This window comes from Arvicola amphibius, chromosome 2, assembly GCF_903992535.2.
Source record: "Arvicola amphibius chromosome 2, mArvAmp1.2, whole genome shotgun sequence".
In the NCBI taxonomy this organism is placed as follows: domain Eukaryota; kingdom Metazoa; phylum Chordata; class Mammalia; order Rodentia; family Cricetidae; genus Arvicola; species Arvicola amphibius.
The window spans coordinates 104,916,880-105,058,260 of NC_052048.2; the positions used below are offsets into that span (position 1 = coordinate 104,916,880).

General features: G+C 44.5%; 2 protein-coding genes across 2 annotated transcripts in view; both read right to left on the bottom strand.

The window, feature by feature from the left end:
• Positions 1–14,191: 14,191 nt before the first annotated feature.
• Tpo (thyroid peroxidase) lies at positions 14,192–94,535 on the bottom strand. The gene is made up of 20 exons (XM_042054540.1): positions 94,431–94,535; positions 93,395–93,544; positions 92,712–92,811; positions 91,053–91,212; positions 86,171–86,271; positions 79,935–80,019; positions 73,592–73,743; positions 71,703–71,835; positions 52,244–52,373; positions 49,736–49,942; positions 48,892–49,392; positions 40,457–40,715; positions 38,322–38,492; positions 36,071–36,308; positions 34,044–34,252; positions 32,612–32,782; positions 25,797–25,928; positions 23,726–23,825; positions 21,981–22,113; positions 14,192–14,230 (listed from the first exon to the last, which is right to left on the bottom strand). The coding sequence occupies exons 1-20, from the start codon at positions 94,533–94,535 to the stop codon at positions 14,192–14,194; spliced, it is 3,276 nt and encodes a 1,091-aa protein (XP_041910474.1).
• Positions 94,536–119,966: 25,431 nt separating this feature from the next.
• Sntg2 (syntrophin gamma 2) overlaps positions 119,967–141,381 on the bottom strand; it is a 225,607-nt gene continuing 204,192 nt past the window's right edge. Inside the window, exons 15-17 of the mRNA XM_038318977.1 lie at positions 140,440–140,532; positions 133,654–133,764; positions 119,967–120,238 (exon numbers count right to left, since the gene is read on the bottom strand). Coding sequence (XP_038174905.1) covers positions 120,107–120,238; positions 133,654–133,764; positions 140,440–140,532 — 336 coding nt within the window. The 3' untranslated portion in view covers positions 119,967–120,106. The remainder of the gene's footprint in view (positions 120,239–133,653; positions 133,765–140,439; positions 140,533–141,381) is intronic.

Genomic DNA, 141,381 nt, shown 5'->3' on the forward strand with positions numbered 1-141,381 from the left:
CCTTGCTATCCAGTCTGGATGGGGCATCCAGCCTTTTCCTCTTGAATGGCGGCTACCCACAACCACATCTTGAGATAATCCAGATTGCATCTCCAGAGAGTGAGCTGCTGAGCAAAACCTAACTGCTCTCTGGCATGCCCTGGGATGACTTCCAGACATGGGAAGGAGTGGATTTCCTTGAGCTTATTGAAAAATATTGTGGCATTTTCACCATCCTCAAGGAAAAAGGGCTCTAGCATATGCTTGTTTGAACATCACAGCTGAATTTCTAGAAAGATCTCTTGTCCACCAGCCTCCTTGGTGGTGCTTCTATGGCAATAATGGCTGTGCCAGCTCTAGCTTACTTGGGCATATACCTGTCAGGCTGAGCTACATTCTGTGAGAAGTGTTTCACCCTCTGGATCTCATGCTGGCAAAACTGGTTTGAGTCACCTCTGTGTGTGGTGGGTCTCCAATTCACACAGAGGCAGTATGGTCCTGTCTCCTCCCCCAAACAACTTTCCTAGTACTGAGTCCCAAAAGGACAAAACATCTCTAATGAACTCCGGATCTCAGAGGGTCATTGACCCAACTTCTAAATCAAACCACGTGGCAGGACAGCTTCTGCCTGGTTTGTGCAGACCATCTATTGTGCTAGGGAAGCCCAGTCAACACAAGAATGAAATTGCACTCAGAAGGAGCTGGGGCCCTGGGAAGGTCTTAGACTTTCCAATATCCCTCACCCTAGCCCCCAGATAGTCCAGCAGATTATTTACTATGATAGAGGAGATATGAGTTCTTCCCATGATGTCTCTAGGAGGCTGAGGTTCCCTTTCTCTAGACTCCAGGGGCTCTTCCCAACCTTCCTTTGCTTTAGAAATGGACCCAGCTCTTTGGGTTGGGTCACTCACCTTCCAAGACTGGTTCAATGGCTTCAGACAACGGATCAGATGTCCGTCTGTGACCATATCCCTGCCCAGCCTTGCAGAAGTAGGGGCCACCTTGGGATGGTGGGGCCCTCATCTAGAAGAAGGGACTGAAAAGGCCTTACAGAAATGATCAGGACCTGTAGGCGCCGGCTGAGTCCAACCAGCGAGGCCGATGTTGTTGTTAGGAATCCAGCAGTCTTTATCCAGGGTGCTGGCCCAACTTTCTACCTGACTCTGGAGGTTCCAGGAAATATTTCTGCCATTGAATTGCTTAAGCATCTACAGAAGATGGGATCTTTCCATAAACACTCTCTTGTCCTGGGAGACTTTCCTGTTCCTGTGTGCATCATCACCTGCCGCTGGCAGCCCTCGGAGTTCTCAGCATTTTCTGGGTAGCATCACTGTCATGGAAACCCTGCCTTGCTTGCTCCAAGCTGACCACAGCTCGTGCTGTGTGGTTGTAGACTGAGATCCTCCAAGAAGAAGAGGTAGGGGGCAAGTGGGTGACACTACATAGTGGTATTTAGCAGCCCTGGCTGAAGAAAGCCCAGAATCCTGGATCTCAGACTCTGACGATAGAGGACCTGATTCCATCAGCCATTGAAGAGGGTCATCTGGATAACTGAGCCAATGTCCCTCCTTTGAAAATCAAACTAAATCTTAGAAGATTTAGATCATACAAAAGCGAGTTAAATAGAAGGGTCTCATTACACTTTCAAGAAACAAGGGCTTTTTCATCCATGGACCAGAGTCTCACAATGGCCATTTGCAAAGCAGACTTGGGGTTCAGGGGGAGGCAGTGAAAATCACTGCACCTGGTCATGGGACCTCTGAAGAACAAACCCACCCAGCCTTCCATGTCTTGCCTGGGGAAAGCCCCTAAACCAGCGGCCCTTCTTCCTCTGTTGGAAGGGCCCATTTCTTAAGGCTGTAGTCCATCACATCTGTTCAGTGCTGGGGGCAAAATGGAAGACTCTCTCCCCTCCTGCTCTCTGCCTGACTTTATGTGGAAGCTGTCCCTGAGCTTGGATGCCTGGCCTGTCTTAAGTGTGGCCTTTGACACAGATTCCTGCCGATGCTCTCCCTGCCGCTGCCCATCTGATAGGCATTGTGCTCCAGCTATATGGTAGGACTGTGCTGCCAAACACAAATGAGGCGATGCCCCAGCTGCTGTCTCCATCCTGTATATTTCTCCTCACTCTGGAATAAAGCTGGCCGGGACACTGAAACTGTCCCCCAGAAAGCTATTGCTTTCGTGCTCACAGCTGTATGGTTATGGATCCTTACTTGCTCATCATGATACAAACCTGGTGTGCATGCATGTGTGCACGTGTGTCCATGCCATACCCGAAGACTCAACAGACTGAAGCTACAGCTCAAGGTGTTTTTTTTTTCCTTTTTTTATTGATTTTTATTGAGCTCTATATTTTTCTCTGCTCCCCCCACCCCTTCAACTCTCTCCTAAGGTCCCCAATGCTCCCAATTTACTCAGGAGAGCTTGTCCTTTTCTACTTCTCATGTAGATTAGATCCATGTATGTCTCTCTTAGGGTCCTCATTGTTTTCTAGATTCTCTGGGATTGTGATTTGTAGGCTGTTTTTCTTTGCTTTATGTCTAAAAGCCACTTATGAGTGAGTACATGTGATAATTGTCTTTCTGAGTCTGGGTTACCTCACTCAAAATAGTGTTTCCTAGCTCCATCCATTTGCCTGCAAAATTCAAGATGTCGTTTTTTTTTTTTTTTTTTTTTTTTTTTTTGCTGTATAGTACTCCATTGTGTAAACGTGCCACATTTTCCCTATTCATTCTTTGGTTGAGGGGCATTTAGGTTGTTCCTAGGTTCTGGGTATGACAAACAATGCTGCTATGAGCATAGCTGAATACATGTTCTTGTGGCATGATTGAGCATCCTTTGGATATATACCCAAAAGTGGTATTACTGGGTCTTGAGGAAGTTTGTTTGCTAATTTTCTGAGAAATTGCCACACTGAGATCCAAAGGGGCTGTACCAATTTACATTCCCACCAGCAATGCAGAAGTGTTCCCTTTTCTCCAAACCTTTCCAGCATAAGTTGTCATCAGTAATTTTGATCTTTGCCATTCTTATAGGTGTAAGATGGAATCTCAGAGTGGTTTTGATTTGAATTTCTCTGATGATGAAGGATGTTGAACATTTCCTTAAGTGTCTTCCAGCCATTTTAGGTTCCTCTGTTGAGAGTTCTCTGGTTAGGTCAGTACTCCATTTTTTTATTGGATTATTTATTCTTTTGATGACCAGTTTCTTGAGTTCTTTGTATATTTTGGAGATCAGACCTCTCTGCCTTATGTGGGGTTAGTAAAGATCTTTTCCCATTCTGTAGGCTGCCATTTTGTCTTGTTGACCATGTCCTTTGCTTTACAGAAACATTTCAGTTTCAGGAGGTCTCATTTATTAATTGTTTCTCTCAATGTTTGTGCTGCTGGGTTTATATTTAGGAAGTGGTCTCCTGTGCCAATGTGTTCAAGTGTACTTCCCACTTTCTCTTCTATGAGGTTCATTGTGGTTGGCTGATGTGGGAGAGTCTTCTGTTTGTGTTGATTTCATTCATTAATAAAGAAACTGCCTTGGCCCATTTAATAGGCCAGCCCTTAGGTGGGTGGAGTAGACAGAACAGGAAAAAGGAAGTGAGGTAGATGGCTCAGACAATTGCCCCACCTCTTTGCTCTGAGCCAGACACAATGAAGCTCCGGCCCAAGATGGATGTACGCTAGAATCTTCCCAGTAAGGTACCACTTCGTGGTGCTACACAGATTATTAGATATGGGTTAATCAAGATGTGAGTAAGAGGCTGAAACTAATGGGCCAGGCAGTTTTTAAATGAATACAGTTTGTGTGTTGTTATTTTGGGGCATAAGGTAGCATGCAACCGGGAGCCCGGTGGGACGAAAAGCTCCCACTACAGTTGGCTTTATGTTGACGTCTTTGATCCATCTGGACTTGAGTTTTGTGCATGGTGATAGATATGGGTCTATTTTCATTCTTCTACATGTTGATATCCAGTTATTCCAGCACCATTTGTTAAATATGCTTTCTTTTTTCCATTTGATATTCTTTGCTTCTTTGTCAAAAATCAGGTATTCGAAGGTGTGTGGATTAATATCCAAGTCTTCTATTTGGTTCCATTGGTCTTCCAGTCTGTTTTTATGCCAATACCCAGGCTGTTTTCATTAATGTAGCTCTGTGGTAGAGTTTGAAGTCAGAGATTGTGATGCCTCCAGAATTTTTTTGGGATTTTGATGGGCATTGCATTGAATCTGTAGATTGCTTTTGGTAAGATTGTCATTTTTACTATATTAATTCTACCTACCCAAGAGCATGGGAGATCTTTCCACTTTCTGGCATCTTCTTCAATTGTTTTCTTCAAAGATTTAAAGTTTTTGTCATACAAGTCTTCCACTTGTTTGGTTAGAGTTACCCTAAGATATCTCGTGCTATTTGTGGCTATAGTGAAGGATGATAGTTCTCTGATTTCTTTCTCAGCCTTTTATCATCTGTGTAATGGAGGACTACTGATTTTTTGAGTCAATTCAAGGTATTTCTTGAATGCCACAGATCAGGGAAGAAGTTCAGTGAGGTGTCACTTGCAAGGGCAGTTGTCACATGTGGTGGTTACTTAGCAAATCACCTTTTCCTATTCCTTGGGGCAGAGCTGACTTTCTGAGTTGGGAAGAATCACTTGAGGAGGCGCAGCAGGTCAGACTAAGGCACGGTGTTGAGTTATGGTCTGACCCATCACCACCTTGCTGTCCTCTGGAGAACCCCACTTGCACACCTGAAGGATGCCCCACCTCCAGAGCACCCAGCGGCACTGCCAGTCCTTCACTTTTCCCACCTTGCTGTGACTCATGTCCCGGGGCCCTGCTGCAGATGGCAGGGACAGGCCGTCTCGTCTCTGTCCCGTCAGGCTTCCCTCCGCACAAGACCCACGAGCTGGGTGGCTTCAGGCAGATGCTGTTTTCTCCGCTCACCACAGTAGATGGCCAGAGGCCTGTGCTCAGCCCCTCACAGTTAGTAAGTGACAGATCCCGCGACAGTAATGAAAGCAAGGGGTACGTCAGGGAGCAAAGATGGACGGGTAGAAGACGACTTTGGAGAGGAGAGGAAACGCTAAATAGGATCAAGCGGGAAAGACCAGGCAGAAAATGTTTTCATAGAGGCGCTAGAGAAATGCAGAGGCATGGTGGCGCTTGCCTTTAATCCCAGAACTTGGGAGGCAGAGGCAGGTGGATCTCTGTGAGTTCGAGGCCAGCCTGATTTGCAAGAGCTAGTTCCAGGACAGCTAGGACAGTTAACACTGTTTCAAAAAAAATCAATAAAAGAAAAAGAAATGCAGACTCACAGCTAATTCTGAAGGTCTAGAAAACGCCCAATTCACAAGTAAAACTTTTGTTTATCATGAAAGGTCAGATCAGACGGTGACCACATCTGAAGTCCATCCCTCTTACAATGGGGACCTCTGGACTCCCCAACAAGAGTTCGTGTCTCTGAAACTCCCAGAGCAGACGTGTTCATCCGTGCAAGCTACCGACTCCACGGATGGTAGCAAGGGAGTCCGACAGCTGCTGGGTTTGAGCTCTTCAGGCCCAATCACGGGCATTAGGGATCTTTAACAGATGCCTGCACTGGTCCCATGGGAACTAGGGGCACAGATGGATGAGGTGGCAGGGAACGGCTCTCTCCAAATATTTGCAGCATTGTTAATATTTGTCACATTCTTAGGAGTGGAGTGGTTGGTAAGGATGACGACACTGGGGATGAGCCCCCAGGCTTGCTCTAGAACCACAGAGTTCTGACTTTGAATGTAAAATGTCCCTTAGGGCTTTGCTCCCTCAGCAAACAGATAAATCTGTAAGGACCAAGAGAGGAAGTCACTGTTGAAGTTCCCACCCACTAACACTGAAGAGATCTCATTATCATGGTAGAGGCCCTGTTGGCCTGACTCTGGGAGGATGCTCTCTGATCGTGCCAGGATCCACACAGCCCCTGACTGTGGTAGGGCCATGGACCAAGACATGACCCTCAGCTGCAGCCCGGGCCTGGATGTCACCGGTCACCGTGGCCCCGTGCGACAGCCCAGGTCCCTCAGCACAATCACTGATTGTAAGGGGATAAATGATCCCCGGCCCGTGTGTCACTCTCCCATTGGCAGCAGCGTTTAGTTTCTCCCACAGGCATTAATCACACAGGTGAGAACTGAATTCTGAGTTTTACCACTTCCTGTTTGTAGTTTCTAGCTGTTTCATGCTCTTAATTTAGTTGCATGTCCTTAGCCCACATCTGACCCACGGCCCCTTCCTGGCCCTAGGCCTCCTCATCCTGGTGGCAGGCACAGAACAGTCATATCCTGAGATTCCCGAGTCACACAGGCATCTGGCAATGTTTCAAATTTGATTTTGATGTGTTTAAGGGCTAGGTGGGCAGAGAGCTTGTTTTTTTGCAGGAAGCTGAGTCAGAGGAGGGGCGGTATTGCCTGTTTGTAGTAAGACCTGCAGGCAGGCCTGCTTTTCGTCCTGCCTGGCTCCCGCATGGCTAGCTTAAAACCCGAAATAACAACACACAAACTGTATTCATTTAAACACTGCTTGGCCCAGTAGTTTCAGCCTCTTATTAGCTACTTCTCACATCTTGCTTTAACCCATATTTAGTAATGTGTGTAGTACCACAAGGTGGTGGCTTACCGGGAAAGATTCAGCATGTATGACCTGGCGGCTGGCTCCATGGAGTCTGTCTCAGAGAGGAGAGGCATGGCGATTGCCTGAAGCATCTGCCTCACTCCCAGCATCCTGTTCTGTCTACTCCACCCACCTATGTTCTGACCTATCAGGCCAAGAAGTTTCTTTATTAATTAACCAATGAAACAACAGATAGATAGAAACACTCCTACATCACCTGTTGTTTCTTACATGATGTCTGCTCAGGCGACACCTAAATGGCTTTCCCTGACATTTGCAGAACTCCAACAACAATCAGTTGAAACACTTTCCATATAGAGACGCATCTCTGTCATCTCAGTAGTGTGTGCTTTTTTTCTTTTGCATGCTTTACAGGAAATACTCAGATATATTCAGTTATGATAAATTATACAATTACTTTAATAGAGGCCTTGTTTTTGATATTTTTGTCACTGTATAGACAGATACAGAATGTTCTTTCTCTAAATTAAAAGCAAAAATATTTAAATGATGTAGCACAAATTCTAATCAGTCTCGATAATAAAAATTCGGAGTCAGACATGGGGGTAAATGCTGAAAGATCAGAGAGCTAAAGGAGCCAGCCATTAGTTCTTACCTCTACTGTATCCTTAGACCCGAGGGGCAATCCCGTCCCTGTGAATCCTCAGACTGAACACTCTGCACTTCTGTCTTCTCCAGATTCAGCCTGAGGTTTCATAGAGTCAGCTTTCAGCATGAGGACCCATAGAGACACGATCGACCCTTCAGTCTGAGGATTCAGTAGAGGTAAGAACCAGTGGCTGACTGATCTGCTTCTCTGATCTTTCAACATTTACACTGATATCTGATTCCAGGTTTTTATTATTAAGACCAATTAGGTTTTGCTCTACAAAATATAATTAAATATTTATGGCAATGCCCAACAGCTAGTGTCTAAGTGGCATCTCAAAAAAAATTATAGAGCAAGTAAGACATTGCAACAATTTCCTAAAGCTAAGAAACAACAGAGACTTTTCTGTTTTTCTAGTGCTAAAATGTCTTCTTGATTGGAGCTGCTGGTACAGGAAGGATCCTCCTTCCTCACGGATGGCTACTCAGCCCCAGCCAGCCCAACAATTTGCCAGGCTTTGTTCTTTCTAGGTAAGGGATTGCCTATTCCAAGGTTGCTCTGAGCTTGCCTGATGGAAATGCTGCTGGCTCTTGGCCTCAGTTTTCCATATAGGAAGGGCAGTCATCCTGTGTCACAGGGTGAGCCTTTTGCAGTATCTTGGGATCCTTGACTGTCGCACCCACCCGGGCACTAAGCTTCCTTTCTACCCCATGAGGCTACGGCTCTTCTTTGTGGTTGCTGAGCTAAGCTTGCAGGATTAAAACATCTAAGGACTTCTGAGGTCTGAGAAGGGTGTGTCCTACTCTGCTGGATCACCCAACACCTCTCTGTCCTCCCCATCTCTGTAGACCTCAAGGTTGATGTGACAACCCAGTCCTGACTGGAATTACCATTTAGGAAAACAAGGGATCTGGGACCAAGACATCCCTGTCCCTTCTTAAGAATCCCACCCCTGGAAATGTCAGGGATCCCTCTCTGCCCAGGTTTGTTTACCCAGTCCCACTCTTGGCCAAGGACCTGTGGCTAGTGTTTTCCAGGAGGGACAGATCAAGCACTGGCCCTCAGATCAAACTAGACTTCTTTCTTAGTTCCTTTACGCTCCAGTGTGGGATACCCTCAGCTCCTAAGGGAAGATTTACTCTACCTGGCCTAACCGAACTGAGTCTAATGGCACTTGTGGGCTCTAGTTCTGGAGCAAAGGCAGTGCTGGCTACTGGTGTTGGTACCAGGTGGGGGAGGAGTGAAGTCATCTCCGGTTCAACCCCTTTGAGTCCTGTGCTGCTTCTGTGGGGAAGAGAGGAAGGACAAAGGGGTGAGGGATGCCCACAGAGGGAGAAGAAACCTCCTCTGCCCCAGGTTTGGACATGTGGGGAGCAGGAGTCTGCCTCCTCCTCTCACTACCACGGTGCCAGGCTCATGGCTGCCACTTTTATCCTTAGAGACACGTTAGTAAAAGAAAAGCGTAGTACAATCATTTAAGTGGGAAAGGTGGGGGAGGAGAGATGAGATGGTTAAAAATGAGCAAAGAGGATTCAGGGAGTGCTGTGCTTTTGTGCTGAGCCTGAGAAAGGAGACGTGTTACTGTAGAGAGGCAGGACTGAAGGCCCATGGCGCACCTCGGGTGATGAACCTACATGGGCCAGACTGGTGGATTAGACACAGGGAAGACATGCTTGTCACAGGGTAGTGTCGTGAATTAGGTCGATATGATAAGTAATCAGGCTAGCTCAAGAGTAACAGGAATACTTTAATGGTCATTAGGATATTTCTGAAGTGAGGCAGAAACTGTCATCCATGACAGGAGGACATCTCTGTCATTCCTACAGCCTGTCTGCCCCTGCAGGCACATGGCAGGTGAAGTAAGAAGGAATGAGCAGGTGTGTGCTCTCAGGATCTACGATGTGGTTCTGGGGAAGCCATCAGGACAGGTAAGAGTAGGCTGCTCATACCACACTCAAGAGTCTGCTGAAAACCAAGGTCTTCAGTTTCTCAAAGTGCCCATATGTATATAACTCTAAGAACCCCACACACACATCACAGCAGATGAAATGGAAAGGCTTCTGCATGTGAGTCTCCAACAACACCTTGGAATTTAACAGACCAAGTAAATACAATGACTAGGAAATTCAGCAACCGTGAGAGTTCCCTATATGTGCCAGCAGGTGGCACTGTGGAACAATAGACAGAGCAAAAGCCACTTCATAGAAACCCTGGTTGATGGGGTCTATCTCTTTGCCCTTTGTTCCTTTCCCCCAGAATCACAGCCCTGCAGGACACTGGGAGTTCTATTCCCACGTCAGGGGCTAGGAGCAGTCAGGTAGGTGCCCAGCTGTGTCATTGCTTTGAAGTGATGGGATTAACAGCCACCTGTCACATTGGGACTACTGAGAGAATCTCAGGGGGTTAAGGAATGTGTTAGAGTTTGAAACGTAGGTTTTTCCAAAGACCAGGTTAAATGGAGGCAGTGCCTGTTTGCTGGGGAGGGCACTTTATCTTAGCTTTTTATATTAGCTTACACAGTAAGTGCATTCCCAATTCTTTTCCTCCCCTCTTATTAAAAATAGATTATTTTTCTCATACACTATATGTCCTGATTATAGTTTCCCCTCCCTGTCCCCCCACCTCCCCTCCCATGTGGATCAACTCCCTTTCCCTGTCTCATTAGAAAAGAACAGGCTTCTAAGAGATAAAAACAAAACATAATAAGATAAAACAAAAGCCATTATCTCAAAGTTAGAGAAGGCAAACTAACAGAAGGCAAAGAGCCCCGAGAGAAGGCATCAGAATTAGGGACCCACTTGTTCACACACTCGTGAGTCCCTTAAACGTACTAAACTGGAAACTGTAATATACAGATGGAGGACTCACCGTAGACCCATGTCAAGCCTGGGCTCGCTCCAATCTATTCTATTCCCCCTCCCAGGGAAATACACGTGCCCCCCCTTCAGCTGTCTTATTGCTCTAGCTAAGACCTCAAGTACTATATTGAACAGGTATGGAGAGACTGCTGAACAGCCTTGTCTTGTTCCTGATTTTAGTGGAATTACTTAGTTTCTCTCTAAGTCAATGTTGGCTATGGGCTTGCTTTATTATATTGAAGTACGTCCCTTGTATCCCTAACCTCTCCAGGACTTTTATCTGAAGAAGTGTTGGATTTTTGTCAAAGGTCTTTTCTGCATCTAATGAGATGATTATGTGGGCTTTTTTTTCCTTTCAGTTTGTTTATATAGTGGATTGCATTTATTGATTTTTGTATATTGAATCATCTTTGCATCTCTGGGATGAAGTCTACTTGATCTTGGTGGATGATTTTTTTTGACATGTTCCTGGATTCAGTTTTAAAGAGTTTTATTGTGTATTTTTGTATCAATGTCAATGAGGGAAATTGGTCTGTAATTTTCTTTGTTAAATCTTCATGTAGTTTGAGTTATCAATGCAACTTTGGTCTCGTAAAATTGTTGGGCAATGTTCCCTCTGCTTCTATTTTATGGGATAACTGTTTCCACTTTCTTTTTATTTTTTCTATGCGCCTTTTACATCTTGTATCTTGACCCCATTTGTTTCCCTTTTCTTAGCATCCACCCTCCACCCCTACACTCCCTCCCAAAATAAAACAAAATTTGAGAAAAAAGGGGGAAAAATTAAAATTCTCATATTGGAAGCTGCATTGTGACACATGACACTGTGAGCTCCGCAGTAAACCCCTTTGTCCATATATGGGTTTTGTGAATGTTCATTGCAAAGTCATTGGTCTGGTTGGAGGCCTCTGGTTTCTACTGCACAATCAATACTGGGCCCTCACTGGGATATCCTATTTTTGCCCTGTGTTGTGGAGATCCTGGTCTGTGGATTGGTCAGTAGCTCATAAGTGAGGTGGATGTTGGGGGCAGGCCAAATCAGAACCCTGGTTCTGGGCCTGGGCAGTTGCAAGGTTGGTCCCTGCCAGTTCTCCCTTGTCATCACCATAAGGGTGAACTCCCCAGCCTTGCTGCCTCCTACACCTCCTGCAGCACTGAACAAGGGCTAGGACTAGTTCTCATGCTTTCGTGTCCTTGGGGTCGACGCTCCCACACCAGCACCATCAGGGCCAGTTCTGTAGTGTTGCCCAGTGTGCTGCAGTTGGTGAGGGGCAGAGACAGCCCTTCTGATCTAATGACCCCAGAGCCAGCTCCTCCACCTGTCTCAGGCACTGATGGGCAGGGAGTGGAGGGAAGGGCATCTTTCCTCCACATGTCAGAAAGGGACAGCTCTCGCTTGCTTACAACATCGGGTCACCCTCACCTCCGACCACCAGGCCAGCTCTGCTGTGCTGCCTAGGCTAAGGGCAGAGCCTTCCTGAGTACTGCAGCTTGTACTAATCTGTTGCAGGCAATAAGGGGTGAGGGGTAAGGAGGCATTTTTCCCCCTCTTGTGGAATAATTTGAGGAATATTAGTATCAACTTTTCTTTGAAAGTCTGAGAATTATGCACTAAAACCATCTGGCCCTGGACTCTTTTGGATAGGAGAATTTTAATAACTTCTATGTACTAGGGGTTACAAGTGTGTTTAAATTGCTTATCTGATGTTGATTTAACTATCAAGATAATTATCCATTTTAGATTTTCCAGTTTGATGGAGTACATGTTTTTAAAGTATATCCTTACAATTCTCTTTATTTCCTGTTATGTTCGTTCTTATTTCTGATTTTGTTAATTTGGATATTCTCTGTGTCTTTTGGTAACTTTGGATAAGGGTTTGCCTATCTTGTTGATTTTCTCAAAGAATCAACTTTGTTTCATTGACTCTTCAAATTGTTCTCTTTGTTTCTATTTTATTGATTTCAGCCCTGAGTTTATTTATGGCCATCTATTCCTCTGGGGTGTGATTACTTTTTTTTGTTCTAGAGTTTTTAGATGTGCTGTTAAGTTGCTAGTAGATTTCTCCAGATTTTTTTTATGTTGGCATTTAGTGCTGTGAACTTGCCTTTTGGAACAGCTTTCAGGGTATCCCATAAGTATATATATATATATTCATTTTCTTCTATTTTAAAAAGGTTTTAATTTCTTTTTTAATTTCTATCTTGACCTATTTTTTCCACTTGGTAGAGAGGTATTCAGTTTGTATGAGTTTGTAAGCTTTCTGTTGTTGGTACCCAGCTTTAATCTGTGCTGGTCTGGTAGGGTGCAGGAGTTATTTCAATTTTCTTTCATCTGTTGAGACTTGCTTTGTGTATGAGTAGATGATCAAGTTTTGATAAAGGTACAGAGAGGAAGATATGTCATTTCATGTTTGGGTGAAATGTTGTATAAGTTTCTATTAGATCCATTTGATTTAGAATGCCAGTTAGCTCAAGCATTTCTGTTTTCTGTCTGGATGGCCCATCTATTGATGAGATTGGGGTACTGAAGGCCCCCACTATCAGTGTGTGAGGGACAATATATGATTTAAGCAGAAAGAGTATTTCTTTTGTGAAATTGCACGCCCCTGTGTTTGGGGCATAGATGTTAACAATTGAAATGCCATCTTGGTGGATTTTTTTCCTTTGAGTGTGTAGATGTAGTGTTGTTCCCTGACTCTTCCGATTAGTTTTTTTTGAAATCTATTTCATTAGATATTAAATGGCTTCACCAGCTTGCTTCATAGGTTTTCTGATGTCTCCACTGCCTTCCTGTCCTCCTGTTGGCCACCTTTCTCCCTCTTTTCTTCCCTCTCATGACCCTCTTTCCACATGCACACAGTTATGAGAGAAAAAAATGTGCTGTCTCTCAGATCTGACTTATTTTGGTTAACGTGATAATTTCTGATTCTATCCCTTTTCTAATTCTGTCCCTTTTCCTGTACAAAGGTCAGGATGTCAGTTTTCTTTAAGGCTGGATAAAGTCTTCTCGTGTATGGATACATTTTCTTTGTCTGCTGGTGAATACTTAGGTCGGTTCCATTTCTGGGCTCTTTCGAACAGGACAACGATAAACATGGCTGTGCAGGTATCTTTGTGGTCTGCTGACTTCCGTCCTTCATATACATGCTCAGGAGTGGTATGGTTGGGTCACAAGGTAATTCTAGTTGTGTTTTTTCGAGAACCTGCCCCAGTACCATCAACAGTGGCTGCACCCACTTTACAGTTAGGTGGTGGAGCCCTTATGAGCTAAACCTAATGGGAAGGACATCGGACACAGGCCCTGAAAGCAGACCGTGGGTCTCCTGCCTCTTCCCTCGTTTTTACATGTTGTGTTTCAGTCTCGAGTTGAGCAGCTTTGCTGCACTATGCGACCCCACCACGCACAGTGTTCTGTCTTACCATGGCCAAAGCTATGTGACCCAGTAGTCATGGACCAAAACATCCAGAATCAGGAGCAAAAATGAAGCTTTTTTTTCTCTATAACTTTACCAGGCCACACATGGTACAGCAGTGCAGAGAGCAAGAGGACACAGAGGAGTTAAAGATGGAGACTGGTGGCAATGTGAAAGCTAAGATGGTTGCAGTGAAAGCGTGTTTCCATGGCTCATAAACACATTACTACATGGAATATGTTTTTCATGCAAACCCAGAAGGGGAAGATATTTGGCCAGACCAGGATAAGGTTGTGGCATTTATTCATCTGTGACTTGTATGGGCTAGAACGTAACGAGAAAACTGAGCGTATTTGGAGGAGCGTCTTGGTGGTTCTGAATGAACATAACACTGTCTTGAAGGATCTGGAGTCTACACCAGCTTCTCCCAATCCAGCCTTTCAGCCATGTGATACTCTCAGTCTTCCACCCACTCATCCATTAGCGCCAATGTGTAAAAGTCATTAGCGAGGCCTGGCCTGGCCTGCTTCCATGGAAAAAAATGTGAGCTAGATGTTATCACAGCCTAGGGCTGTCCACGAGATTAACCATCCTCTTCCTCAAGCCTATGACTCCAACATGTTTCACGTTTTCTCCAAGCAGCTCGAGACCCGCCTTTGCCAGTGCCTGGCTCCAAAATGGTGAGGACTTCTACTCACACAGGAGGACCCGGGATCCATAGGCAGGTTCCTGCTGGAGAGAAGGCGTGGTGAGCAATGTCCCCATTACCATTGCCTCTGACATTTCAGGTGCCAATCAAGCCATGGAACTGTGAATTTAAACTCAAAGGTACCACTGCATTTAGCTAAGCAAAGCCCTCATTTCAAGCAGGGGGAGCCCCAGGAGGCAGGCTCAGCCACATTCAGGTTTGCTGTGGCCCTACTCACCTTACAGGTGCACCCAGCAGTGACTATTAGGGTGAAGATGGTCATTCCTGGCAGGCCCCTCATGTGATAGGTGACTTTCAATTAAAACATGTGGGAGCTGGCTCTCACCCACCACCGTGTGAGTCCTGGCAATCAAACCTGGGTCCTTAGGCATGGTAGCAAGTGCCTTTACATGTTGAGACATGTCTCTGGCCCTACATTTTACTTTTAATTGGAAGATAACATATTTGTATGTGTAAGCCTTGATGTGGCTTTCATATGTGCTGGAATTGTGGAATAAGTATGTCAAACTAATTAACCCACCACCCCATTCTATAAGTTTTCTCGTAGTAAGAACATTGTGTACACCAGTTTTTTTTAAACAACTGAGACAAAGTGTTGTAGTCACAATCTGGGGAGCAGCCCTCCTGTCCAACAGAAGCTTTACCCTCCCATCCTGCATCTCCTGAGATTCACCCATCTCGGATGCTGGGTACCATCATTTGCTCTGTGTTTAGGAACTCAAGTGAAACCTATGTCATACATGACTTATAAATACAACACCACCTGGGTGCACCTAAGGTAAAAAACCAAATTTATACGGATTTTCCCCTGCAGGTTACAACCTTACTTTGCTTCCTTTTTATTCCGGTGCGTCTATGTCTGGGTGGCTGCAGAGGCTGTAAGAGAGCATCGGGTCTCCTGGAGCTAGAGTGGCAGGCGTTTGTGAGCAGCTTCACATCCACGAGTGGGATTGCAGTCTGCTGCTCTGGGAGAACAAGCACTCTTAGCCCCTAAGCTGCCTCTCCAGCCCCAGAGCCATTTTATTTAAAAACTGTTTTTTTTTCTTCTTTATTTCCACCAAGTCCTAACTCGGGCAATATTGAAGCAGATGCTAAAGTGTCCTCCTGTAGTCTTTTCCTCTGGGTTTACTGTATAACGTAGGGGTTTTAGCACCAGATGTATAAAGCGAGGACCTGGCTGCTCCAAGGTATGGTTGAGAGGAGGTTTTTGCTGTAGATATGAGGGAGAGCACAGAGCAGGAAGAGAACATAGTAGACTAACATGGGCAGTAGAAGGAACCAGGCCATGGGGTTGGGGTGGAAGAGGATGACCAAGAGGGCGCTAATGGCAGGGTTTTATAGGAGCTGGAGAAGTTTAGGGGAGGATGGGAAAGAACAGCTAGGATGCCAGCGTGGACTCTGTAATAGGTACGTGCTATGCTGAGAAAACCTGGAGGCCAGCACACACTTGGGTATGCTAACAGGCACCACAGTGAGCCATTTGTCCTGGGGTTTCTTTTGGACATGACATTCTAGCCTTTCTTGTTGATGATAAAGGGTGAGGTAATCTCTTCTGTAACTGCTTCTTAGCTAAAATTAAGGTGCTGCTGTCAGGACCCAGGAAGGCTGGACTACTACTCAAAGGTCAGGAAGGAAGAGGAGAGTAAAGGCTGGGGGACATCTGTTTTGCTTGCTACCCAGGTTCTGCAGGACCCCCTGGGGCTAGTACAGTGCTGATTCAGAATTCCTCAGAAACATCTAGTTTATATTGCTTTCAGCAAGTCTGGAGTTTGCTGGTTCTGATATGGAGGAGTGTGCAGTCTTCAGTTGACTGGAAATCTGCTGGGACAGACAGAAGGTAAAGCTAAGGATCTTAGGGGGAAATAAAACTTCCAGGCCTATGGTCCTGATAGTTGGTGTGGAAGTGTCAGGTCCCAAGAAATTCCTTTTCCCAAAGTCTGGCATTTAGACAAAAGCCAGTATTCTCTCAGGAATTTGAGAAGCTAGTTCCCACTTTTATCTCTGGCAAAAGGGACACATGGCTCTCCATTAACATATACCTATAGTGCCTATCAGTATATCTTCATCCTTGCTAACCTCCAAGCTGCCTCAGTCCCTGCTCACAAGCATTTGCTAAAGCCTCATTGGTTCCCTTTCCCTCGGGTATCTATTCTTTTATATCCCTGAAGTTTTTTTTCCTGTTGCTTCTCCAAGGTGTGATGCTCATCACACAGATGATTCATATTTAGTGGGGGCAGAGGTAGTTCCCCGGATGGACCCCCACTGGAATTACCAGGTTAATGCTGAGAATGAGTCCCCTAGCAGGATAGCCTGAGATGAAATGATTATTTGCCTCCTGGATGGTCTCCCATGAGGTATTTCATTTTGATAAACAGAGAGGGCAGCCAGAGGCTGGTTGAAAATCCTCACCCTGTTTACAATACACAAAGCTATATCCTAATTCTCAAGAGGGCATGCTTGACTTCAACTCTCACTTCATCTCCTTGTTAGCTTCTGATATTAAAAAAAAAAGTTAAAAGGCTGGACATTGTTCTTCAGTCCTCTACAGAGATCTGTTGAATATAACATTTAAGATGTTTAATAGATGTGGGGAGCAGGAAAAGACAGATAAAGCTTCCTGTGATAGAAGTACTAGCTTCTAGAGGCAGCCTCAGGTCTCCTCCAAAGAAGAGAATGGATATAGATAGAAGTTTCGGTCCTGCAGCTGTTCAGTCCCAAAGAAACACACAGAGGCGCATATTAATTATATAAACTGCTTGTCCTGTTAACTCAGGCTTATTATTAACTAGCTCTGATACAAGCATTATGGGTTAATTTTAAGTCCTATGTTTAGCCAGGTGGCTTGGTACCTTTTCTCAGTTAGGCATTCTCATCTTGCTTCCTCTGCATCTGGCTGGTGACTACATTTCTGCCTTTCCTCCCTCCAGAATTCTCCTAGTCTGGTCACCCCATCTATAGAACCTGCCTGGCTACTGGCCAATCAGCATTTTATTAAACCAATACCAGCAACAAATCTTTACAGTGTACAAGAGCCATTATCCCACAGCAGATGAAGGCACAAATGAACTCCACCTGGAGCTTGCTTTAAAGAAGCCAAGTTGACCCCTGGGTAAAACACTTCACTTTACTTCACCTGTCTCAAGGACCCTGCCTAAACTTTGGACACTTTGACTGTACCTCTTTGCCTCACTAAGGTAGGCCAGTCTCCCAAGTTTCTTCTACACAGGAACATACCTTGGATCTTCTGGACCTAATGGCTGAAAAACTAACACTGCCCTGGGACCTCCGTCTCCAAAAAGAATTATCAAGATGACTATGGAGGAGCCTAGGGTAATTGTCCAGGTAGTGGGTAAGTCTATGTCATTCTTAATTGATTCAGGAGCTAGTTGGTCTTTACTTCCTGTTACTTTGGTGACACCTATTTTTTCTCAGATCTTCTGTGGTGAGTGTTGATACTCTACCACCCTACATAGAGCTATGGGTCCTCTCCTCTGTCCTCTCTGGGGTCACCTGATAGCTCACTCCTTCCTCATCACATTATTGGGCAGAGATACCATGGTTCAGTCATACTTTCCCTTTTCAAACATCTCCCTCTGGAATTTCCCCCTCCTTCTAGCCCACTCATTCACGGGCTGACACTGGTACTTCACCCTACCCCCTATCAGACCAAGAGTATGGGATTCTTCCTCTCCCTCAGTGGCCTCCGATACTCCTCCTGGATCCTACTTCCTACCCCTGTCACTTTCAGTACCACATTTTTCTAAAACACAGACAGGTTTTAGGGCTTAAAGCCTATCATACAGCTCTTTTTTGATAAAGGTGTTCTCAAGAGCCCTCACTCACCCCATAGCACCCCATCCTGCCTATAGTAAAGCCTGATGGTTCTTACCACTTAGTCCAGGACCTCAGGATTATTAATATAGCAGGAGTTTCTACAACCCTTATATTCTACTCTCTCAGATTCCATTTATCTCCCATATTATAGTTCGAGACCTTAAGGATGCTTTCTTCACCATTCCTTCCACTCCCCCACCCCAGATTCCCACAATCTCTTTGTTTTCACCTGGTAGGATCCTGACACCAGTACAGCATCCCAGCTTCCTTGGATGGTCCTCTCCCAGGGGTTTTAAGACAGCCCAGATGGTTTCAACCAAACTCTAGCCACTAAAGACCTGCCCCCAAACCACCTAATATGTTCAATATGTTGATGACCTTTTACTATGCAGCCCCTCACTCTCACATGTCACAACATTTTGTCCATCTTTTCAATATTCTAGGAAAAAAGGATACACCGAGTCTCCCTTATAAAGCTCAACTTTCTGTCTCTCAGGTCAAGCGTCTAGGTTTTCTGCTATCCCCTAATAGACATGACTTACTCTTGATCACAGACAGTACCTGCAGACCTTCCAACCACCGAGGAAGAGATTTGAGTGATCCTTTGGCCTGACAGGGAAACTTAGAACCTGATTTTTAACTTTACTCTTCTTGGTCTTCCCTCTATGAAGCAGCTAGGGACATCAACAGCGTCTCTGGATCCCTTTAAACCTGTCATGCCTCTGAGTTGCAAACTCCTACGGGCTGTGCTTCTCCCTGACCTTGGCAAACCCTTTATCCTGTGTTCTTCTGAAAAACAGGGAATGGCCTGTGAGTTTTGGGACAAATGAGAGGACCCACCTTTGGCCCTATTGCCTGCTTTTCTAAACAGCTGGCTGCAGCAGCTTCCCTACTGGAGCAGGAGGCTTCTAAGCTCACCTTTGGCTTCCCTCTCTCTGCCTCTTACCATACCAGCTCAAGGATCTCCTGTCACACAGGAGTCTCTCCACTCTGTCCCCTTCTTAGCTCCAGATGTTTCATGTCACCTTCCTAGAAAGTCCTAATACCTCATTTGGCTCCTGCCCTCCATTTAACACTGCTACTTCCCTTCCCATGTCACAACCCTCATCCGTTCCTGCCTAGAGTTACTTGATACCATTACTTATAGAAATCCACTACTCCTGTTTCCTCTCTGTCACATCCTGACTGTACTTGGTTTATAGATGGAAGCTCATCTCTCCACTCCACTGTTTTCTACCAAGCAGGTTATGCTATGGTCTCCTCTGACCCGGTTGTAGTACCTTCCTCTTTACACCAGGCATGACTTCTCAGAAGACAGAGCTCTTCGCCATCACTAGTGACCTCAACTTGCACGAGACAAAACCATCAATATATACAGAGATTCTAAGTATGATTTCCTTATTCTACATTACTATGCTTCCATTCAGGAGGAAAAAGGTTATCTCACAACAAAGAGGCACATATATTACCAATGGGACATTAATCCTAAAACTGCGAGAAGCCTCTTATCTTTCCAAGAAGACAGCAGTTTATTCACTACTGGGGGCACCAGGTCCCTTTTAATGATATAGCCTTGGGAAATGCTTTGCTAACAAGACTGCTAAAGAGACCAGCCAACATTCTTATTCTCCCAAACTTAATCTCTACCTAGTGTAAGTACCAATGACAGGCACTCCAAGTTATGAAGTAGTCATGAATCCTCAGGGTTGGCTTCTTCTACAGTACAGGTACTATTTTCTGGACCTCAAGCAAAGTCCTTTCTGACAGATGTTAACTACTCTTTTCACACTGGGTCTCTATTTCTCTGATTCCTCCAACTCTTCTTCTGTCTCTTCTTAAGGCGACCACCCTAGGATTTTCCACCTGCACTCAAATCTCCCAACAGGGGTCCTTGCAACCCTCTCCTTTCAACCCAACCACAGGGGTGAGGGACAGTCTTCTAGGGGAGGCTGGGAAAGACTCACACACATGCCCCCTAACAAAACACACAAATATCTTATTATGGTAGACAGTTTCTCAGGAGGGGTCAAAGCTTTCCCTACTATAGCTGAGACAGCAGAAGTGGTTCCCACCTCATAAATGGTATCTTATCCAGATTTGGACTTACTAGATCCATACAATCAGATAATGGCCTAGCATTCATTTCTAAAGTCAGTCAGTCTTGGGGGGGGACTTAAGGGTACAGTGTCACCTCCATATTCTCTACCAATCCTAGACCAAGACATAACTCCCTGAAGCTTATGTGAATGTAACTTGACAAAAGGACTGAAAATTTTAGATACATTACCATTACCATTGGTTGCAATCTACACAGAAATCCACACTGTAAATGCCTGTAAACAGCTGGAATAGACCGTCTTGGTTTGAAGAATATGGATGGAAAAAAATGTTTTCAGCATGGTGAGAAGCATTTTCAAGTCTTTGTAACCAAAGGAAATTAAAAAACTTTGTAGTTAGTGCCTCACCAGAGCTAGATTTAAGAGGTTATCGGAACTCAGTTGATTAATGTTTTAACTCTGAACTTTTGAAGTCCTCACGTAACAACAGCATAGTGTAAGGGAACGGGATTTGAAACAACTCTCACTCTTCACATACCCTAAAATCACTTTCTTAGACCCGCACAACTTACTTAAGCTTTCGCATCCTGGTACCTTTCCTAGACCTGCATGACTTACGCAAATTTCAACCCTTTTTTCTTTCCATCCAATCATTTACCATGAGATGCAGGTGGTTGGTTGCTAAGACCTGTCACTGCAAATTTAGTTTCTTTAAAAAAAGAAAAGATAAAAAGTTACATGGAAACCTGATTTGTAAGTTTGTCCTTTGCAGTGTGAGGTGAGAGGAGCATCCTGGCACATAGTCATAGTAGACAAAGCAGACAGCTCTGGGGTGATGCTTACCCAGTAGAGGGGAGATGTGTGCTTAGAGAAAGTGCATGAGAAAACAGGGAAAGACTTTTAGAAAAAGTGACGATTTCAGGAGAGCAGCTGTTCTCAGCCTGTGGATTGTGACCCTTTGGAGGTCGCATATCAGATATTTACAACTCATAACAGTAGCAAAATTACAGCCATGAAGTAGCAATGAAATAATTTTTCATTTGGAGGCCACTATACTATGTGGGACTGCATTAAAAGGTCACAGCATTAGGAAGGTTGAGAACCATTGCAATAGATTAAGAAGGGTACGTTGTCTTAGTAGAGAGATGCCAACATGGTGGGCACCTAGGAGGGCATGGACGTCTCCAGGAGCCGGAGAGAATGAGAAGACACTTATGGACAAGTAGTATGGACAATGGTTAGAAGTGGCTGAGCCACTCGGAAGCAGGCTCATGCTTGTCCCTCCTGGGTTTCAGCACCAGATGTATAAAGTGAGGACATGGCCATGCCAAAGTGTGGTTGAGGGAGGGAGGACAGGCAGAGGCATCTGGAAGAGTCCAGAACATAGAGAGAAAGTTGTAGACCAAACATGGTCAGTAGACTAAACTGAGGTATGAATGGAGAAAGAGGACCAAGAGGGCACCTGGCTGCAATGGCGGGATTATATAGGAATGAGAAACTGGGAGGAGTTTAGGGGATGGAGTGAGAAGAGCTAGCATGCAAGCAGGGACTTTGTAGAGGGTACTTGCTACACTGAGAGAGCCTGGAGGCCAGCAGGCACTTTAATGTGCTAAAAGGCAACATAGCCATTTATCTCAGAGTTTCTTTTGGATCTGATAGTTACTAATTCTAACTCACATGTACATTTTAAAAAGTAGGTTCAGCTTCTGACAAATTATCAGCCTTTTATAATTAGTGCGAGAAAGAAACCCAGTAAGAGGGAAGTGCAGAACAGAACAGAGGTCCATATTAAATAGCTTTATGGAGGGTACCTGTGTAGAGCTACAGAAACAGCTGATAGTCATAGTTACATTTCTGGGATTGGGGAGACATACACTACCTGTCCGGTGTCTTGAGTTGCAGCCTTGTGTGGCAAAATTCCTCTCTCCTGACTGTTCTTTAATCCTGACTGGGTGGTCACTCTTGCATTTCCCTCTGTGATCAGCAATGTGGATTTCCTATCAGAATATGTCCTGTGGATAAATATACATCTAGTCATTGTTATCAGAACTTAGAAGACCACTCCAGGCCTACATACATCCTGCTCCATGGTAGCTGCACACGGTCATGGAAACAGTAACCCCCTCTCTGGATTTAAAGTCAGGGAATTCACTCAGGGGACCACAGAGAATGTCTTCCTCTATGGCCTCTTGCAGGTCACTAATTGGTAGCCTATGACTCCAGAGGAGTGGAGAGGGGCCTGCGGTTTTTTGCACTGTCAGGAGGAACCCCCAGGGCACAGTGGCTAGAAAAGCCATTCCTCATATTACGTCAAAGCTGCATCCATGCCTGACCCTGCCTCTTTAATTTATCATGTTTTATTTAAAGTCTTTTTATTTGTTTCTTTTTTTTTTTTTTAAGACATGGTTTCACCGTGTAACCCTGGTTGTCCTAGAACTGACTTTGTAACCAGACTGGGATGGAAGTCACGCTCCACCACTGCCTGGCTCATGTTTTGTTTTAATTATTAAAAAATGTGTTAATCAAATTGCAATGTCTATAAGGAGGAATCAAATTGTAAAGCAGACATTTGCTACTCACTGCTCATATTCTTTTAAATGGCCTGCCAGGTTTGGTGCAGGCTTATAAGCTGTCCTGCAGACACGCTAAATTACATTACTGTCACGTTGCACAGCCTACCAACCACGGCTCTCCACTCTCATGTGCATGCAAGTGGTCATGTGACATCTGAAGGCGAGCCATGTTTTCTTCTACCCACGTACCGTGGGCTGCCTCTGTCCATACATTTCCCTCCAGTGGAGATTCTGTCATGGCGCAATTCTTCTAGCTCTCTTATAACAACACAATGACAGGTTTCTGTGAGACTGGGGACTGTGGTTGAAAGAAATGCCTTTCAAAGAAAATAAAGTGGGAAGTAGTCGTGGACTCTGGAGCCCTGAAACAGGCTGCCAAGCACCACTTAGTATGTAAATATCTTCACCTGGGGTAATCAGGATGCGTAAACTGTGGTTAACTGTGTGCTCAGGAAAGGAGGCTACTAATAGGGAAGGGAAAGAATGTGGGGAGGAGGAGAAAACTTGACCTAATGAAGGGTGGACCTTGATAAGCTGGTGGTCACCATGGCCAGAGACTTGGGATACTTGTGAGCTGCTTAGTCAAAGATTCTCCCATAATGCCTAAGTTTCCTGGGAATACCTACATGATGCTCTACACAGTATAGATGTGTCCCTGACCCCCGCCTTGTGCCATTATTTGAGTGTGTGTGTGTGTGTGTCGGGGGGACTAATGTTGCTTACTCGGACACCACAGCTGCATCCTGACTGGTTCCCAGGACACTCTGTAGAGCCCTACCACAATGGTTGGTGGGTAGTAACTGCCTTAGCTGTCCGTCTCTTCACATGCCATTATGTGTGTGGACTGGGTCCTTCACACTACATCAGGCCAGCTCTTTTCTGGCCCTATATCACCCGCCCCACCTTTATTATCTAATTTACATCTGGCAGTGGTCTGTGATAAGTAGGATCTGGGTTTCAACCGCCCTGGTAATAAAGAATCATTGGGAAGAGCCATACCCAGAGGAAAGGAAATGCCCTCTATAGGAAATGAGCAGAAGGAGGGACTTACCACCTGCAAATTACAGTCCAGGTGAGACCGGCCAAACCACCCACGAGGAGTGCACCTAGTGCAATGGAGACCCAGGATGCCCGAGAGAGCCTGCCAGAATCTGTACAAGAGGACATGAGTCAGCAGATCCAGCCAGCATGGCTACAGGTTTTCACTTGACTGGCTCTTAGCAGAACTCATGGAGGAAAAGACTTTTAGATACTATGTTCTTCCCTGAGTGAATTGGGTATGGGGAGAGGGTCAGGTCTAGTGACTGCCACAGTCAGGCTGGGATGGGGATGAGGATGCCCTTCCTTTCCCATCTTGGAGGGCAGACAGTGAGTTTCCTGAGGGAGCTGTGTAAGGCTACTAAAGGAATCAGATGGGACAGACAGTGGGCACACAGCAGCTGTATGAACCATGACTCAGATGGGAGAGGAGAGTGGGCACACAGCAGCTGTATGAAGACCATGACACAGCCCTGGAACTAGTCATATGCCCTTGGAATTTGCAAAGACTGAGATTCAGCTGGGGTCCAGGAAGGCAGACTGAGCCCTCTGTGCAGTTAGAACTTTAGGGAGATCTAGGGACAAATGGCAAATTTACCAGTGATCTTTCCAACAAAGAGATAAATTGAGCCACTCACCGGGAATTAGAAAGCAAAGGGCTGACCCCTTGGGCCAGTCTAGCCAGGACTCTGAGCAGGTGCTGCTCTCACACCTTTTGTGTTCCTACCAAGTTCTGAGCCCACTGACTTCCTGAGAAGTCAGTCTGTGGCCAGAGACCTTTGCTCAAAGTCCCTGCTATCACAACCTTGCTATTGGCTCCTCTGCCAGCTGTTCATCGCTAGCTCCTGGATTTGTGAGGACTCCTCCAGCAGAGAACTAGTTTTTAAATGCCACATACTGTATGTACTGTCTCCATCTCTGGAAAAGGTGTCGCGCCCCTAAAGCTAGGAGGACTAGTCCCAGCAAGAGGCTGTAAGGGGGCTGGGTCAGCGCTGGCTAGGGATGATGCTGAGTGAGAGAGAGGAAGCATTGAGGCCTTGGCAGCCTTGTGTGATTAGACTGGCTTTCCAGCTGCTCTCTCTCTAGAGAATGTGAAAATCTCTCAGGGTCTGACCTTGAAAGCTGGAGACATTGGTATTTCTTACAGCTGACCCCTGAGGTTAACATTTGGCAGTCTGTTATGTGAAAAGTCTTTTAATGGCCCTCATGTTTCTTCCTGAGGAACTGCCTTATGAAGACCTCACTACCCTCTCCCAACATGGAACTGGCCTCCTATGAGGCCACTTATTGTGCCTCTGCCCGCGCATGACTGTAGAGTCTCCAGGCTTGGCTTGTGCACCCTGCTCAACTCCAGGCTCAGCCCTATGAATCCTTGGTGCAGGGTGGGAAACCCTTAACACGTTTTCCACTCCAGAATGACTTGAAGATCAATTTCAGACTTTAAGACCTCGGTGCCACCTTTGCAAGGGCCACTGTCCATAGTACATATTTCTGGAACATGTGCATTTTGGTGGTAAGACATTAAATGAAGAAATTCCGTCCTCCACAGTTTTCTGGCTTGAGTGCTAAGCATCCAGAGGGGAATGCTGAAGACATCCTGGGCCAGACAAACAACTACATTGCAGACAGGTGCCCTTTAGCTAACTTACAGCATCAGGAATTTTATTCTGGGCCCTTGAAGGTGTCTCACGTGATAAACAAGGTTAGCACATTTCTAAGCCTATAGCCGACTTCAGGGTCTCACGCTTCACTTTGGGAGGTTTCTTTCTGAATTAACTATCTTGGGTTTACAGCTGTAAATGCAGGTGGAAGCAGTCACAGATTCTGCTGTACACATCTCACCGCATGATTTGCATCTAAACGATGTTTCAGATACACTACTGAGAGCTGACAGGGTGCCATTCCCTGAATTCCTCCAGGTTCTCCTTGTCTACTCTCCGCTAGGCAGGGTGAACATCAGCTTGGCATCTGGGAAGATCTGGGGTACCCACTAGGAATAGAGCTAATGTTTGATGAGCTCAAAACACAGTATTTTCCTTATTTCAAAGAAACTGGCCAACAGACATTGCAAGGAAGCCACTCACCTATGCAGGTCTTCTCATCTTCACCCAGCACGTAGGGGTCTGTGCACACACACTGGAAGCTTCCCTTGGTGTTCTTGCACTTTGCAGAGGGGTGGCAAGGTGGGTGTGTCAAGTCTGCACACTCATTCACATCTACAAGAATAATGCAGTCACTAGTAGGGGGGGGAGAAGACCCTATGTCCCTAGCCCCATGTGGCAGACCCTTCCTTTCCAGGCAGTTACCACCTAGGTCCATCCTTGGTATCAAGAATGTCAGTGTCACAGCCATGCTGCCTTCATGCTCCCTATGCTTGTGCGTCAGCACCTTAGGACTGGGTCTGTGACCAGGCCTGTCTCACCAGTTCCTGTCGCTTGTGGTCCAGCTGTGTCCCTTTGGCTCTTAGTCTCTGTCTCTGACGACTCTGTCATTTACGCCTCCACTGCCTTTTTCACACGAGCATGAGCCACTGACAGTCAGCCAAACTCGCCTTTCATGTCTTGCTGTGTGAAGACTGTGACTGTCACTCTGACCATCTCTGCCACAGTGTGCAGGGCAGACTGTGCTTGCGGAAGGTAACGGATGTCAGACCTTATGCCCTTCTCTACTTCTTGATGAATTGGGGGATCATATTCTTACTTTTCCCATATGCAATTTTTTTCATGGCTGCCACGGGCATCAGCACAAGCTGAGAGCCTAAGAATAGAATCTGATTTCCTTTCTGTTCTGGAAGCCAGAAGCTTGATGAATGGAGCCCTCTACAGGCTCTTCCTTTGCCTCTTCCAGAACATCTCCAGGTGTCGTGTCTTTTAGACTCATTGTAGTCCCCAAGTCTCTCCAGCTTTCCTGCCTCAGTATCTTTCCTTATAAGAACCCTGGACCTTGAGTGAGGGCCAGTCCCAGCATCTGTAAAGATTCTATTTTCAAACAGGGCCACATCTTGAGATACCGAGGCTTAGGACTTGAACTTAGCTTTCTTTGGGACAACAGTCAACCTCAGACTCAACATGGTCAGTTGGTTCTAAGCAGAAGTCACTCCAGTGAGTTTGGGATCATGTGCACTCTGAGCTTCCTTGCAGAGGGTTAACCCCGAGGAGTGTGCTGCAAGTCTACCCTGAGAGGAGACTGGTACTCCCTACAAAGGAGAAAACATGTGGAGGTGGGCCACCTTATTAGAACTCTAGTGCCACCTGTATGGAGGGCCAAGGCGTTGTGTGTCTGATAAGATGGTGGTATTTCTCAAGAGCAGTAGGTTGGGTACTCAGGTCACGATGGAAATATCTCCACAGATTCATCTGACCCTGGAAGCAGACAGAAATATCTGCACCCATCTCTTACACACATGTTGTGTAACAATTATGAAAAGCTACAGATAAGCAGCTTCTATCTACTGGAACCCACAGCTTGAACAGGATTCATCATACACAACAACTGGATTTTCCTCTCAGTTTTACATGGGTGGTGTATTAGTTACTTTTTCTATGATGAAACACTATAACCAAGGTAACTTACAGAAGGAAGGTTTGGGGCTGGTTATCATTTTAGAGGGATAACAGTCTATCACCATCATGGCAGGGAAGCATGCCAGCAGGCAGTCATGGGGGCTGTAACAATCGAGAGCTCACACATTATACCACAAGCCACCAGAAGACAACTTGGAATGGTGCAGAGTTTTGAACTCTCAAAGCTCACTCACAGTAACACATTCCAACAAGACCACACCTCATGAACCTCCCCAAACTATGAAACCAACTGGGGACCAAATTCTCAAAAGCCTAAGACTACGGGAGGCATCTCATTCAAACTACTACATTCCACTCCATGGCTGCCATAGGGTCATAGGGTCACGGCCAAATCTTAATGCAGAATACATTTCATCTAGCTCCAAAAGTCTCCATAGTCTTTGAGTCGTAACATGATTTAAAAGTCAAAAGTCTGTGTGTCTCTTCTGAGACTCAAGGCAATCTCTTACCTGTAAGAGACTGTGGCCACTGTAAACTCAAAAACAAAAATTGCATGCTTCCAACATGTGATGACACAGAACATAAGAACATACATTGCCCTTCTAGAAGGGAGGGATGGTAATATAGTGAGAAAATAATAGACCAGAGCGAGACTAAAACCCAAGATGGAAAATACCAAATCCCATAGCTCCATGTTTGATGTCAAAAGGCCCTTCCAACTTTGCTGCCCACAAGCTCTGCTCCATCCCAAGCTATTTCCATGCCCTGTGTGCATTTCTCTTTGGCAGATACTCATGGCTCTGACATCTGAAACATCTCGGTGTCTTTACTGAAACACACGCTTTATTTTTACAGTTTCATGCAATGGCCTCTCAGGGACTCTTGCTTTCTCAAGGACCTTTGTGCAGGAACTCCCCTGCCATAGACTGCCTGACCTCAACAGCCCTCAGAGACTGTGTCCATGACCTATTTACTCCCCACATCTTACATTACTCTGAAGCCAGCATCATGTAGGTGGGACTGCCACGTTCAGCCACTAGTCTGAGATGAACCCTTGAACTCTTGAGCCACATATGGAGCAGTTTTTGCTGGTTATTCCTTCCTAGGCCTCTCACTTCCACAAGCCTTCCTTTTGTTCTAACGCAGACAAGGCCTCGCCTTGTCTTCCTCTCCCTTCCGTCACAAGCCTGGGTTGCAGTATTAAGTTTCCTGGCTCTCTTTATCCCTTCAAACTATTTTGCAAAGTATTTATCTCTTCAAACTTTTGTCTTTCTCATTTTCATTGCAGACATACCTAACAGTGATTACTCATCACCATTTAATGGCATCAATATCAGGCTCTCTTAAAATCTTCAACAAATGCCATGGCTTTTAAATTCAGCCCCAGGCAAGTTTGTAAGACAAAGGCAGAACACAGTCACGACGTTGCCAAAATCTCACAATAATATCATTTTCACCTAGCATCTATTGAGACGTGCCGCAATCCACATAGCTTCCACCACTACTGCCTCCCAAGCTCCCTCCAGGGACGTCATTATGCTCCACTGCAGAATCAACCACTTTTCTAGTTCACAGTTCCAAAATCTTCCACATTTCTCCCAACACCAGTGCGATCATGTCCAACACAGCAATAGCCCACTCCCTAGTTCTAGCATATGTATTCACTTCTTTATGCTACTGTAATAAAACAATCAAGGCAGCTACAGAAGAAAGGGTCTATTTGGACTGATTCTAGAGGGTTAATACACCATCATGGTAGGGAAGCATAGCCACGGGTAGGCGTGGCAGCTGGAACAGCTGAGAGCTCACATCTTGAACCTCAAGTACCAAACAGAGAGCAAATTTCACAAGTTTGTCGCTAGTGGTACACTTTCTCCACCAAAGCTACATCCTCCTAATTCTCCCCAAGCAATACAAACAACTGGGGACCAAGCATTCAAATGCTCCAGACTCCAGGTTTAACTCATTCCAAACATCACAGCTGCATTTTAGTGCCTAAATGGGATTTGAGCAGAGAAGATAAAATAATCTCTCTGGATTTCCTATGGTCAGTAGTTCAGCTTGTTGCTCTCCCTTCTCTAGTGAGTCATATGGCTAGGCACATGGTTGGTGATCAGTGAGATGCATATTCATGTTAATGTACAACAAAAATATTTAGTCTTTCCAAAGACATGTTTTGTTTCCTTGTGAGTCCTCCTTTGGGTACATGTAGTTAGAGGTAACATTTAGTGAGAACTCCTGCACATGTACACTCGTCTGCACCTAGAATGTTTCCTCAATGCACCTTCATGAACTGCATAGAAGAACATTATAAAAAAAACAATAAGCCAGAAAACATGGCTCTTGTCATCATAAAACGAGGACTCTCTCCCTTCCTTCTTCCCCTCTTGCTCTGCAGGGACACCTCTAGTTCTAAGGTCTCGGCCATGCAATGTTCTTTGCAAGCTCACAAAGACCTTTCTCTGTGCATCACATGCAAGTAGGTACCCTTCCTTCCAGATGGATCAGAATGGATGTTCATCAAACACGCCCACTCTGACGGTTATGTTTGTTCAGTGGTGTATCTTAGGTGAGCTCAGTTCTACAGTCCTAGCCGACCCTCCTTCATATGTTCAGCATGGTGTGCACACACTCATTGTAGAGGCACTAGGCCTTGTGTTTAATTTTATTGCACATTAATTTATTTAAATAGGCAACCCAGGAGTCGGATTCCATGACCATTCTCACTGTCCATTGGTCGGGTTGGAGGCAGGCACAAGCTGAGTGACCTCAAAGGGCAGAGTAATTAGTTGCTGAAAGCTATTCAATTGGGAAGCTGCTGAGTTACTATACGGAGGAACGAGGCCACGGTCAGTGCTGTTCAATGGTTTTCTCACCCTTCACACGCTGGGCCTTTGCAGTGACATATAAACCATGCCAATCTGATCTCAGAGTGGTTGGCACTGAAAGGCTGCTGGTCTGAAAAGAGGATGCCATTTCTTCTTGTCACAGGGTCTACATTGTGAGCTCACTTGTTGCACATGGAGGCCATGCCACCTGAGTTTTCTACCAACAGGAGCACCTGGGCAGCTCAGAAATTAAGTTGATGGCTACTAAATCCTTGGTACCTGCTGACCATGGTACCCACACTTCCTTAACTTTGGGGAGCCAGGGACTGCTAAAGTGAAAAGTCAGGATAAAAAACAGCCAAAGGGTGTGGGCTGGGGACAGAAAAATGATTTCTAGGACAGAAAACTGTCTAGTGGGAGCAGAAGGGGTGGGCTTCTCTGAAGAGCTCAGCAGAGAGGAGCCCTGCGAAATGTCACATCTGCTCACATCCAGTACAGTCAGTGGTTGGCTCAAGTAGTCTGAGGATGGAGAATTTCCCTCAGCTAAGCTTTCCTTTGCAGTTGAAAATCCTAAAACAAATCGCCCCAGTGAGTTTGTAGAAGTTCAGGGTTTTAAACTAAATGAAGTAAGGTATATAAGAGAGCCTGGTCATTCATAAAGCAGCACTGTGCCAAACCTTAAGGGTCACGCCCTAACAAGACCCTGCCAGTGGGAAGAACAAGGAATCCTGGCCAAGTGAGCACTTCTTGTTTGTTTAGTTGCTAAGCCGAAACAGCGTGGGGGCTTTCAGGTTTGTCATAATGAAGATTAACTACAGAAGGTGACAATTCAGAGCGATCTAAGTAGCGGTTGTCAGAAACAACACCTGCATACAGATGTTGCCACTTCATAGAACAGCTGGGCTTCTGCCACTCGTTCTGTGGGCATTCTGTCTTCTGGCAGAGGATCTCTGATGGTGTTTTCAGTGATAAAGTCCTTTACCTTGTCCCCTGGCCCACTGTTGGTCATGATTAGACCCAAAAGAGAATTGGGGAGTCTGTCAGTTCCAGGCCTTCACAGCCCACTTTCTCCTTGTACAAGACCGGGAGAATGGGACTGTGTGTTCACATCCAAGTTTCCAGCCCAAGGGGTGCTTTCTGGAAAGAGCTCTCATCTCTTCCATCAGTGATGGCCTTTGGACCTATTGATGCCTGGACGGCTCACCTTGATGCTAAGTATTTTCCTAGCTCTGCTTCTTCTCTTCCTTGTCCTGCTCTCTCAGGCAACAGTTATACACTGGGGAGGACCCCATGTGACTACCTGCCACGGCGTGCATGTGGAACACAGGAGTCAGCATGGTTAGGGCTGAGACGTGGCCTTCGGTCTCTTGACTGCTCAGAGTTTAAAAGTGAAGATTATTTTAACCCTTCAAGAATGAAGCATTTTTGGATTCCAAAGGTGAAATGAAATGTCCATCTTTGTGGCAAAGGAGATATAAACTAAAGCTCACCCTCAAACACTGGACATGGGGGCACTCAGAGGTGTCTGGTATGGTCACAATGCCATGTGAAGTCATCCCACCTATCCACTGCACGCAAACCAGCCAAGTTCGCCTGTGCGTTCAGAGACTTTGCTAAATGTGTATCACAGCAAGCAGGGCATGGAAGGCTGGCTCTGGCAGCTACTCCTTCTGTGGGACCACTTGGTGTGCAGGGTCTGTCTCCCATTCAGGAGTTGATCAATCATGGGACCGCTGGACACCAAGTTGAGTAACGTACCTTCTCTAAAAGCAGGCCTCCCGTGTCCTGTCTCACTGGTCCTGTCCCTTGCAGAAGAGCCACTTACAGGAGGAAAGATTTTAAGTAAAACAGAAGACACTAGTTAGTGTAGCCATAAGTCTTGTTGGCAGGGGACTAGATCCCAGATTATTCTCTCTCCCAAACTTGTCTCTTTACAGGTTGAACCCAGGATCCAGGTTCTTCCAACAGAGGCTGACACTCTTGCCAACTTCCCAAGCATCTTGGGGGCAATACCTACTTTGCAATCTCACAACAGGGAAGTAGATGGTGGAAGCCAGAAGGTCCTGGAAGTGCCTGTTTCTTTCTGCTCTCCTATTACTGGCTGTGAGAAGGACTGGGAAGTGACTATCTGAGCATGAGGAGTCTAAGAATACAGCTGGGAAGGCAATGCTCAAAAGGGGGAGATAGTTCTAGATCTTTCTATGGGTGCCTGGAGTGAGAATCTTCTCTGTTATTTAATTTGGGGAATGGACACACTCAGTTCTTTCCACAGCCTTGTCAAAAACTAACTGGCTCCTTTTCGTCTCTCTTTGCCTAAATCACCACAAGTCCAGATTCGAAGTGACTGTCTGCATGTTTTGCCATCTAAAGAAAGCAATGGAGTATGACGAATAGAGGGGGGGTCTTCTCTTCCAGTGCCAGAAAACTCTAGGGATACACCTGTGCTCAGGAAATGTCCTGGTGAAGGATCTGATGCTCTCCTCTGGGGAAACACAGACTATTGTTCTGTAATCTCTGTTAAACTCCACACCATGTGACTCCACTGACCTTTACAGACAGGAGGCTCTGAGTCCCAGCCATTCTGGGTGCATGTGACCTGCTCCTGGCCTTGCAGCTTGTATCCATGGAGACAGGAAAATACCAGGACCAGCTTCCCAGACTCTTCACAGTGTACAAAGTTCCCATTGTCCACCTTGTCGGGGAAGATGCACTTGTCATCTATGGGATGATGAGGTTAGAATTCAGTGAAACCACAAGAAAGATTCTAGACCGCCAGCCCTGCTGTGTGTTGAGCTGCAGCCCTCAATTAAACTTTATTTCCCAGTGCCTTGTATCTGCATAGCATGGCATTGGGAGATGGAGGCTGCAGAGAGGAGTTTTCCTTGCCCCTTGGTCTGGAATGGAAGTGGTTAGTAGGTTAGTATGTGTGTCTCTCTATGGGCATATACAGCACACCTCTCTGTGTCTCTGTGGGCAAATGGGTTCCAAGCCATGGAGAAGTGCCTGCCACGTAGCTAATTCTTTAGCTCCTGCTTGAAGTCAGGACTGACATGGCACAGAACTGATGTCATATAGTTAACAAAAGAGCAAGAATTTGGTGTGGTTGAGAACATTCCTTGGTTGCTCAAGCTCTTGCTTAGATACCCAGAAACCACATAACAGCTGGATGGGCCTGGCACCATGGTGCTCTGACCACAATCCCAGCACACAGAGGCAAAGACAAGGAGTTCTTAGAGCAAGCTGGCTAAGCAGACCAGCCAGTTCTAGAGTCAGCAGGAGGTAATATAAGACGAAGAGATCAAGGATGCTCAATGTCGACATCAAGCCTCCAGATGCATGTGTGTACAAATGTGTGCCCAAATCCATACACACAAGTATGCACAGCATAATACACCATGCACATACATGCAAAAAGAATAAGTGTTTTGTGACAGGGGTAATTTTGTGAGATATAATTTCGTCTGTCCTAAGGGTAGAACTAATGTCAAGGTGAAAACATTGACTTTGCTAATTAACTCTCAGGAATCTGTAGGTCCCTGCTCAATCTTACATCTTTTCTACATAGCCAAATGTCAACCACTGCTGGTTCTTCAATAAGAGCTCATCCACAGCTTCTCAGCTGGGAGGACTGAGCCAGTAGAATCCCAGGAGATTCTGTGGCCAGAGCTCCCTAGTGCTGTTGGAATCTCATGGGTACAGAGCCCGTGACAGATAGGGAGAATCTGGGATTGCCAGTGCCAAGGCTCGGTGGCTTTCAAGTCGTGTGTGAACCTGGACAGGGCACAGATCTGTCACTTGTCCAGATCTGTTGCAGACCTCTTGTCTGATTCCTAGTTCTCACTGGGTTCTCTCATACCACAGGAGAAGGCAAGGCTCGATCTCACCAGCACTTTCTTAGCAGCGCAGGGTTGAATCCAGCCTCTTGGAGAGGTTATACTCGCTATAGGTCAAGATGAAGTAACAAGTGGCTCAGAGTCACCTTGTGGAGAGGTCTCCCTCCACGCTTCAAGGTTCATGCTAGGGAGGTCTTCACAGGACTCAAAGTCCTGGGGGAATTTTCCAGTCCGGAAGGCATCCACAGGTACCCTGGTGAGGCCGGTGTTGTCACAGATAACGCGCGATAGCGAATGCTTCTCCAGTTCCTGCCTCTGAGTGTCTGTGAAAACATGGCTGTTCTCCCACCAAAACCTGCGTGGGAGAGGGCACGTGGGTGGGCAGTAGGATATAGTGCTACCTCTGTTTCCTCCTGCACTCAGTATCCCCATGGAGAAGATGGTCAGGGGGTGAGCATAGCATTCAGGGGCTGTGAGAATTGGGCATTAGAGAGTGGAGAAAAGAAGGGTATGAGAGCCAGTCTGTGGGGTGGGGGCCATCTGCAGGGCAGCATAAGCTGACCAGCTCCACTGTGCCTGTTTGGGTGCATCCCTGCCTCAGAAACAAGTGGGACAACAGAAAAGTCAGCCACAGGAAGAGGTGCCTGCTGTTCAGCCCAAGGCCCAAGTGTTGTTCTTGTCCTTCCTTCCAGGCCAGGGCCGACAAAGGAGGAAATAATGTCAGTTCTTCCTATGACAAAGCTCCAGTTTCCCATAGCCATTTACTCTATAAAACTGTCTCCATTCTAGTTGGGAACATGTCCTTGGCTTGTGGGAAGGAACTGAAATCTGCAAAAGGGCTTGGACAGCATGGGAAGGAATCGCCTTTCTATCAGCTGGGCTAGTGGAAGAGTTGCTTTTTGGGGACACTCAGTCATAAACACAAGAGTTAGGAATCACCGTATCACCACAGCATCTACCAGAGCCTCTTGGACTTTGCTGCTGGACTTACCCAAAGCCCACATCATACTCAAGGGAGTCCAGGAAATGACCTGCCTCCAAAGTTTGTGTCTTCTTATTTTCCAATTATGTCAAGCCACATGACTTTTCTAAAGATATAGTTTCAAAGGAGATAAACTCCCCCAGGATTTCTTCCAGGTGTCTCATCTCTGTGAGATGCTGTGTCCCAGAAATTTACGGCAACATTCATAGCAAAGATAAGGAAAGAATCCCAAGGCTGTGTGTCTAAAAGCTGAGATGCTTGTGAAAAGCAGTCTTACAGGGAGAAAGGAATGGATGGAGACAGGCAGGCAGAAGACAGAATCTAGTATGGGGGTAACTATCAGAAAAGAAAGAAAGAAAAAAGAAAGAAATGCTTCCTTGGTTTTTCCCTGATGGTTCCATGATGCTAATGTTTCATGTCACACCCCAATCACCATCTGGCGTCAGCTCATGAGGTGCACAGGTGTAACACACCTGCTTTTCTCACCCCCTCTGGGGGAGCTCAAAATCCTAGACTGAAATGGAGGAAGAAGCAAGTGTAAGGCAGGCAGGATCCTCAGCCAGCTGTGTGGGGATGGAGGGAGAGGCATGCTGGGGAGTGGGCGGGACTCTTTTCAGCCACATTCTGCTCCTGGGTACCAGCTGGGGTCTGCATCTGCATCAAGGCAGGGCTACCTGTCCGGTGTCAGCAGTGCCAGCAAACAGCCAAAGATGGAAGCGACAGATTGTCACAGTTTGAATTCTGTTATGTGCCTTCTCATACACATGACTAGAAATATGGGAAAACAGTAATATTTCTTTCTTTTCTTTTCTTTTTTTTTCAAGACAGGGTTTCTTTGTAGATTTGGAGCCTATCCTGGAACTAGCTCTTATAGACCAGGCTGGCCTTGAACTCACAGAGATCCACCTGCCTCAGCCTCCAGACTGCTGGGATTAAAGGTGTGCACTGCCATCGCCTGGCTACAACAGTAATATTTCTAAGTGAACAGAATATTCTATACATCTTGTGGTCCTTTTGTTTGGTATCAACGTTGTTTTAGGGTCGGCAATGGTATATTTGAGGGAAAACCTTCCCAAGGTCACATAAGCGCTTGAGCCCAGATCTAGCTCCTTCATACAAGCCTGATGTGGAACGCTGTTGTACCCAGCATGCTTTGCCCAGAACGGGGAGAGGCTTTCCACAGGTACTCACCTGTCTCCATCCCTCAGGGCTTTCATCTGTTTCCCAATGATGCATGCAAACAGAGGGCCAGTGCGGGCCTCCAGCAGGAACGTTTCAGCCAGGCCTCCCATCCAGACGTCGATGTTGTCTGCGTGCTTGTACAGGTCCATGATCTTGTTGACCACGGTTTGGTTGGTAATGGCCCTGCTCAGCTCAGCTGGTGTTTCCAGACGTGACAAGCCACAGAACTCTCTCCATTCATTGTAGCCTGTACAAGAAAGAGGGGCTAGGTCTGTTTTTACAGGGACTTAGGGTTCACTAGTCTACCCATGGGTTCTGTTGATCCCTGGAAGCTAGAGTTGCAGAGACATAGCCCTGTCTGCCATCCCCTGATGCAGAGTGATGATTGTGTTATTGTGGTATGACTTTCAGCCCTATGGAGTTTAACAGGACAGGACAGGCAGCACAGACCTAGAGGTCTTATAAAGAGTGTATTTTTGGGGTGGATTAGGATAGAAAGGGTGCCAAGTCAAGATACTTTAGTGGGTTCATACTATTATTGGACCAGTCTTCTCCTACTGAACTGTGGTGACAGCGCCACCTTCTTCAGAGTGCTGTTGATGCTCCAGAAGAACGCTGAGAGCTCATGGAGAACAAGAGCCCACCAGCGCATGTGCACACACACACACACACAGACAAAAAAAAAAAATAGGTACTCTCTTATACACACAAAGTGAAGAAAAATAAGTAGTGGGAATTTAAAAACTGGTTTGTGAATGCTGCCATCCAATGGTATTGAGTCAATCCTCAATGATAGCATCTCCTTCAATTCTGATTCAGGAGAAGCTGGTATCTGTTTAATGATGGTGGTGTGTGTGTGTGTGTGTGTATGCGTGTGTGCGTGCGCGCGTGTGTGTGTGTGTGTGTGTGTGTGTGTGTGTGAGAGAGAGAGAGAGAGAGAGAGAGAATTTATATTTGATACAGCTAATCACCGTACCACCTTTTTCAGAGCCATAGCTCCTGAACTTCCTGGCCAACAAGTCTGTTCTACTTCAACTCAAGGTCTGCTGTACATGCTGGACCTGGTAAGGGGCAACTCTCTGGTCATTCCCCTCTTTTTTTCCTCTCATTCCAGATGGGTCACCTCAGTTATCTTTCTCGGGAGCTATATAGCAAGGTAACAGGTTCCTCCTTTCCTGTCTACCCAATTTTGACAAATTCCATGACATTTCTACTTCATCACAGTCTGTTTTAAGGCAGACCTCCCAGATCCCACAATCTCATGACAAGCAAAATAAAATCTGTGGATTTGATTTACCTAGAAACATATATTCCCACTGCTTGCCACAGAGGTTGGGGGATATTTCAGTTACATCATTAAATATCTTTCAGGATTATTGAGGAATGAAAAGTAAGTGAATTACATTCAAAACTTGGGAGAGAGATTTGTCGGGGGCATACGCGGCAGCTGTATACTTCCACAGCTCGGAGAACGCGTGCACCTAGAGTCCAGGGTGACATACAGAATGTGTGTGCTCTTCCAACACACGCAAAGGGGAGCCTTTTCTATATCTTCCCTGTATGTCTTTGCTCTTCAAACCCAAGTTACTCTCATCCTTTTGGTGGCTGCGGTGAGAGAAGAATTGACATAGGACAGCACCGACTACACCCTGCAACCACAGTAATAGCCCCTGAACTTGGGGCTTTTCCTGCTGCATGTACTTAGGATACTGGCCACTGGTCCTCTGAGTGGGCCACTGGGTTAGACAAAGCATCAGTGTAGCATCTCCTAGGGAACTCTGGGACTCCACAGACTTCTGTGGTAGGGACTCCAACAGGGTCCTGGATGAGTTCTGTAGTTGGATGCCCTTCTAAGACTGGGATTTGTCCCCAGGCCATACAAGGAAACACACCAGAAGAGGCATCTTGAATACAAATCATAGAAAGGCACACAGACTCTTCTGTGGTGCTCACAGGGTGCAGGGCAGTTGGTTTACAGGTAGATATGTAGTTATAGGCCCGGCACATACCTCTAATCCCAATTAATTGGAAGGCTGAAGCAGAAGGATCACGAGTTTGAATCTAGCCTGAGCAACATAGTAAAACCTCTTATAAAAACACAAAAGCCAGCCAACCAACTGAACAAGAAAACACAAATCTATTCCTTTGAAGCTGGCAGTGCAATAGATTTGTGAGTGTATTTCACTTTACTCCAGACAATGAACCAGAGAGTCCTTCCCCGAAAACATACTGGGGCATACCATCTAGAGACCAGACAGACCTGGTAAGCCATGGTCACGGCCCCTCTGCAAGTTGAGTGATGCCAGATCCAAGGTGCCAGCATTAGACAACACAAAGAGCTTCTCGGTCAGCTCCTCATTCATCAGCTGCTCCTGTACCTGCAGCTTGGCTGGTCTTGCCAGGAGGCCTCTCACTATTGGGTCCAAGCCACCTGAAAAATATCATACACAGGTCAGAGGAGTCCCTAGGTCCCTGCTAAGTTCTGGGGACAATGGATAGATTCTCAGTTACAAAGCAGGTTTATTCTTAACCATTGTCTCTGCAGCTTCACCAAATCACCTTTCGCAGTTCTGAAAGTGTTCCAGGTTCCTTAGGACACTGTGGTTATTGGCAACTTAGTGCTCAGGATGCACCTTGAACACCTTGGGGCCTAGACACAGGCAGGGCCACATTACTGAGATTCATCATTTATTTTTCAGCAGCAGAATGTTTAGAGAAGTGATTCTCAACACTCCTAATGCTGCACTTCTTTAATAATACAGTTCCTCTAGTTGTGGTGACCCCCCCCACCATAATTTATTTTTAACGTTACTTCAAAACCGTTATTTTGCTACTGTTATGAATCACAACATCTGTGAATATAAATATCTGTATTTTCCAGTGGTCTCAGGTGAGACCTTTGAGGGAGTCATCATTTCACAGATTGAGAACTGCCAGTTTAGAGCCCAAGGAAATATTCTCTGGACTCCACTGTCTGGAACAGTAAGATGCAGCCTGGGTCTGGTAAACTCTGTTTCTCACGGACCTTGCTCTGTTACCCACTGAAGTCTGGGTCATCCTCATAGAAGGCCTCAAAGGAAGCAAACCAGCCAGCTCTCAGGTCTTGCCCACTCTTAGCTGTCTGAATTCAGAATTACATACAATAGCATCAACTAAGAGGCCAGTTACCTCAGGTGCCCACCAAAGGCAAATTTATAATATATTTTGAATTGTGAGGGTGACGGGGAAGACCCCAAGCATCTCTCCTTATGTTCTGCATGGTAGCAATTTTATTATCAGTGGTGAGAGAACATAGTCAGCTGCCATCATCTCTACCCTCCACCATCTCCCAACGTACTCTTGAGACCGTTTAGAAATCATCAGAGGGACAGAAAGAACACGGGAATAAGAATAGAAAGTAAAAATGTGGGGTAGTGTGGAAACAATCCTCCAGAGAACCACAGGTTTTTTTTTTTCTTTCATTTTTGCAAAATGCCAGCATCCTGCAGCTCACAGTGCTGGTCTCATCAGAGAACAGGTATAGTTCTTGGTGATGAAGAACCTGACAGCACCCATCTATAAGGCATGACTACCAGGACACTACTACCTGTCTGTCTGCTGAGAGGGAATGGGGTGGGAGGAGGAGGGAGAAAGAGGAGGAGGAGGATAGGGAGAGAGAGAGAGGGGAGAGGGAGAGATAGAAAGTGGGAAGGAGAAAGAGAGAAAGAGGAGAGATAGAGGGAGAAAAGAGTGTGAGAGAGGTGAGAGAAAGAGAGAGAGAGGGGGGGGGGAGGAGAGGGACAGATAGAGGGGGAGGGAGAGGGAGGGAGAGAGAGAGAGAGCGCGCTGTATATCTAGATCATTTATTCTGAATACTGAAGAACTCCAGATGTGAGTCAAGGCATTTCTTAGGAAATTTCACCTTTTAAAAAACTTTGAGCACTGCCCTGGGGAATGGCTCAATCAGTAACGTACAATGCAAGGCAGGCCCCCAAATCTGAATTTGCTCCTCAGAACCCAGGGGAATAATTGTAGGGTGTAATGGTGAGAGATTGTAATTCTGATCTTGTGGAGGCAGAGACAGGGTGATTCTTATGCTCGCTGTTTGGTCAGTCAGATTAATTGGTGAACTTTGGGTCAATGAGAGACCTTTCTCAAAGGAAGTAGATTGCTTTCCTAAGGATGACACCAGAGACTGTCCTCTAGCCTGTATTTGCACACACATGTACTGAAACAGAAAGAAATATGCCACATAGGTACATAAGTGAAAAAGGCTTTGAATATATTTATGCCCTCTAAATAATACTAAAAAATTAGGTAGCATTCACTTAACCAGCTAGCATAGAAGGTAAAGTCTCACACTGGGCCACCCTGGGTGTGCTTAGTTATAGGATCACATCAAAAGGACAGGCATACCTTCCTGGATCAGCCTCCAGGGCCTGAAGAAGACATCATGCAGCTGCAGCCTGGGGAGGTCTGTGTGGTCCTGGAAGTCCGTATCTAGCCGTCTCACGAGTGGATGGACTGCAGCGTGGCCAAAGCGGAAAGCGGCAGTAGAGAAGACATTGGAGACGGTAGGGTTCACAGTGGGGTCGTAGCCTTCATAGGGGCCCACGTACTGCCTGAAGGCATCGGGACCCAGGATCTTGGGGATATAATCCCTCATGGTGATGATCTATAGAAAAGAAGATAGGTGTTCTCCGAGCAGGGAAGGTTTTCAGAAAGCCCAAGGATGCCTGCAGGCCAGTTGGAGATTAAGATAAAGCAGTAGGGAGAAAGTCTGCCTGCGCATCCTTATGATAGAACATCATAGGATTGGTGAGCTTCCAAAAGGAGGACACAGCCACAGATGCAGGCAGAGGTGTGGGGCCAGGGGAGGACATGCCTATCAGATAAAGGCACAACCCATAGGAATGTTAAAAAAAAAAAAAACAAGTAGAGAAGAGACATTAGATTATGAGGGTAATACAGAAATCTGAGAGCATCTTTCCTGTTCATTGTGACAGTTATCACTTTCCTATTAAGAATCGGCCGCTGGATCATTAATGTTCAGGTCAGCAGAGATCCTCAGATATGCAGAACCGCACCCTCTATTTTACAATTATTGGGCTTGTGTAAGGGCATCCCAAAGGAGCCACACAATATTGCAGAGATTTACTCAGGAGAAAGATGCAACCAGGGCCCTCACTCATCACATTACTTTTGTACGTGTGAATGGTCACTGGTACTTCCTTGCGCCTTCCTTGGGTGACTGGCCAACCCTCACTTAGACAGTCTAAACTCTGGAAGAGGCAGTAGGGAAAGAGACTCCTCCTGGGGTTATTCCTGAAACTTTTACCTCTGTAGAAACTCCGTACATATTCACGAGATACCTACACTTGCCAGGACATTCTAGCTGCTTGGAAAGAAGAACAAAAAGTACTAGGCCCCTCTCCCTATGGAGCTGACAAACTGATATCCACCATTGACCAGGCCTAAAAGTCATAGCCAGGGAGAGAATCATAGATTCTTCCCCCAGGACAAGGAGAAGGCAGCCAGCTTTGGGGGTGGGAGCGCCTGTTGTTATGCCTCCCCCACCTGCACAAATAAATTGTAACGTCTGCCACCTCCTCGAAAACAGCAGGACTCTGGGGCTCCTGGTCTTGTCCTAAAGCTACTATCCAAAATTGTTTTGGCTCTGTCCTCACAGGTACTGATGTGAGGTTCTGTTGTGGGAGCACACAGTGATTAATAGGAACCTATCTCTTTACACACGCCCATCAAGCAAGGTTAGAGCTACTCTAGGTGAAGCACTTTGCACTCAGTGTTAATTATAAGCCCCGGTTTCAAAGTTTTGTATATCCTATTTCTACTTCTTTTTTTATTTGCAAATAGGATTTATTATTCAAATGGTGAGGTTTTGTTCAGTCTTTAGTTGACAACATGTTTACCCTCTGAAAACACAATAGCTCACTGATGTAATAATGCATCAACTAGTCTTATCTGAGCATTAGTGAGATGGCATTAGATGGGCATGTCTGTGGAGTACAAGGCTGGCTAGGTGACCTTCATCACCATATAAAGATGGCCAAAAGTGTACCCTATGAATTTGTCTCCTAGTCTTCATATATCTGCCATGACCTAAAAATAGATAATCAAATTACACACACACACCAAAAATTAAAAAAATTACATTCCTAATACATTACCTGTCATCTCTAGATAATTCCCTTAGAAGGCAGTAGCACTTCAAGAAGAAATATCAACTATAACTAATGGAGACATGAAGAAGCATGGAATGTCAAAAAGTATATACATATATCCATAGCACATTGTCTTAGTTAGGGTTTGTATTGGAGTGAAGAGACACCATGACCACCATAGCAACTCATGTAAAGGAAAACATTTAAGGGGTGGCTCACTTACAGTTCAGAGCTTTAGTCCTTTCTAATCATGGAAGGAAGGGAGGCACCATGCCGGCAGATATGGCGCTGGAGCTGAGAGTCCTTACATCTTGATCCAAAGACAGCAGGACATTGTCTCTCTGGGCATGACTTGAGCATATGTGAGAACTCGAAGCCCACCTACACATTGACAAACTTCCTCAAACAAGACCACACCTACTCTGACAAGGCCATGCCTCCTAATAGAACCAATCCCTTTGGGGGACATTTTCTTTAAAACCACCACACACATTAAGCTTTGTTATGAGATACAGTTGATGGATTATCCTACTTTATTGCATCTCTTCCATTTAGATGGAAATGCTACTTTGGATACTCACATGAGGTGCTTAATGTTTCTTACATTTTAACATTAGCATCATTAAAACATATTCACAAAGTGAGACATGCCGGGGGTACTCGTCTTCCCAAGCACTTGTACTCAGGAGGCTGACACATGAGAATTAGGAGTTCAAATGACTAATCACTGACAAACAAGCCAGGCTGGATAACAACATCTCAAGGGGATTTCTGAATACATGAAAATAAAACCGGTAGACAACTGACTACCTCTCTCACAGATACCTTGACTTGAAAGTATGATCACACATTGGCCCATATTTAATTAAACAATGAACCACTTAGATGATGGGCATCCAGTTCTATACACAGCGACCAAAAAATATACACCAGTAAGTAAAGTACAATCGAAGATACACAAAAGTCACTGAAGGACTATAAGGAACACAAAATGAAAATTAAAATTAAGGCTTTAAATGTTTACAGGGATAGAGACCTGGCCAAGCAGTTAAGACAAACTCATTCCTAAAACCAAGGTCAGGATTTTGACAACTTATAACACTTGCTACAAGATCACAGGGTCTAACTTTCTTGGGAATCAGCATATATACATGTTTTCAGAGACTAGAGAAATGTGCAGACTTCACCACATAGCTTTCATTCCTAGGGTTTCTCTCCAGCATGAATTCTTTCATGACTTTGAAGATGACTGAGCTGTACAAAGTCTTTCCCACATTCATTGCATTTTTAGGGTTTCTCTAGTATGTATTCTTGCATGTATATGAAGATGACTATGACATGAAAAGGTTTTACCACATTCATTACATTTATCACATTTATCACATTCATTACATACATTACATTCATGGGTTTCTCTCCAGTATGTGTTCTTCTATGTATTTGTAGAGTACACTATGTAGAAAAGGTTTTACCACATTCATTACATTTGGTTTTTCTCCAGTGTGTGTATTTTATGCCTTTGGTGACCACGTGAAGGATTTAACATATTGCTTACATTTACAGGTTTCTCTCTAGTATAACTTATTTCATGACTTGGAAGATGAGTGTGGCATGCAAAGGCTTTACCACATTGAGTATATCCACAGGTTTCTTTCCAGTATGACATCTTAGATGCTCATGAGATAAATTGGCTCACGTGAAAGATCTACCACATTAATTACACTAAAGAATCTTTTCACCAGGATGAATTTATTTTTTGATTTTTGTCCGATTGTAAAGAGGAATCAGACCTCAAGGTTTGATGGTTTTGTTTACATCGATATTCTTCTTTGTTATGGGTTCCTTTTTGTCTTTGAAGATACCTGTGATGGGAAGAGCCTTTATCCCATGACTCACATGTGTAGTACCTTCTTTTCATGTGAGTTTTTCACATACTTGAAGAGAACTGGAAAGACTCAGAGTTTCACCACACTGCTTTCACTCATGAATTTTCCTAGACTGTGAGTCATACTACACTTGCATGCTGAGTCAGGACAAACAGAAGAATTTCCACATTCCTCGGGCTCAAAAGACTCTTCATTGGTGAGTTTTTGATGTATTCTCAATGAAGTTGGAAAACCAATTAACTGCAAGGTTGTATCATATTAATCAAGTCTACTTAAAGTGGGAGATGCTATATATCTTCTCATTTTTTAAGGAAAAAGAAGTACATTGCTTCTTTACATACTCCTGTTCTCACAAGACCTCTGTCCATTGTGACATCTGGAATACCTTCCACATCTTCTATAACTTTTACAGCGTTCTTCAATATGCTCTTCCCAGGTGTAGCCTATAGCAGAGAGGTTCCTGAAGGTTTCCAGCATCATATATTTGCAGAGATTCTTCTGGGAAGGATCCACCAAAGCCCACTCTTCCCAAGGGAAATTGATACAAACATCATCATGGGTCACTGCATTCACAGTGAGGCTGCCACACTTGCCCGGACTCCCCAGACAGCAGAGCCAACAGTACAGCACATGAACCAACTTCTCTCATGTCTACTCTCTTATCTAACCCAGTGTAACATAGGCACAGACCTATAACTAGAAATAGACACATAAAACACAATCCACTACAGAAACAGACACATAGAACAGGTGCACAGCACAGTTTAAACTCAGAGACAAACACTCAAACACACAACACACAAAATACTGAGCCCAGATACAGTATACACAGTGCACATGATTCCCTAACCAGAGCTGATAGATACCCAATGTGTACCTCTGTGTGCACACAGGTTCTGGGGTATTTGGATATTTCTATGGGGCTAGTAAAGATGTTCCAGCCCCTGATGCTCCCTGTCTTCATGTCCTCCTTACTCCCAGCAACCCATGGGCAAATACCTGGTCTTCAGGTGCCTGAGGCCATGGTAGGGCAGGTTCTCCTGGGCTGCCCCTTACAACTATGCACAAGAGAACAAACTCCCTTCCTTATTTGTTAGGTGAGATTGAGGTCATCTTCCTGTCTCAGGGTTTCTGTTTCTGTGATGAAACGCCATGACCAAAAAGGAAGTTGGGGAGGAAAGAATTCATTAGGCTTATACTTCAGCATCACTCTTCACCACTGAAGAAGTCCGGACAGGGAAGGATCCTGGAGCAGAAGTGAGCGCAGAGGCCTTGGAAGGGTGTTGCTTAGTGGCTCGCTTCCTATGGCTTGCTCAGCATACATTCTTATAGAACCCAGTGGCAGCAGCTCAGGCACCTCCCAACATGGGTTGGGCCCTCCCCCATTGATCACTAAAGGAGAAAAATATCCTACAACTGTGATGTGGGAGGTGATGTATGCTGTGAATATGTTTTATTGCCATTGGTTAATAAAGAAGATGCTTTTGGCCAATGGCTTAACAGAATATAGCCAGGCTGGAATATGTGTGTGTGTGTGTGTGTGTGTGTGTGTGTGTGTGTGTGTGTGTGTGTGTGTGTGGTGTGTAGAGAGGGGGGGTGGAGTCAATGAGATGCTATGTAACCCTGCTGAAGACAGATGCAGGGAACAAACTTTACCCGGTAAGACACAGCCATGTGGTGATACACAGATTAATGGAGATGGGTTAGTTTAGGATATAAGTTAGCCAGAAATATGCTTAAGCTTTTGATCAAACAGTATTGCAATTAATATAATTTCTGTTGATTATTTCAGTTCTGGGCAGCTGGGAACGAACAAGCAGTCTCCCCAAACACAGCTGGATCTCAAGGAGGCATTTCCTCAGCTGAGGCTCCTTCCTCTAATGATTTTAATTTGTGTCAAGTTGACACACAAAGCCACCCAGTATACTTCCCCACAGTGTTTCTATGAGATCACAGGGGTGATGCCAAGTGCCTAGCACAGAGCCTGTTCTAACAATGTTCTGACAATGGGGGAAGGTTAATATAGAGCAATGGTTCTCAACTTTCCTAACGTTGTGACCCTTTAATACAGTTCCTCATGGTGTGGTGACCCCATCCACTAAAATTATTTCATTGCTACTTTATAACTGTAATTTTGTTATTAATCATCATACAAATAGCTGATAAGTGGCCCCTGACGGGGTTGAGACCCTCAGGTTGAGAACCACTGGAATAGAGTAAAATAACTCATTTCTCCATAACAACCCAGTGAGACTGTGGAGTAAATGCTGTGTCTGTCTGCCTGCCTGCCTGCCTTCCTTCTTCCTTCCTTCCTTCCTTCCCCCCTCCCTTCCCCCTCCCCTTCCTTTCTTGTATGGTTTTCTATGTCACAGCTTACATAGAAATGACCCACAGGAATCTTTATTTAAGATCTTCTGGCTTTTTAAAAAGAATCTTAAAATAGAGTTTTTACAACTGGCTTTTAACCTAGACAATAAAAAGGACCCTTAGAGAGACATACAGGGATCTACATAGGAAGGAGAAAAAGACAAGATCTCCTGAGTAAATTGGGAGTGTGGTGGTCATGGGAGAGGATAGAAGGGGAGAGGGGAGGAAGGCAGGGGAGTGGAGAAAAATATACAGCTCAATAAAAACAATCAAATAAAAAAAGAAAGCAGACAATGAGGAGATCACAGCAAGCCTGGGCTACATAGACTCAGTCTAAAAAAAAACCCATCTTCTAAATGTAGCTATGCACTCAATTATACCCATAATCCATTTCGGGAAAACTCTGAGATGCCACTGATTGCAAAGCTTGTCAGTATTTCACATACAAATAAATAGGGAGTAGAAATGTTAACTAGAAAATCTTGCATTTGGAGATCTTAAAACAAGTCTGAGCATGGGTGGATAGATGGGTGTCATCCCTGACAACCTGGTTCTTTTACTGCAGTCTTGGGTGTCAGGGCAGCTCTGCTCCTCAGTAGCTGGGAACCTTGGGAAAAATGCTTCTTAGAAACTGCATGTCTCGGACATGAAGCATTGCGACTTTTCACTCTGTTATTGACAGAATTAAACACGACCTTGTTCTAGTATTAAGCAAGTGCCCAGTGCTTGCTTAGCTGTGTCGCTGATGCTGTTGCTGCAATTCTTGCAAGCGTGGAAATCAAGACGTTAAGGATTCTTAAATGCCTTTCTTCAATCTGAATGAGTTCGCCTAGTCTCAGTTGCCAAACCTTAAGACGTTATTTGAGGTAAGCAGTCATGGTTCTGCTTCCTCAGTGCCTGAGCTCCCTAGAAACAAAATGACATCATCTTCTAAGATGGAGCCACAGCACCCCCCTAAATTGAAGAACAGCCTGACCCCGAGGAGCTGATGACTGAGTCACAGTGGGTAACAGTCTGCACAATGCGTTGTATGACATTTCCATGCTCCCTGCTCATTTTTGCTTAAAGGGAGAAACCCACCCACCATCTGCTTCCCTGCTTAAGATCCCGAGGTGTTGAGCTGACAACCTTTGCCTGGGAGAAGTAACGCAACTGAATATCCTGCAGTCGCTGCATGTTTCCAGACAGCTGGTGAGCTCGGCTAACAAGAGAAGGGAGGCCTCCGTGGAAGAGTCACCTGCCACTGTCCATAGAGGATGGCTATGAAGTCAAACTCTGGTGAACCACAGACAGGACCAGCAGCATTTCCTGAAGACAGCCCTGAAGCATACACAGGGCCTGGTGGTAAATCAGACCACACACAGATAAGGAGCCCAGGAAACAGTCCTTGGCCACAGGCAGCTCCTCAGTCAAACCAAAGCTTTTCTCATCATTACTCTAAGTAATTACAGGGTAGCAAATCCACAACGAAGATTTATTTTCACCCTAAAAACTGTCAAGATTTAAAGACTAAGCATATGATGGTTATTATCTAACAATGAAAAAATTAGCACGTAGTTAATCAGGGCTGTGTTGCCAGAACTTTCTATCAGCTCTAATCATTTTTATTTTTTGGTTTTTTTTTTGTTTTAACCTGAGTTTTTGGATTTGTGACTGCTTGTTGACTAATAATAACTTACAGTTCATAGATATGATTACACAGTAGTTCTTTCTAAAGAAGAACCATGTTCTTAATGGAAAAGCTCACAATACATCATTTGTATAAACAGTAGGCGAGGATGGTCTAAGATGACATCAGTATCTATCATTCACGAAAGAGCTACAAGTAACATCTTAAGGGCACCACAAATGATCATTCGGCTAGTGTAATAAAATACCAGTTCCTATTAGAAATAAAGAAAAACTGACTCTTAATTTAACTTGACAGAATTAGGAGCTCCATTATTACCAACACACAAACATGCCAGAATCCAGCTCTGTGCCCACTTCATAGGGCTGCTCCAAGGAGTATTGCAAGCTGCGCTCTGTGAGGCTCTGAGAGTTATGGTTGCTAGGTAGCAGCCAGTGAATGGACTTGCTGCTGCTAGACACAGTTGTGGCTGCAGAAGCTCTGTGGCTCTGTGGTTCCTCTGGGTGATCCAGTGCTGGGAGGACAGAGCCAAGAGGAGGCCCTGGTACAGGGAGTATTTTGCTCACAAATACTGTGCCTTGGATGTCCCCACTTGAATATCCCAAGGTGATCCTGCTGGAAACTCAGAGAGACCATAATAGTCCTGGTGGAAGCCACTGTTAAATCCACAGTGACCCTGCCGAACACCCCTAGGGTTCTCACAGTGGCCTCACAGACACGCCTTAGGGGTATGCACTCGTTCCTGTCTGTACTGCCCCCCACCCCCATGCCATGCACGGTACGCACCTGGTGCAGCGCGCCCACGACCTTGCGAGCCTCCTGATAGGAAGTCTCAGCACTCCAGTGTGCGTTGATGGCCTTGAATGTAGTAGCCAAGCGGTTGTGCTCACGCAGCCACAGAGTGTGCACTGCTGCCAGGGCAGGGACCTCACTTGCGCGGCCGTCACCAGCCAGGAAGCAGGGAGTACGGGTGGTACGCGGGGCACCTGGCTCTGGAGCACAGGCAACAGATGCGAAGGGCAGGTAGGAGCGGCCTGAGTCTAGGTGGCGTGTGTTGACACGCAACAGGCCCGCGGAGCTGCTCCAGTTGCGCAGCTGCTTCTCAGCACCAGGGGAGCTGCCGTACACAGTGGATGCATCGAGAAAGGAGGTCAAACCGTTCATCTGCTGCCTGGGATTGGCCGCAGACAAGTTGCCGAAGAGAGCTCCCTGGTCCCCAGTGCCGCAGGCGGCTGAGGAACGGTAGAAAGGCAAGCATGCCGTGGTCCCCGAGGAGTTTGAGGGAAGCTGTAGCAAAAGGGAGATTAGATATCACCTCGGAATCTTGGGCCCTTTTATAATCTTAAATCATAAAATAAATGTGTGTTGATTATGATATGGAGTGAGGGATAATTATTATTGCGGGTTCAGAATACGCACATTGCATGCCTGGGAATTGTCCGGTAGTTTGCACATACAAAATAATGTTTTACACAGGAGCGCATTCAATATCCAAGGAGCTTATGTAGGAAGCTTCTGGGGACAGGACAAGCGAGGGAGACTTTGTATTTCATTTCAGGGTTTTTTTTTTCTGTGTAATTTTAAGAAAGACATGTTGTTTCATAATCAAGGAAGAGTGTAGGGAAATTACCTGTATGGGGAAGCAGGGATTTTGGTTCTCACAGGTCAGCTGGCAGTCAACACCGCCCCAGAAGGCTGCTGTGCTGGTGCTCTGTGGCGTGAGGGCAATGTCATGATCAATGTACTGTCCCCACGCTGTCAGGAAATCAGAGTACTGGTCATCTTCCGTCACAGCCTCATTTGAAACTTGAATGAGGTGCCTCGTCACCTCCCGTACCTGGAGGAAGAGAACAGATAGCAATGACGTAGACAGATTGCACTGTAGTCAATAACGGAGACCTTGGGGTTTTAAGTGCACAGTAAGGGTCTTGTTCACAGCTTCAGAGAGCCCCGGGGAAGACCAGACCTGTCATTGTGGACATGATGGGAAGAGCCAAGATGGAAGATAGACACATCTGGACTTGGAAACCTGCCCTGATTTGTGATGTCTGGGGCCTGTTAGGCCAGTTCTCAGAGCCTTAGGAAGTACATATAAAATATGTAAGTGGACAGAAAGCCATCAGTTCCTAGGCCTTTGTGGGAAGGTGTGTGAAGAACATGGATAGCCCACAACTCAGCCCTCAACTACAGGGTTCTGACCAAGGCCTTAGTCCTTGAAGAGTTGTCTGACTGATCTCCCCGCCATTGAGGAGCAGCCATTCTCTCTCTGTTCCTTTCCTTCCTCCCTGCCGAAGGATAGTGCTGACTATTATTACCAGGACTGTAAGGAAGATGGATTTTGGGAGCAGAAAGAAGCTTTGTTTATTTCATAGGTCGATTCTCTCCTTCCACTATGGGGTCCCAGGAGCTAAACTCAAACTTGCATGACAAGCACTTTTACCAGGTGAGCCATTTTGCCAGCCACAGATCAAGATGGAAGAGAATTTGTTCCCAGGCGAGTCCCATTCAAAACCTCCCCGTCTGACTTCAGGGACCTCCAATGGTAAGGTCTGGGCTGGACCTTAGACCTCGAGTGCTGTGACAGAAGTGGGACCTATGGTGTGGGTGCCCATGGATGGATAGATAGGAGCCTTTGGGTGATCAGAAAGTAGATGGTGATGGGCAGAATAATGCCTCCAAATATGTCTGCTTTAAAATATATAACCTACCTGTGTGGTTAGATCAAAGACCTTGGGATTCAGAGATTGTTCAAGAATATTCTGGCCACATGGGTCTTTAGTTTTGAGAGCCTTCTTGACTGTGGTTAAGAGTTGGGGCTTGGGGTGGAAGACTTGGAGAGATACCACATTGCTATGTGGCAGAGGAGCCATAAAGCAAGAGTGTGAGCAGCCTTTAGTATTTAGAAAACATGAGGCTTGAGAGATGTTTCCATGGTAAAAGCATCTGCCTTGCATGTGCAAAGCACTGGGCTTTGTACCTCAGTATCCTGTCTACATATGATCCAGAAAAGTCAAGGAGATGGATTTTCCCCCAAGGACCTCTGAAAGGGCATAGTCCTGAGAAGCCTTGCTTTTGGCCTACAGAACTGGAGTTAATTTTTTTTATTAGTATGAGCCAGTAAACTTGGATTACTCTGTTAGAATAAGCTCAAGCAATGAACAGGCTACACATAAACATACTTAGGTGCTGATTGTTATAATATTAAATATAAACTGATAAGAATTTGTAGAATCTTGTATCAGCACAGAGCTCGGGAGCCCTCAGGATTTGAACTGGTCCAATGTCAATCACATGAGAGGCAAGAGAAACATCTTGTTTACAGGTAGACAGGAATAGCATGTTTTCTCAGTGAACCTTGGTACCCAACTCCACCTGATGGCCCCCACCAACTGCTAGGAACACTTGGCCCTCTTAAAAGGACACCTAAAAACCACTGGAGAGCTTTGTGATGGTAAAGGTGTCAGCCCACAGCTGACTGGGCCAGTCTTTCCCTTCTGGTCCTGATTTTCTCTTCACTGAGCTGAGTACCAGATGGAATACATTTTGAGAATTCTGTTGTGGAATGTGGCTTAAAAGCAAACGTTGACCTATCCATTGACATGAAGAGTCAAATTAGAGCCAGAATGAACCATGCTTTGATGAAGTAGAACAATGGATCCAATGGCACATGGTGGACCAAAGGACCAATAGGAAATGAATGTGTGTCCCAAATAAATGTGCCTCTGATAGTAAAATGGTAGCCAGCACCTGCATATATATAGTGTACAGGAGTGAATTCATTAATGAATGTGTGTCTCTGACTGAATCTTGTCTTCCACCAATGAATAGAGGAATTTATTTGAGAATATTAAAGTGCTTATCCAGAGGAAAGTCATCAAATTAGATGACAGTAACTTTAAATTTAAGTTGCTCTCCTTGCTAGCTGGCTGTGGCTAACCTTCAGAACCGCACAGATAGATCTTACACCTCAGGGTTACAACTTTGCAGGGAGTCTGGGAACACAAGGTGTTGTATGAATTTCTAAGGATATAAAATCACCCCAGTAGCTGCCATTGCTTTCCAAGGCTGCAGGGAGTATGTCAGCATTATGGAAAATCTGTCCCTATCCTGCTGAAATAGGTTCTAAATGAGTACCAACTGGGGGTAGTGGGAAGCCATGGTATAAGAAGTCAGGGTTCCAGCCTCTGGGCTGACTGAAGCCGTCTTCATAGACAGGAGGCAGCCATCTTGCTAGGGCTGTGTTGGAGGCGCCCCATCTGGGGTGATCTCTGTGGAAACAAATGAGGGGATGTGTCTGAGATGGAAGAGAATAAGGAAACCTCAGGGTATCAATACAGCACAGCTCACTAAAGATGATGCACTCAGGCCCTAAGTCTCCAGGTTGGCCCTCTCAGCTGATCCTCTGTATGGGCTTCCCTGGGGTTTGTGGAGGGAACTGATTCCTAGGACCTCAGTCTATAACCTTCTTGAGTCATAATCCTTCCTTGAAGATGTCTTTCTGCTGGTAGCCTCCTTATGCTGCTCCTTCCCAGGTGCCATCCTGAGGCTTCTCTCCAAAGTAGGACACTCATCTTTCTAGAAATTACTATGGGTTCCCACCCAGAAGACAGAAATTTGGGGCATTCAAAGTTACTTTCTGAAAATATTGTCATATTTAAGCACCTTTAATCAAGACACATACAATATCCTTGTGCTGGCCGTGATACTATTTCTAATAGAAATAAGTACTCAAGAAATTACCAAAGAGTTCTAAATTCAGAAATGAGAGGACTGCCAAAGGAACACAGGTTAAAATGCACATTTGAATTAAAAATAAAATTAAGCCCTTTTCTGAATTAATTGCTTTGACATAAGAGTGAATCCCATCACCCAGGCTAAAGGGGGATATTTTCTACATCCAAACTAATCTGTGATTTTATTCTTTGGTCAAGGCATAACTTAGAAAAAGACATATTTAAGGTCCATGTTAAGGCAAAGGTATGTTGACCAATACTTTACTGATTTCCCAAGCTGCTTCTGAATTTGTCAGGGACAGTGGCTCTAAGTCAAAGGGGAAAGGGTGTAATTAAACATGACACATTTTGGTACCTTTTTCAGAAGTTAAGAAACTGAACTATTAATGATTGGTTACTAACCCTAGTGAAAAGCAGATGTGTTCCAAGTTTGTTTAAGTAGAACAATCATCTGGGTTTTGTTGATTTATGACAGACCAATATATGCTTTGTTGTATTTTTGTTTTGAGATGGTCTCATGTGACCCAGAGTGGCTTTGATGACTTTGAACTTCTGATCCTCTTTCCTCCACCTCTCCAGTGCTAGGATTACACGCATGTATTACCATGTCAGTGTGCAATGTATGGGGTGTTGGTACTGGCACGAGGACATTGTACATGTTAGGCAGGCAAGCACTCTGTAAACTGTTCAATTTCTCCAGCCTTAAGAAGCAATTTTTAACAACAGCTCATGGGCATGTTTGTTTTCTTGTATATCTCAAAGAATTTTGACACCCAGACTCAATTTTCATGATAAACTTCTGTTGGTGACTACAAGTTCACATCACATGTACAAGGTTTCCAGTTCTCTTTACTGAAGAGGGGAAAGGTGGTCACTGTGTGTCCACCTCATGCCCCATAAGAGGGGACTGTGATTAGTGACTCAATGCGGGTCATTTGGGAAGGGAGGCATAGAAAGGTGTGAAAGAGGCAAGTTTCAGCATTAGAGATGGGTGGGTGACTATTGTTCAGGGCCTGGGAGGTCATAGAGAAAGGAATTTGAAATAAAAATGCCTGAGATTTTTGACTTTGAAAATTGTTATCTGCACTTCTTCCAGGGAAACAGGGAGGCTGACTACAGAACTTCACCTCTCCTTCTGGTCCCCCAGATTCAGTCCCCCAGTTTCACCATTCCGCCCCTCTCCAGCTCTGTAGCCAAACACCAGACTCAATCTCCCTTTACTCACTGACCCCAGCCCCAATAGATCAGGAAGATCTTCTCTTCCAATGTTCTTTTACCCGATTCATACCATCACCCCAGCATCCAACACCAGCAGGATTTCTCTGAGAACACACCTGTTCTGGGAATTCATTCAACCAGTAGACTTCTGGGTACCAGCCCATTAGAGCATGGTCTGAGGTACTCCATGTGGACTAATAAGCACAGACAGGAAGCATGCTTGCTCTCTTGTGTGTGGTTTGAGTTCTGTTAGCAGCTTCCAGTGCCCACAGCGGACAGCAGCCCTCTACCCTTATTGTGAGTTTTTCCCCCAAATAAATACTTGTTATCCTTTATACAAGGCTATCATGGACCTCATTAATTATGACTACATTTTGACCCCCAACCTCATTAATTACGACTGCACACACCAGCTGAGCACGTTAGAGAAGCAGGCATGTTGACTGTAGGTCTCCTCTCTTTCCATTTCCTCAGGTCCATTTCCTCCAGTCTCAGGCCTAGCTCTGCAGCAGACCTTCTGGGGTAACCTGTCTTCACTCTCTGACTTTATTCCAAGGAGACTGACTAAGCAGATTCTGACTGGACACTCTGCTTTCCTCCCTCCTATGAGCCTTCTCAGGCTCATGACTTATCCCCACTCCTAAGTGTCAACTCCCAATACTCAGGAACACATTTCATCTGGAGCCCCAGTGGCCACACCTGTAGGTCCACAGAAAATTTTCTACCAGGCAACACATAACTACCACACTCTCCTGAAACCCAGAGAGGAAACATAAAACAAGGAACAAAACACCATCCTAAGAAAACAAAACAAAAAAAAACCCCAAAAACCAGATACCAATACCTAGTCCTATAATCATTTCAATCTCAGGTGCCTAGACACCAGAGTTTAAAAGCACAATCAATAACAGGCAAGACAGTGCATCTCTACTAGAGCCCAGGAACCATACTACAAGAGGCCCTGAAAATTCCAACATAGTTGAAACACAGAAAAGAAAGGACATACACAGCCTGTATAAAGATGATAGACAGTCTTAAAGAGGAAATAAATTGATCCCTTAAAGAAATTCAGGAAAACACAGATATATAGTGGAAGAAAAAAATGAAACTGTTCAAGATGTGAAAAAGGAAATAAAATCAGTGTAAGTAAACAGAAAATTTTCCAAATTGTGGGAATTCTAGAAATAAAAAATATGAAGAATTTGAATAGGAATTCTAGTGGCAAGCTTCACCAACAGAATAAGCAAATGGTGCTGGTCTAACTGAATGTCTACATGTGGAAGAATGCAAATAGATCTATACTTATCACCCTGCATGGAACTCAACTCTAAAAGGATTAAAGACCTCAAAGGAAACAGGTACACTGAAATAGAAACCCATGAAACTGAAAAACTACTGGGAGACAAAGCACACTGCCATTTAGACAAAGCATAAGCATACAGAATGGGAAAGGATTTTTATCAACTTCACATCCAATGTGGGACTAATATCCAAAATATATAAAGAACATAAGAAAATGATATACAGCTGCAAGTAGGCTGCTCCAACATCCTGAACCCATTGATCAAACCCCTGCAAGCTACAAGTCCCACTCTGCCCCCCAACCCTCTTATCCCCCACAACATCAGTGGAACTCTGAAACATAGCCTACTACTACACAAGAGGACCAAGATGTTGCAACTACACAGAGAGGACCAAGAAAGGAACTCTGAAGTACAAGCTGTGACTGCACAGAGTGGGCCAAGAGAGAACCCAGTGGCTCCCTGAGACACAGAGAGCAACAGTACAGAGCAGACCAAGAACAGCTCCCAAAGACACAGATAGCAACTGCAAGAATTGGATAAAGTGGCAAAGATATTGCCAGCACCAAGTAGAGGAAGAGATGGGTAGGCACCAATGCAAGAATTCACTTAACAACTTAAAAAGCAACATGGAAACACCAGAATGCAGTGGTCATACAACAGGAATACTTGAACATCTTAGCGCAAAAGCAGCAGAAGAAAATGATTTTAAATGTAACTTTATGAGGATGATGGAAACCTTTAAAGAGGAAATGAAAAACTCCCTTAAAGAAATGGAGAAAAAGACAAAAACTGAAATAAATAAATAAATAAATAAATCTCTCAAAGAAAACCAAGAAAAAACAATCAAATAGATAAAACAGTTCGAACAGTTCAAGACTTGAAGATTGAAATAGAGGCAATAAAGAAAACACAAACTGAGGGAATTCTGGATATGGAAAATCTGGGTAAATGAACAGGAACTACAGAGGTAGGCATAACCAACAGAATACAAGAGATGGAAGAAATAATATCATCTGTTCAAGATACTATAGAATAAATAGATTCATCAGTCAAAGAAAACATTAAATCCAACAAATTCTTAACAAAAAACAACTAGGAAATCTGGGACACAATGAAAAGACCAAACCTAAGAATAATAGGGATAGAAGAAGGAGAACTCCATCTCAGAGGCAGAGAAAATATATTCAACAAAATCAAGAAAAAACTTTCCCAACCTAAAGAAGGATATCCCTATGAAGGTACAAGAAGCTCACAGAATACCAAATATACTGGCCAAAAAAGTCCCCTCACCATATAATAATCAAAACACAAAACATACAGAATAAAGAAAAAATATTAAGAGCTGCAAAGGAAAAAGGTCAAGTAACATATAAAGGCAGACCTATCAGAATTACACCTGACTTCTCAATGAAATCATGAAAGCCAGAGGTCCTAGACAGATGTGCTGTAGACACTAAGAGACCACAGATGGAAGCCCAGACTACTATACCCAGCAAAGCTTTCAATCGCCATCAATGGAGAAAACAAGATAGTCTATGACAAAACCAGATTTAAACAATATCTATCTACAAATCAGCCCTACAGAAAGTACTAGAAGGAAAACTCCAACCCAAGGAAGCTAAATGCACCCACAAAAAAAACACAGGCAACAGATAACCTCATACCAGCAAACCCCAAAGAAGGGAAACACACAAACATTGCCACTGAAAAAAATCACAGGAATTAACAATCACTGACCATTAATATCTTGTAAAATCAATAAACTCAATTCACCTATAAAAACACACAGACTAAGAGAATGGATACAAAAGCAGGATCCATCCTTCTGCTGTATACAAGAAATACACCTCAACCTCAAAGACAGTTACTGTCTCAGAATAAAGGGTTAGGAAAAGATTTTTCAAGCAAATGAACCCCCAAAACAAGTGTCTGTAGCCATCCTAATAGCCAAACTAAAATCAATAAGATGGTATGAAGAAGGACACTTTAAACTCAAAGAGCAATAATCCATCAAGATGAAGTCTAAATCCTGAACATCTATGACCCAAATACATCTATGCACCCACATATGTAAAATAAACATTACTAAAGTTTAAATCACACATCAAACCCCACACACTAATAGTAGAAGATTTCAACAGCCCACTCTCACCACTGGACAGGTGGTGAGACAATCAGACAGAAAATTAACAGAGAAATAAGAGAACAGATGTCATGACTCAAATGAACTTAACAGACATTTACAGAACATTCTACTCAAACACAAAAGAATATAACTTCTCATCACCTCATGGAATCTTCCCTAAAATTAACCACATACTTGGCAACAAAGCAAACCTTAACAGATACAAAAAATAGGAGTAGCTTGAGAAGTAATTTGAGACAGAAAAGATTAAAGCATGAATTCTTGGTAGCAGCTCTTTCTTGGGTCTGCTCTGCTTGGCATAGGCAAGAAAGTGCTCTCATTTAAGAGAGGCTTCCTAACTCAGCTTTAGCTGCAAAACCTTGCAGTTCTTAAAGAGGTCCTGCCACAAAACACTTAAATGGTGTTGATAAAATCTGACTGCATGCTTTTTGGTTTTAAGCCATAGCAGAAAAAAAGCCATGCTGTTTTAAAATGCTGACCTTCTGGGCTGTCCTGCCAGGGCAAACTCGGACTCTTTCAGGCAGGTGGTCTGACTGGGGAGCATTTTAGTGTGGTTTGTGAGCACACTGCTGTAGTTTGCTTGCTGGCAGGGACCTTAAAATGCCATAGAGTTGTGGCAATAAACGTGGCTACAGCTGGTACCTCTGCCATGAACCTGGAATCTCAGAAAACTAAGGAATGGGCTGGATTTAGCCATCAAAGCCACAGCTTTAATCCTCTCCATATTGCTTAGCAAATTAAAGACTCATGAAGTCAGAAAAAGAGAGATATATACAGTAAAGAGATTCAAAGATGAAGAAAACCTCTAAATAGTTTATATTGTATTAAAAACATATGCAGGGAAAAGGTTAAAATCCTTAAAATAAAAATGAAAGAAAGAGAGTAATTGGGTGTGGTGTGGTGGCATACACCTTTAATCCCAGCATTTGGGAGGCAGAGGTAGGTGGGTCTCTGTGAGTTCAAGGAGAGCCTGGTCTACAGAGGGAGTTGCAGGACAATGATACACAGAGAACCTGTCTCAAAAAGCCAAAAGTTAAAAGTAAAAATAAAAGAAATAGAGGTTAAAGTAAAGCCAAATAAAGATAGAAAATGCACAGAGAATCTGGATACTGTATGTTATTATGTTCTCTTTGAATTGTTTGAATGCTGAAGAAGGAGCAAGAGCTGCTAAAAGATATTTGTTTATAAATGCTGCTAAATTAATTCAAGATAGGTATTTTGAAAATACCTTGACTTCAAAATTAAAGTCAAAAGTTATGTTACTTTGGAGAAGAGATTTTGCTTTTGTTTCCAGAGGAAATGAGAGGTTGTGGATTCATTCTGAGTTAAGAAAAATCAGATTTGATCAAGGAAGACCACCTGAGAAATCTCCAGTAGGAACAGATGGCCCAGATGTCAGAGTTCTACATCCAGAACAGGTTCAAGACCGCTGCCTGAGATGATCAAGACTCACAGGATACTCCAGTCAGGACTTGATCATAATTTAAAATTTTCTTTAGGTCCCCATAAGATTACAGTGTCCCCAACCATCAGTAAGTAGCTTAAAATACTATGCCCACATTCCCCAAAAATGGACTACAGATATTTTCCTTTGTTTAAAAAAATGAGGGGGAAGTGGTGTGGGACAATTTTGTATTTTGTAAATTATGTTTCAAATAAATGCTGATTGGCCAGTAGCCAGGCAGGAAGTATAGGTGGGACAACCAGACAGGAAGTAGAGGCAGGGCAATGAGAACAGCAGAATTCTGGGAAGCAGGAAGCTCCTTCTGCAGTCCTGCCCAGACACAGGAAAAGAAAGATGTGACCTGCCCTGCCAAAAAAGTTACCAAGCCATGTGGCTAACAGAGATAAGAATAATGGGTTAATATAAGTTATAAGAGTTAATAAGAAGCCTGAGCTAATGGGCCAATGAGTTTATCATTAATGTAGACTCTCTGTGTGATTTCTTTGTGACCTAAAGACAGTGGGAATTGGGCAGGACAGAAACTCAGACAACAGAAAGTAACCCCCTAGATCACAGTGGTTTAAAGTTAGAATTCAAGAACAAAACTAATTGCAGAAAGCCAACAAACTCGTGAAAATTGAACAGCGCACAGTCGAGCCACCCCTGAGTCAAGAAAAAAATAAAGAACTTAAAGACTTCCTAGAATTCAATAAAAATGAAGTGTCCCAAAAACTATGGGTCACTATAAAAGCAGTGCCAAGAGGAAATTTTATAGCACTAAATGCCTACATAAAAAAGTGGAGAAAGCTCACACTAGTGACTTAATAGCACACCTGAAAGCTCTAGAACAAAAAGCAGCCGACTCACCCAGGAGGAGTAGACAACAGGAAATAATCAAATTGAAGGCTGAAATCAATTCAAATAGAAACAAAGAAAATAATACAAAGAACTAATGAAACAAAGAGCTGTCTCTTTGAGAAAAATCAACAAGATAGACAAACCCTTATCAAAACTAAACAAAGGACAGAGATAGAATATGCAAATTAACAGAATCAGAAATGAAAAGGGAGGCAGAACAACAGATACTGAGGAAATCCAGAGAATCATTAGGTCATACTACAAAAACCTGTACTTCAGAAAATTGGAAAACTTAAAGGAAATGGACAATTTTCTGGTTAGGTACCATATACCAAACTTAAGTTAAGATCAGGTGAACGATATAATTAGACCTATAATCTGCAAAAAAAAAAAAAAAAAATAGAAGCAGTCATCAAAAGCCTCCCAACCAAAAATGTCTAGGGCCAGATGGTTTCATTGCAGAATCCTACCAGAATTTCAAAGAAGAGCTAATACTTATACTACTCAAAGTGTTCCACATAATAGAAACAGAATGAACATCACCAAACTCTTTTTATGAGGCTATCATTACCCTGAAACTAAAACCACATAAAAACTCAAGAAACAGAATTACAGACCAATCTCACTCATGATCATAGATACAAAAGTACTCAATAAAATACTGGCAAACTGAATATAACACATCAAAAGAATCATCCATTATGATCAAGTCGACTTCATCCCAGAGATGCAGGGATGGTTCAACATACAAAAATCTATCAATATAATCCACCACACAAATAAACTGAAATAAAAAAACATAATCTTATTAGATGCTGCAAAAGAATTCAATAAAATCCAACACCCTTTCATAATAAAGGTCTTGGAGAGATCAGGGATACAAGGAATATATCTAAATATAGTAAAAGCAATATACAGCAAGCTGACAGACAACAACAAATTAAATGGAGAGAAACTCAATAGTCACAGTAACATAAAAATATCTTGGGGTAAAACTAACCAAAGAAACGAAAAACCTGTTGAACAAGAACTTATATCTTTGAAGAAAGAAAATGAAGAAGATACCAGAAAATGGAAAGATCTCCCAAGCTCTTGGATAGATATTATCAACATAATGAAAATGGCAATCCTACCAAAATCAATCTATAGATTCAATACAATCTCCATGAAAATCCCAACACAATTCTTCACAGATCTTGAAAGAAAAATGATCAACTTTATATGGAAGAACAAAAATTACAGGATATCCAAAACAATCCTGTACAATAAAGAAGCTTCTGGAGACATCACTGTGATCCCTGACATTAAAGCTCTATTACAGAGTTACAGAAATGAAAACAGCTTGGCATTGGCATAAAAACAGAGAATGACTAATGGAATGGAATTGGAGACCCAGAAATTAATCCACACACCAATGAACACCTCATTTTTGACAAAGCTAAAATTATATCATGGAGAAAAGAAAGCATCTTCAACAACTGACATCTTCAACTGGATGTCAACATATAGAATAAAAATAGATCCATATCTATCCCTGTGCACAAAATTCAAGTCCAAATGAATTAAAGACCTCAATATAAATCCAACCACACTGAACCTGATAGAAGAGAAGGTGGAAAGTAGTCTTTAGTGCAAGGACGCAGGAGACCACTTCCTAAATATAACACCAATAGAATAGACACTGAGAGCAACAATAAATAAATGGGACCTCCTGAAGCTTCTATAAAGCAAAGGACACAGTCAATAAGATAAAAAGGCAGCCTACTGAATGGAAAAATATCTTTATCAATCCCACATCAAACAGAGGACTAGTCTCCAAAATACATAAAAACTCACAAATCAAAATTCCAAATAATCCAAATTTTAAAAATGGGGTACAGAACCAGAGAATTGTCAACAGAAGAATCTCAAATGGCTGAAAGACACTTAAGGAAATGTTCAACATCCTTAGTCATCAGAGAAATGTAAATCAAAACGACTCTGAGATACCATCTTACACTAGTCATATTGTCTAAGATAAAAAACACCAATGATAACTTATACTGGAGAGGATATGGAATAAGGGAACACTCTTCCATTGATGGTGGGAATGTAAACTTGTTCAGCCACTCTGGAAATCAGTATGATGGTTTCTCAGAAAATTGGAAATCAACCTACCTAAGGACCCAGCAATACCACTCTTGAGCATATACCCAAAGGAGGCTCGATCATGCTACAAGGACATTTGTTCAAATATGTTCATAGCAACATTATTTGTAATAACTCAAACCTGGAAACAACCTAGATGCCCCTCAACCGAAGAATGGGTAAAGAAAATGTGGTATATTTACACAGTGGAGTACTACTCAGCAGTAAAAAAAACAATGACATCTTGGAATTTGCATGCAAATGGATGGAACTATAAAAACCCATCTTGACTGAGGTAACTCACACCCAGAAAGATGGGCATGGTATGTACTCACTCATTAGTAAATACTAGCTGTAAAGCAAAGGATAACAAGCCTATAGTCTATGACCCTAGAGAAGCTAAGTAGCAAGGTGAACCCTAAGAAAAACATATACAGATCTACCTGGAAAGCAGAAATATCCAAGATTGCCTGACAAAATTGGGAGCATAGGAGTGGAGGGCAAATGGAGGGTGGAAGGAGAAGAGGGGAGAAGGGGAGGGGTGAGGAGAACCTGAGGGAACAGGATAGTTGAGATGGAGGAAGGACAGAGATGGAGAGCAAGGAAAGAGATATTTTGATTGAGGGAGCCATTATGGGGCTAGGAAGAAACCTGACACTAGAGAAATTCCCAGCAATCCAGATGACCCCAGATAAGACCCCAAGCAAAAGAGGAGAGTGTGCCTGAACTGCCCTTGTCCTGAAGTCAGATTAATGAATATATTAAATGTCACCATAGATCCTTCATCCAGCAACTGATGGGAACAGAGGCAGAAACCCGCAGTAAAGTACTTGGTTGATCTCCCAAAGTCCAGTTGAAGAGTGGAAGGAGTGAAAATATGACCAAGAGGTCAAGACCATGAAGGGGACACCCACTGAAACAGTCTACCTGAGCTAATGGGAGCTCATCAACACCAGCTGGACTGGGAAGGAACCAGCATAGGACCAAACTAGGTCCTCTGAATGTGGGTGACAGTTGTATGGCTGGGGCCAGACTGCCGGGCCACTAGCAGTGGCACCAGGATTTATCCCTACTGCTTGTTCTGGCTTTGGGGAACCTATTGTCTTTGGATGGATACCTTGCTCAGCCTAGATATAGTAGGGAGGGCCTTGGATCTTCCCCAAAGCAATGTACCTTACCCTCTCTGAGGAGTGGATAGGGTAAAGGTGGAGGGAATTGGAGGAGGAGAGAGAGTGGGAACCTGGATTGGTGTGTAAAATGAAAAAAGATAAGTCTGTTTTCTTTTTTAAAAATAAAATAAAAAAATGAAAATGCTACACAAAAATCCCACATAATTCAAGTAAAAATATACCTAAACAGAGAATTCTTAATAGAGGAAACTCAAATTGCTGAGAAAAACTTGAAAATGGTTCAACATCCTTAGGCATCAGGGAGATACAAATACAAACTGCTTTGAGATTCCATCTTACACCTGTCAGAATGTCTAAAATAACACAAATGACAGCTTATCTGAGCAAGCATGTAGAGCAAGGGGAACACTCACTCATTGCTGATAAAAGTGCACTGTATGGCAGTTCTTCAGAAAGACGGGAATCTATCTATTTCAAGATACAGCTACAACCATTCTGGGGCATCTAACTACCCAAAGGATGCTGCATCCTACCCAAATGATGCTCGTTCAGTCCTGTTCATTGCTGCTCTATTTACAATAGCCAGAAATTGGTAACTACCTAAATGTCAATCAACAGAAGAATGGATGAAGAAAATGTGGTACATTTATGCAATGGAGTATTAGTCAGCTGTTAAAAATTAAATCATGAAATGCACAGGCAAACGGGATGGAACTTGAAAAAAGTCATCTTGAGTGAGGTAATCCGGACCCAGAAAGATAATTATATCTATCCACTTTTAAGTGGGTATTAGTTGTTAGTTATAGGAAAGGGACTTGGGGGGGGGGATATTTGTTTCTTCCGGGGAGGGGGAAATGAAGAGTTTTGTACATGGAATGTGAGGAGGATGGGAAAAGAACAATGGGACAGGGAAAGAGGGGAGAGATTGGGTTGAGGGAGGAAATGCAGGCAGAGACATCTATGACTGAAGGGCATTTGAGCGGTGGTATGGAAGCCTAGTAGAATGGAAACCTCCTAAGATACATGATCAGGAGGATGGAATCCCACTGGCTATGTCTTGTCTTCAAACAAAGTGTCCAGTATAGTGGCTAGATTACATCCAGTTGAGTTGTTTGCCAAAGGGGTCCCATAGAAATCCCCAAACACCCAGGCTGTTGCCAAAACACTAGGTTCATCTCCACAAACTGAGAGCAAGCTCCTATTGCTGAAGACAACACAGAACTCATTGAACATGGAGAGGTCAAACTGGTGTCTATTTAGAACCTTCACCCTAACATTCTTGTGTCTTTTCTGTGGAAAGGCACTCTGTAAGGCTATCAAAAGAGAAAAGTAAACACCAACCCAGACACAAATCCCTTGGTCTACAATCTGTCCTGTCTGCAAAATATGCCGGGACAATGGTAGCACAAAGCTTGTGAGAGGAACCAACCAATGTTTGATCTGACTTAAGGCCCCCTCCAAGAGAGGGAACCCCTACCTGACCACTGCTTGGGTGACAAGAACCAGAGGCTATATAGCCCAGAGCCTTAGGGTAAAACCAAATAGTAATGGTCTTACAGAAAAAAAGTAGCTACAAAGGACTCCTAATGATATTCTGCTATACTCATACATCAATTCCTTACTGAGCCATCACCAGAGAGCTTTCGTCTTGCAGTAGGATGGGAACAAACACAGACTCACAGTCAGACACAATGCAGAGAGAAAGAAACCTTGGAAAACTAAATGGTATGTCTCTGCCACATCACTCCAGTCAGAGCTCAGGGAACCCCACAGAACAGGAGAGGGAAAGTGTGCAAGAACCAGAAGGGATGGAGGGTATCAGGAGAACAAGTCCCTCTAAATCAAATGAGCAAAGAGAAAATGAGCTTGGGGAGGCCGACACAGCAATACAATACAGGACCTGCATGGGTGTGTACCAGGTTCTTTCTCTCTCTCTCTCTCTCTCTCTCTCTCTCTCTCTCTCTCTCTCTCTCTCTCTCTCTCTCTCTCTCTCTCTCTCTCTCTCTCTCTCTCTCTGTGTGTGTGTGTGTGTGTGTGTGTGTTTTATAGCTTCCAGTTTAGCATTTTATTGGATTTAGAGAGTGTGAAAATGTGGGTCTCTGGATTCTAGTACCTTCCCTTGGTGCTCTTTTATTTTTGTTGATTTGCCTTGTCTAACTTTGATGTGATGATTTTTGTTTTATGTTTATTTTGTTATGTTTTGTTGTTATCTCTTAGAGGCCGGTTCTTTTCCCAATAAGAGACAGAAAGGGAGTGGATCCAGAGGGGAGTGGCGGTGGAGAGGAACTTGGAGGAGCAGGCAGAGGGGAAACTGTAACCAGAATATATGTGAGAAAAGAATCTATTTTCAATAAATGGGGGTAAAAGGGAAATCGCTATCTGGAGATTGATTATATATATATATATATATATCCTCAGAATACAGAATTGTAGTGAAGTGACTTTTTTGCATGTGTGTATGTATCCATGTGTGTGCATGCACATGTGTATGTAGTTGCCTGTGTGGACAGAGGTTTATGTCAGGTATCCGGTTCCATTCCTCTCCATCTTCCATGTTGAGCAGGATCTCTTGTTGAATCAATGCCCCACCATTTTGGGTAGTATGGCAAATTACCTAGTTTGCCAGTCTACTCCAGATATTCCCTTGTCTCTGCCCCCTTGAATTTGGGATTATAGATAAGCTGCCCTACTTATTTAGCATTTACAAGGACTCAATGGATTCAATTCCAGTCCTCATCCTGAGTGGCAAGCAACTTACAAGCTGAGCCTTCTCCCTAACCCAGGCAAAAGTGATTTTTAAGATCTTTTCGAGTTTTCCATACTGATTTTCCTTATTTACATAGACACTGTAACCATTGCAACCCCTTTTCTATGTGACTAAGATTTGCTGCAAAGGAGGGGCTAGCAGTTACAAAGAATTGCTTGAAATGACCCAGAGGGGGAAAGCTTCATCCTTTACATGTCTGTTGCTTTCCCTACAGCGTTCCAGGACTAGTTAGCAACCAGCCATGATGCTCCAAGGCGGCTTGATGATTTGTGTGTCTCGAGAGACAGAAAGTGGCAAACAATTCTATTATTAATATTTCATTGACGTGTAACCCAACTAGCTGGATCAATTTGCAAAGGTAGGCCTTCGAGTAGTGCTTTTAATTAGTAACAAGAGGGCAGTCAGCCCTCCACACAGATTTGTTACAGTCAGCTGCTCCTTACTTGTGCACCATAAAATACAGCTCCCAGAGAGGCCCTATTGCATGCAGACAAAACTAACATAATGTTTACAGAGCCTCACTGTGGTTTCTTTCTTTCCTGGTAAGCTTTCCTATTTCAACAGTTCACTAGGAGGTCTGCGGTGCCCAGGAACACTGGGGTGCTGCTGTGGACACACAGTCTGTCACTGGATCCGTACAGTTAGGGTAGGTTGTTTATGAGGACCCCAGATGGACAGTGCTGAGTGTCTCTCATTGCTCGGGAGCCACACAGAGACACCTGTGAGCAGGCGCTGAAAGAGCCTCCATCCCCAGTGGCTTTGATGTCTCATTCTGCATTTCTCTGTAGTTCTCCTTTTATTAGGCTTGGATTCACGATGGCCATGCAAACTTGTTGATGGCAGCAGTGAGCAGAAACATTTCTCAGCGTGTTTTTCAGGAGAGTGGTACCTCATTTTCTTCATAGCTCTAGTGACCAAGACTTAGGCATAGGCACCAGGACCACAATCTTCTCAATGTTCCACATTCTGACAAGGAAGAAGCCCTAGACCTCCAGCTGAGAAGGGAGCATGCTGGGAAATGCCATTTGGTTTGGTTTTCTGGACATCTCCCCAACCCAAACACACAGGGAAAAGCAGACTAGCCCTGGGTCATGGATGAGATTAGCTTTTCTTTTCACATATACAAATGTGCTGCCTTCTCAGCAGGAAGGTAGAAGTAGAGTGAATGAGGACGATGACCACTTTGCATGGGTAGGCACACAGAGAACTCAACACGCCTGGACAGCCATGGGTAGGCACACAGAGAACTCAGCACGCCTGGACAGCCATGGGTAGGCACACAGAGAACTCAGCACGCCTGGACAGTCATGGGTAGGCACACAGAGAACTCAGCACACCTGTACAGCCATGGGTAGGCACACAGAGAACTCAGCATGCCTGAACAGCCATACAGTGGTCCAAGGAGTTCACTACACCTCCAAAGCGTGTCTGGGGGAGGGAGGGCGCTCGGATCCTGATTAGGGGGATCTTTGGCAAGAGCTGCTCTCCTGGAGAAAATTAAACCATCCGAGAGGTGGGCTTGTCGAGGAATGTGCTTATCTGTAACTGTACGATGTGGACTTTTTCAAGAGTTTTGGACACCTATCTTCTGGAGTCACTGGTACCCATGTGATGGCCTGAGAGTCCTACAGGACACCCACATCACCCACCTCCTCAAAAGGAGTTGCTTTGATTTCTAATATCTAGTTCCACATTATTAAGTGATACCTCCCTTTTTAATTTTAAATTATGGTTTAGACTCTGCACGGGCAGAGTAACAACTGTTGTTTAAGGTAGCTTAACTATCAATGTATAAACTTTCCCCAGAGGGGTTGATGGTGTTAATTCCTCCCAGGAAAACTCCCAAAAGTATCCCAATTCCATGGGTTACATTAAAACACAGAAGGGACCTGTGAGTGTGTGCCCACAAGACACACATCTAGGATAAGCACTCACTGTTCATGCAGACACACAGAAGTCATCAGGCCTCCCTAGAGCATCACACCTGCTGCTAGCTAGTGCTTCTGGAATGTTCCTAATTGAAGCTGTCAATTGTCAGGAATTAAGTTATTTCACAGTGTGCTTGGAAGACAGACTCAAAGTTTAACTGTTAGGGAGCGACTATAGAAAGCTGTACAGCAAATTATATTCTGTGTGCAGATGGGGTTGGGAGTTCTTCTGGTAACAGACACACCCATCAGATTTTCTTTTGAGTTTGTCATTTCCCCGAGGAATAATTTATGAGTCTTTAGACTGTATAGGACAGAAAATGTCCCTCACAAAGAGGAGCATAGATCAGCACTGTGGGGAAACGGACAAGCTGGCCCTGAGTAGGGTTCTGCTGACTATGGCATGTGTCTATCGTTGTGTAGGAGGCACAGTTGGCAAACTTGATTACCAGGCAAAGGTTAGGCTCCCTCAAGTCAACTCTGGTGAGAGACTGATAAGACCATGAGGGTCCAGGCCATCAGGGCTCACTACATGCTTTCCAGAGGTTGAAAGGCCTGCTTTGATTCTGAGACGCCATAGCACCCTGAGGTCAGTCATGGCTGCCACTCACACTTCCTGCTCTCCAAGACAGCTCTCCTAGGAAAAGCATACTGAGTTACACTGGGACATTCTTGAGGCTCAAGTCTGAGCCGAAGCACAAGGAAGATAGATGCTAAAGAGTGACTTCATGGTGGCACTCATAGTTATTATCACTGGGATCCAGAGGATGTGTATGATTGGCAGATTGGGGCAATTCTCATCTGCGCTCTGTTCCAGAGGTCAAGTCTTGGGCTTGATATCACAGGGTTGGGATTCACCCTCTGCCCTGTCCGGTCCTCATCTGCTACCATCCTTTGTGGATGGGTCCAACTACCTCCTCAAGGGCCAAGCTTTGGGGCTCAGGCTGTGCTCTAAGAATGGCTACATATATCTGCATCCACCTTCAGGAGAGGACTCTTGGCCCCAATCCTTCTATTCCTTCTCTTCTCTTAGAGTTCCACATTGCCTTTTCTTTCCAAGTTAGTTCAAGGAGAAGGCTGCTTCCCGAGGTAGGTATACCTCTCTATTCCCAGGAACTACTCAGGAGGAACTGCCATTCTCTAGTCAGGGGAGCACGGTTTATCAAAGCAGAGAAAGCCATCCAAACAGCAGCAAGCTCTCATGAACATGGGTTGTTGTGTGATCTATTTCTGCTGGAAGGGATGGCCTCCCTTCAACTCTCTGGGGGGCTCTTATCCCTGCTCTGTGTTCCGGGAGGCATTTGCTTAACACCAAACTTGTAACATGGTATCTGTTTCATCAGGACTGTATGTTTAGGTCTTGAGGACAGAGGCACGGTTCTGAACTATATCACTCTTGCAATCCCTCAGCAGTACCCAACATGTGTAAACAGGGTATGTTTAACAATGGCTGCTCAGCAGCTTTACCTTCCAGTTCTGCTACTGTCTAGAAGGATGTGCTCCCTTCTCTCTACCCTTCATGGTGATCTCTTTGCCTACTGTAGCACACCAAAAGCTGCTGTATGTGGCTGCATTTTAGGAAGCTTGCTTTCCCTTTTCTAGATATTCTCTTAGAGACTGTTTTAAAAGGAAGAAAAAAACCCACCCATGTTTCTGGTGGGTTCTGAACAGTATGGGGTTGAGGATAGGATACAGATATGGTTCTCTGACTCCTGGGGATCAAGAATAGTCATCAGTTCCTTAGGGCTTCATGAATAAAGCTGAAGGCTCCTGCTAATGCATCCCAGCAGAGGAAAAGGCTCAATAATAAGATGACAGCAAGGGTGGGAGAAAAGAGCCTACCCGCGAGGCAGAACACACCCAGGTCTGAGAAACAACTATTGGCTATTCTTTGTGGGAAGAGGCATACTGGCTTCTTGCATGTGACTGAGGTCTTTGTTTCATTTGATACTGGCTGTTTTTCTAAGAGGGGTAAGACCTCTGTGATCAATTGTGCACTTTCCTTGCCCTAATTTCTGGAGGCCAGCAATAAGCTTGTACATATCTGACGTTGTTTGGTTCATAAGGCACAAATGGAATTCAGCGTATAAGCAATGTTGTTTGTAATACAGCGAACATCATTTATGTAGATACACACAAAACCTTCCTCAGTCCCTACTACACATACCACATAATGTTCCAAATGAGGAACTTACAGGTAAGATGATGGGATTAGAAGTCCCCTCTGATGGTTAGTATTGATCATCAACATGACAGAATTTAACATCATCTGGTAAAAGCCTCTGAGCAAGCCTGTGGGAGACTATATTGATATGAGAAGACCCATTTTAACTGTGTGTGAGGCCATTACGTAGGTGGGGGAACCTGGGGGTAAATAGAGCAGAGGAAGCCAGCCAAGGAGGAAGCCAGCCAAGCAGCAAACACTCAGGGTTCTCTTTCATGACTGTAGCTATGGTATGAGCGGCTTCAGGATGACACACTTTCTTCCCCACAATGATGTATCCCAGAACTGTATGTCAGAATAAACAATTCCTCCTTGAACTGTATTTGTCAGGGTGCTTTATCAAAGCAACAAAAGCAGGAAACTAAGGCAACCTCAGTGGGACCCCCTGGAAGAATCAGGATAGTAAGCAGTAGCGTCTATTCTAGCAGGAGCTAAAAAAAATGAGGCTGGACCATGAAGTTTGGGCCAAGGTTAGAGATAATTTCCCAAAGGACCCTGCAGCTACATACATGGCAGAACTCTGAGCTGGGAAAAGGACAGGCTGTAGATATGTGACCAGGGCTGGATGCACAATAGAGAGACCCAAGACCAGTGCAGGCTCTGGAGACAGAGGCTAAAGTGTGCCCAAAGCTGAGATTTACTGGAAATCTAGTGGGAGCAGTCCGAGAGGGAAACACCCTGCTATTTCCTGGGTAAGAGGTCATCTGGGAACTAAGAAGTCCACTGCTGAACTTGGGGTAGGTTTTCCACAGTCAAGACAGGAGAAGCAACTCGATGTGAAACTTCACAGTGTCTGCAGAAACAGAGTCTGACAGAGGTGGCTAGAGTCCTGGCGAGAAGAGCGTGCCCAACTGAAGAGTTAAGCAATAGTGTGGGAGGTGTGATCACATTAATACCTTGGCTGTTGAAACTCAAGTCAGGGAAGTAAGACCATATCTAACACGTGAAATGATACCAGGGGAAACTACCTAACATCAGTACATACTGAGGGTTGGCAGTACCCAATCAAGAACTGACATCTACTGGCAGCTGAGCAGAAATAACCCCAAAGATTTATTAGAATGCCCCCTCAAGGGGCTTCCTGCAGATAGTGTCTGTTACCCATATTAACTACACACTCTTATTGGATACACATGAAGAAAGCAAGCAAACTTTTGATGAGAATAAGTGGCTGGCTGGACAACGTGGGGTGCCCCAGAAAATACTGAGCTGGGCTCTTGCTCTGAAGCCAAATGAGGTCGAGAAGAGGGGAGGACATTGCGGGGGTTTGGTTTCTGACATTGGGCACACACGCGGAGGAAACCACGAGCTAAGTGCCACAGGAGCTGATGCCTTGTGGCGGATGGCCAAACTCATCTTTCAGTTACAGTTGGCAGGAGACGCAGAAAGTCCTGGTAACACACTAGAGACAGGCAGGAGATATGGAGAAATCGGGGATGCTGTCTAAGCATCCGACTTGAGACATTAGGTGAGGATAATCCATCTGTGATTTTAGAAGATAGGGGTGAGACGGAGCGAAAAAGCTCCCCTCTGCTGTCTGTATCTGTAGTGCAGGGCAGCCTGAGGGTGGCAAGGCCAAGGAGCTAGATAGAGTATGGGAGAATGTGGCACAGAGGGTGGATGGTCAGTTCACGGATCTACAGCCTACTTCACAACAGCTTGTAATCAAGATCAAGTCATGAGGGGCCCATGGCCGGCAGAGGGTCTGCGCACAGTACCTGTTGTTGCAAGCCCCGGTGATGGGCCGGTACTTATTTGCCAGGCAGGTATCAGGACATCTTGGCGGCAGCATGAAAGGCAAGCATCCTGACAGGTTGGCGATGGTGCCCAGAAGGTCTGCTGATAGGGCATCTACATAAGATAGACCAGAATGTGTGCGACAACATCGGTACCAGATAAAGTTCCTTTCCAACAATGTATCAGCCATAGCCTCAACATCTGCATTGGGGGGCTTCCTGTGTAGCCTCCATCACCGTTCTGAGAAAACCTGCCATCTCCTTCCCAGTCATACACACCTTCATTTAACCCCTCAAGCACCTTCATTGATAGGAGTCGGGGGGTGGTCCACTTGTTTGCTTGTGAAGATTCAGAAAAACAACCTAAGAACCACGAGGCTCCAGGAGGACAGGCCCATAGGCCACTTCTTAGAGATGTCACCCATCTCACTGGACACCTCGCTGGGGCTAACTCATCATATCTGTGCAACAAGACGTTCCCATCTCACAATTATCTAATGCTTCAGGGCAGCCCTAAGATGGACATGTATCTTCCTGTAGGAACCTGCCTTGGTTTAGCTGGCTAATAGCATTCATTCCTTCCTCTACAAAAGCCTTTATTTTTTTTTCTCCTATTGATTCTTTTCTCTTAGAAATTTCTCTAGATTAGAACCTGTGAGTGAAGTCTCTTTTGTTTATGTTTACTGTTTTTATCTTGCCAATTCTGTCACCTCCCTTATGATATCTTAAATGTTCTGGAGTGGCAGAGTCTATAGCCAAATAACTTTACATTCTTTAGGGTAGAATTCTCCAGTTTCACAGTATGGCCTGCCTTTCCAATGTGCTCTCACTCGGGTCTGGGCTGAGAGCCTTGTAAAATGAAAAGACGAGCTAGCAGGCTCCCATCCTTGGGGCAGATCATCCCACATCCCTTCTACTACTGTCTGAGCTGATGCCATTACTAGACAGGGACCAAAGTTCCTATGAAGGTCTTTCAACTATGTGGTTTGAAGCAAACCTCTTTTAGGAATGACTTTTTGGTTGCTATAAAAATCAATTAAACTTGTTAGACTGTGATGGTTTATGCCTTTAATCCCAGCATTCAGGAGGCAGAGGCAGGTGGATTTCTGTGAGTTTGAGGCCAGCCTGATCTACAGAGCAAGTTCCAGGACAGGTTCCAAAGCTATACAGAAACACTGTCTCTAAAAACAAACAAAAAAAAATCAATTTAACTTACTGTTCAGTATAGGATCTGAGTCTGAGAACTGTGGTTAATCCTGGTTTAAAACACATTCACCTAATCAAGCAAAGCAGCACTAATGCTCAAGCAGCTCACAACACTGCACTGGAAATAGATCTCATGGAGTTTGTTAAAAGAAAGCTCATTTTCAAGCGTGTCACCACAGAAATTACGATGCTCTCTAGGTGGTGCCCATGCTGGCTTCAGTATCTCAGCTCCACACAAGTTTTGATCTGAGGCGGTTTATATTTTCTTCCAATGTGCTCCTCTGCAGCCACCATGTGAGCCCAGAAACTGCAGACTCACCTCATTTTTGGAGGCAGCCCATGCTGCTGTCACATTCCTTGAGTAACTGACTAAGTCAGAGACCCTGGCTACAAACTGGGAAGCTGCATCTGCAGCCCCCAGCTTGCCATGACAAGACACACCCTGGATGAATGTTTCCTCAAAGAACTCCTATGAGGGAAGGTGTTTACCAAGTTTCACTAGGTGGGAAGATTAGAAGAACATCCCCAATTTATTTTAGACCCTAAAAGGCCTGTTTCTCTACAGAAATAGGATTCGAATACCAGAGAAATTGTATTTCCCAGGATAACACAAATGAGAGGCTGTGCATAGGTTGAAGCAGAGGCAGAGGCACGTGGCCACTTACCTGTAAAGAACTGTGGTGGTTCCTGTTTCAAGGTTTGTATTGATGTTTCCATGATCTCCGCTGCTCGGGAAACAGCTCCACTGGTGGACTCTGGCAGCTTGGAGAAAGAGAGAAGCTGGGCGGGTGAAAGGACTTCTCTTTTCTTGAGGTTTCTAGAGCATACGAAGACATAAGTTAGTCGAAGCTGGAGAAGCAGCTCAGCTGGCAAGAGTACTTGATGAACAAGCATATAAGTACTCAAATTTGATCTCCAGAAACTATGGAAAAATCTGAGCATAATGGTCTGTGAAGTGGTTGAAGATTATCTGTTTATGTGAAATACAACCACTATGTATCTAAAGAACCTGATTAGTCTTAACTATAAGTATGACAAACATGAATGACTATTGACCTATAATTCTTAATACCTATATAGCTTAAAGATGAAAATTTAATATTAAAATATTAAAGAATCTTTAAACAACTGGGGAGCAAGTGAAGACAATGACCTCAAAATGTAAACAATATATAAGTATCTTGATCAGAGGTAGAAATGTATAGTGCAATATGATAAATATATCCTAAAATTGTATCAGTATACAAAATGTCTTAAGCAGAGGTAGAAATATGCATGCATACAATACAACAAAATAATTTTGCATAGGTGTACAAATATTGTAAACAGAAATAAGAGCATATTAAGCATAACAAATATAATTTGAATTTGTATCAATATACAAGACTTTATACCAATGTATATTGTCTATAAACAATAGCTCATAAGTATTCACTCTATTACTCACTATTATTAGTGTGCGTAAGCTCACACTAATCTATTATCCCATTCAATTTTCTCTCCTTTTTAAAAAAGGAGATCCTTGAGCCTACAAAATATCCACCCTAACCCCCAACCCTGTACCAGTTATAATCAACCCCTAATTGATGTCACTAACCCTGAGGACAAAGTTTGTTGGGAGAGGCCTGAATTGCCGGAAACTTAATTACTAAATTTAATTAAGAGCAATGTGTTCATATATGGAGAATTGATTTGGCCAGAATATCAAGGAACCCAAAGCTTGCAGGCAGTCACAATCCACTTCAAAGAACTGTAGAATATGGCATTTAAATATCTTAGGGTTCTGTTGACGTGAGATGCAATTGCTCCTGGCAGCACCAATCTATTCCTGAGAGAATGTTGGGCACCGAAGACACTCCACTTGGAACTTGTTTCCTTCTTGGCAAAACTGGCCTTTGAGCAAAGACCTGCCCATGTTTCTACCACTGACAAAATGCATGGTGTCTAAACCTGACAGGCAGGATACAAGAAAAAAGACTGCCAAACCATGCTAAGACAGGGTAAGACAGTTTTGAAAAATTTCCTGCCTCTGAAAATGACTTCGTCAAATTTTGGTTGCTCCAATGTTGCAAATGAGACTTTGGGTGATTGCCCAGGTAGTCAGTTGTCTGTCATTTATTGCACATTTTGGAAGTTGTTTGATTGTACTTCCTATTTAGTCAAGTAATATTAATTATTTCCCTTCTCAGGTCTTTGATGGGGTTGAAGACTAGATAGTCATAGTTACTTTCCTCTCATGACTTAGCCAAGCCATTTCTAATATAAGACTTAGACTCCTTAGGATAGGATAATTATTAAAACATTTAGCATATGTTTCTTATTATTATTTATGCTGGTTGTAATTCTAATTTTATACTTGATATCTGTTCTTATTGCATTTAGTTTTGTATTTCATATTTAGAAAAAAGCGGGAGGTACTGGGGGAATTCCTTCAGCCAATGATGTTTGAGATGCTGGACCACTTTGGGCATACTCTTGAATACTATAAAAAACAGATGTAGAAATGGTTCTCTCTCTCTCTCTCTCTCTCTCTCTCTCTCTCTCTCTCTCTCGGCTGCTGGATTTGGTTCCTGTTCCCCTCTAGTGCAGAGGAATGTTGATCTGTGAGTCTACCCCTAAAATAAAGAACTCTTCATTATTAGTCTCCCTTCTGAGAGACTACTTTAGCGCACCTGCTCTTATCACAGAACAAGACTAGTGACTTCAGATGACAGTGTCTTTTGTAATCATTTCCATATCTCTGTATATATCCAAAAACAGCATGCTGCAAATCCCAAAATATGCAATACAAATAAGACTTTAAAACCTCAGGGCATAAATTCTATGATTATGACAATTTTGTAGATGAGGAATTTAACACTTAACTCATGTAAGGTGAGTAGCTTTTGCAAGGTAGATATGTGTGACAGTAGCAGTGTTGAGATACACACACACACACACCTCAATACACTGGTAATGGGTGACTATTTACCAATGTCCATGATATGAAATATGACATATTAAATACTTATATTTTTTACATGCTCACATATTTGTAAAAGATCTAATGAAGTCCTGAGTCTTGAGGAGACAGGTTATTTAATTTGCAATCTAGGACATGAATTGACCAAGGGAATGGACAGAGGTCAGGAGGCCTCAGTTCAGAGGTAGAGGCCTTTGTCACTCATCACTAGCAGGGCTTTACCTTCCTGAGATGCTAATGGTAGACAGAAGCATAGCCCCTAAAGACAGAGACATTTCCCTGAAGCTTATTTGAGCAAAGGATATTGTTAAGAGGGAAAATGGTATGTTTTAATGTTTGTATTTTGAGTACCCTTCTGATGTTTGCCTTTGTAAACAGACAAATATTTTGGGTGTAGGGTGATCTGTCTTTCTATTTAGTGGTTGATGAACTTTCCTTTACTGCTCTAGCTGCTTTGAGGCAAAAAAAAAAAGTCTGCTAGGCTAACAGCTGACTATCGCTATGCCAGAACTAACCATTGAATACACCATGGACATCTTACCAAAGTCCCCAGCGGTCAGCCCCAGGCCTTTTGTGTCATGATCCTTGAAGAACCATTTCTGCCTCCCCAGAGGAGCTCTCTGGGGTTCTAGCAGAGACTGGAGCTGGGGCAAGACCACATGGGTCCAAAACAGAAGCTTTGATGGCTGTGGTCAGTGCTAGGAGGCTGGATGGAGGGAGGGGTTGAACATCCAGCTACCTGACTGCCGAGGAAGCAGCTGATCAGGTTGAGAGTAGCTAGGGCAGGAAGAATGAAGCAGAAGGAAAGATGATGAGGGAGTAGAGGACTGAGACAAAGGAAGAACAAAACCTTAAGAAACCAGAGAAAAGAATGCGCAGACTGTGGTTGATGGAGTATTCTCAGAGAGCTGTCTGTTCTTTAGAGTCAAGACTCTTAGACCCTAGTCCAAGAGGTATAATACTAAAATTTCTAAAATCCCAGGCCTAGTAGGTACTGTTAGGGCCCTTATGCCTGAGACTCGCAGGGACTGGCACTGGAGGGTGCCACTTGCTGATGCCTCTTCATGCCTACTGCTGTTGCTCACTGCTGCCACACAGGGAAAGGAAAGCCGCTGGAGAGGAGCATTGGAAGCGCTTCTCCTTGCTTGTCCAGGATTCCCATCTGGGTAGAGCAAAAAACAACCCTGGCTGGCTGGTTGGTTTTGCCGGTACCCTGCCCTGTTCTGAGGTGAACAGCCACGGAAACAGTCTTCCCTGGTACCTTGACCCCTAGGCTGGGCATTCTAGTCCTCACAGCTTTCTGACAACAGTGGGCATTAAAAAGGACCAGTGCCTATATATTCCGCTGGTTTGTCCTCTTAGCTATCACATGGTCCTTCCAAAGAACTGGTCCTCCCTGGTAGATGACCTCTCTTCCATACTCAGCCTGCTCTGTGCTAAGATCTTAGGGACTAGATGAAGCGTTTGTATCAATTGATGTCAACTGTCCATCTGCTGCCACCCCTGAGGAGGGGCGGAAGAGGCAGCTTCGCATGTTAGCCCTCCAATCACAGTGCAGGTCTCCAGCCATTGTGCAGGGCTCACTAACACGATAGTGGCAGAGGCTGGGAGGGTGTTAAATGACGGGTGTGTGCCCTCATATTTGCAGGAGTATATTGATTTTACACTTGCATTTTGGGAACTCTATGTTTAGCTGGCTCAGCGTTCCTTATGTAAAACGCCGAGGAAAAGCCATGTGTCAGATGTATGCTCTCTTCAGTCCCCTGGGTGTTGGAGAAGTGGAGACCACTGCCCAGTGACATCGTCCTCATCAAGCCATCTCGTGCCCTTTGCCTCTCAATCTGCTGCCAGGAAGAACAGGGAACATTTCGGTGTCAGCAGACTAAGATGATGTCACAGGTCTGAGCGTTGATAATCTAGCCGAGTCCATCTTGGAGCCTGTGGGCAACTGTGGACCAGAACTCACTCTGAGCGCTGAAAGGGAACCCATTTGTTGCCCCAGGAGTGGGCCTCGTGGGTAAGGATGCGATTCTGGCACTTTGTGCTGTCTAGAGCTTTCTGTTTCCCCAGACCCACTGTCTCTCAGAAGACAAAAAATAAAGTAATCTTATCCACGTTCTGGGTGGGAGAAAAGATGGGAGGTAGGGAGGGTAAGGGGGAGAGGGAGAAGAAGGGAATGGAGAAAGAGAGAGGGAGAGAGAGAACTGCCTGGTGAATATACGGGTATAGATTTTGTTCTACAGATGCACAAGTCTGAGCCAGGAAAGTTCATCTGCTTGGTCTGACGAGGACTCTTGGTTCAAGAGAGTGGAGAAGTTGGTGGCTTTACTCCTACATTCAGAAAGGGCTGTTGAGCATGCCTGGTCCCCCATACAGGGATCCTTGGAGCTACTTCCTACAGCATATCTGACCTAGGTGGCTCAGCCATGACTGGCAGCAGGCCCTACCCACCCTTACCAACTTTTAGACCTGGCTCTACTCACTGCTGCAGAAGCATAGGCTGCCAACCACAGCAGAAACTGTCATACAGACAGTACAGCCTCACGCCCCTCCCCCCACACAACAGTGCAGTCATGGGGCCCTCTGCCATCAGCTGCAGTTCCTGCACCAAGGTTGGCACCATGAAACCCTTTCGGGTTTATGAACTCTCTGCCACATCTTCTACTTCCAATGGGGAACTCTCTGGCTCTAAGATTCCCAGGGGCATCCTGCACTACTGAAAACCTCTCTGTCTTCCCTCACGATTCCTATCACTTCATCTGCCAGTGTTCCCTCTTTTTTTCACCTTCAATCTTTTTGTCTGTAGCCAGTGTGGAATAATGAAACTGTTTCCTACCTGGAATAATAGAAATTTCAAGTAAAATCAGAATATGTCAGGTAATAATTTGGCCTTAAGAGATGTTGTAACTTTCCACCAACTTCCAATAAAACGATAAGCTTGTGAAGACAAAACTTAGTATGTTTTTGATGCTTTCTGAACATCTAAAGAGACACCATGATACCATTAGCACTGGTGTCTGCCACACATTTAAAAGCTTGATGTCAGGGCCCGGAGAGACAGCTCAGAATTCAGGGCACTGACGTCTTTTCTAGAGGGCCCACGGTCGATTCCCAGCACCCACACTGTGGTTCACAAAGGTCTGTAGATTCAGTTCCATTAGACCTGATGCCCACATCTGGCCACGGCAGTCATATGGTGTGCACATGGAACTTTGATGTGGGAGGGTCTTCTGTTTGAGTTAATTTCATTGGTTAATAAAGAAACTGCCTTGGCCCATTTGATAGGCCAGCCCTTAGGTGGGTGGAGTAGATAGAACAGAATGCTGGGAAGAAGGGAAGCTAGTCAATCGTCTTGCCTCTCCTCAGTGAGACAGTCGCCATGAAGCCAGCCACCAGGTCAGACATGCTGAATCTTTCCTGGTAAGACACCACTTCGTGGCGCTACACAGATTATTAGAAATGGGTTAATCAAGATGTGAGAATTAGACAATAAGAGGCTGGAACTAATGGGCAAGGCAGTGTTTAAAAGAATACAGTTTGTGTGTTGTTATTTTGGGGCATAAGCTAGCCAGGCAGCCGGGAAGCCTGGTGGGACGAATAGCAGGCCTGCTCGCCTCATCACTACAGAACTTAGATATGTATGTGGGTAAAACATGTACAGACGCACAGTAAGATTATAAAATTTCATTTAAAAAATTAAAAATGAATATATGATGTCAGGAAAAAAATGACGGGCAGCTTTGGTTCTATGCTTGGGGTAGTACAATGGTGACATCCTAGTGGCTAGTCACCAAGCCTGAGGCATACAACACCCTTGCCTCCTGAATATACCCTAATGCTAATCCTGACCAGGCATCAGACTCTGTCATCATGGCACCTTGATCTACAATTAGACCACAGGCTTTTGATCTGTGTTTCTCTGAGCGAGGTGTTGGAGATGGACCATTGTTTTATCATTGCTGCCCACAATGTTGGAACCGTGAATCCTCTCACCTAAGCTTCAGGGCCTCATTTGCAAGGGGGCAATGGGGAACACTGTCCCTTACCTTTTGATGGTGTTGTAGACTGCATTGTCCACCATGAGCTGGCTTGCTTCCACGACACTGACAACACGGGACTTCATCATCTTCCCTAGGATATAAAACATAGCACCACTAAAACACCCACAGTACAGCAACTCTCTCCCAGGTTTGATGTCCTTCCTCAAGCGCAGACAGACACAGTGACCATGCCACGGTCTCTAGAGATGAATGGATTATTGAACTGTTCTTGGGCAGTAACATTTACATCAAAATGAAACAAATTGTGAAAAGGTAAGCTAAGTAGCTGAGCATTTCAGACATTGTATCAATGGGAGTGCCTTGTAGCATCAGCACCTGACAGCATCTGCCTTTGACATCTGATGTAAGAGGCAGCAGTATGATGGGAAGCTGTTGGAGAGTCTCAGACGCTTGTGATCCCAAGTCCCCCAGACCACACCAGCCCTCAGGTGGGGCACAGTGTTTACTCTCTTTCCTTTGTAATCTAGCTTGCTATCCCCAGTTCTCATTTCTGTTCCTGAAGTCAACTATGGCACGGAATTTCTTAGCTGGGGAAAGCTCTCATCCTCTAGACAGTGCCATGCCTGTCTGCTTCTCACTGCGATGATCTCGGATTGAGCCTCTAAAACCTGTCAGCAAGCCCCCAACTTAACGCTTTTGTTTTTATAAGCATTGCCTTGTTCACAGTGTCTCTTCACAGCGATAGAATGCCAAGGCAGCCTCTGATGCTTTGTCTGGGGTCAAGTGCAGTTGGAGAGGCTTGCTTGAAAATATGTCTCTTTTGTCTTCACTCTATCAATGCCTTCTGGGAAGCTCTGTGCCTCAAAACTGGCTTTCCCTACACCCCCATTACTGAGAGGGGACAGTCATCTCACTTTTCTTTCCTTCCTGCTGTCAGTCAGGTGCCTTTGAAAACACACACCTGCTGGACTGCATCTCCCCTCCCAACACAAAGACACTGCTGCCCACAGAGTAATCCGGACTCCTTTCTAAAAACTTCAAGACCCAACAATCTACAGGGACAAGGTTTGATATTTCATAGCTCTGGGTGTGGTAGCTTGATTTCCTCCTCACTTAAAAAAAATATCACCCTCTGGTACTACAGAAATGGCTTAGTGAATGAGAATATTTGATTCCTAGCATTAGGACCTCAGTTCAGATCCCAATATCCATGAAAAGCTTGGTGTGCCTTCATGCACCTTTTACTGAAACACTGCACAAAGCAGGGTTAGGAGGGTTGCTGAGGCTTACTGGCTGCCAGTCCAGCTGCAGCTTCAGGGAGAGAACCTGTCTTAGGGTAGTAATGTAGAGAGTGATAGACTCCTGATGCCCTCTGCTGTCCTCTATACACATACACATGGGCACCAATACCTCTGTATATAGCCCCCCTCCAAAGTAGTTACTTAAAATATACAACTCATTTTCTCTTCCTTAACAAAGTCATGACCCTCTGAGTGGATGCAGTAGAAGAAAATGATCAATTCTTCACTGTGTATCCTGCGCACTGTGACCATTAGAGGGAACTCGAATGCATTGCCTTTACCAGGTTAGAGGCTTGTCATGTGTATGACCTAAGTGATTGAATAGAAGAATTAACTATGAAGAAAAAAATGGTGTGTGTGTGTGTATTTGCTATTCTGGGGGAATAGTAGCTGCCAATAAAAGAATTTTTTTGTTATTTACTCCTAACATAGTGAAGGGAACCCTGATGGCTCTTTGTCTTGGAGAGGGGTGGAGTGGGGGTATGGGTGGAAGGGAGGGGAGGGAAGGGGGAGGAAGAGGGAAGGAGATGGAAATCTTTAATAAAAAAATAAGGAAAAAAAGAGATGATATTTAAATAAAACTGGTTATGTATTGCTTATACTTAATTTGCTATACTGTAAAATATTTTACCAAATTAAGATTTATTATTTCAAATTTTGCCACAGGAACACCTCTCATCGATGATTGTCTAAAAATCCCCATGGAACTGGATGGATTTTGAATTAATTATGCTTTGGATGAACAGAGATGTCTCATTCATCTACAACAGAGGAGAGAATCTTCCCCTCTGCCCATCTTAGGTTAACTATCTGGGGCTGCATAAATTAGACAGAAAAAGAAAAGATAAACAAATGAAAAAATTGGCAGATGCAAATCTTGGTCTGTGTACCAACATCCCGTGAGAGCTGCCAGAGCTGGAAAGCTGGCTAGATGGCATTCTCAGGGAAAGGAAGAAAAGAAAGAGGGAAGGACGGAGGAAGAGATGGAGGGAGGGAAGAGGGAGCAGGTGGTTAGGGAACAAGCTGTGAGGAAGAAGATAAGTGGAGAAGGCCGCTAAGGCATCTGGCAGCTGGATTTGTGATGTGTGTTCCCGGATGTCTGTGCCTGGCTGGAGACCTGGAGACACTTTGCAGATGGGTTTTCTGGCCAGCAGGGGGAGACAGAATGCTTCCCTATGACCCAAGTCATTTGTAGCATCTCAAGATCCACCCATCAGGCGCGCAACTACCTCCTACTTGTGGTTGAGGCTAGGCCAATGACCCCGAGAATTTCAACTCGGCTTCTTCTGTTTTTCTGGAAGAGAAATCCAAATTCTAGAGAATAACTTGACTCATTCCCTGTCCGGGAAATATCATCTGTCACCTGGTTTTCCACGTGTACCTTGTGAAAGTGCCTTCTGCTCTGGGAGGCACACTGGCTTCTAGAATCCCACCATTTGCATATTCATAACTGGGATGCAAGAAGCCATTATACAAGAAAGGTTCTGTGTGTCAAGACAAAGAAATAGGCTCCGTAGTTCCAAACATGTTCACTAACACAGAGCAAAACGGTACGAAACGAAACAGCAAAGAGAACTAACGCCTTTCTTTCTAAAGCCACAGATGCCCCCGGCTTCCAGGTGCTGTCTCTGGCTAACTCAGATCCCTTTTTTTTTTTTTTTTTTTTTTTTTTTTTTGCTCAGAGCCATGTGTGGATCCTGTTTTTGACGATCTGTTTTCAGAAATCTGGTGAACTGGAACAGAGCTTAGCAGCTCTCCTTTTAAACAAACTCCCCCACTAGGCTGGCTTCCCAGTCTCAGGATTCACAGGCAGCTTTTCCTGCTCACGCTGTTCATTTGCATCTTATTTTCTTTTCACAGCTACGACGAGCTGAGTTCACCATAAAGATCATTTCGCATGGATCTCAATTTGGCACCAACACTGGAAGCCCGTCTCAGTCTGTGCAGAGCAATACACAGGTCTTCATGAAGCGTGTGCTACCAAGGGTTGTCAAGAGATGCTCTAAGGAGAGTTTTCTTAGATTGATAATGGCCACGGGTATACCTTAGGGGAAGATGAAACCTGTTTTCATTTTCGGAACTTTATTACTGAATTTCCAGGTGTTGAGGGTTTTTTTTTCCTCTGTGTTTTGAGCCATCTGGCTCTACACAGTGGTGTGTGTGTGTGTGTGTGTGTGTGTGTGTGTGCATGTGCATATGTGTGTGCATGTGTGTATGTACGTTGTGTATGTATGTGCATATGTGCGTGTGTATGTATGTGCATGTGCATGTGTGTGTATGAGTGTGTGTACATGTATGTGTGTGTATTTGTGTGTGTATGGGTGTGTGTATATATGTGTGCATGTATTTGTGTATGTGTGTGTATGTGTGTATGGGTGTGTGTGTATGCATGTGTGATGGAGGAGAGTCATGTGTCTATGTGTTAGTTTCATTGGTTAATAAAGAAACTGCCTTGGCCCTTTAATAGGACAGAAAATTAGGCAGAGTAGACAGAACAAAATTGTGGGAGAAAGAAAGCAGAGTCAGGCAGAAGCTTCAGGCAGACGCCATACTGCTCCTCTCTGAGATGGATGCAGGTTAAGATCTCTCCTGGTAAGCTACCACCTCGTGGTGCTACACAGATTACTAAATATGGGTTAAAGCAAGATGTGAGAATTAGCCAATAAGAGGCTGAAACTAATGGGCCAGGCAATGTTTACATGAATACAGTTTGTGTTATTATTTCCAGGGCTAAGCTAGCCATGCAGGAGCCAGGCGGGATGAAAAGCAGGCCTGCTCGTCTCTTCATCTACACGTGTATGCATGTGTATGTATATGTTTGTGTGTCCTATAGCTTTGCTTCCCAAAGTGCCATTAATGTCACCCAAACGCACAAACCCATCTCTGCACTGTCATCTTCCAAATGCATTTAATTTTGGCTGTGATGAAATAGACCAAAAGAAAGCTATGTTTCAATTACATTTTACCAGTGAATATTTATTGTTCAAAGACACTGCTGTTTTCCTTCCAGCTAACTAAATAATGTTCATACGTTAAAGAATGTAAAATCAAACCACTGTGAAGCATACACTTCTCGCTTGCTTTGCTTTTTTGTTTGTCTGCCACAGGGTTTTATGAAGTACAGACTGGGTTCACTTAAACTTCCTCTATATCCGATGCTAGCCTTGAATTCTTGATCCTCCTGCCTCAGATGGAATTATAGGTGTGCTACCACACCAAAAAGAATGTAAAGAGCACTACTAGTGATTTTAATATTTTTTTAATTTAGTATCAAGCCTATGACTTCATCCATGCCAAGGCAAGTGCTCCCCTGCTGACGTACACCAGACCAAAGGCATAGCCAAAGCTACCCTTAACCTCGTGAGTCTCACCTCATCGTCTTTAGTGCTGACCTACCGACATGTGGAAGTACTGTTGGCATATCTTCTAAATGAGAAATTTATAGGATAGATAATAAACCAGCTTCAAAGCATCAGAAAGAATGGTAAAATATACTTCAAAGGGCACGACCATGATAAAAGTTGCTTTGTACGTTATTATATGTTATTTAAAATGTAGGCAAAAGAGTCAAATATATTACAGATTCATAGATTCGTGAATCATGCTTTTCATCCCAGCGTCCTGGAGGCAGAAGTAGAGGCAGGCAGATCTCCGTGTGTTCTACATAGTGAGTTTCAGGCTGATGGGGGCTACATACTGAGACCTTGTCCTCAAGAAACAAAACAAACAATCTGTGTGTGGAATTATAGATATCCCCCACATGTTGATTTCTGAAAATAAAATAATTTCAAAAATTTAAAACCATGCGCGCAGAGGATTTTAAGGACAGCTCGTGGGGGCAGCAGCTTGCACTTGGGCTAGCCTCTTGACCTCCGCCTTCCCAGTCTTGTTTTATTGCTCTAGGGCCTTGATAACTACGAAGCAGAAGGACAAAGTGGTTTACTTCCTGCCTGCGTGCTGAACACCTGCTTTGTTCCAGACGTTGGAAGGGTTGGCATGGAGGAGTAAGATTTAAAATGAGTATTCCTTTTGTTTTCTCTAGCTGCCGATAGCAACACACTTCCTCAGTTAAGGCTGGCCAGGAATGTCTGTGGTGGGCAGTTGAAGACCCAGACTTGGGAGGGGAAAGGCTTGGCCACCAGGAGAGCTTTGTGGTTCCCAGTGTAACCGGTATGGAGACCCAGAAGGAAGGGAGGAGGGAGGCTTTCCTCAGGAGCTCCCTAGCCTGGGAAGGCAGCAGGGTGACTTCAGTACAGACATGATGTCCAGACATTCAGAAAGCAACAGGCAGAGCATGGCTCCTAACTGGAGGCAGGGTTGGGTGTAAATAAAGATGCTAAAGTCCAAGGGATGGGCAGTTCTGAGAGACTGGGCACGGGGGGGGGGGAGGTGGGGGGGGGGTGGGAGGGGGGAAGGTGGGGGGGGGGAAGGGGGGGGGGGGGGGGGGGGTGGGCAACTGCCCCACCAGCATTCTGCCACCAGGGTGACTGATGTCCTTTTTTCCCTCCCTCCCCCACGTCCTGCTCTTCCTCTCTTCCCTCCCCTCTCCCTCCCCTCCCTTCCCTCCTCACTTCCTTTCTTCTTTATAGCAGAGAGTGATTATGTTAATCATGGCAGCTCAGTAGCTTTCTTATCATAATTTCCCATACAACTGACTAATTTCAGAAACTGTACCAGAGACATTTAATGAACGATGATTTTATAACAAAGGAAACAAAATACTCAGAACTTTTCTTTCAGATATATGTACAGGTAAAATGGAAATGATTTATCCTGCAATCATAAAATCATGAAAAAAAATCAGTTCTTTTAAAGAACGAATTACATTTTCATCCTTCTAAACTGAAGTCTTCCATTTTCTCTTTGACAAGCACAAAAGGATCTTAACCAGTTCTCAACAACTGGCACAGCACGCTCCATTTGTTGAGTGTAAGAAACAACTTTGCAAGGCTAAAAGATCACATCTTATTTGTTGCTTACCCCACAAGACTTCTCTGCTTCTCAGGATGAAAGGGAAGAAAATTCCAGCTCCTATCACCGCCAGTGTGACTGCCGCAGCTCCAAGGGCTCTCGTTCTGGAGCTGAAGTGGTGAAGAGGTAATCAGGCATTCAGCAGCGTGCTGTGGGATCTACCATAAACACCCAGGCCTCTCCTCAGGTGGGCCCTCCCGAGTCCAGGGCTGCTACTCTTTAGGATGCTGAATGTCCTCAGAACTACAAGATGCATAGAGAGACTGGAGAGCTCATCAGAGCTAGTCCTCTTTTCATCAAATCTGGGCCTAGAGAATGGGAGATTTCTCTCTTCACACATGTCTATGTGGAGCAAACAACTAACAGTAAGAATTTATCCCTATAAAGACAAATAAATCCCCGGACCTGCTGCATTTCTTAAGGAGTGAGGATTATAATGAAGCGATTTCAGATGAAACAGAAGGCCCCAAATGGGTCACATCCACTTTCTAAGCCTTTGTTTTCTTAGTCTTAGACAGCTTTTTTTGAACCCCTGACTTTGTTAAGCAGGACACCCCAGGAAGACTACATCATAGTGCACAGGGGTCTATAAGTGACCCAGCATGGCTGAGCTGAAGTCATGGGATCAGGGCACTGCCAGGCTTTGCTGGGAAAAGCTATCTGTTTGCCACACAGCCCAATAATGGCCTCCCATAGACAACTTTACACCTTTCATGATAGATTTCTCTTAGAAAATGGGAAAATAAAAAGTTTACAACCTGACCATTTTCCTTTGCTCAGCCGAGGAAGCAGGATGTGCACAGTTGGGTGCGCTCTTTGCAGTCTTAACTTCTGAGATGTGAATCTTGATTAGCTTTCTGGGATTGGGTCACCCACCATATAAAGAGACTCTGCTCCTGCTTGGCTGCCCACTCAAGCTTCTGAGGGGAGTGGCCATCCTAGGTTTGCTTAGCATTGTATTTTTGCCAAGTTCTCCTGTGTCCTGGCTGGTCAAAAAGAAGGCGCCATGTCCTAGAGGACCCTCTGTCCACCTGACCCAGAAAGATCTTTGGAGAAAAAAGAAACCTATTAAAAACTAACCCCTTGGACATTTGCGCTTTTCCGAGCTGATGCAACTGGACACTCCCCCCCACCACCACCACAACCACACATATACACACGCACAATTAAAGTAGGGAGCAGACTTTGGAAGAAGAGATGTAGTGGGCTGGGTGGTGGTAATGGGATGAGAGGATAATGGGACATTTTAATAAAAAAAATGTATGTTTATAATGTGAATTACATACGAGAAATTGTAAAATAACTAGAATAAAAGAACCACATGAAAGAAAGTACGAATCACCCAATACCAGCTGGATTGTGCAGTTTGCTGGTCCCCACTAGGACCTGGGACCTCATTGCATGTCTCTGAGATGCCAGGGTCCTTTGCTGTGTGATTTTCTTTTTTTTACTCAATGCTTTTTGAGGGGCCCACTGCCCAGTTCTTAAATCACACACGGAGGCTTATTCCTAGTTGTGAATGCCTAGCCTCCACTTGGCTTATTTCTAGCCAGCTTTTCTTATCTTATGTTATCCTGGCTACCTTTTGCCTTTGGGCTTTTATGTTTCTCCATTTCCGTATACCTTTCTTTACTTCTTCCTCCGTGGCTTGCTGTGTGTAGCTGGTGGCTGACCCCTGAGGCCCTCATCTCCTCCTCCTCTGGTTTGCTCCTTCCTCTGTTCTCCTCCTTATACTCTCTGCCTGCCAGCCCTGCCCATCCTTGCTCCTGCCTTGCTATTGGCCGCCCAGCTCTTTATTAGGACCATCAGGTGTTTCAGACAGGCCCAGTAAGAGTTCAACAAATGCAACGTAAACAAAAGTAGCACACGTGAAAATAATATTCCCCAACAGCCCTTCTCCCTGAAAAGTGAATAAAATACACCTGTGTTTGTAAGCGTGATGAAAAGCGTCTCAGCCAAGAAGCATTTGAACTTTGCAAGCAACATCCCCAAACCCACTATCTCTGAAATGGGAAAGATTCACTAAGATCCTCCCTGCCAGAATAAACAAAGTCCAGTTATGTTCAGAGAAGCCCAGCTGCCTGGGAGAGCAGACCTGGAAGAGCAATTGAGTTAGGCCCCTCAAAATGACAGCCTCATTTGTGCTGCCCGTAGGCTGTGGGGTTCCTGTCATCCATGCTGGGATGGGCTTTGGTGACACAGCTTTCTGTTTTTGAGTCGTTTCTGTTCCTCCAAGTAACTCCTCACCCATATCCTTGTAGGTAACCCTAATAAAATCATTGGTTTATCAAGTTGGACTTCAGTGGTATCTATACTTTGGTCTGTTGTCGGTTAGCTATTTGGGGTGAGGAGACATGTGTGTTGTGTCTCCCCAATGAAAGTCTTGTCACACATATATAAACACATTTCAGCTTTACCCAGAGGCCAATGAAGAGTGCCTAAGAACGAGAATGACCCCTATGGAGGCAGCAGAGTGAACTTCTAAAGGTTAGAAAACTATCTTTTCCTCTGAACTATAGGCTGCAACTTTACCCTTTTATCTCTATTAAGCTATAGTGATGGTAAAAGTTACATCCCTCTGTGAAGACCGGTTAGTTCTTCAGTGTGCAAAAACAATGAACGAGGAATGACTGGACCAGTTTAAAACGGCCATCATTTCCTGTATTCCCCTTATTTCCTCTCCTCATGACCTCTTCATTTCTCCTCAGGATCTCTTCTCAGATCCATTTCTTACCTTCTCCTCGCATCTCCTCCGTATTTTTCTCAGATTCTCTTCTCACATCCTTCCCAAGCACCCTCTCATCTTCACATCTTCTCACACCCTTGCCTCCTAGCTCGCTCTCTCCTTAGCTTTACTCCTCAGCCTCTCTGCATCTTTCCCTAGTTCACTACCCACTCACACTGTGTCTGAGTTAGGGTAACCATTGCTGTGATGAAACACCATGACCTTTTGGAGGAAAGGGCTTCTGCGGCTTACACTTCTGCATGGTCGTCCATCACTGAAGGAAGTCAGGCCAGGAAACATTGCGGGAACCTGGAGGCAGGAGCTGACACAGAGGCCATGGAGGGGTGCTGCTCATGGCTTGCTCTGTCTGCTTTCTTACAGAACCCTGGGCCACCAGCCCAGACATGGTACCGCCCACAATGGACTCCCCTATCAATCACTAATGAAGAAATGTCCTACAGGCTTGCCTACAACCTGATCTTATGGAGGCATTTTCTTAACTGAGGTCCCCTCCTCTGAGATAACTTTACCTTGTGTTTAACTGACATAAACTATCCAGGACACTTGATCCCTTTTCAACTTGACACACAAAGATATCACAACTAAGTTCCAAACTTTTCTTTCTCATTCATCCCCAAGAGCTCACATAAAAAAACATAAAATGCTTTAAAAGTTCCAGTTTTTACAAATCCAAACACATTAAAAAATCAGTCCCTTCTCTTAGCCTGTTCCTTTTTAGAGGTGAATTGATACCAAGAATCCACAAGGATGACCCCAGATAAGACCCTAAGCAATAGAGGAGAGGGTGCCTTGCCCTGTTGTCAGATTGATGAATATCTTAAATGTCAGTATAGCATCTTTACCCAGCAACTCATGGAAACAGTGGCAGAGATCAACAGAGGAGCACTGGGCTGAGTTCCCAAAGTCCAGTGGAAAAGAGGGAGGAGTGAGAATATAAGCAAAAAGGTCAAGACCATGAAGGGGACAGTCACTGAAACAGCTTACCTGAGCTAATGGGAGCTCACCAACCCCAGTTGGACAGGGAAGGAACCAGCATAGGACCAAACTAGCTCTTCTGAATGCGGGTGACAGTTGTATGACTGGGCAGACTGCAGGGCCACTGGCAGTGGCACCAGGATTTATCCCTACTACTTGTACTGGCTTTTTGGAACACATTCTGTTTGGATGGATACCTTTCTCAGCCTAGATATATAGTAAGGAGGCCCATGTTTCTTCCTCAGAGCAATGTGCCTTACCCTCTCTGAGGAATGGATGGGATGAAGGTGGAGGGAATGGGAGGAGGGGAGAGAGTGGAAACTGGGATTGGTATGTAAAATGAAAAAAGACAGCTTGTTTTCTTTTAAAAATATAAAAAATTTAGTCCCTTTAAAATATCCAGTCTCATTAAGTATCCAAAATCTCTTTTAAAGGTTCAAAATCTCTCAACTGTCGGTTCTTATAAAAATAAAAATTAAGTTAAATACTTTCTAACTTCAAGAGGGAAAAACCAAGGCACAGTCACAATCAGATCAAAGAAAAATCAAACTCCGACAGTGTGAATAACAAAATATTCAATATTTGGGATTGACTCACAATTTTCCTGGCTCCTCCATAGGGCTCGGGGCACTTCTCCCGCTCTGCCCTCCACAGCACACACACAGCCTGTCTTCTAAGTTCAGCATGGCTCCACTCTGTTGTTGCTGCTATCTTTAGTGGTTACCCCATGGTACCAGCCTCTTCAAAACGCTGGGGTCTTTGGCTGCAATTGGGCTGCACTTCCACCAATAACCTCTCCTAGGCTCTTCACGATGCCAAGCCTCAACTTATTCACATGACCCCTTCAGACCTGGGCCTTCAACTGCCCCCGAGTCCGTACCTTCACCAATGGCCTCTCTGGGCCTCTCCTAGTGCCAGGCCTCAGCTGCTTTCCATGACCCTTTCATGCCTTCAAAACCAGTACCACCTGAGTGACTCTTACACATTACCAAGTTCAGCTGCCAACTTCAGGTACAATCTTTGCCGCCTCTGAAACATAATTTCTCTGTGCTCTCAGGAAATACTTTCCAGAAGATTTTGGCTCCGTTATGATGGTCACTTCTTAATCAGTGCTAATTGCTAAGCTCTAACTGACCAGCGTCAACTGACCCAGTATAATAAAGGTTTTACTTTAGCGGTTCTGGTGGCTTGTTAATCACAGTTGATTCTTCAGCCCCAGCTGACCAGAAACCACAGATTCTTCGCATACATGGCTCAGTAGAGTCTCTGCTTCCCTCTGAAACCTCCCAAGCCAGGTCTCCACCATCTTCTCTGCTCTCAACATTCTTATCTTCAAAGTTCCAATGAAACAGTTCACTGAGGCCTCAGCACTCAATGGCTCTTCTGGCCTAAGTTCCAAATCCTTCTGCAACCTTGCCCCAAAGCATAGCCAGGTCTGTCATAGCGATCCTCCACTACCCTAGCACCAGCTTCTGTTCTAGTTAAGGCTGACACTGCTGTGATTGAAACCCCATGACCAAAAGCAACTTGGGGAGGAAAGGGTTTGTTTGGCTTTACTCTTGGACATCGTAATTCGTCACTGAAGGGAGCCGGGACTGGAACTCAAGTGGGGCTGGAACCTGGAGGCAGGAGCTGATGCAAAGGTCCTGGAGGGGAGCTGATGCAGGCTTGCCTACAAACCAGATTTTATGGAAGCATTTTCTTAGTTGGGGTCCACTCCTCTCAGACGACTTTAGCTTGTGTCAAGTTGACAACTCTCTGGGATACATTTCTCCTCATATTCTAGTATCTTAAACTCAGTTCAAATGCTAGGGGTTTGGGACGAGTTCTCTGACGACCTCCTTTAACCAACTTCCAGGAAAGAATGCAATGCACCATGGATACCATGCTGCACCCTAGGTCTGAAGACCTTACTTGTCTTAAACACGAACATTTGTAGTTTAGACCACAGCCTCCTTAAGTCATAATCCTGCCCCGCCACCAGCTTCTGTTTCTCACAGCCATAAACTTGACATGTTTTGGTTCTACATACGAGAAAGATGGTGAAGCATTTGACTTTCAATGTCTGGGCCTTGTAGTGTAGTAGTGTGTGTGTGTGTGTGTGTGTGTGTGTGTGTGTGTGCATGTGTGTGTGTGCATGTGTGTGTGCATGTGTGTGTGCATGCCCTATGGATTTGTGATACCAACACTACAACATAGTACCTGCGTTGCATTCTGGTATAGAAAACAGACACAGGCTGGAGAACTTAGGGGAACCAGAACAAAGTAGGCTTACAGAGTTATCTCGGCATGTCATTCTGGGTTAAAGATTGTACTATAGCTACTTATAGTGTTCCTTCTGCTGGAGGTGCTGAAGGCAACTGTGGTCTTCCAGCTCAGTTGAGAATCATATTAAACTTTCCTAGCCTTAAAAATTGAGTAATATTTGCATTTAGAAATCAATTCACTTACCTGGTGGAATTCAAAGAATCATTTGATTTCATTCAAACTTAGACTTAGGTCTGTAGGCAATTTGTTAATTTATACAAGTCAGAATCAGCCAAAGATATTTGTACAGAAAAGACATTAGTTGACAGAAGTTAAAGAAATAGACAGTGGTTCTCCCGCACCCTCTAAAACCTCAGCACCTAGTGATGAGAGTCGTCTCTGTAGTCCAAGCGAGAAGTGGGAGCCTCTGTCTGAGGGAGCTGGAGTCTGTGTTGTCCTGTGTATCTCAGACTGTGAGCATCATGTTGTTATGTCCAGGGTAGAGTCCCTGTTTATGGATTTTACTTTTTGCTCATATGCCCAATAATTCCCATCTGATCACTTTGATGAAAGAGACCTAACTGTATTTTGATGCTGTGCCAGGCCCGTGGCCGTCTATGTGCCTGTTTTCACAGTGTCTGTGATATGGCTCCACATCCCTCCCAGTGTCTGGAGGTGTATCCTATAGGAAAGTACCTTTCTGAGAGCTAAATCTGTACAGTGGGTCTCATCTAGGGATTCAGGATATTTCATACCAGGTATATTCTATACCCACCCAAAGTCATCTTCTCAGCATGGTGTTGGGTTCCCCTGATGTTTAGACATTGTAGCTATATTGCTCTAAAGCAGTGGTTCTCGACCTTCCTAACACTATGAGCCTTTAATACAGTTCCTCATGTTGTGTTGACCCCATCCATAAAATCATTTTCATTGTTACTTCCTAATTATCTCTGCAACTCTTATGAGTCATAATGTAAATATCTGTGTTTTCCAATGGTCTTCGGTGACCCCTGTGAAAGAAGCTTTCAACCCCCAAAGGGGCCATGACCCTCAGGTTGGGAAAGACTGCCCTAGAGGTTATAAAGTCCTCACAGAGACAAAGCAGACCAAAGAAGGACATTAATGTCAGATTCACGTGTAACTGCAGAGTTCATTTTGTAGGTTCTCATTTTCTCCATTCTCTCCCACTAATAAAGAGATTGAATGAATACTTTTGGAAATATTATTCCTTGTATTGCTAAGGTCACATTCTGCTTTGGACCCACCATGCCTATGAGAAGCTCTGACCGCACGGACAGCAGGGGCTTTCCCTGCGCACCAGGCTTGAGAAGGGCTTGGTTCTGGTGTCCCTTAACTGGTACTTCTGAGAGCGGAGTGAGCAGAGGGAGAGGCACAGAACTTCCCCATCTTAGTGTCTAGGAACATGTGACAGTGCTACACTCTAGTGTGGGCGTTAGCTTCTTTATGAAATCCCTAGGATGCTCCCAACTCTAGCTGTGTACAGCAACTGCTAAACCAGGAAACCAGATAATCCCTTGCCAGGGACTATGCACTGCTCTTCCAGAATCAGTTTGGAGACATTCCCTCCCTCCTCCCTGGTAGTGGAAACACAGAAAACCAGCTGGCACTGACTGCTCAATTAAAGGCAAGCAGTAAATTGCTGGTTCTGGAGAGGTGAAGCTAATCACAGTCCTTACCTGACTGTGCTGGTTTGACGTCAGACGCTCAAGGACCATGCGTGTGGAGTGGGGATGTTGAAGGGTCCTTTGTTTCTCTCAGGAATTTTCAAGTAGTTCTAAATCACGTGCCACAGCACACCATGCTCCCACAGATGAATCCAGAGTGTTGTCAGGCCAGCAGCCGCTAGGATAAATGATCTGTAGTCGGACTCTTCACACATGCTATTCGAATTAGTTAGTAGAATTCACCTGCTTACAGAGTAACCCTGAAGAAGAGAGTCCAAACATGATCATCGTATCCTTGACCTAAGAAACAGAGAAGACCACATCATTGTTCTTACTTTAGTGAACCGAGGTTGCTGCAAGGGAAGTGGGATGTATTCACCCGTCAGTGAATCTAAGATGGCCGGGACTCATCTGATTTGCTAATGTTTCCGATAAATTCAATCCAGCTTTAAAAGAGAAGCTTTCGAGTCCGAGGCTAGCTTGGTCTACGAAGCAAGTTTCAGGACAGTCAGGACTGTTCCATAGAGAAACCTTGACTGGAAAAACCAAAGCCAACCTCCCCACCACCAAAAAAAAAAAAAAAAAGACAAGTTTTCACTATGTAGCCCAGACTGACTTTGAACTGGCAATCCTCCTGTTTTGAGCACCTCTTGAGTCTGTTGATTACAGGCACTGGACTACCTCGTTTTGCCTGATTTAAACTCGACTTTATCATTGGCATTAAGACGCTGATATTTGATGCGTTAAGACAAAACTACTGCAGGAATGTTCTGGAATGTGGAATCCATTTATTGGTTTAAAGACAACCTATGAATTAGAGCGCTTTGGGAGATTTGTACAAAACAAATGTGCCGATCCTAAGAAGAAAGAAAACAAGACACTGTAGCTTTTCTTAGTGTTACAAATAGTGTCAAGGACTTGCTTGGCTGGTTGTAAGAACTAACGGAGCTGCATTTTTGCACAACATTCAATTAATTTTCTGCATCTTGAGAGCCCTAGAACAGCACTTCTTGATGTCCAGAGCAAACCCTTACCCGTGCCCCAAGCCTCCACCTCAGGCTGCCTCGGGCTGCAGCTGACCATCGCCATGGATGGGAAAGAGCTTCGCTGCCACTGCTTCTTTCTAAGAGCGTGGGGAGTGAGCGGTACCCGTGTGGCCCGTCAGTGTCAATGTAGACCGATCAAAGCCCTGGAGGGCATGCAGAGAGGACCATTCATCACCATGTTCCTGAAGGCTGGCCATGAGCTTCTGTCTTCCCTGCTGCAAACACTGGTACTGCTCCCCTCTCTCACTGCAGCGTGTGTCTCGGCTCTGCTTTAGCCTGGGCCTGCTAACATCCTTAGGTAGGAAGGTGAGTTTGCTTCTGTCCCCGGAGGAATGTGTTTATTGACTGATGTGATGGCAAATTGACACCAGTGCTCCTTCCAGGTCTGTGAGCTTCCAAACAACAGACTGATCCAGAACGGTTGCTTACCTTGCCTGGGTCCTGGCAACATCCTCTTCTCAGATGGGAGCCTCTCCTTTGGCTCTCCCACCCTTGGTGAGAGCAGAGAGGCAGCTTGGGCTTTCACCCCTTAAGGGGATAATCTCTGTACTGCAAAGACATTGCTAGGGGCGAAGTGTTAAGGGCAGTACACCCGCCATTCCCAGTGCTGTGGGAAGCACATCCCCTGATGTGAGACCACAGGGAATGGGGTATTATTCCCAGGCCCCTGAGCTCCAGGAAGTGCAGGACTAAGATGGACAGAAGGCCAGAAGTCTAGTTTGCTGTTCTTCCCAGGGAACATGGAGGCTGTAAGTCATGTGTGGTGATTTCAAACCGAATGCTCACAGGCCAGGAAGCCTGTGATCACGCACATCAGCTAGGTTCCTCACATGCTTCTGGGAGGTGAATCTGTGGGAGCATGGAGGGACTATTTGATTATCAGACACAATAGGAAACGTGGGGAATAAAAGCAAGGAGGGAGAAATGTGGATGAGGACGGGGTTCTTGCTGTGGATGGATGAGTGGATGGGTATATGAGCGGGTGGATTCAGGGATGGATTGCTGGCCATGTAGAAAGTTGGAGGAGTGAAAGCGTGGATGTGGTAATGGATGGGTGGACAGATGAAGATATGGGAGAGGCACAGTACGTGGGTCCGCGGCTGGATGGCTACACATGTGAATAGATGATGGTGGGTAGGTGAGCACATGGACTGATGTGTGCATAGGAGAATTGATGGGTGAATACAGACATGGGCACATACATAATATAGGCATCAAGAAAGGTGAATGAGTAGAAGATAGGTAAAATAATAAGGGGCTGAATGAGTGGCACATTTCAGGAGGCATCTGGGTCATTATAAGGACACGTTATGGTGAATGAGCAGGAGATCCATGGTATAAAATCAGCCTTTTAAGTCGAAACCAGCTTGCTTTTTAATGACATACTTGTAAAGGATTAGGAAGAAGATCTTTTAGGAAGGATTTCCATGTTATTTAGATCGTTTGAAGTTTTGGTGCCAAGGACACATGATTGGAAAGCAATCTCTCTCTCTCTCTCTCTCTCTCTCTCTCTCTCTCTCTCTCTCTCTCTCTCTCTCTCTCTCTCTCTCTCTCTCTCTCTCTCTCTCTCTCTCTCTCTCTCCATGTTTGTAAAAGATAAAAGGAATTTTTAAGAAGACTCCCTGTGGGCTGATGGATCAGTGACTGACTTGCCAGGACAGGAGGAAGCCTAGAATGAAGTCAACACTCTCTCCACAATCAGCTCACCTCTACCCTCAAAGCAGGCAGAGACTTCATGGATACAGAGAAAATTCACATACCTACATTCCCTGCCTGGCGTCTTCACCCATCATGCCAGCAAGGATTTTATTCTCAGATAAATGTGGAGCCAGACCCAAATATTTTGTTTATGAAGTAATGGCAGCTTGCAATTTCCTGTCTTTTCTGTAACCCCCACTGGTCTCCCATAGCAGCATCTGAAAATGAGTGTTCTAAGGGTAAGAAGGTCCTACGGAGAGGAGATAGGGAAAGTGCCTGTCCAGAACAGGCTGTTCCCCGCTCTAAGTGGTTCCCCATTGTGTGAAACAAAGCCTTTCAGGATGTGTGTTGCCCTGAGTGATTTTGCCTATAGGGTTTGGCTTCATTTTGAGTACGAATGTAGCCAGCACGATGACTCTGCTCCTAGCTGTGCACCTCGGCATCACTGCTGGACCAGCATCACTCACTAGGCACTGGCTGGTAACTAACCTGCTCCTAGTGATAAAAACCGCCACTTTATAAATTCACCAGAGTCAATGGGCCTGACGTGAGCCCATGGGTACATATTAAACCCCTATCAGAAACAAGCCTTGAGAATTATTAAATACACCAGACGAAGGAAGGGTGCAAATTCATCTGGGCCCTCAGAAAGAAAAGGACATAGATGTTAGAAAACTGGGATGGGGCTGGCATCCACAGAACTGTCACTGCTACTCAGAGTGTGTATCAAGGAACTAACTGGCAGTTAACTCCTGACTGTCCCTTGAGCTTCAGCTCATTCTGGTCCCTACAGTTGACACGATCTACTCAGACTGCCAACAGCATATCCATCTATTTGTCCTTCTGGCCTGACTGTGAATCTTTAAAGTTCTATAGTACTATACCTGCTTCTATGGCCTCCATAATCCCACACCTCATTTTTGTAGCTTAGCTCAGTTACAGTTCCTGTTATCTCTGAGATCTGCAGTCAGTCTTGCAGTTTAGCCCCTTATCCCTTGCAGCTCTCTACTGCAACCCCTTTGGGCTCCTTAAACCCTGTTGCAGCCCCCTTAACTCCCTTTCAGCTGTTCTCTGTCTCTGTCTCTGTCTCTGTCTCTCTCTCTCTCTCTCTCTCTCTCTCTGCCTCTGTCACACACACAGAGTTTTTGTGTAATGTGCTGTATGTGACTTGAGACAATATAATCAAGACCAGAAGGAAAGAGCCTGTATTTGTTAACAGCGCTATATTGAGGACTCCAGGACTATTCCTCAAACCCTTCATGGATCTAGTCTTAGTATATAAGTTGTCACATATAAAAAGTATGGAAAGACACACAAGTATCTCTCCATGTTTTTGTCTTGGTGTGCTCACCACAATGCCATAAGAAGAATAAAGATGAAGGTTGATAATGTTCAAAGAGAAAGAGGTAAACTTCAGGCTGAGGAATGTTGAGGTTTCCTGGGAAGCCATAGCAGGAAGCTTGGTTATAGTGGAGTTCACATAGCAGTGACTATTGTCATTCAATTGACAGGTAGTCTCTGTAGCGTGTTATAGCTGTGTTTGCACTACTTGGCTTTCCCCAGGCCAATGGATATGGACGAATGACATGGTGGTGTTCACTCTAAATCAACATTATGGAAATAAGATAGAACACTGTGTGATGGGATGAGGGGCTTCTATAGGATGTTAGAACATAAGAGGTTTAAAGCCATGTGGAGGACTGGCCAAAGCCAGAAAGGACCTTACAGAAATCTCACATCTGCAACATGAATTTGAAACCGGTTTAGTGGCCGTGATGACCATGCTTACGATGAAATCTGAGGATGATATGCACAAGGGCTTGAGGTTCAGAACAGGTGCCCTGCGGAGGGGTACCAAATGAGTATACCAAACAAGTCTTGGAGACTTGGGGGATGAGAGAGTGTCAGACAGAGGGCATCATCGATGTCTTTCAAATACAACTTGATAGAAGCCCTGGAAAGTGCCTTTGAAGGAACCCTGGTAAAGTGGATGAGAGGACCCACCTCTTCCTGGGTACTGTGTAGGTATTAAGTATTGTTAAAATCCATCTTAGTATGAAGAAATTCTCTATGTTCAAGTGGCTCTCTATGTGTGTCTCTAAGATGTTTTGGCAGGGAAGTTGTAGTGCATGCCAGGATATCACATGTGCTAGAATGGAAACACATATGGGCAAGCCATGGCTTCAGAGAAGAAGCTTGGAGAAGTCTTTGAATGGGAGCTGACTTGTACCTCTGCAGTGTCTGTTCCAGCATGGACTTGGCATAGGGTGTTCTGGAGAAAGGGTCTGAGTTAAATTCAGAGGTTTCTAGTAGATCTAGAGCTCAACATGAAAATGGCCTGAAAAAAACAGTATTGAGGTGTTAGAACATGGGGCCACGGAGGCCATGCTTGAGCCCAGGATGCAATGATACGGCCCTATATCATTGAATGTCATCAGGTGTATAACTACCTGAACCTCCTCTCTCTAGTAGTCCTGACCATCATTGTGGTCACCATAGAGAGATGCTTTCTAGATGGTATCTTTGGAGTGACTGGATTCATTTTTTTTCTCACTGCATGTAGCCAGAACCTAGTATATGAATAAAGTTACATGCCTAAGAATATCCAGACAATATTTTCTCCCATTCTTTGTAGAATGGAATTTTTTTTTTTTTTTTGCATGGCTGCATGTTTGGGTTCCTCCAGACAGGCCCAGTGGGAGTTGGAAAATGACTTTCTGAAATGCGAGGTAGGGGTCTGAAAATGCTGTGCTCAGCCGTACGGGGAAGAAAGAGCAAAAGAAGTCACCTGAAAGGGTGAGGACACGGCCTTGCTGGCTGTCCAGGAAGATCCTAATAGGTGGCAGGAGGCCAGGGCAGGTACACGTTTCCAAGGCAACAGACACTGCAATTTAGAGGAGCAGCTATAGGGAGGGTGAGGTTATTGCGACCAGATGGGACTAGAAGTCAGTACGTCTCTTCTGGGGAAGAAGCTGCAGCTCAGCCTCCTGCACAAGCTGGGAGAGGCCCCTCGTACTTTCAGGTGCAGTATTGCAGTGCAGTTGCGCTGTGCCTTAGAATCTGAACCACAACCCATGGAGAGCCTGGAGGAAACAAGCAGTTCTGCTGGGATTTAAGCAAAGCTGTGCCAACGCTTTTTTGGGGGGCCTTGGGGGAGTCTGGGACAGAGGCATGTTATCCTCCTTTTGAGGAATGTCAACAGAAGAACCTAGGATAGTGATTTGTATTTTCATCAGTAACTACCTGAGCAGGGCATTTGTACAGATCCAGGCACTAAAACAGCCCACGGTCTGGGCAGCACATCAGGTTTGCTTTTTGCGTTTATCTGCAATACACATGGGTAGCTGGATTTGGGAAAGAATACTTCCCCAAATACAGACAATTTATAGACAAACACTGTAACATCACCCACAGGCTGGGAACTGAAATTATATCAATAGATAGTAGAAACACATTAAACTACATATGGCTTGAGTTCTGATCACATCTACCATTGTTTCTTTTTAAATGAAGTAACAGGATCAATGATCACCAGCTTTGGGTCTGGACTAGTTTAAGTATCGTTTGGAAAATACCTTCAATGAAAACATGTCCTGAGCAAATGTGATGTTGTTTTAGGTGGCATAGGAATGTTCAGTTCATAACCTATTATTTATTCCTAAGTAGCATTTTACTTATTTAACTAATCTAGTAAACACATAACCTTAACTATTTTTAAATCACACAGATGGCTGATATCATGGAGATGTGTTGTATCTGTTTGTTGATAGATAGTTATTTCCCAGAGCTTTGCTTGTGTCCTGTGATCATACCCACAAGTTTGCCACCCCCCTCAAATGCTGAGCTCACACTCAGCATTCAGGCTGCAACAATGTTTCTCTGCTTAGACAATCACCATCTCTGCACACTGCCGGTGCAATAGATGGTAATACTGCATCTTCCCTAGTACTTACCTGGACAGGTGGGTCTGTTTCTAGGGTCACAAACACCACCACTCCCTTCGTGGTTGTTACCAGACAAAACAAATGGATATTCTCAGGAGGGCTAGCTTGTGTAGCAGTGCTGGCCCATTCCACATGGCTGCTGGGACTCAGGCCTCCGTAGTTCCCTCTTAGCTGAGACTCTCATTGTTCTGCTTAGGTAGTTTTGGAGGACTCTGTCCCAAATGATGTCACTATCAATACCAAAGCACAGTTGGTACTCGAAAGAGAACAAGAGAGTTTGTTCTGAAGTCAGTTTTGAGTGGCCATGACCTGGGAATAGATTCAGGTTACTCCAAACACCTTGTTCCTGAGCAGTAGGTTTCATGAAGTTTTATAGTAATGGGACAAGAAAATCATAAATTAAGACTCCTTTTAAAAACATTGTGTGAAACATCAGGTAAAGAGTTTATGAAAAATAGAGTAAAGCCTGCTATCTCTTTCCCGTGCTGTTCTGATGACATTCTTTGCCTTTGTGTGGAAGCTTGGGAGGAAGCTAGAAGCCAGGATTGATTGGGTCTAGGGAAGGGATGACAATGGCTGAGATTGAAGAGTTAATTAATATAGATCATAGGAAGAATGAGTTCTAACACATGTAAACATTTTTCAAGCGGCTAAGCACTAATTATGGTTTACTTGCTTTACTCGATGCCATTAGCAATCCAGTGAGGAAGATAATGCAATGGCGCAGAAATGTGGCTATGTAAACAGAACCAGTGACAACTTGGTCACAAGACATGGGACAGTGATCTGTGTTTTCATCAACAACTGGCTACAGGGATGAGAAGTGAAGGGATTACCAACGATGCCGACGCCCTGCGCCATCTCAGCTTGGGGACCATATGCCAGTGATCCTGGATCCACAGATTTGTCTGGTTTCTAAGAGGCATTCAGGTTTGTACTGTTTGTATAGCTGCCCCTTCACAGTTGGTAGTTTTCTAGCACTCTCAATAAGAACTTCTCTCCATTATTTCTCTCCCGTTTTTGCTGCGTACTGGTCTGCGTTAACCACAACAGATGTTTGTCAACTGCAGGAGGAACTTCGGGGCAATTCACCTCCCTTTTAGTTAGTGTCTACACCTCACTTGGTAGCTTAGTTCCCCCCACACTCAGTCTTGCACTTATGGAGAGGTGTGCCCACTCTCATTAGATCTAGCTTGTCATTCCTACCACACTGCTGGACCCCACATGTACATGGCCATTTAAAAGGCCGTGCCACTGCCTAGCAACTCCCATTTGTCCTTGTGGGCTGACTCTCCCTTTTATGGACTAGTATCTCCCAATCCGTCACTTTCCATACTCTGAAACACCCGCCACCTTGCTTCCCTCACAATCAAGTTCCTTTCCCACGGCCTTAGGAACAATAGCCACACAGAGGGGCTACTGATGGCACCGTTGCTTGTTCCTCTTCCTACTCTGCACTATATTTAGGGCCCCAGCACCTATGGGAAGCTCCATGGGAATGTGGGTGTGTTAGATTCTGGGCAAGGACGGAGTCCTGCTGCTTATGTTCATGGATTGCCTGAACCTGCAGCCGGGCCTCTCTTTTTATGTCAGCATTTCATACTGAATTATTTAAACACGTTTTTGAACATTCCCTAAGGATCTACTACTTTCTCTGACCTGCTTTGCAATTAAACTGTTTTTAAAAACAAACGAAAGTTATTGTGGAGTTGCTAGCACCTTCGTGAGCCACTGATGGGACTGCTAATGGAAAACAGTATGGTAGGCACTCACAAACCCAAAATAGGACTGCTGTGTGACCCAGAAACTCCACTTCTCGGTTTCTAATCTCAGAGAATTAAACACAAGAATCCAGATATTTGCACAAGAGATGTTCGTACACCCAGGATCACAGGACAGTCCAAAGGATAGTCCAAAGGAGGAAACAACCCACATATTCAGCACATACATGCATTTGCACAGAAGTACACACATGTACATGTAACTGTGTACGCAGACACATATAAAACAGAATCTTTGACTTTAGGAAGGCAATTCAGACACAAGCTACAGCATGGGCGAACCTTGAGGATATTGTGCAGTGTGAGATAAATCAGTTAAAAAAGGATGGATATCTAACAATCCCACTTCCAAGACGTCCCTAGAGAGAAGGACTTCATAGATACTTAGAGTGTAGCTTTGAAAGACTATGAGCAGGGAGGAATGGGGAGTTATCTGTAACAGGACAGAGCTGGTTTGGGATGAAGAACATTCTGACTTTGAGTGGGTGATGGCTGCACGGTAGTGTGGCTGTGCCTAACATGGCTGCACTGCAAAACTGCTATACTTTACCTCGGTTGATGTAAACCTTCCCATTCCCAGTCAGGCTTTCTTCCCTATCATCCAATGTGACATTCCACAGCCAAGGTCATGTGGCTCATGGTCAAGATTACTCCAAGCAGCTTTGACACAGCAAACCATGTCTTAGCTTCTTGGGTACTTGCCCACAATTTGTCCTGGCACCACTTTTCTGACTCCCCAACTCTCCCTTCTGTTTTTAGAGCCCTTAGCTGGTCTCTAAACTCTTAACTGTCAAGGCAGCCCCTGGAATGGCCACCAGGCCATGCCAGTTTAGGAGGCTACTAGGTTTGCAGTTGGATCCAACATTAGGGCTCCAAATGCTACCTGAGGTTGATTCTCTAGGTTCTGGGTTCCAGTTGGACTTTGACCTTGGTCTTCAGGATTGCTCACTAGTAGATTTGTTTTTGCCGTCAATCCTACCTCAATTTCAAAAGTAAATTCTGAGTCATTTCCCAAGCCTGCTTCTCATGGTCCTCTGGTTCTGTAGCAGCTGCTCCTATCCTGTTGTATTAGGACACACCCTCACCCTACACCGGATCCCCTCAAAGATCTTTCCCACCCTCTGTTCCATGGCTGTAGGTGCAGGAAACAGCCTTTTTAAATCTGAACCTTCACAATATCTCCCGAGAGGCCTGTGTCACCTTTTCTTCTTGCCATCTCCTTTAACTGTAGCGACCTGAATAAATGTTCTCATCCCCAGGGTCAGACCTTCCCACAGCCTCCATTTTCCCGGTGATACCAGTTGTGGTCCACAAAACACCTGCTGCTCTGTCTCCAGTGCCTGGACCTCAGATCTTGCCAGAGACAGTTCCCCTGATTCTTTGCTCCAACAGGATCTCTGTCCAAGTAGAGCCTCTGAATGTTTTCACTTGACCTGGTGCTGTAAAGAGGCAGCCGGCCTCATCAGGCTTCCCTCCACAGTAGTTTGCAACAGATGCTGTGTTCAATGTTTCTTTTATCCTTTTCTGATCATTTCTTGTTCTGGGTTAAAATCTTTTGAAGTTTATTTCATCAAAGAGAGGGAAAAGGTTCAAGATTGCCCTTATTCCTTGCTGCCTAATCTATTAGAATGTGCAGGTTTTCTGGAGCAGTAATAACACCCAACATGCACATGTCCTGATGAGACCATGATGAGCATTTACTGTGTGCTTAAGTATCTGTGTGTAAGAAAAATCTTCAGCTTTCAGCAGACGAGGGACACAAAACCCACTGCAGCAGGTGGATCAGACCCCCCTTTCCTACCTTTCTGGGTGTCCTTGAGATGACACCACAGCTAAAGGCTATATAATGAGCTATAAAACAGACGTGTGTCAGTGAAAACTTGGCTGGATTTAGAGAAGCACCCAGTCTTCTTCGGTGGGGCTTCTGCTCTGTGTCATATGCAAACATAAATAAGGGTTCTATCTTTTTTTCCTTTTCTGTCAACAGGGTTCTTACTCCACATTTAAAATTGGAACTAGATGAAGCAAGGCACACCTAAAACTTTTTAAAATATCACTTGTCGTACCTTGGGTTAAAGATGTCTTTCTAGAATATCAAATAAGGGATCATAGCATTGTTAATATGACACCAGTAAGAGCCATTTTGCAAGAGAGAACCTAAACTGATAAAAAATACCTCCACCAAATTGGTCTGTGGGCAAGCCTGGTGGAACATTTTCTTGATGATTTGTGTGGGAGAATCCAGCTCATTGTGGGTGCTGCCACCCATGGGCTGGTGGTCCTGGGTTCCATAAGAGAGCAGACTGGATAAGACATGATGAGCAAGCCAGTAAGTGGCACTCCTCCATGGCTTCTTCAGCAGCTCCTTCCTCCAGGTTTCTGCCCTGACACACATCTCCATGATGAACTCTTACCTAGAAATATAAGATTAAATAATTCCTCCCTTCCCAAGTTGCTTTTGATTATGTTTTATCACAACAATAGGAAACCTAAGAGAGCAGGTATGGGAGCCTCTTCAGGATGAGGTCAGTGCTGTGGTTGAGTACACACAGTGGGAGGCTCCCTCTCTCCCTGGCAGCCAGCACCTCCCTGTGAAACTACCACAAGTATTGGGAGTATCCGGCTTGAAAGCCACTCACAGACACAGTGAGCCATGAAGCCAGTCTAGGGCTGGACTGCACCTACCTGAAAGTGGCCCAAGACACAGAATTTATGTTTATGCCAGGACTTCATTCCAGCACATTCTGTTCCTTCTAAGAAAACTTCTCAGGAGCCGTTCACCTTTCCCTGGTGCCTTGGGTAGGCATGTTACAAAGATGGCTGAGAGAAAGGCCGTTTGAGGGTGGTCATGGGGCCTTCCTAGGGCTGTGCATCTTCTCTCTTGTCTGTCACTACTCTCAGGACAGACACATGGCATTCACCTCCAACAGAGGCTGATGAACTTGAGAGAAGTTGTCCACATGGCAGACCTGTTGCAGGGATCCCTGGTCAAGACAAGTCAGGTGTTTCCTGAGTACCCCTGTCCCACGCCTGGGTAGGGGACCGATGATGGAGCGCTCACTAAGCCTCTGCTGCCGTGTTCTAATCATGGGCTGTCAGCAGCAGTAGGGACTGAGACAGTTCCACACTGCCTCCAGGAGCATTCTGAGAGTTCCACGAATATAGGAATGTCTACTTCAGTAAAGCCAGTGAGTAGGAAGCAGAGCTGAAGTTTACCCAAAGACATAGATCTTTTTTAAGACTTATTTTTATTTCGTGTGCATTGGCATTTTGTCTGCACGTATGTCTGTGTGCGGATGTCAGAGTCCCTCGATCTGGAGTTACAGGCAATTTTGAGCTGCTATGTGGATGCTGGGAATTGAACCCAGATCCCCTGGAAGAGCAGCCAGTGCTCTTAGCCCATGTGGTATTTTTCTAGTCCCTTCAACATGGATCTTAAGCATAAGGATGATGGGAAGGGAAGTGCTGTGGAAGAAAGGCACATTTGAGAGCTGGTCAGGATTAAGTGCCTCCAGAGTAGCCAAGTTTAAGGACCTGTTCTGTTCAGGAAAGGAGACCTTGGGCTGGTTCCTGCTGATAATAGTCTGGGATTGCTGGATCACAGCTGATGAGGTAAATCCCCAAGTCACAGGGGTTGCAGGGAATTTAAGATATTCACACTACAAACAAGGTTTAGTCTTGTTTTTGAGATTGGCAATAAGCCAGTCTAACCTGTAGGTCACACAGCCTTAGGTCTTAAATTGATGGCACTGCTACTTTAATGTTATTCTCTGTTTAAAAAGAAGGTTGTCTCTGGGTCAACAATTTCTACAGCAAGTTCTGTTAATTGTTCTGGAATTCTTGATTCTTAGCTGGAGAGAGAAAATGAAAGAAGGAGAGAAAGAGAGAGAGAATGAGAGTGGCAAAAGAGGTAGAGGTTTTGATCAGACTGTGGGGTGAAGGGCTCCTTTATCTTTTTATGTGTGCGTAATTGTCCAGGGTCAAAGATGAAGCTCAAAGCTCACCTCCAAAGCTCTTCACGACAGCAGCTGGAGAATGGCCTTAGCTCTGCCCCCTTATGCCCTCACACCTCATTTTCAAACCTGCTTCAGTGTGTCTGGCCTTGCCATTTTACTGTTTCTCAGAACAGGTGGTAATCTCTGCTCATCCTAATATCACATGGTCTGCAATGAACAGGTTGAGATACTGAGCTGATCTCCCCTTGAAGCCCAAGAGGAGGACAGAAGTAACTTTTTAAAATGCTCGTGGAAGAATAAAGAAAATGATCAGCGACAATAAGTTGAACCAAGGGTTCACTGAGCACCAATTGTGCATGTGTGGACCTTCAACAGCCTATGAGAGACAAGGCGTGCTGAGGCAGGATAAAAAGACCAGCGTGAGGACAGCTGAGGGTGCCATGCAGGCAGTGGATGCTGTCAAGTTTATTTCCATTCTGTCGATGGACTCTTTCCTTTATCCACTGTTAAGGTACCGGTTGACAGAGGTTTCTATCCAGCCTGGTCCTGCAGTCATTCAGTCCCAAAGAAATACACAGAGGTCTACATTAATTATAAACTGATTGACCTAGTAGCTTAGGCTTTTTATTGACTCTTATAACTTATATTATCCCATAATTCTTGTCTGGGTTAGCCACGTAGCTTGGTACCTTTTTCAGCGAGGCAGTCACATCTTACTTCCTCTGTGTCTGGATCACAACTGGAGACTGAAACTTCCCTCTACCCAGAATTCTCATTGCATTGTCTCTACTTCCTGCCTGGTTGCCCCACATATACTCTCTGCCTGGCTACTGGCCAATCAGCATTTATTTAAAATACAAGTGACAGGGTACAGACCATTGTCCCACATCAGGTACCTTTGTCCTCATCACTATAAAGCCCATTTGACCTCTTCTTTTCCTGCCCCCCTTCATTGGAGCTGTGGTTCACAGCCCTCTAATAATCCCCCAATGGCTGATCCCAAGGCCCAGGTCTTTCTTTTTGGGGATTTGACTTTTGAAGGCATAAGTCACAAACAATCCCACACTGGTTTGGAAATATGATTAAAAGAATGGTTATTTATTTAAAGGGGGAAAACTTACAGACCACTGTCCCAGACAACAGCCCTCTGTGCAATCAGGAATGTTAGGTGCTCTTACTCCAGATGTTTGTAAATCTCTTGCCCTTTAACAGCTTCCCAATAAAGGCAAAAATGGTGCTGATTCTATTAGGGCTGGTATGGGCCAGTAGACAGAGGTATTCAGTGACAGGAGGGACCACTTAAGTCCTACTTAGGAAAGGGCTCTTCCTCAAGTCCAGAGACCGAGGAGAGTTGGCCCATATTCATGTTCATTTGTGTGTGTCAGACGCCCAAATGAACTCATCTCTTCTGGTGTTGGCTTCTGGAGCCAGGATGAGCAGACAGTCAGGATCACAAGGTTGATGTACTTGCCCTGTGGTTCAAGCATAAAGACTCACGTGAGTGACTGCACTTCTTGGTTGGGGTTCAAGGTGACTCATAGCTGCAAGAGATAGGGTAAGGCTCAGCATCTTCACCGAGGCATAAGAAGCATAAGAGAAGCTGTGGAGCACCTCTGGGTTAGGATGTTGAGCAGCCAAGTTTCATGTTCATGCTTCTCAAAATACAGCTGCCGACTCATGTTGACTGAGACTTCTTGTGTTTGCACTTCTTAGTGGTCTTCGGAGCTTTTCCCAGTGGGAGCTGATGACTGGCTAGGCATGCAGTCTTTATATAGCCAAGGAGTTATATTCTCCCAAGATTCTGTAATGGGTTAGTTGTTGACTTTCTTTCTTTCTGTAGCTCTTTCTCCCTCCCCCTCCCTTTCTCCCTTACTTTTCCTCTCTCTGTCTCTTTCTCTCATGTGGAGAGATGGTTCAGTGATTAAGAGCATTTGTTACTCCTACAGAGAACCTGGGTTTATTTCTCAGGCTCACAACTTTTCCATAACTCTAGCTCCAGGAGATCTGAATCCTCTTCTGCCCTCCTTGACCACCAGGCATGCATGTGGAACACTGACGTACACACAGTCAAAACACGTGTGCCCATAAAAATAAATAAACCTAATTTTTAAAAGATTTATTTTACTTTTTAAAAGTACTTATGCGTATGTGGGTCAGTGTGTGGATATGGGCATATGAGTGAAGGTACCCAAGGAGGTCAGAAGAGGGTAGGAGAATATGATTAAAACAGTCCCACACGAGCTCAGAATGGAGTATAATGCAGGCTTCTTTATTTAGGGGGAAACTCACAGATCACAGTCCTCTTCATGATCAGGCAACAGGAATTGAACCCAGCAGCCAGGTGAGAGGAGAGAGAGAGTATGGGTGTGCGAACGTGCACATTTTTGGTACCCAAGGCCACAGACAACCTGGTCCAGCATCTCAAAGGCCATGGGCTGAAGGAGGTTCCCTAGTCGTATCAGATCTCCTAGAGCTGGTCACAGACGGTGGTGAACCAGTAGCTGTGTGTTCTGGAGACTGAATTTGACTGCTCTGGAAGAGCAGTGATACACACTCCTAATTGCCGAGCCCCAGTTGTTGGCTTTCTAAGTGACACTCAGGCAAATAGCCTCTCTGTCCTGTGAGTCTATATTACAGGTTTTCCCAGAACTGTTCATTATATCCTATTAAGTAACAAACAATCTTTAAAGTCCACAGAGCAGTCTTCCTGCCTAAAACCCTTGGACTGATCAACTTTAAAAATGTCAGTACCTGTCACAAGGATGTTACTTGGTGAACAGAGTGTGCCATTTCTCTGATAAGCAGTTTCTGAACTTAGGTTCAGATGGATGTGAGCTCCTTTGCCAATGAGATGTGGATACTTATCATTTCTTTGACTCTATAATGGTTTGCATGGAAGCTGGTGATAGTCTAGACAAGGAAAACCTGTACCCATGTGTCAGGAAAAGAGGAACTATGAGTAGCTAGCTATCCAACTGAGAACATCTATGCATCCTTTCCATTTGGGGGCATTTGTCCAAGCACGAAGTAATCCTGCAAGACTACCATTCCCAAGACTCAGGGAGTCTAAAAGGCCTGAATTCTGTGCATGGCCCTGGTAGGTCTCTCCTTAGGTTAAGAACAAAACATATTTCGGAGGTTTACAACACTGAAACTCTGTGTGGCTGGTCCAACGTTGGACACACAATTTTCAGTACCCTATCTAAACACTCAGGCTAACACTGCCACCAGCAAAGCTGGGACAGAATACCTACACCACTTCTTTTGATGCAGAAGACAATTCTCTGAGACAATCTGGAAAAACTTAGCCTACCCAGGTAAGCTCTTGGACAATTTAATTGCTTTGAGTAGAGAGTCAACAATAAATTCCTATGCTCATGTATAAGTTTTATGACATAATAATTTTGAACCACATGGTTTACAAGGATGGTTTAGCAACCTGGGACCCCTACACACACACACACACACACACACACACACACACACACAAACACCTGTCCAAACAAAACAAAACAACTGATCACTATTCCCTACTATCTTCCTAGCAACCCATTAGGCACCTGTCTTACATTTATTTATTTATTTAGTTAGTTAGTTATTTACTTATTTGCCATCAAACATATGCTGGACTACATCCTGGAGCTAATATCAGTAGGCCATTCAAGTCTAGACTTGTTGGTGGTATGGTCACAGTAAAGCAAACTGTGTTCTAAAATGAACTCTTAGGGGAGGGGTAATCCTCCATTTCCATCTTATGCCTATGCACGATTGGCCACGCACATTATTAAAATCAGATGCATCTTGGGAAAGACTATGAGCAGAGAAGAAAGTCTTATGTAACCTGTCAATCAAAACAGAAAGCTGCTGCATCCAGTGACCAGCTAGTCCAGGTCCCATGGAAAGAAGCCCTGTGAAGGGACTCAGAGATCTTGAGCAAATTGCACCCAGGGCCTGGGGTCCTATTGCAGTGGTATCTCCTCCTCTTTCAGGTTGTTTCTGAATGAAGTCTCTTATTACTTTTCCATTTCTGTGTGCTTTTTAATTCTCTGAACTAGAATTAAAAACTGGAAATGTTCATCCATACAGTGATCACTGGGTTGCATTTCTTCATTCGAGAGACACATGTTTCAACCCATGAAGATATAACACTGTGACACATGATGCCTATGGCCAAGTTACACAGCTATAGCCAGGAAATAATGGGCTAAATGGGGCTTTCATTGGAAAAACTAATCTTTTTAAATGTTACTAGATAACATGAGGAACAGATTTCCTTTCTTTTTATTTAGATTTTTTTCTTGAGTACTTGTCAAAGCAGAATGAAACAAGGAGACAGATGACACATGTCCCTAAGAAGAAATCAACGTCTATTGTGTTAGCACCTTGTCTACAGAATCCACAAACAATTGAAGTAGAAGCCCTTTTTATTTCTTAAGGCAGGGTCTCACTAAATGGCCAAGGCTGGCTTCAAATATGTGATCCTCCTGCTTCAGCATCCTAAGTGCCGAAATTACCAGGCACCGCCATGCCTGGTTTCAAAATTAAATTTTTCAAGGAGTCAGGAGAAAATATTTCTCCAAGTTCAATAAAATAATGAATATCTAATGTGGCCAAAGTTTTCTTATGGGCAAAGTCAGAGCCTGCTTAATATAAATAAATTATTTCCAAGCTTCAGTATTTCCTTCTACACAATATAAGCAGATAGATAAACATATCAATAGGAAGAGCCCTCTGCAGGTGGACATCTTTATGGAAATTCCAGGGGTGGTTTCATGCATGGTGACAGAAATCAACAGCAAGGGCAAAGAGCCACTGACAGAGTTTTCTGCAGCTTGGGATTCTTGGACTAGAAAGTGGACACACGTGTGGAAAGGACAGATAATCAGGAGGAGGACACGTGATGAGACGGTACCCAGATGCAGGGCACCTAAGACCCTGGCTCATCATCTCCTGCTAACACCTATGGCTTCCATTAACGTCTTGGAGTTGGGATCCCAGGAAGAGGCAGCCATAGCAGTCCTGTGTATACCGTCCCCTTCTCCAGATCTCGTCTGACTGCCCTCACTTGGCTGGATGTACCCTCTGTGTGGAGTTTGAACCTGTTCTCTCAGGTATGGTGGACACAGGCATCATTTTCTTTTGGCCAAATTCCTATCCCTTCTGCAAACCTGGGTGTACTGTGGATCATGGGTGGGGTCAGATGTCATCATCTTTGACTCCCTATTAATGGCTGCATTCGAGCTAGCTGCCCAGGAACCCTTTTGCAAAGGGGAGATGAAGCCTGCACTTGAAAATCAATGGATAGCACACATGCTGGTAGAACTTGAGGTGCAGAGGCAGCTGGGAGATAAAGGAGCGTGGCTGGGAGTCTAGGGAAGGGGTTCACAGAAACAGAAACAGACAATAGAAGCAGACATGGCCTAGCATTGCACCTTACTAATGTTTGCTACGCCCTTCACACTAAACACATGGGCCAATTTAAAATAGACACAGCCACACAAGTGCTGGGTGTCCTAAGTTTAAAGTCGACCCTAAGAGAGACACACATGAATCCCCATGGGAAGGGGAAAGAGACAAGATCTCCTGAGAAAATTGGGAGCATGGTGGGTGGGGAAGAAGGGGGGGTGGGGAGAACAAAAGGGGGAAAAAGAAGGTGAGGGAATGGGATGGCTGAGATGGGGCAAGGACGGAGAGGGAAAGAAAGAAAAGAGATATCTTGACTGAGGGAGCCATTATGGGGCTAGTGAGAAACCTGGCACTAGGAAAATTCCCAGAAATCTACAAGGATGACCCCAGCTAAGACCCTAAGCAATAGTGGAGAGGGTACTTGAACTGGCCTTCCCCTGTAATCAGATTGATGACTAACTTAATTGTCGTCATAGAGCCTTCATCCAGAAACTGGTGGAAGCAGATGCAGAGATCCATTGGGCCGAGCTCAGGGAGTCCAAAGAGAGAGGGAGGAGTGAGAATAGAGCACAGGGGACCATGATGGGTTACCCACAGAAACAGCTGACCTGAGCTAGTGGGAGCTCACTGACTCTGGACTGATGGTGGGGAAACCTGCATAGGACCAAAATAGGTCCTCTGAATGTGGGTGACAGTTGTATGGCTGGGGCAGTCTGTAGGGTCACTGGCAGTGAGACCCTAGTGTTTGTACTGGCTTTTTGGAGCCCATTCTTTTTGGAGGATACCTTGCTCAACCTAGATAGAGTGGGGAGGGCCTTGGTCCTGCCTCAAAGTGATGTGCCAGACTTTGCTGACTCTCCATGGGAAGGCTTACCCTCTCTGAGGAGTGGATGGGGGTAGGGTGGGATGGAGGAAGGTGGGGGGAGCAGGAGGAGGGTATGGATAGGGAACTGGGATTGGTATATAAAACGAGAAAAGATTGTCTTATGCAATTAAAAAAAGTTTTAAATTACAACAACAACAACAAAAATAGTCAGTGGGGGAGGGCCCAGAGGGCTTCATCATTTTCTCAGACTGTGCTGAAACAGAGCTAGCGCCCCCTACAGCTACAGCTCCATACCTGTGCCTCCTTCCAGATGCACTGATCTGGGGCAGTGAAACCTTTGGTGGCTTTGTTGCTTTTCCTGTTGCTATGATCTAGCACCCTGACAATAGCATCTTATGGGAGAAAAGGGTCTATGTTAGTTCACTGTTCTTAGTTTATCACGGTGGGGAGGGCAAAGCAACAGAAGCTTGAAGCAGCTTGCTAGCTGCCATGAGGTGGAGAAGCCTTTGTAACACATCCCTACTGCTGTGATGCTTTGTCCAAAGGCATAGTCTAAGTTTTCCTAGGCTACCCCCTCCCAACTGAGAGACAAAGGAATGACCTGCTTTTATGATGATTATACCTAGCATTTTGGTCATGGCTATGCAAATGTCACTAGCCCCTCTCCTTTCGCCCCAGGATTCTGGGAGGAGCCATACACCTTCCCCCAAACAGCCTACAAAGAAAGCCTGCAGAGCTCCCCTCCTTCCTGCTGATCTGCATGCTGAGCTGAACAACAGCCCCAAATCTACCTGAAGTGGGGGGAGTCTTCCCTCTCTGCTCGGGATGCCAAGTCTCTCATTTGCGCTGAATCTCAGTTTTTGATGAGTAGTTCATCACAAGAGAAACATTCTTTCATGGTGGTAAATACATGTTGTTATAAATTTCGTAGCTGCTACTCTGGTGAAGATGTAAGAGTTAAGAACTAGTAAAATCTTCATCCTTCAACCAGCCCAAATCCCATGGAATCTATCTTGCCATTTCCAAATATAAAAATAGTTCTTTTAAAAGTCAAATGCTCACCAAAGCTGTCTCCACGGCCTCCCGTGCACTGTTCTTTTAATACTGCTGTCATACTGCCAAAGCTGTTGGGAGATTTATTTTTTAAAGATTTATTTATTTATTTATTTATTATATATACAATATTCTGCCTGCATGTATCCCTGTGGGACAGAAGAGGGCATCAGATCTCATTACAGATGGTTATGAGCCACCATGTGGTTGTTGGGAATTGAACTCAGGACCTCTGGAAGAGCAGTCAGTGTTCTTATCCTCTGAGCCATCTCTCCAGCACCTATTTTTAAATTTAGAGATATGAACTTGGCTTTTCACTCACTTCCAGAACCTTTTAAGTTTCTTCAGCTTCTTAGAACGATGCTAATGCCGTTCTGTCAAGAGAGGCAGTTTTTCTGTTAGGTATCTTCACTGCCGGATCAGTCAGGGTTCTCCACAGGGACAGCAATGATAGATGAGTCCATATTACAAGGGAATTTATTAGTTTGCCTTACAAAAGGGCCGGGTAGGTCAACAAGGACGGTCTGTATGCTGGAAAGGCTGAGAGCCCCTTAGTTGCTCAGTAAATGAGTCTCGTGAGCCTGGTGCCTCAACTGTCTTAATCTGGTCCCAAAGGATGGAGATTCTAGAGAGCCACTGGTCTTCAGCCCATGTTTGGATGCTGAGTCTGGGTTCTGATGTCAGCCAAGGTTGGCAGCCACAGTACGGAACTGATTCCTCAGAGCTTTCTATCAGGATGATGAGTCAAAAAAGCTTCAATTGTTTTGTCTTTCTCTGTTTCCGGTCTTTGTTGACTGGGGACAATCCTCCATGATCCAGACAGAAGTTCCTGGACTTGGCCACAGTTTGGAAGTGCTCTGGGAAATGGGGTCTGTTGTCCTTCTTCAAGGTTATCCTGCCCCCAAGTCCTGAAAATAACTAGTAATAGATGGAGTAAAAGGTACAGGGGCAGCAGAAAGGAGAAAGTGTGACGAACGGGCACACTAAGCTCCCACAAAATCAGGCTTATTGAAGAATCTCTTTAAAAAGGGATTTAGTGTATGTCTGTGTGTGTGTGTGTCTCTCTCTCTCTGTGTGTACGTGTGTCTATGTGTGTCTGTGTGCCTGTGTAAGTAAACATATACAAGGGTGCCAGAAGGGCCAGAAGAGGGTGTTGGATCTCTAGAAGTGCATTTACAGACAGTTAGGTACTGGGAACTGACTGCTCATCCTCTGGAAAACAAGTGTTCTTAACACCGAGCCATCTCTCCAGTTCCCACTTAAGGTTTTTCAAACACATCCTTCCTTTCTGAGGAGAGAAAAGTCTTCTACCATACACATAGGCACTCTATATCAACCATGTTTAAAAAGATAGTCACAGGATGGAGCCCTGGTCCTACACTCCATGATTCAATCTAGTCTAAGAAGCCCTGCCCATGCCTGCACCTTCCCAATCCCCAGGCTTGGGACAGGATACACATCCTGTACCCGACCTACACACTCTGTTAGCTATTTTGCCCTAATAAACCCTTTGTCACATTTACATTTCAGACCAGCACAGCCCAAGCCCAGTGAGCTCATTGTCCTAATCCCAAGGCTCCTGTGCATACCTCAATCCTCAGGTGGAGTCCAGGCCTCACGCACAGTGCTTGGGTCTACTTTGAGAAGCTGTGCCTGACAAAGATTCAAGTTTGCGCCAGGATACATATCCTGTGTGACAACCCAGCCTGCTGTGTCCACAACGGAACACAACTAACCAAAAAGTCCTCATGCCCAGGTCTCATTTTAAAAATACAGCAGGTTGGGTCAGGATACATATCCTGTGTCTCATTTCAAAAATACAGCTGCATGAAAGGTCAAAATAATACGAACCCACAAACAATCAGTCCTATAAAAAGTTCCTCCAATGAAAATTACCTAGGTGAATTGGAGGATGCAAATATTAAAAGAACAGCCATAAGCTTCATCAAAGACTTTAAGGAGTTTAAAAAAAAAAAAAAAACACAAACAACTCAATGAACCTACAAAGAATGAATTCAAAGAACGCCCGAGTGGTGCTCAAGAAAACACAGCCATAAGGTTGGATGAAATGACCAAAGAGATAGGAACATTGGAGAGAACTCAAGTTGAAATGAAGGTAGAACTAAAAAAATTCAATAACCCAATTAGAAACTCAGGAGAGTGGATCAAATAAAAAACAGAATATCAGGTCTCAAAGGTAAAGTAGGGAAATGAGACCACACAACAAAAAGTATGAAAAAAAAAATGCAGAAGAGAACATTCAGGAAATGTGGGGCAATGTGAAAGGAAAACAACAACGTTTCAATTACAGCCATAGAAGAGCAAGAAGAATCCAAGGACAATGGCATAGACCAGATCTTCCCCAAATTTAGGAATGAAATGCCCACACAGATACAGGAAACACACAGAGCATCCAGTAGACAAAAAACATAAAAGAAACTCCCCAAGGCATATCATAGTTAAAATACTAAGTATACAGAACAAAGAAAGTATATTGAAAACTGCAAGAGGAAACAAACAAACAAACAAAAAACAAAAAACAAAAAAACCCCAGCAAGCCATATGTAAAGAAAAACCCATCAAAATAGCTGATTTCTTAATAAAAACTCTGAAAGTCAGAAGAGACTGTAGCAATGCACTCCAAGTCCAAAAAGACCATGCCTGTCAACTTAGGCTACTGTAACCACCAAAAAATATTTGCCATAGTTGAAGGAGAAAGAAAAAACTTTCCATGCTACAAAGAAGCTAAAAAAAATTCATGTACAAAGCCGGTCGGTGGTGGTACACACCTTTAATCCTAGCATTCGGGAGGCAGAGGCAGGTGAATCTCTGTGAGTTCAAGGCCAGCCTGGGCTCCAAAGGTACAGAGAAACCCTGTCTCGAAAAACAAAAACAAAACTAACAAACAAAAACAAAAAAACATTCATGTACACCAAAACAACCCCATGGAGAAAATTGGAATGAAGAGAGGAATAAGCAGAGCCAACATTCCTAGAAAGAAACAAATGAAACTTAATTTACTGAAGCAGCATGTCAGAGTAAATATCAGAGCTTAAGGCTTATTAAAAGGTATTAGTTGATTGAGTCACATATTCAAAAAGACGTTCAAAGCAATATTGAAGGAGTTTCTGAGAGACTTGCCATCATTCTCAAGATGATTTTTTTTTTATTTTCTGTAATCAAAAGCTATGATGATACCAAAATGAATTCATAGGTCACAAAAATTCCGATCACAAAAAGAGAGTAAGCATATGTTGTATCTTTAAAAACCCATCTCTAAGTCAAGTCTGATCATGCAGGCAATAATATCAGCTATTTGAGAGGTCGAGCCAGGATGAACGTCATCCACTAGGATGACAGGGTGAATTCAAGGCTACCCTGGGAAATTTAGTAAGGCTTGTTGCATAAATAAGATGTAAAAAGACAGCTGAAGACATGTTCGGTTGTAGGGTGCCTTCCTAGAATGAACAAGGCCATGGGCTCCATCCTGAGCATCCCCCACTGCCCTGCAAAATTCCAATTGTTCAAAACTATTTGCAATGTATCTCATTCTTACTAAAATTTAACCCTAATATACCAAGTATCAGTTATCAGAACCTACTATGAAAATAATAATATATTTCTCTCTTTTCAAATCTAGTTAATTCTTATTGAAACTTTGGCGTGGGAGGTCCTTCTGTCTATATGTTGCTTTTATTAGTTAATGAATAAAGACACTGCCTTGGACCTATAGCAGGGCATAACTTAGGTAGGCAGGGAAAGCTAGGCTGAATGCTGGGAGGAGGAAGGGTGGAGTCGGAGAGATGCCATGGAGCCACCAGAGGTAGACGTGCTAAAACTTTGCTGATAGGCCATGACCTTATGGTGATATTGAGATTAATAGAAATTGGTTAAATTAATATAAGAGTTAGCCAATAAGAAGCTAGAGCTAATGGGCCAAGCAGTGATTTAATTAATACAGTTTATATGTGATTATTTTGGGTCTAAGCTAGCCAGGCAGCCCCTCCTTGCTACAAAACTTATTTACTCCCTGACTTGAGTGTCAAACTGAAATTGTGTCTTAACTGGTCTTTTTGCTAAAAGAAGCAGGGTCCATAAATATTTTTTCCACTGTGACAGGGTTCAATCATATCTGCTAGCTTCACTTTGTTAAATTCCCAGGTGCTGTGCATGAGCCACATCACTTCAATCTGACGGCAAGACACACAGATGGGTTGGCTGCCACCCCCATGACACACACAATGAAATACTTGTCACTTGTCATCCCACTTATTTGCCTTTTAGGGTCACTGGCATTCCTAGTCTTCCCCATTAAGGCTGTGAATAAAATATCACGATCAACAATTATCAAGAAATGCCACTAATGGGAATTATCTACTTGGAATAATCTTCTGCCCACATTTGAATTGCAAATTAAATGTTGGTTGATAACTTGGATTGAAATAATTTTCAAAATGAGATTCTTCACCATTACTCACATTTCATTAATAGAAAGCTTTCTATTCTTACAATTCAAATGAGACATAATATGCATAAATGATCATGTTTATAAGATAATTGTCGTTATCATTTCAGAGTCTACATGTTGTTTGGTAGAACGACAAACACCAAGTGGGCTGTGATGGACACTGGGGATGCTGTTTTGCTCATTGCCAGCCTCATGGAGAGCCTCATAAGCCTCAGTGTCTTGACCCTGGCAATAAGAGCCCAAGACTAATTTTACCTTCACCTAAGTGAGCTGTGAGCTGCAAGGACCCAGTGGGAGACCACAAATGGCCTCTCTAGGGATCACAGCTGATTTCTATAATTTTCTAATAGAAATATAGAGCTGAGGCCATCTTAAGATTAACTATATAACCCAAATAAAAAAAAAATCAAACCATTTCTGACCCCTTCCGCATTGTAAAGGGCTGAGTGGAAACAGATGCTTAAGATCCTGGAGGCATCTTCTTCTGAGAATGGTGAAGGGTTTGGCACCTGCAGGAGCCTAGGCTAAAAATGTGCATGTGGCCATTTCAGGGTGCAATACTTGGCACATGTGCTATGTGCGGAAGACAACGAGCATCGGCTAGTTTTTGAAAAATCGGCGTCTTTCAGAAAGAGCTGTGTGTTCACACAAATGTGAAAATATACTTCAGGGTATAATCTGCTGGGGAAATGCTGGGACCTTCTCTGGTATCCAGTAAGGACCATTTTTGATATTGAGATTTTTTTGTAAAAGCAAAATGAAAAATATTCCCCATTTCATCAATTCTAGTCCAGAACACTTTCCAATTTTGAGTGGGTTTGGCTTTTTTTTTTTTTTAAATAAAGAAAACTCTGTTCAATTTAGAGATTATGTCCCAAAAGAGGATTTGGAGAGAGGGAATTTATCATTCTTTTTCCCAAGTGAATGTTCCCAGAACTCTTAACTATTGTTGCTATAGACATTCATACCAACAGAAGCTTGAGTAGAAACACGAGAATCAACCTCCACATAGACAATGCTGTCTGGTCCTCCATGAAAACCACTCGTAGGGCAGAATGGGAGGACAACTCCATTCCTACTTGAGTCTGAGAGGCACCTAAAGTGTTCAGAGGGTGTCAAGTATAACACATATTCTAGTTATGTGATGGATATACATTGGGTAAGGATGTTGTAATTTCAGCAAGAAAAACAATACTATATTTGATATGTTAAAACTTTTTCCTTCCTCCCAGATGTCAGATAAATATGGGTGAAGGGCAGTTAGGGAGCTGTGACTGGTTGCCAAAACCTTCCTTGCTTCCAGGTCTGAAGGATAGCTAGACCCCTGCGGTGTCTCACTCTGCTTCCCATGAGGCCCATGTGTTTCCTTAGTCTCGTGGTTTATGTTCACCCTTTTCTAGAAGCCCTGAAAAATGATAGCACAGTCACACCTTTTCCTAACCACAGCCTGAATTTCTGAAAGGAAACTCAATCACTCCATTAAATTGTTTTTAATAAGAAAATAGAAAAGTCCCAGATCAGAAGTTATAAACAATATGAAAGACAAGGAAACCAAAGCATGTGCTGTATTTGATTAATTAGGAAAAAATAGAATTCACATTTAAATGACATATAATTCAATTACATAATAAACATGTAAGCATTTAATATAAAACTAAATAATTCAAATTCCCTCATCCCGTACTCCTTTCTCAACCCAAATGCCAGTCCCACCTGGGACAAAGGGAGAGTCACCAACCTGCCTGTGGGAAGCCGCTCCTTCTAAGAAAGACTAAGCGGTGGCTTCTCACTCTCCTACCAGGCTCTTTGTAAAAATAAAATCTGTATTTCACGAACGCAAGCAGTAGACTGTGGCGTGGCATCACTGTCTGTTTGAGACAGACTGGATGGGACAGTTTCAGAGGACCCTGAGTTCCCATCACCACTGTGGCTGGTCAGAGCTGTATACCTTTGTCAGATTCAACAGTCTGCCCCATCTGTGAAACTAGTGATGTCTTTATTGGTATCACAACTATAGGCTCATTATAAAACCACACAAAGTTGCAACATTGTGCAGGAAAGATTGGTTCCTTAAGAAAATAATTTAATTGCTTGTAGCACTCTCCGGACTCATTTTAGCTGTTGCACAGGTATCTCCTTGCCATACTCTGGCTGTCCATGAACCCAGGGTCCAAAGAGGCCACCTTGGCGGCAATGAAGGAGTGGATACAGTGGAGGACGGCCGTCAAGTCCTGGAACTCCAGCTCCTGAGGGGAAATGAAATGGGACTGTGGTCACTGGGAAGATGCACTGTGGCAACATTTTAGCAAACTCAGCTCTTTGTGTATTCCAAGGCTCTTTCTCTAAATAAGCACAAGTACACATTGAAACGGGTAAAATTAAGGCAGCATAGCAGGATCCACACAGATTTAAAAAGATCGATACACTGTCATTTGCACTGATATTCTGACAATGCAGGATATGTTTCCTTGATCTCCATACAGGGTGACATGCAATCCCTCTATTTGAATTCTTCCTTAGTTGTGCTGTCTTAGGTAGACCTGAAGATCAGAGTTATGATTTCTGTCTTCACCACAAGCTAGAAATGCCAGGGCTAACAGTGACATTTGGATGAGGGTTTCATGGAGGTGGAGCTGGCTGTTTGCTTACCCTGGTTGCATGTGTGCACGCTTCCATGTGCGATTTGTAATGGCTTATTTTTGGAATGACAACTAGAGCCCTGTTGTGTGAGTAGCACACATAGGGAGAGACCTTGGTTCCTCTTCACTCAGTTGTCATGCCAACAAAAGAAAGAAATGATACTCAAGACCAGGGTTCTTTAGGAGATTGTGGACATCACCACCATAGAGCATATGAAAAATAACTTAAATTCCTAGGTCTTACTTCTACACCTTAAAGCTTTCAAATACCAATGGAGATCAGAGGACAAGTTTATGGAGCCAACTCCCTCCTTCTAGCATGGTATCCGGGATCAAATGCAAGTCTCCAGCCTTGGAGCCATCTGCTAGTCTCTGGGATTATTCCTTTCCTTACATACTTCCCCAAATGAAGTCCTCAGCCCAAACCAGCAAAGTTGGCAATGAGTTTTCAAGGTCAGCGTAAATCGAACAATCTTCAAGTGTCATGATGTTATTGGGAAAACTAATCTTAGTATCTTGGAATACAAATACATCCCAACCTGCTATCCATCCAACAGGCAGAGGAAACATTCTGAATGCATCTTCGGTGCTTTTTAATCTCTTCTGTATTGGTCCAATATGGTGAAGAACAGCACAACGCCCTTAAGGTGACTTCATCTACTGATACTCTATTTATTCAGTTTCAGCAAAATTCTATCATAGTCTAAACTGCCGAGACAACACCATGGATGAAGCTTCATCATTTTCAGGAGGACAGCCCACTCAGGCTTGTCAGTCCCCCAGTTGTGCTCCTTGAAGTCTGACCAGGCAGGACCTCTGGGATGGGAAGTCAGTCCCCCTCCCTACAGGAGGGATGGACGCTCTCCACAGGTGGTGAAGAACCTCCCCTGCCACTGAACCCCTGTGGGTTTTACTCGGGCACTTCTCTCCGTAAGACAAGGATTTCCATATGGGGAAACTATCCTCTACCTTCCTTTACAGAAGACTGCACCCAAAGGCCTCTCTTGTTATCTTTTCCATTCCTTTTAGAAACTGTTCCTGTACTGGGTCTTAGGACCCTGAAGCAATCAGAGAACAATGGGAGGGTGATGCAGAATGGGGAGAGGAGATTTCACTTGGAAATAACCAAGAAGTTGGGCTGCTGGTCCATGGAGAGAGTGAGCCAGCTGGAAAATTAATCCCATGATGTCATAGCTGGCCAGAGAGAGAAAGGACATGGGGATGGGGTCCCTTGAACTTGAAAGCTGTCCTCCACTCCTTATGCCTGTGACCAAAGGGTTTTCTTTTCTGTCTGCTAATGTAAGAGCCTGCTTTGCATGCAGGTGAAGCTTAACCTTGATTTTACCTGCACGAAAGAATGTGTTACTGATCCCCCCCTCTCTCTCTGAGTAATTGACAAGATATTCTAGATGCTCAGGGTTCCCTTTATATTGCTAAAGGTGTTTCATTGTGAAGCCCTGTACTTGCTGCACGGTGCCGCCCTTCTGGGTATTGCAGGATCCATGAGTTACCAAGCTCCTTTGCCCGATGTCAACCATGCAGGATCCACTTGTTCCCCACACATCATGAGACGGTGGTCAGGATTTTTTTATTTGTTATGATTTTTCACCAGAAGAGAGAAAGACCAAGTAATAGTCTAGAGCAAACACAAGATTCTTGCAAGCTTAGCAAAACTCAACTTCAGTCTGTGCCTGCCTCCCGGTAGTCATCACCTTCTCAAGGGGACAGGGAGAAGGACAGAGCCACAAAGCCCACAGCATGTGTGTGCCTAAGCAGCTGGGCTTTATGTATGGGAGCTGAAAATTGCTTTACAAATTCCTACAATTTACTCAATAACAGCACGGCACACTGGAAGCAGCAGCCAGATGGCCATTGGCATTGAGACACAGATCCCAAAGCAGATTTGGTATTTTTCTGGCATGGTAAATTGAAGCCACATCAAAAGATTTTGAGAAGGCTATCACAAGAGAACGGCTCCATGTGAAATCTCAGTCAAGAGCATTCCTATCCAGGAATCAAGTGTAAGCTTCTGGAGTGGGAGTCAGTGTTGATCCAAATACAGAATCCGAACATTTCACAGAACACCCTTGGTTCAGCCAAGGGCCAATCATGATACCCGCGGCTCTGCTTAGATCATAAGCAGATGCTGCCAGCAGGGCCATCCCGAATTGCACCTTTGTAAGTGTTGTTAGTCAAAGCCACGTTTGGCTTCTGTTGAATATGACATCAGGGTGATCCCTGTGCTACTATTTCTGCGACTGCCTCTCCCTGCTGGCCCTCAAACTGTGTCACAGGTAGTGGCAGGCTGCCACCTTCTACCTGCTGAGGAAGAGAATCTGTACACTTGAATAGGAAGTCAGAGAGCAGGGACATAGCAACCTCCTCCAATTTGTCTGACATGCCTAAAATTATACAGATAACTATAAATAAATTATAATTGTAAAGATAATTCTTTTTTTTAAAAAAAAAACCCAAGTTTAGAGAAAAGCAGGAAAAGCCAGATAATATCTGTAACTGAGGACTATTGCTGCCCTTTCCCACATATCAGCGAGGCTGTCTTCTCCAGGAGTGACATATGTACTTTTCAAACATACTTGACATTTTAAGAATTGGGGCCTCCAGATGACCAATGGCCACCAGTGCAATGGATCCATGAGAAGCCAAGATTCTTGGTGGAATGTGATGTACTATACTGTTTTCAGTAAAGGTACTTCTGCATTTAACCATAGCTCGTCGGAGGAGGAACCGGCTCTTCAGTATTGTTCCGTTTCTGAGGTGCAGAAGGCAAATCTGGAAAGAAGCCCTAACTGATGATTTGTGCCTGCTTACCTGTGCCAGGACAGGCTGGAGCTGAGTTGATGGCTAATATCTCTGACACAGAGATGTCACCTTGGAATTCAGACTCTGGTTCCTCCATTGGCTGGCTGTGTAGGCACGCAGTGGGACACTGTCAGTTGCTCCCAATGTTTCTGACTTTTGTTTCTTGCTCTGGTGACAATAGTCTTACCATGATTGTCTTTAAGTTATAAATGACTTACCACATGGCTAATACATTTTCTGAAAATTTGCTCAATAAATCTGGTGTGATTCTGATTAAATATAGTGCACGGTTGAGCCGTGCAGCCATGAGACTGTATCTTGGAGGTAATATCCCTGTCAGTGAAACTGTGACCCTACACCATCCCCAGCATCCCTGTGTGATTAACTAAGATGACAGAGAACAGAGGACCGTCACTAGAGCAACATCAGTATGACATGGATATTATTTCTTTATCAGCATAATAAAATAATCAGCCTCAAAGCTACAATATAAAGTGAGATAACAGTCAGAGCCTACAATTTTCAGTTTTCAAATGAGAAATGGAGTTTCAAAGCAATCTTCCAAAGTGACAGGGCCAATTAGTTGCAGAAATGTCACTTGTATCAGGGATCCAAGAAGCTGTCCTTGATAGAGTTTTAAGAATTTGGTACTGTAGTGTCAACAGTACAAGCTGTCTGAGAATGGGAGCTACTCTGAGCAATCCTGAATTGCCAGGACTCCTGAGAGTCTCTCAAGGGCAGTTTCAGCTTTACTCAACCTCCTCACACTCTGGCTGTCTCTGTCCTGGGAATAATCTGAGGACTGGGTGTGCTGTTGAAGGGACACTCAGATGTCATCAAATGGGAGGAATAGGGAACAGGGCCAGTAACCCCACAGTAAAGGTGCCGAGAAATGGAGGAGGTGATTTTGATGGTACATTCCCATGCATGTCAATCCTTGAACAAACATTTCTGCATTTGGGCAGGGGTATGGATGGAGGCATTCCAGAAAAAGACAGGAACCAAGGACCAAAAGCCCAAAACAGGAGGTAACTGTGGGTCTGCGTATGGGTAGCATCAGGGAGAAAACATGCTGAGTACGTACTGGATGTCCCTAAGCTCACAGCACAGAACCACAAACACCATTCTAAGGACAACCCTCCAGTAAGCTGTGGATGGAGGGTGTTTAGGAGAGAGACAGAACATGTCTATAGGGCAAGGACACAAGACAGAAGGATCGGAATTCCCTTCAGGAGAGGACAAGTATCCATGAGAAATGATCAGGGCATAAGCTAGATCTAGAAAGGAAGTCAATGTCAGCTTTGAGAGGGCAGATATGCACAGGAATAGGGTTGGTGTTTGTTGGCACAACCCAGCTGAGAGACCCCTAAAAGCACCAGGACTGCATTGAAAGGGGTGTGCTCCAGAGATGGTGAGGTAACCAGTGGAAGATAGATAGATAAATAGATAGATAGATAGATAGAGATATAGATAGATAATAATGATGATGATAGATAGATAGATAGATAGATAGAGATAGTAGATAGATAGATAGATAGATAGATAATGATGATGATGATGATAGATAGATAGATAGATAGATAGATATAGATAGACAATAATGATGATGATGATGATAGATAGATAGACAGTTAGATAGATAGATGATAGATAGATAGATTGATAGATAGATAGATAGATAGATAGAGATAGAGATAGATAATAATGATGAAGATGATAGATAGAGAGAGATAGATGATAGATAGATAATGATGATAGATAGATAGATAGATATAGATAGACAATAATGATGATGATGATAGGTAGACAGATAGATAGATGATAGATGATAGATAGATAGATAGATAGATAGATAGATAGATAGATAGATAGATAGATAGATAGATAGATAGAGATAGACAGACAGACACAGAGACAGAGCCAGAGAGGCAGAGATGCACAGAAGAGACAGAGAGATGGACAGAGACCAGCGGGGGAGGATGGAGCAGGAAGAGAAGAGAAGATCAGCTCAAGGCACAGACTGGAGCTGGAGGGACTAATGGAGAATGTAAGAACAAACCCCTCTCCTCAAATGAGTCTCCTCACTGCATTTGGAATTTACTTGCATCAGCTTGGGTAGACTGTCTGTGGTTTTAGTTTCTGAGTCTTAGGTGCACATGGTTCACTGCAATATAAAAATACTGGAGATTTCTAGAAGTCAACAATTGTTAAGTTTTAAGTTGCCCACTGATCTGTGTGGGTAGATGGAGTCATACACTGTTTCCTCTGTCCTACCCAGGAAGTGAGACATCCCTCTCTCTAGTGTCTACACACTGGCTACACTGCCTGCTGCTAGTCATTTGGGAGCCATCTGTTATCAGATCAACTGTCTGGCACCACAGTGACCCTTATCATTACATAATGGTGACTAGAAAGTACAAGAATGGTGATATTGGCAATTCAGATACGGCAATAAGAATTCATAAAGTGCTTCCCTTAAACAAAATAAATTTAAATTTATCATAAAGTTGTATAGGAATACTTGTATGGCATACACAGGAGGAAAGACAGATACAAAGATTGCAGATTTAAATTAGTTACTTCTCATCACTTTCACAGGTATCTTCCAGAAGGAACTTAAAGGAGGGGATTTTACTTTGGTTCTAGATTTCAGGAGATTGCAGTCCATAGTATTAGGCCCCAGGAGGAAGCTGCTCATAGTGGCAGGAGTGTGTGGAGCTGTGGCGGCTCCTCAGATCTTGAAAGATCAGAAAACAGAGATCTCAGCCAGAACCAGAAGCAGTTATATAACCTTCAAGTCCTACTCCAAGCAACTCAGGTCTGCTAACTAGACTCTGTACTGAAGTCCTATACAACCTCTAAAAACAGCACCACCTGTTGGGGCCCAAGGGATCCAACACCTGTGGGGGACATTTCAGACTCAACTCAAACAGGTACCTATTTGTGGCTTCTGGGAGCCAGTGGGTAGGGGATATTTTAAAACATGACTCCTGGAAATAGCCTGTCATCTCTTCTCCCAAGCTCATATTTGTCCTCATTGGTGTTCTATTGCTTGAGATGACATTATGGCCATGAGATATCTTAGAAAAGAAGGTATTTAATTAGAGGCTCTCTTACAGTTTCAAAGGCTTAGTCCATTATCATCATGGCAGGGAACATAGGAGCATGCATGCATGGTGCTGGAGAAATAGTTGAGAGTTTAACATCCTGATCCACAGGTAGAAAGAGACTGGGCCTGGCATGGATTTTTGAAACCTCAAAACTCAATGCTTCCTTCAACAAGGCCATATTTACTCTAACAAGGTCACGCTGCTTAATCCTCTAATCCTTTCAAGTAGTTCAGTCCTTGGTGACTAAGCACTCACATATACGGGCATAGATTCAAACTATCACAAATATTTTAAAGCCAAGTGTTCATTTGTCAGGAATCCTAACATCTGGTTTTAAAATATTTGCTGTCACCTTCAATGTTGGCTCCGTAATCTATCTCTTCCAGACTTTCCCTGGTCACATCCTTTTCTAAAAGGATGTTTATTTTTAATAATGTGTATGGTTGTATGTTTATACTGGGGTATGTACATGTGACTACAGATACCTTTGGTGGCCCAAACAGGGAAACAGATTCCCTAGAGTTGAGTTATAGGCATTGCAAGCTACGGGGCATGGGTCCTGTAACCTTGGGTCCTCTACAAGAGCAGTTTGTGTTTTTAACCACCAAGCCATCTCTTCATCACCTCTGGCTTACATTCTTAATCTTTCTCCTTTAACTAATAACAGAATTACAAATTAATGTATTTTATTGACCATGGCAGGATGTTAAGCAATCAAACAAACTGACTTATACCAATGACCCTGGCTCCATCACTTTTGCTGTTTCCACACATTTTAAGATGAATGACAACTGTTGGCAAGGCTGTTTTTAACTAATTCAGTTTTTGCAGTTCGCAGGGGATCCAGAATAACTCAGACACATACTGAGAGTGCGAAAGCCAGGGATGAAGAGTGCCCGCAGTTTCACAATTTTTTTTCTGTGCTGGTAAATATTTTATTTGGAAATTTCCAAGTTCTGACGAAGATAAATAACTCTTGCCCATTTTATTCGACCTAGGTCAATATCTTGAAGGACAGTATAGAACTTCTCTCATTTTTAATTTAATGTTGAAGGGTAAAATATTGATAAAGATGCACTGGAAAGATACCTTCGGGTTATTGGGAAGTTCAAATAGTTTGCAAATGCAAGAAATCGGCACTTGCTCACGCCCCAGTATGTCCTTTGCCCCTGGTACATCATTAACCTCTGTAAGGCTGCCCGGTACAGCCCCCATCTTTCTTTCCTGTTCTAGTGAGGACAGCAGGGTGATAACCTCCATCATCCCCCCCCTTTTCTTGGGAGGGAGGCATACTAGCACATATGCGTCTGTTTCTCCTTTAAAAACATCATGCTCAGATTGACTTCATTCACCACTAACACAGATGATGCTTCTCTGAACCCAAATCTTCAGCCTTCACTCATCTCCAGGGCCAGCGATCAATGAGAGCACACTGGCATTCCAAAACAGGGATGGAAATTGGGTCCAGCTGTCTCTGCCTGCCTGTTCAATCTGTTATTTAATAAACTATAATTAGAAGCAAAATGGTTAATAAAGTGGACGTGGAGTAGAAGGTATAATCTAGGCGGTCTCCTTGGATACAGATAAAGTGAGTCTACAGCACGTGCCTGCAGGTGCAGTGAGGCTAGCCATGCTTCTGGGTGTCCAACACACACATGTGTTGTTTGTCCATGGGGACAGGGTGCTCTTCGTATGTGGAGATCAATCCTTTGATAAAGTTCCCAGGAACTCAATTAGCTTTCTAGATAGCGCCTATTTCTAGGTGGAGCCTCATCTCTGTGATATTTCAGCTTACACTCACTTCCAGTGTTGGGGGTTCTCTCTGCCTCTCCCCAAAATGGACTGGTACACAGAGAATGGTATCTGTCCTATAGAAGGGACCCTGAACACAAGAACATGACTAAGGGAACTCTCCGAGCTTTCTGATAATCTAGCTGGGTAGCTTTTCCTTGTCACTAGTAAAATCTTTAAATTTTGATTAACAATTAAATTTTAAACAGACAGCATGATTTATTATTACCTCCAAAAAGCTCATAGCTCATTTTTGATTTTTAAAAAAGAATCATTTCCAAAGGATGGGGTGTGTTAGCCCTGAAGCACACAGATTGTGTGTCGTACTGAGTTTAACTGATGGTGATGGTTACGAGCGCACCCCATGCTTGCCCACAGCATGGGTTTCTGCCTTGGGAAACGATGTCCATGTCAAGAATCGGGCGTGTGTGTGTGTGTGTGTGTGTGTGTGTGTGTGTGTGTGTGTTCAAGGGCTCTGGACCTTGGCTCCAGGCCTGATTTTCAGCAGGATGTCAACTAGCTCTGAGTGACCAAAAAGAAGCCTTGTAGTCTCTAGTGGGCCATCAGTTAGCTTGTTTCTCCATCGTCCTTATCCATCAGGCACGACAATGGGAATCCCACTTGGCCATGCCTTGCTGAGTAGGGAAGACAGGCAGAAGAAAACATAGCGCTCATCTGAGATTCTGTGCTCACCTCCAGTTCATGTCACAACCTCGTCCCCTGTGACAGAAGAACATGTTGGAGATGGTGGGGGGGGTCACACGGATGGGGCTCACATGATGGGATTTTTTTCTTGCTTAAAAACCTTCCACTAAGTAACGGCACAGAGAAGGTGGTATTTATGAGCCAGGAAGCCTCAGTTACCAGAGGCCAGATCTGACTGGACCTAGGACTTGAAGCTCCCAGGACTGTGAACTAAGCAGTCCTCAAATCCAGGTCCATGCTGGCACATACCTGGTGTCCTCTGGTGCCTCACTTTAGAAAAACATCTCAAAACCCTCTCTTCCTAGTGTCTAATTATGCCAAGCTTTTCCTGCTTTGGCCATTTCCCCTTCCTCCTTATAGCTCATGGGCAAAAGATTCATGGATTGCTTTGGGAACAGGCTCCGCAGCTGCTTGCTACCTCGCTGCAGGGGCCACTTGTTCAGTTAGCTTGGGATATGAATATCCATAGTGTGTCCCCCGAAACTCCCATCTGGTGACGTCTTAGATGGGGTAAACTTATCCCGTCACCTCTTCCGGTGTCTTCCTAGTGGAATAAGACTTGCACACTTGCTTAGAGATCACATTTAGCTATGTGTCTTTGTTAATATGATAATTCGAATTCCGTGGACAGACAGGATGCAGTGATTCTAATTCCACAGCAGACAGGGCATACTCAAAACACAACAGAGCTATAGAAAGCCACGTGATATTGTGTGGTGAATGACTAAGCTGTGTGAGCAAGCCAGAGTGAGACCACATGATCAAAGGAGTCTGAGGAACACTGGGGACTGTGTGCTGTACCTGAGGGCCACTGGATCCCAGCGTCTCTACTCTAAGACCATAGAGGTCTCAACTCATCCTGCTGCAGTTGGCACTTCCTGATACCAGCTCATGGACCATGTTCCAACCTGTCTATGGTTCGGTTGGGTCGTCCGCCCCTCTTTGCTCCTTCTGGCTTCCAGGAAGGGTTTTTCAGTGTGACTAACTCAGCAACTGCAGCAACGCATGCCTGGCATTGGGCTCTGCTGGAAGGCAGAATGGCAGTTCTGTCTGCTGTCTGCTGCTCTCAGCTCAGAGTTGCCTCTGCCCGGTCCTCCTCACTGCATCTGACAGGCTTCACTGACTTCCTGATGATACAGGAATCGCTCTTAGACGGTGAAAATTAAGCGCGATTGTTTCTCCCAAAGACAAAATTATTCTTCATTAAGCTGTGCTTTGTTGCAGGGATACAGATGGGGGATATTAAGAGTAAGATGAGCTCACTGGCTGCAGTGGTGAAAGGCTTTCATTTGCATCATGGGAAGTGTTTTCTCCTGAGAAACCTGTAAAACTCTGAGTCTATTTGGCAACCCTCCCTTTCATTTCCTCTCCTCCTTCTCCTCCTCTTCTCTTTTCCTCCCCCAGTCTCTCTCTTCCTTGAGCCAGGGTCTTGTGTATTCCAGGGTGGCCTTGAATTTGTACATAGCCAAGGATGACTTCCAACCCATGATCCTCCTATCTACCTCCCAACCTCTGGGATCACAGGCATGTGCCACCCCGCCCAACAACCGACAGTACTTTCTGTACTAAGTTTCTCTCTCTTTTTTTTTTACTGTTAATATATTAATTTAAAACACATTAAACACAAGTGCAGGGGACCTCATGTTGCAGAAATAACCCATCTAACCTACCCTGAGAAGCTCAGCCTCAGACGCAGAGGAAAGCATAAGAAATTTAAATATAGCCAATGTTCCCCCAAACAAAGCTAGGATGGGGGGGGTCACATCACAGCAGGAACAAGCTGTGGGGTGGGAGCTTTTCTTCCACCACTATCCTGTGCTGTGTTTCCTCATAACCTCCCTGTAAGTCACCTAACTAGTCAGTTGAACAGACCTCCAGGAAAGGAAATATTTCACTTACGAAGGCTTTAGAAGTGGGAGAGACCCCTCAGTTGGCAAAGTGCTATGCAAGCAGGAAGACCTGAATGGAGACACTCAGCAACTGCACAAAGTCAGCATGTCAGCACTGGACAGGGGAAGACAGGTAGATTCTCAGAGCCCACTGCCTGCCAGCCTAGCCAGATTAGTGAGCTAAAGTCCAGAGAGTCCTCGTCTCCAAAATTAAAGCAGAGAAACTGAGAAAGATATCAAGCATTGACCTCTGGCCTTTACACACAGAACATACACATGTATGTACACCCACATGTACATGTGCACACACCTATGTAAACACACATACACAAACTGCGCAAGAGAGAGAATGAATTGAGGCTGTGTTCTAAGTCCAACAATACCTAGAGGTCTAACTTGTTTTCCTGCTTCATAAGCTCTAGCAGATGCAGCTAGGGAAATTATTTCTGAGCTGAGCGGGGCTATGTGAGCATCATCCCCGTGAGTTCTTGTCTGTACCTGCAGAAGCCTCCAAAGCCCAGGAGGTGCCCCTGGCTCTTGCTTCACTTCAGTTAAAGCCTCAGCCTTTTTCTGCCTGTTCCCTGCTTGTGTCCCAAGAGAAGCCCTGGAACCTGAGATCTGTGAAGCATCAGGGCTGGGCTGCAAGTTTGTGCACTTGAGTTTGTTAAGAGGTATCCACACACCTCCCAAACATTTCTATGTGTGTATATTTCTCATTTTTTTTCTTAAAAAAGAGCCTCACAGAATGTTTAAAATTTTAGCATTATTGATCCAGTATTTATTTTTATAACCTCTCTAAACCTTAGATCTTTCTCCTTTATACCCACTAGGATGGAAACCCATATAAGCTAAGGGCCACAGGGAAGTTAGCATTCATTTCAAATCACTACACACCAATTCAAATTCGTCTCACACTGATACACCCACCCCTCTCAACAAGCCAACCCACAGTTGACTGATTGATGGTAAAAGATAGGAAATTACACCTTTAACTCACACTGTCCCTGCTGCTAAGGGGCATCTCAGATACTAGGCAAGCATGTGCTGTTCCTTCAGCTTGTGCTCCAGGGAACAACAGTGCCTCAAGCATATTTTGAGCCCAAATCCTCAGGGCCCTGTGACTCCCAGATTGGAGAAATGAGAGTGACAGGACCCATGCGGGGAAGGGCGGCAGGTCCCTCCCAGCCATGGGTGCCCCATCAATGCACAGACCAGGGGGAAGGAGAAATCCTGACTTGAATGTATTGCAAGTCGCTCTCTACACTGCTGCCCCCACTCAGTCATTCCCGCTCGGACCACAGAACTTAGCTCATCATGAAGCAGCAGGATGTTACCTCTCCAGACAGTGCAGTATGCTGACAGTCTCATCTTTCCAACTTCTAACTTCACAAAAGTCTGCAGCCTGTCTGGACCCAGAGCTTCACAGGTTGCTCCACCCCCACAGTTTCACACCCTTACGCTGGCTCAAGGCTCCACAGCTTTCTTCCCAAACTCAAGGCTCCACAATCTGTCTCCCTCAGCTTCTCACCTCAAACCTCCATAGTCCGCCCTCCCCTCAGGGCTCCACAGCCCATCTGTCTACACTCAGAACCTAGAGCCTGCATGTCCCATCTCAGGAACCCACGGCTTCCTACTTCCCTTCAGGGCTGTATATCCTGAAGAGTCCACAGACTACCTAGTAAGTACATATCCCACTGGCCTTGGGCAATTCTATCCATAGAAGCATCAAGCAATTCTGCACAATTTCTCTTCTACTTAGGAAACAATTCTGGGTTTCCCCATTATGGTCTTGACTCTTTTGCTCATAACACCACTCCTTCCCCTCTGTGATGGACTCCAGGAGTTTGGCCCAGTGCCACACTGCAGATCTCTGTATCTGCTTCCACTAGTAACTGGATGGAGGTTCTATGATGACAATATCTGATTACAGGGGAAGGGCAAACCATAATGGGGAGATCCACAGAAATAGCTGACCCGAGCAAGTGGGAGCTCACTGACTCCAGACTAACAGATGGGGACCCTGCATGAGACCAAACTAGGCCCTCTGAATATGGGAGACAGTTGTGAGGCTTGGGCAGTCTGTGGGGCCACTGGCAATGGGACCAGGATTTATCCCTAGTGCTTGAACTGGTGTCTTGGAGAACATTCTCTTTGAAGGGATACCTTGCTCAGCCTAGATATAGGGAAGGAAGGCCTTGGTCAGACTATGTTGACTCCCCATGGGAAGCCTCACCCTTTCTGAGGAGTGGATGGGGGTGGGGTAGGGTGAAGGGTGGGGCAGGTGGAGGGGAGGAAGTGGGAATAAGGATAGCTATGTAAAATGAATAAAGATTGTATTTAAAAATTCTTAATAAAAAAGAGAGAGAGAAAGAAAGGGATAGAGGACTTTTTCTTATATTTGTTTCTATAGGCATCCCACCAGACAATGCAGTTTGCAAAACTCTTCTATTAGATTTTGGCTTCTAGAACATTTTAAAATACCGACTCCTTGCTACTATTTACTAAGCAACGTGTGGGTTTTGATAGAATTGAATACTTTGTGTCATCGGTCACCATTTCAGGACACCAACTCCCAGTGGGAAAATATCAGTCCTAGGTTTGCTGAGTTGACTTCCAGGTTTAGGATGAGCTTGTTTCCTCCCCGTGCCTCTTTACCAGCTGACCCCTCCCTCTGCTTGTCTCTGGGTACAGGATGTGCGCGCTTTACCTTTGTCTCGATCTGCTTGGTGTCCGGATTCTGAAACAGCAGCTTTACTCGCGTCTTCCCATCGTCTGAAGATCCCTTAAGCTGAGAGAACTTGAATCTCCAGAGGACATTCTGCGGAGAAGTGAAACGAGAATGACTCACGCGCAGTCTTACATCCACGGAAGGTCTCATAACGGAAAGCACATATCCGGGGAAATGCCATTTCTTATGACACGTCCGCCTTCCCTGTGTAGAGGCTGACCCCCATGCCCAGCCAGCTCAGGGTCGCACGCTAGCCCTTCTAGTCTGCACCCTGCATTTACCCTCCTTGTCTTCCTGTACCTACCCTGGAAGTTTTTCAAGACCATTGCCTCCTTATTTGCCTGCAGATCTCTAAGTCCACGGAAGGCCTGTCTCTTACCAGTAGGATGCTTGCCACAGTTCAGTCCACACAGAAAGTTTGGATCCCGCCTGCATCACCCCACCGTGGCTACATACTGTCATTTAGTCTCAGGTTCCCGAGATTCAACAGGACAGCGTAGGCAGCAACTCCTTACGTGACAGCTTCAAGCTTCCTTAGCACTTGCTGACATGTTTCAGAGGCAAAATATCACCTCAGCTCTCAGGAGGCCGAGACAGGGGGATAACCACAAGCCTGAGGCGAGTCTGGTTCACATAGTGAGCTCCAAACCAGCAAGCGAGAACCTTCCTCACAAAACAAGAAAATAGGATCCTCACGTCCGAAGCATGGCAATGCCACAAGCACCTCTGTATGGTTGACACTTACATAGTGAGTTAGTTGTCTTTGACTAAGAATCATTTGTTTCAGATTTATCATGCTTTCTCTCATGAACTCGAAATGTAATTTCATTTCATTTATTTTTTTCAAAGAAAACTATTTCTGAAAACCATGAGTGTCATTTCTGCCTAGGGTCTAAGTCAGCTACTTAAATTTCCAAACTCTGAACCCTACTCAATAGGGGATTGAGCCTCCGTATACAGGTCTGGGTGGACAAGCTGGGAACTCAGAGCCCAGACTGGCTGCCGGGAGAGCATGACAATGGCGGTGCTCGCTAGCTTTAGTTAAAGCACCAGGAGATGAATTTGAAAGGGCCTTGAGTTTCCCACTGGAGGCATAAAGGCTGAAGGATCTCAACACTCGGCTCTCCATCATGGAGCTGGAAGGCATCTTTGTGTGGTGCTAGCGACTAAAACACAGGTCTCCAGCTACATGGAACACATTTACTAGATATAAGAGCTTCCGCTTTGACTTCCTCATTCGCAGTTTTGCTGACAGAACCTTCTCACTCATTCAAGAACACTTTAGGCTTTTAAAGCATTGCAGGCAGAACATGGCACCAATACTCTCTTTGGCGTGCCTGGTGGCATCCACAGGCGTTGTGACACTGGAATTCCAATGTCTTGTTTCTAGTAGAGTGATCTCCGTATCTTCCCATCTGCCATTCACTTCCTTCTTCTTTTGAATTTGGTCTCTCTGTGTTTCTACCTCCTCGAGTCTTAACTCAGCCTCCTAGAATTATGGGATTCAGGCTGGGGATCAGGCTGCATAAGTGCTATCACTGCGTAGAGCAAACTGGTATATCGTCGCTGTGACGGAGGAGCATCCACGAGGCAAGGACAGCAGAACTCCACCACTCTGGAATTCTCCAGGTAGTAGCACCAGAAATATTTGCCTCCTTTGATCTTGAGTGGCAGAAAATTCCACAGTGTGGCTTCTTTCAGAGAGGGATGAGAGCCCTGGTGTTGCTGGAAATCTGAGTGACCCAAACCCCAGAGTCCTAGGCCCTGTGCAGCTCATACACATAAAATTATATGCTATAATTTTAATAGAGACAAGGCTGGGTGTTCAAACTGTTCACAATAGCCGGTGAAGACAGACGATCTCCTTGTGGGCTTTGGGTCTCCGGTTGCTCATTATTCCACACAGCATGTATCAGGAATTTGGAGCGAAGAGCAACAGTCTCTGCGTCACTTCCAGCTCCTCTCCTGCTTCAGCGTACCATGGCAGGACCAGAAAATCAGCTAGCATCAAGTCACAGAGCAGAAGAAAGCTATAGTGACTGCTGATCTAATGCCAGCTAGCCCGGAGACATGTCAGGTTTAGGACAAAGGCCATATATCTAGAATGGTGTTCTAGTTTATTCTCATTTTGATGATTTTGAAATGACCTTCTAGAAATAAACAAATATGTGCTAGATTATGGTCTTCACATTTAGTGTCAGGGCAGGAAATATGCTTGGACATGTTGGTGAAGTGGAGACGACACAGTTGGGCCAGCTGTGTATGAGGGGTGACTTTGTGACTGTCCCCTGAAACAACAGCAGTTATCAGGCTCCTAGCGCAGTGTGTGTGTGCGTGTGTGTGTGCAAAAGTGCACACACATGCTGCTGGGGAAGAACCTAAGGCCTTGAGCACACTTCCACTGAGTCACACTTCACCCTCAAACTCTGGTTTATCAGATTTGTGATAAGAAGGGTACTGTCAAGTCATGGATACAGCTGTGGCTTAAAAATGACACAGGAAAGGACTGGTTCAGCAGTGTGAGGGCTTGAAAATTCTCTCTCTCTCTCTCTCTCTCTCTCTCTCTCTCTTTCTCTGTGTGTGGGTGTATATGCATGTGTGTACTTGCATATGTGTATATGCATTGTGTACTTGCGCATGTGTGTACTTGCGCATGTGTACGTGCATGTGTGTACTTGCGCATGTGTATGTGCATGTGTGTACTTGTGCAGGTGGAGGCTAGAGGGTTAACCTCAGTTACTCTTCAGGTGAAGCCCACCTTATTTTTAGAAACAGGCCTGTCATTGGCCTGGAACTCACCAAATAAGTAAGGCTGGTTGGACAAGAAGCCCGAGACTGACCTGTCTTTGCATCCTCTGGCTTCCTTATGTGGGTTCTGGGACTGGATCTCATGCTTGCACTATATTGACTGAGCCATCTCCTAAGCTTCAGTGAATCAAAGCCTTACACACCCAAATCTCAACATGTCCAGTCCCTGAGTCTATTTGGTTTTCTCCAGTGACTTGGACAAAAAGCACAACTATTCATTAATATTTCACATTTGGTCCTTATTTAGATTTATAATCATTCAGTTTGCAGTAATAATTGAAAGCTCCTTACATAGAGCTTACATTGCTGCAGTTCTTTAGGGAATGAAGAATTGTAATTACAGCCAAGAGGGGGTGCTCTGTGGACTCAGGACCTGGTCTACCTATCGCAGTTGTATTGGGGAAATTTTCTCAGTATAGAATTTATTGAAGAGGTGTCCATGAAAATGATGCGAAGAGAGGAAGGGAGTTCACCTTTAAAGAAGGCACAGTCAGGAGGTTGTGCGCCAAGCTCAGGTTCAGACAAGCAAAAAGAATCTTAGCTGAATCTTCAGGAAAACTCGTCAGCTATTGGATGAGGCAGTGACCAGGTGTGAGGCTCACAGGAGAAGCTGGATGAGGCAGTGAGCAGGTGTGAGGCTCACAGGAGAAGCTGGATGAGGCAGTGAGCAGGTGTGAGGCTCACAGTAGTGGTGGGAGTTGTCTCCCAGAAGCAGAGAGTCTTTGAGAACTGAGTTTAGAGAAGGCCCTTTTGGGTCTCCATGGAAAACCACAGGCCAACCCTATCATCACCCAGAACATTCTGGGTAAGGGGTAGCCCATTTTGTCCAGCCCAAGTAGGCAAAAAATGAGTGACATAAATTCTAATGTTTAATGGCCAAAGTTCAATCTAATCTAATCAGAGGTCAACGCCAAGAAAACCTGAGGTTAATGCCTCCACATGCAAAAGTACACACAGTCACCAGTGAATCCAGTTCCCCAGGGCTCATAGCAGTCATGTATAACATTAAGAAACAAATGATAGCATTTAAAAATTTTATAAGGGCAAATGTAAGGAAAAGATGGGAGATTCAATGGCAAGAAATATCTTCAGAGCCACACTTGAGACCTGCGTTGGAAATCAGAGACATTTCCTACGGAAAAGGAGGGAAGGAAGCAGGCCGGGACTCAGATGTGTAGGGAGATAGGTGACGTATGACTTAGTTGATAATGGAACATAATCAATTATAGTTGTCCACAAGTTCTCAACAGCCAAGAGAGCCGAGCACCCACACTAGAATGAAAGTTTGTTCACTGTCGGTTCAGCCCCCACACAGGAACAAGGGGCCATGTAACCACAAGGCTAAACACACTGATTGCAGCCAGTGCAGAGCAGATGAGAACATTCCACAGACCCTTACAGAAACAGGAAGGACGCAGCAAGAGTACTAGCCCCTTCCTTCCAGGTCGCCAGGAGCTAGAATTAACATCAAGACCTTCCCCGGTAGTGTTGCCAAGTCTTGGCTTCACACTGCACAGGGGGTAAACATGGTACTAGCATCTTGTAGTCACAAAAGGCCTCCTGCAGAATCTCATGTGGACTGTGCTGACCCTTGAATTGACAGGAAGACTGGGCGATTAGGAATAAATCAGAGACAGAAGCACAAGTGAACCTCAGTGGGATCTCCGGCAGGCAGCAGGACTGTGCACTGTTTTGCTCTTCTTTGGTAAGGGTTTTGGCTATGATCTATTCCAGGATGTTTGCCAAGTGCAGCAGAGAAGACACAAGGAGACCCCTACAGACTCTGTGGAGGTAGACCATGAACACCTGCCCTGAAGGCAGGAACCAGAAGCTCTCAGATTTGTCGTCTTGAAGCGCCAGAATGTGTGCATCAGAGAGGACATGAAGTGTTCTCCTTCCTCCAGGGTAGATGCTATAACACCCCACTCATCCCAGAAGGACACATGGAGCAAGAGTACCCAGGTCTTGTTTCTTGTTATTAGTAGCAAGTACAGGTCATGTGACTGTGTAGGTCCCATGGTCAACAGAAAGATACATGAAGAGGACCTTGCCAAGGATCGGGAAGTCATTTGCTCACTGACTCTGGGCTAGAAACATAGTTGACCTTTGATGTTGGATGCAGACTTAAAATCCATTCTTGATATTCAATTTTTATGCAACTGCATTTTGTTATTACTGCAATCGCTGTGTGAGTCCGTACTGGGAAACATCATGATCATTTCCCTGGGGGGGAAGAGAAGTGATAATGTTTGTATAAGGTTTTCAGGAGCCAGGATTGTGTAACAGAAGCAGCTTCCATCTCTGTCTCAGGATTTCTCCTCCTCTGCATACAGAGAGCGTGGATATGATAATTCTATATGGTTTTCTCTCCTGTTCAAGGCAGAGGCTGAGCAGCACTGCAGGCCTCCATCATGGATGGACATTCCAGATGTGGCAAAAGAGCCCTTCCAGGTACTGGAAAAAAAAAAAAAAAAAAAAAAAAAAAAAACCAAAAAAAACACAAACAAACAAACAAAAAAAAATCTCCAGACATCTCCATGTGTCCCCTAGAGGGCAGACTTGTCCTGGCTGAAATCTTTGTTCTGGCAGAAGGACAGCAAGGGGAAGACTTCTAGGCAAAGTCACCGTCTGTAAGTACTTATTTGGGTCACCGAAGAAAGTGGCCCAAGAGGCTTAGATATGGTAGCTGGGACATAACTATGAGAAAGGTATTGTTGATTCTTGGGAGCCTTCCATTAGACTGCACATCTTCACGGTGGGATCTGGAACAGGGAAAGGCTGAAGCTGAGCCCACATCATGTATGTGGAAAGCAGGTTACGGTTAGTGATAGCACAGCACACATCATTGTGTGTGGGGATGAGCCCAAGCATGAGGACCCTAAGACCAGAGCAGAGCAGCATCCCCCATGTCAGCTGGCCCATCACCAAACAGAAGCTTTGCACAGCAGGAAACTCCCCAGCAGCCTGGATCTTCCTAAGTATGGCTTGGCAGCCACCGATCTGAAGGGACTCAGCTAGCCTGAGTGGACAATAAAGACATCTCTTCTGCTTTGTTCTGCAAAGGAAGCCACAGGAAGCTGCTCCCGAGGAGCCCCGGGGTCCCTTTGCTTGAGGCCCCTTACTCCTACTCAATCTTCTCACAGACTTCACCCTTCTGCCCTGTGAGTCTGCACACAGTGGGCTGCTAAGCTTTGGTCGTGCTGAGGAAAGCCAGGGAGATCTCTAACCCAAATCTACGCGCAGCCTCTGTTCACACGGACGTTCATCTAGGCGTGCTTTCTTAGGTGTCACTCATTCTTAGTTAGCGAAGCAGATTTTTTTAAATATTACCCGATGAAACATTGGCTCTTCACTCCAGCAAACATTTTCTTATCGCTTACATAACTGGGAGAGCCCTAAGATGACGACGGTAATAACCCAGTGATTTCCACTGCTCACACAGGTGGCTTTAATCAATAAGGCTGGAATCGAGGGCAGCTTTTACATTTGGGAATACATTCTACCGACTCGTGGAGCTTACTCTCAGCAAAGTACTCAGGTTTTAAGGAATGGTTGGGATTCTTTTTACTGTGTTTTAGTGTTGTGGGCTTTTTGCCTCAGAGGGACCAAGAAAACCCATCCTGTGTTTTCCTTTCTCTCTTTCACCTCACGTGTGTGTGTGTGTGTGTGTGTGTGTGTGTGTGTGTGTGTGTGAGAGAGAGAGAGAGAGAGAGAGAGAGAGAGAGAGAGAGAGAGAGAGAGAGAGTGAGTTTGCCAAACACCGTTTTGTTGGAGTTTTCTACCTGGGCTCTAGAGATTGTGAACACCCAGGGACCCCAAACTATCCAGAAGGAAGGCGGGTTATATAGGCAGACCTCTGACTCTGTGCACAGCTGGCAGGAGCCATCTGCTCTCAGATTTCTCTGAGCAAGTGCAACGTGACATGCATAGTACCTGTAGGGGTTCTCTGCATCTTACCTTTGTTTTGCTGTCAAAGCAGGTGAATCCCAGGGCAAAATCCACTGTGAAGCACAGAGTCTCCCCTTGCCAGCTGCACAGATATGTTTTTGACTGGAAAAGAGCATTAATTTTGAGTAAGTGCTCTACAATAGTTCTGTTTAACTACAGGAAGGTAGTTGGCATATTAGCTACTTTAGCCAAAGGACACTGTTTTAAGTTTGAACACACGCATTATGTAGGATAAATGAGAAGGTTTGGGGGTTGCAGGGAACAGCAGAGGCACCTACAGCAGGGAACTCTTTCTTGCTTTTCTGTTTTCAGACAGAAAAAGATGCCTTTGGAGGCATCAATTAAACAAAATCAAATTATTAAAACATTTCAACAGACATCTGTTCTCCAAGGACTTGGTTTTCTGGCTCTCTGACATGTGTGCATGCATCTGTGTGTGTCTGTGCACACACACTCACACAGGGAAGTCAGGAGGAGCTTATCACTCTACACAGGGTTCCCCGGACATCCTCTGCACTGATACTGGTTCTGCCATTTATCTCTTATTATCTTATATTCCTTTCCTAGGAACTATACAAACACCTTGAAAATCACTGAAGTGTGTCGAAGATCCCTGTGGAGACTGTCACTATGTCTTGGCTCTATTTTCTCCTTTACCTCTCCTAAAAAAACAGAGAGCAGGCCCAGGAAGTGAGGACCCTGTCCAACATGACTTGACAACTCTTCCTTTTGCTCAGCCCTCGGTTGGCTTCCTAACATTGTCAGGAGTCTAGAACTATCCACCAAAACTGTGCACGAAGCAGGTGCCCACTGCATGCTATGCAGACTGCTAGTGCTTTGATGCTGGTGGGAATTGCTAGTTCCATCCCTGCCCGCAGGAGCTGTTCCCTTAGCTCACTTTTTCTAACTTGACCCAGACCATAAGATGCTCACATACCTGTTACAAGTCCA

Excerpts from the sequence above, each read along its gene's own strand:
- Tpo (XM_042054540.1), bottom strand. The coding sequence starts at position 94,535 with ATGCCAATGATAAAGTCGAGTTTAAATCAGGCAAAACGAGGTAGTCCA. Across the intron at positions 36,309-38,321 it reads CCGTGACCATGGCTTACCAG|GCTACAATGAATGGAGAGAG; the intron begins GTCTGTCTGGTC and ends TTTCTTGTACAG. Across the intron at positions 25,929-32,611 it reads AGAGCCTCCTGTCTGTAAAG|ATGTGAATGAGTGTGCAGAC; the intron begins GTCAGTGGAGTC and ends TTATTCTTGTAG.